The sequence below is a fragment of the Camelus dromedarius genome, chromosome X (genome assembly GCF_036321535.1).
Source record: "Camelus dromedarius isolate mCamDro1 chromosome X, mCamDro1.pat, whole genome shotgun sequence".
NCBI lineage: Eukaryota > Metazoa > Chordata > Mammalia > Artiodactyla > Camelidae > Camelus > Camelus dromedarius.
Window position 1 is genome coordinate 112,869,607 of NC_087472.1, and position 141,706 is coordinate 113,011,312.

A 141,706-nucleotide genomic window follows, 5' to 3' on the forward strand; every position below is an offset into this window, starting at 1 on the left:
CCCAACACAAGTGGAAGTTTGTAAAGTCAACTTGTAAAACCACTGACATTGGACATGCTACGTCTCCCCATCTTCTCCTCGGTCTGTCTTTTTCATCGAACAAGGACACAATTATATAACAACCGTGGTAAAACAGAGCGCTCCACTCCAGGTGTACGGGTGTATGGATCCACTTTTGTTTCACTGAGCTCCTGGGCATGACTTGATAGAAGACCCAAAGTCTAAGGGTTTCCAAGAAAAGTGGTGGAGGGCAGGAAGTTCCATCCCCAATGAATGAGTGAGTCAGCCGAGACCTCTGTGGTCACCGTGTGTGATCGGCCGCCACCCAGCGGTCCCTCTCTGCTCAGCACGCCGTGGACAGGATGGCATCTTCCTCGTCACACCCACAGATAAGTCAGTGCTTACCCTGGGGGGGAATAATGATGCGAGTTATAAATGCACACACCTACCTATCATCTTAGAGCCCCCAAATGACTCCAGACCAAAACACGCAGAGATCCATGTTCAGTGCAGCCGAAAAATTTGTCACCGGGGAGGCGCTAAATCCGGACATTTCACCATGAAAGAAAGAAGAGATTTTTTTTTTTCCCTGTGATTTCTCAACTACAAAGAATATCCAGCGGCCCTTCGGTGTTCCTGCATGTCAACCCCACCCTGTTCTGTTTTGTCTGTAATCCCCACATGATCCCCCAGTGGCCACACATGTCCCATCCTGCCAGTGAGGAAGCCGGGAACCAGAGAGGTTATGCAACCGCCTTAAAGTCACAAAGCTGGAAAGCACCATGGCTCGGCACTGTTTCCAAGTCCTGCTGTTCGTGGCCCACCTCCAGGACCGCCGTGCTTGCAAGAGTGAAGCAAAACAAAATGATTACCACCAGGAGCACCCTAGCAGTGACCCCGCTGCCAGATTGACATCATTCACAGATTCAAAATAGACGGCTTCTGTGGAAAGATCCGTCTGTTTTTATCATTTGATGGCATCTTCCCTTGCAGCTCAGTGAAGCTCTGATCGCCAATTTGCAGGCTGTGTCCAGATGGACAGCTGGGTCTGCGGTCTGGGGAGGGATCACGGTGCCCAGGGGCGAAGGAGACCCACGGCATTCCAAGACCCTCGGGGGGAAAGGTGCCCTGACGGGCTCATGCAGGGAAAGGGTCACATCCAACCCCCGTCCCCTCTGGGTGGCTGAGAGCGGTCAAGTGGACGAGCTCGCGTCAACCACCGCGACGGATCAGAGAATTTACCCGAAGTGGAATTGAAGGCAGGTGACAGACTGATTTTTTCTGTTCTAAAACACACATTTTTTTTTTAATCCCCAGTTTCTGTTTTGCATTTCTTTCATTGTAGTACAATCCACACAACACAAAATTTATTATTGTAACCGTTGTGAAGCAGACAATTCAAGGGTTTGATACACTCATTTTTTTCTATGATCGGTTATTACGAGTTGTTGAATGTAGTTCCCTGTGCTCTACAGTAAGACCTTGTTGTTTATTTTATATACATATATATTATATGTATTACTTTATATATATATATACATATATATTAGTGTGTATCTGTAAATCTTGAATTCCCAGCTTATCTTTTCCCACTGTCTTTGCCCCTGGTAACCAAAAGTTTATTCTCTATGTCTGAGTCTGCTTCTGTTTTGTAAAAAAGTTCATTTGCATCTTTTTTTAAAAAATACATCCCACATACAAGTGATGTTGGATGAACATTTTTATATTATTCGACACCTAGATGCGTCTCGAAAGAATCATTCTTAACAGCAAGTTTCTACTGTACAGCACGGGGAACTGTATTCAATATCTTGCCGTAACTTATGGTAAAAAAAAAAAAACACGTAAACGATTATGTGCGTGTTCCTGTATGACTGAAGCACCGTGCTGTGTGCCAGAAGTTGACACAACATTGTCAACGGACTATAACTCAATAGAAAAAAATGCATTTAAAAGAAAAAGAGAATAATCGTTCTTACATAGGATGTCAGTTGAAATATAGATTGCTGCTACCATCTGGGAAAATGGGTTCCCCAGCAAATACAAAAGGAAAAAAAAAATTGGCATAAAACCGAAAAGGAGTTTGCACAACATAGAACAGTCATCGGGTAGTTAAGTGTTAGTTGCACAGAGAAGAAATTGCAGGCTATCGGAGCTATTTTGTCTTTTTATTTCGGAGACGGATGCCAGAGTTGGGGGCAGCAGGCAGTAGGAGGAAGCACGACATTTAAGGACAGTGCAAGAGGGATTTTCAAGGCAGCGGCTTCCCTGCTTTGGGAGAGAACAAGCAAATGCTCCCAGCGAGGGATCAAAGACAAGGCGGGTGTCAGCCCACTTGAGAATGAAGGAGTCACTGTTTGTAGTAAGAGCTGTCGGGTCCCCCTCCTCCCCCGCCCCCAGCAAGTGATACGTTTTGTAAGTGAGAACAGAAGGTCCTCTGTAGAAACCCGAAAAGGGCGGACAGCAGACGCCGGGCACTTCCCTCCCCTGCTCCGAGCAGCCTAACTTGGGTTCTGCACAACTCCGGTCGCTCTGAGGAGTGAATCAGCCTGCACATGCGTGGACCGGACTGAGGGCTGCTGCTCAGAGCAAGGGCCGTGGCTCCCGGGCCGAGGACCGAGAGGGCCGGCCCCTGTGCGAGCAGCCACTCGCCGACCCGCCGCCGGCCTGGCCCGAGCGCACCACTCAGGTAACCCGCTTCTCTTGAGCTGCTGGGGCGTCAGCTGCAGGCTGGCCGGTGACCCTGGGCGGCCGTCCTGGGCACGCACGCTGCCTGGCATGCTGTGGCATCTGGACACGGTTTAGAGGCAATTTTCTTTAAAAAAAAAAAAAAAAAAGGAAAGCAAAGATATCCTTGACAGATTTTGCCTCAGGTGATTTCTAAAAGAAATGCAGAATTTAAACGAACTAGAGAAAGAGGGGGAAATAGAGTTACTCTAGATGCTAAGAGATTTTGCAGTGTGCGGACAGGAAGTTCAAGAGATGCAGAGATCAAACACTGAACTGGGTCTGGGAACAGAGCCCGAGAGTCGTGGACGAATCGGGCCTACTGCCCGCGCTCTGGAGGGCAGCCAGGAGCCGGAGACGGGGTCCGCGGGGGGGGGAGCAGATCTCTCTCCCCTGGAAGAGAATCAAAGGCTCACTTAGGTGCCATTCTCCCTCGAAACTCTTTCTTCCTCTTTTTCTGTATCTTTTTAAAACTTGGGATAATAATTAGCAGGTAACCTTGTGAAAGTTTGAGGTGTACAGAGTGTCGGTTTGATGCATTTCTATGTTGCAGCGTGATTGCTACACTAGGGTGACCTAACACCAGTCGCACGTCACATAATTGCCATTGTGTTTTGTGTGTGTGTGTGTGTGTGTGTGTGTGTGTGTTGCGAACAGCTAAGATCTCGTCTCTTAGCAGCTTTGACACTCATGTCACAGCAGTAATCGCCCGTGTTGTGCGTTAGCTCTGCAGAACGTCTTCATCTCCGGGTGGCAAGTTTGCACCCTTACACATCTTCCCGTTGCCCCACCCTTCCACCCCCCTGGGAACCACCCCCCAACCCGCTACGCTTCCTTGGTATCTTTCTTACCACAAGTTTTCTCTGGCAGCAAGGAGCCAATAGGAAGAAAATCAGGCAGTGTTTGAAGGGATAAGATGCTGCCTTTCATTGCAACAGAAAAAGACGCGCCTTGGGTGTAGCTAAATTTACAGAGCACATCACTTAAGAGGGAAGGCAGAGACGGGATAAAACTAAACCTCATCTGATCATGCGACCTTGACTGCATGGCTTATATAAAGAATCTGCTCACTCAGGTGGGACAAATACAAGGAGTCACATTCCCCAGAAGAGTCAGAAGAAGCCCGTAATCTGCTTTTTCTGGAAGAAAAAAAAAAAAAGATTAAAATAGATACAAAGCAAAAAATTGTATCTATTTTACACCAAATTATACATTTTTATATAATACATGTATACTGTGGGTTATATATTTTATGTATACATATTATAAATGTACATTATTAATATTATCAATGTATATTTATAAGTATACTATAAATATATTATAAATGTAATTATATTAATGTATATTATTATATTATAAATGAATATTATATTACAAATGTATATTATTATATTATAAATGTATATTATAGTATTATAAATGTGTATCATTTCATATCTAAATATATCTTTCAAAAAAATGCTCCTATAGACCTCCCAGGAGGTGGTAACTTGTAGCCAAAAATCGCACCATGGACCAAACTGCATGAAAAGCAAGCATTTGCAGCCTGCCTCCGTGGCTCGCTGTTACAGCAGGTCAGGTGTGCAAAGCCTGCCCCCCTCTCCCCCTGCCCAGTGTTCCGTCCCGCCATCAGTGAGTGGTTTCACCGACAGTATGCGTCCTGTGGGATTCCAACCGTGACAATCTGGAAAAAAAAGCTATGGAGACAGTGAAAGGACCAGTGGCTGTCGGGGGCTCGGGCTGGGGAGGAATGAACAGGTGATGCATGGAAGATTTGGGGGGCCCTGGATGACACTCTCACGAGAGGTACATGTCATGTCATTACACCTTGTCCATTTGTGGGATGTTCAACATCCAGAATGCGCCTTTATGCAAACTCGGGGCTTCGGGTGATACAAAGAGTGAACGGCCACAATCACCGTCACCCCCCATCCACAGCCCACCAGAAGCAAAGAGCAGGCACCGACCTGGGCAGCTCACACCTTGCTAAGATGCCTCCTCAAAGTGTATAAAGTAACGGAACAGCCTGGACCTTGGTTCCAGACCTTGCTCTGTCACGGCAGGTCTCACCACGAGTGAGGGAGACCCTCGGCCTTGGTCCCAAGTGAAAATGTCCCTCCTACGGAGGCATTGACCGCATATAGGGGATCGAATGAACCTGTCCCATGGGGTTTTTTTGCTGCCCAAGCCCCATCCCAACAGCACACATGGCTACCTGGCCACCACAGGTGCATCGCCCTGCCCTTGCGCTGAGGAGCATACAGCTGGCGGTGGCATGGCACATACCCTGAGCTGGCCAGGGAGCCTGGAAAGAACCTGTCCTCTGCCTTGTGGCCAAGGGCTGATGTGCAGAGAAGGACCCGCAAACACCAGGCTGGCTCAGGGGGACGAGGACAGGGCCTCCACACAGCGGTCCGTGCCCTTGGGCGTGCAGCCAGGCAGCGGGGAGCCAGCCTGTGCTTTCCCAGGGAGCAGCTCTGACGGGACACGGTGAGACTCAGGAGGGCTAATTGTCCAGGTGCCCAGGGACACACTACCTTTGCTGAGTCTCCAGGGGACACAGAGCTAGAACGTGAACCAGAGGTCTGAGCCTCTTACCACAGGGGAAAAGGCTGTCCCTGTTGTGCAGGAAGCAGCTGTTGTCACCAGGTCATTCTGTAGACAAGCAAACAGACGTGTCCTTTCTCCACCTCCTCTTACTGTTTTGCACACATAGGAGCGCAGCACACACTGTCTCCTGCCTCTTTTTTTTTTTCCATTTAAAATATATGGGATAAACTTATAGTTACCATGGTGGGAAGGGGTAAATTGGGAGCTTGAGATTTGCAGATACTAACTACTAGCCATAAAATAAACAAACAAGAAGTTTATACTGTAGAGCACAGGGAGCCATATTCAATATCTTGTAGTAACTGATGGTGAAAAAGCATATTAAAACAAATATATGTATGTTCCTGTGTGACTGAAGCATTGTGCTGTATGCCAGAAATTGTCACAACATTGTGTTAACTGACTAGACATGAATTAAAAAATATATTTTAAAAAATAATAAATAAATAAAATACATGAGGATAAAAAATATATGTATTGGATATACACAGAATTAGGTCCATCCATATCGTGGAATATTATTTAGCCATGAAAAAGGAAGGGAGTTCTGACACAGGCTACAACATGGATGAGACTTGAGGACACTTCACTAAGTGAAATAAGACAGACACAGAAGGACAAAGACTGCATGATTCTACTTGTATGAGGTCCCTGGTGTCATCAGAAATTCATAGAGACAGAAAGCAGAAGTGTGGGTTTGCGGGAGGGTGTAGCTCAATTGCTAGAGCACATGCTTAGCATGCACGAGGTCCTGGGTTCAATCCCCAGTCCCTCCATCAAGTAAATAAATAAACCAACCTAATTACCTCCCTCAAAACAAAATTAAAAAAAAAAAAAGAAATGGGGATGGACGGTGGGGATGGGCGCGTGACAGTGTGAGTGGACGTGATAACAATGATCTGTACATCGAAAAAAGGTTAAGATGGTCAATTTCATTAGGTGTATTGACCATCATTAAAAAAATTTTTTTAAAATATGTTTTGGAGATATTTCATATCAATATTTTATTACTTAATTTTACATCTTCTTTTAGACATTTACCTTCTGTATCAGGGATCTGGAATCTCTGGTCCGTTCAATAAACTCTCGCCTGTTTTTGGAAATCAGGTTTTACTGGAGGACAGCCAGGGTCGACGTCACCGGTGTGCGCTCCAGGGTCACGTCCACACCACAGGCCAGAGTGAGGTCATAGCGGTAAGAGCCACAGTCATAGCAGAAAACCCCAAATGCTTATCATCTGGCTCTGGATAAAGACATGTTCTATGTTCTTTTTTTTTTTTTTTTTTCATTAGGACTGAGCAGTTAAAGCAGAGACCTAAGACCAGCCGGTTTTTCCTCATCGAGCTGGAGCAGACGTCCAACCAGGAGAGACTCACTCCAGCTCTGGCCACAGGCTACCTTCTACATCCTGGTCCCAGGTACGTTGTTTGCAGACTGGCTTCCTTCCATCCAAGGGCCGTCTTGAGGGCGTTCACAGCTTCCTCCAGGTGGAACACATCTCGAATTCATCCAGAGCTTGTGCAAGTAAGAGCTGCACGCACCGTGACCTCCGGGAGGTCCACGAATTCCAGAACCTTCAGCTGGAATGTGGCTCTGCTTACTGGCTGGCTGTTACGAGATTCAGGATCCGTCAGGGTCACACATGGCTTCCAGCAGCCACGCCTGGATCTGGAATGCGTCAGGGCCTTTGAAGCCTTGAGGAACATTCCCTTCAGGAGGGAGGTATCTTCCCCCCGTTGGCAGAAAACCGATCATCCTCCAACCCACGTTCCAGCTAACAAAGTCCGTGTTCTACATTCTTAAGGCAGGGTTGAGCGTTTTTAAAGCCTTTCCAGTCGGGACGCACGCTCCTTTATGAGCCTTGCCTACCGGTTTTGTGACGATTTGGGGGCCCTTTTTCATTGCAGACTTACACACTGACTTACCGAATTACTTGAATTTCTGCTACCTACGTTGGCATCAGCCTCTTTCTTTCTTACAGGGAACTGAAGGAGAGAGGACATGCTGCAACCAGAACAGTCCTGGTAAGATCGGATTATGTGCGATGCCGAATCCTCTATGCTTGCCTGTTTCTTCCCGTCCCTTTCTCAGATGCATTGATAACAAACGGCTGTTTCTCAGTGAGTGGTTGATCATGTCTCTTGCTGATCAGGCGTGGGGCTCACGCTTAATGTATGTGTTCCGTGCGCCCCGACCTGGGAGGCACCCCAGGCAGCTTCAGGAGGAATTCCATTCCACGCTTCCCAGTCCAGCCGTGCATCAAGCCCTCCCATGGGCCGGGCGTCTGGTTTTCCTGGAAGCCCACAATGCAGAATTGCTTTGCGGACTCAGATTCCATCTTTATTTCATGACCCCGGGGATCGGAACACCACTGTGCTGTTGTCCGTGTGCGTGCTCGCGATGGCGTCCATAAAAGTATGAGTTGTTTTAATTAAAGACAAAAAAATGTCGAAGAGATGTATTCAGACTCTTCTGAAATGGGCTGATAATATCCGAGTCCCCCTCAGATAGTGACCCCCGGCTTACAGAAGTAGCGTCAACGAAACGGACGGCAGCGTGAAGCCCTCTGTGGCACCTTGTGTTTCAGGAGCTGGCTGGCCGTGGCCATCGGAGTGCTTCTCGCTGCGAAGCCCTCGGCTGGCAGAGATTTGTTTGGCTCCCGTCCGAGCATCCTTCTTCTGATGGCGGACGATCTCGGCATTGGAGACGTCGGCTGCTACGGGAACACCACCATAAGGCAAGGGACAGAGGGCCCCCGGTGCAGAGGCCACTGATAATGCGTCCAGCCCTTGGTTTATGCAATGCAGACTTTGTAGAATCCTGCACACACGTCACGTCTTTGAGCACCTTTCTCCCCCACACCTGCACCAACCCCAGCCCAAATGAATCCTACATACAACTCATCACCGCACTTTTAAATATGACCTCCATCAGCACAGTCTACAGTAGACGATGTTTTTTTTTTTAAAATCATCACTATTGCCTGTAAGCCAAAGACGAATAACATCAAGTTTACCTCGCTCTCCAACCTCCATCCATCAAGACGTGTCCGCCCACTCACGCACGATTTCAGGGCTCCCTGTGCTACAGACCGGTCCGTGGCCTGCCCAGCCCAAGCCAGGACGTGCCCGTCTGCCGTTCCTAGTTCATCTATCGTAGGATAAACTCACCCCATCACAGGTGATTGTGGTCCTTAAGACCCAGACACGAGGCTGGGTCTGACCCCCACCCTCAGGCACCGCCTACAGCGTGCTGTCATCTTGCTTGTGGGGTAAACCCGCGCGTGCATTTGCCGAGGAATGAAATGGTTACTGTTCACCCCTTCCCTTCGCAGGACTCCAAACATTGACCGCCTGGCCGAGGACGGAGTGGTGCTCAGGCAGCACCTCGCTGCCGCTTCCGTGTGCACCCCGAGCAGGGCTGCGTTCCTGACGGGGAGGTACCCTCTGCGCTCAGGTCGGTCCTCTCTTCTGTCCAGCCACACGCCGGGCACGAGCACGCTCTTTTGAACGTTAGCTAAGTTAGTGTGCGAAGTTCTCTTTAACTAAGAAAGTGTGCTTAGGTCCAAGGAGGAGACAGGTCCAAGTCCCCCGTACGTTTACCGTCAGCTTGAAGTCATGATGGGCACTAATAATGTAAATGGCATATAATTCCATATGCTATGAAATATACGACTTTTAATTTTTTTTGCCACTGTTAAAAAAAAAAGTACAAAACCATTCTTCACTCAGAGAGGGTGTGAAAACAGGTGGCCAGCAGGATGTGCCCCACGGGGGCAAGCTTGTCAACGCCTAGGGATGTATAAGGGATGTTAAGACATAATGAGCAGTATTTGGAGCCTGGTTGTGCAAAAGTTTAAGTAACCAAATATGTCTAATCTGATGGAGAGGAAACGGGGGGATCTCCAAAGGTTGTATGCAAATCTCTGCCCACCCCGTGGAAAAGGAATTTCCTTTGCTCTCTGTGGCCCCAAGTGACAGAACTGAGCCCTCTGAATGAGTTCAAAGAGTGACCTAGTTTGGCAGAGGTCCCAGGTTCAATCTTCAGTACTTCCACTGACAACAACCACCACAAACCTTCTGAACCCTCTGAATGAGTTTATTTATTGGTGATCTACCGTCTCTCTCTTTCCCTGCAAAGAGATTTATTTTAAGGAATCGGCTCCTGTGATGGTGGGGTCTTGGCTGGTCCAGAATCCTTAGGGCAGGAAGCAGGCTGGAGGCTCAGGCAGGATGTGATGTTGCAGAATTTCTTCGGTGTCTGGAAACATCAGTGTTTGTGCCTAAGGTCGCCACCTGATTAGACGAGGCCCACCCACCTTAAGAGGGGTCACCTTCTTTAGTTCCAGCCGGTTGATTGTAGGTGCTAACTACACCTACAAAAGGCTTAAGGTCGCCACCTGATTAGACAAGGCCCACCCACCTTAACAGGGGTCACCTTCTTTAGTTCCAGCCGGTTGATTGTAGGTGCTAACTACACCTACAGAAGGCTTTCACAGCACCACCTAGACTGGTGGACTCGTGTTGGAGTAACTGGAGACTGTAGCCTGGTCAAGCTGGACAACCTACTGACCTTCACTGACCCTTGTATACATGGTTCTCTGACACCCTCTCAGGGAAGACCTATTTAGCGTTCACCTGGCTTTCTGGCACCAGATGCATTCTCGAAGTTTTGGGACGTCTCTGAGCTCTCCAAGTTCCCACACCGTGTAGTCACTCTCTGAGCCAGATGGGGCCTCTTGAATCAGACTGAGTTGCATTCATCAGAAAGGTCTAGGAGGCAAAGAGCGTCTTCTAAGTTCTTGGTTCTCAATGGTACACGGCAGAGCTCTATAAAAATACTGAATCCACATTTTGAAATGCTTGGGGACGAGGTCCTGGATAGATCAAGCTCAGGGTAAAGTTTTTCAGCACACTACAGTCATCTGGGGGGAGTCTTTCAACTGTCCCAAATCCCAAATTCCACCCCAGACGAACCAAAATCACAATCTCTGGGGTGATAACCAGATGTCAATATATTTTGAAGCTTCCCTCATGATTCCAATGTGCAGACAAGTTTGAATGTCAAGCATCGGATTAATTGATACATGAGAAAAATTCACTTATTGAAATGATGGTTTTGAAGATTAACATTATGAAAAATGCTTAATACAAAATGTCACAGGAAAAAAACCATATGGGATATTGGCTGTTTATGTGATGTCTAGCTATGTGGAGACTGGAATAAAAGTCAGCGTAAAAAAAGCAAAACATCAAAAACAAAAAGATAAAGATGATGATACCAATTGATGCTTGATTGTAACATTTCTTTGAAATTAATTGATCAAAGGTATGGTTTCCAGCAACGGTTACCGTGTTCTTCAGTGGACGGGAGTCTCTGGGGGCCTTCCTGCAAATGAGACGACTTTTGCAAAAATATTGAAAGATAAAGGCTATGCCACTGGACTCATAGGTACGTACATTTGTTATATATATATTTTTTATTGAAGTAGAGTCAGTTTACAATGCTGTGTCAATTTCTGGTGCACAGCACAGTGCTCCAGTCACACATGAACATACATATATTTGTTTTCATATTCTTTTTCACCGTAAGTTCCTACAAGACATTGAATAGACTTCCCTGTGCTATACAGTATAAACTTGCTGTTTAGTAAGTATTAAGCACGTTACTTTTATATTCAACTAAAGGTTATGTCCAACCAAAAAGCTTGGAAATGAATAGTTGGGACACAGTGGGATTTCCCACCAGACAGAAAGCCCTATGCATGCCGGAATGACATTGCTACCCAGGTTGCAAAATAGATGCTCAGGAAGTATCAGTTCAAGGAGGGGAGGGTCCAGCTCAATGGTGGAGTGCATGCTTAGCATGCACGAGGTCCCGGGTTCCATCCCTACTCCCTCCATCAAATAAATAATAAATAAATAATCTGAATTACCTCCCCCCCACCAAAAAAAAAAAAAAACCAGGAAATTTCAGTTTAATGAAATATTTGACATTTCATATAATTTGGTGAGGCATCATGATTTTTTTTAAAAAAGAAAATGTTGTCTAATTTTACCAAATTACCAAAAAAAAGTTCCATAATGCTGTTTTTTCCCCATATTCCCTGTGTAGAAATGTGACTGCATAGATCAGAGCCTCCCTCTCTGCTTCTACAAATAGCACGCTTATGCTTCTGAACCTCAACAAACCATGTTGCATAGAGAATGGAATCAATTTCAGGGTGACGCTTTCTTGACAGGGGACCAAGTTGTCACTATCATCATCGTGGTGTGGCGATAATTCTGTTAACCATATCGTGAATTGATGACAGAGACCATGGCTAGCTCTGCAGCTCTTCGAATAGAGAAACCAGTAGATTCCCAGATATTCCTCGGGAAACCACAGGAGGTTTTCTGGTTGACGGTCACCATCGGGCAGCTGAGAAGACACATGGAGAGTTTCTTTATCCACAGCAGGCAGTCTAAGCATGTCCCCCTGACTGACCTTGAAAACCGGGCTCTGTAAACCCCATCACCCACCCCGACCCTGACTAGGACGAGACTGAATTAGCAAAGGGAGGCACAATTCTAAAGTCAGGAAGCCCCCTGGTCATGCTGGTTACGTCAGATGGACTTCTCTAGGGTGATCTGGCCACTCCCTCTCCGCCTTGATTCTGGCTCTCCCATAGCCCTTTGCAAAAACAGCTGTCGTGGACTGAATCGTTCTAAACACTGGAAAACTGCAAACATGAGCTTCTATGGGGGAAAAAAAGGGGGGGATTTTGGCAGATGTGGTTAAGTGGAAGATCTTGAGAGGGAGGGATGGGTTACCCAGGTTTCCTGATGTGCCAGGACAAGGGTCCTTTCAAGAGGGAGACAGTGAGCGATTTGACTGCAAAGAAGAGGTAGGTGATCATGCAGGCAGAGGATGCACTGATGTGGCTGAAAACCCAGGGACGCCTGGAGCCCCCAGAAGCTGGAAGAGGCAGGGAGGACCCTCCCCTGGAGCCTCGGGAGGGAGCACTGGGTTGCTCACACCTTGATCGGAGACATCGGGTCTCCAGGACGGGGAGAGGATGCATTTCTGTAGCTCGGAGCAACCCAGTTATGGAAATCGGCTACAACAGCACAGGAAATAGAGCTACCACACAGGGCCTCATTCCCCTGAAACAATGAGGCCAGGGTGCGGTGCAAATAACAGCCAACACGGCCCCCACCCCAGCCCAGCACCCAGCAGGGTGCCTGGAACATTCCGGGGCATCGCCAGCACGCCACACCCGCTCACCCAGTGCCGTCCGGCCGCCGGCGGTCACGCCTGCCTCCTTTCTGCCTTTCAGGAAAGTGGCATCTGGGGCTCAACTGCGAGTCCCCCAGCGACCACTGCCACCACCCGCTCAAGCACGGCTTTGACCATTTCTACGGAACGCCGTTGTCCCTGATGGGCGACTGCGCGCGCTGGGAGCTGTCGGAGAAGCGCGCGGCCCTGGAGCGCCCGCTGCGCCTGGGCGCCCGCGCCTTCGCCGCCGCCGCCGCCGCGCTCGCGCTCGCGGCCGGGAGGCTGGGCGGCCTGACCGCGCGCTCCTGGGCCCCGGCCGCCTGGGCCGCCGCCGCCGCGGCCGCCGGGCTCGGCGCCGCGTCGCGCTGCCTGGGCGCCCTGATTGTGCACGCGGACTGCCTCCTCATGCGCAACCGCAGCGTCGCGCAGCAGCCGATGCGCTTCCAGCGGACGGCGGCGCTGATGCTGCGGGAGGTCTCGGCCTTCGTCCGCAGGTGAGTGTCCGAGGCCGGCTGCGTCCCAGCGCTTCGCTGCGTGGGGACGATGTGCTGGAAGACTCCGCTGTGATGGGTATTGGAGGCGTGAAACGCTCCTGGCTCGGAGAGACGTGTTTTGGTAAAAGGGGGCAGGGTTGACGTTCACCCAGCTCGATCCACTGAGACCAGTGATGGGCCGTTTGAAATGTATTGCTGTCCCCTCCTATTTCAGAGCCAGTCTGGTTCTATGAGCACCCCCTGATCACCACAAGCTTTACGTAGACAGCTGAGTCACCGGAAGACGCGTTGCAGTAAATTCTAAATGTTTTTTGTCTCTTTTAAAAAAGTTCTTTTGATCAGGGGAGGTAATTCGTTTTATTTATTGGTTTAAATTTTTTAGTGGAGGTAGTGGGGGTTGAACCCAGGACCCTGTGCCCACTAGGCATGAACTCTACCACTGAGCTACACCCTCCCCGCAGTTCTGAGCATTTCTGAAGCTCTGCCATCAGGACTAAGCTGTCGTCTTGCTCATGCCAGCCTAGGTGTAAATCTGAGTGGCAGTGATGAGGGGACTTAGCAGGTCAGGCCAAGAGAGACACGATGAAAAGCTAACAGCGAACAGAGCCAGTCCCACGCTCCCCAGGGGTGTCCCACTGGAGGGGGTGACACCGTCAAACCCCAACTTACCTGGTGGGGATGAGGCTGTGATCATGTCCTGGAACGTTCTGAGAGCGTTCTGGACGGAATTGCCTAATATGGCTCAACTATGAAGCGGATAATCACCTTTCAGACTAAGACAGGTGAGTCTGATGCCTCTTAACTCAGCGTAAGAAAATTCAGCTGTGCTTCTGTACGTTGAGGATAAGGTTTAGACCTTGAAGATCTGGCAGAGAGCGAGGGAGATGGGGCATCGCCAAGACGAGGGAGGGTCCAAATGAAATTCATAATCATTTATGAAAAAAAAAATGTGGTTTTTTCATAACTATTTCATGCCCTAAACTCCACTGTTTAAGAGCAGTGGTAAAGAAAACTGAATGTTCAAATCTGTGTTATTGACGCTAAGATGGCGGTGGAGAAGTATACTGAAACAACAGAATGAAAAAAAAAGCCAGACCAGACAGCATCCCAGTATGCTGTCTTACTTTCAGTTGTCCGAAGTACGTAGTTTCAAAATGATAATCCAGGGAGGGAAAAAAAAATGTATCAAATCAGTCTGGAATCTTTAATAGACTTTAGAAGACAGAAGTCATGAGTCTGAAGCTTCTCAAACACAGGAACATTCTCCTGCTGAACAGGGGTTTTACGCATCTGTTTCTGGTGGGAACAGCAGCAAAGACACGTATGTAACGAAGGGTGTGGAGATGGAGCTTTGTATTAACCGTGTCCAGGACCGCAGTCTCTGGCTTCCCCTCCAAGACAACTCCAATACGTTGCATCTGTTTTCAGAAACAAGCAAGGACCTTTCCTCCTCTTCGTGTCCTTCCTGCACGTTCACACGCCTCTGATCACCACCGAGAACTTCCGAGGGAGGAGCCGCCACGGGCTGTACGGAGACAACGTGGAAGAGATGGACTGGATGGTGGGTATGTACCTGTTCCAGGTGCGACCACGATGGTTCCTGCTCCAGAAACAGCAGGAGGAAGGGAGATAAAGACTGAGCAGAGGGGACTAATAAGATGACCGATAGGCGAGGCATCTCCTTGAACGTCAAAGGTCCTCTTTGCTCCGTGTTGTTCTATTTCTCTTTTTCAGGTGGGTTGATTTTCTGTTTCCCCCCAGGAAAGGGTAAAACCCCTGTGGGTTGGGACCGCCTCGCTGTCTTCTCCAGCTGCGTTCCCTGGGTTTAGAACGGTGCCGGGTGTAACAAAAAGTGAACGTTTCTTGAGTGAGTCAGTGGTCACACAAGATGGCACTTCCCTGCTTCTCGGATGAGGGCTTGGCACCCGTGGTTTGTGTGGTGATGGGCTGCAGAGATTGTCATCACAGAGGGGGAAACATACCTTAAAAATATTTTCACGGCGTCCTCATGGACTAAAACGCGGGATGTGAGAACTTGGAACATGCTTGTGCAATGATTCAAGTCACCTCACATCCCCAGAGGGCATGGCCACTCTCCCTCTAAGACAAATCCACTCACCTTTGCTTCTAAGGGTCCTTGGGTGGAGAAGATGAAGAATCCGTGGGAAATGTAGGCTGTTTTATGTGATGTCACAGTCTGAGGGCTTAAAGTGAGATTCACAGTGCCATAATTTGAGAAAAAAAAATCTTAAAGGAATAAATGTGCAAATGTATGTGATCAAATACTTGCTGAATGATAAAGAATGAAATTTTACGGTACAAAAAGAACCTGGAAGTTCATCCGGATAAGGAGCTTTTTATGAGAGACATTTAATGACTCTTTCCAATGTCTTCCTTTTTTCTACGTCCCAACTTAAAACTCAAGCAACTGTATAATACTTTTTTTTTAGTTTTTGTGTGATACATTATTATTATTATTATTATTAGGCAAGTAATTAGGTTTATTTATTTTATTTATTTCAGTGGCAGTACTGGGGATTGAAGCCAGGACCTCGGGCACGCTAAGCACACACTCTACCACTAAGCTATACCCTCCCCTCATATGATACTTTTTAAATTAAAATCACTTAATAATGTAGGTGGGTGGAGTTCAGGAATTCATTAAGGCAGTGAAACTCTTCCATGTGACAACAATGGCAGATACGAGACCTTTTGTGTGTCTTTATGAAAAGCCACAGAATGTACAACCCAAAGACTGAATCCTAATGCAAACTGAAGACTTTAGTTGATAACAGTGCATCCGTATTGGCTCTCCAATGGTTATCTGTAAACCCAACACTGTTCAAAAAAATAAAATCTACTCATGAAGGGATAGAAAAATCAATAGCGGTACAAATTTAAAAATCCTTGTCTGAAAGAAAGCAACTTAAGAGGAAGAAATGGCCAAAGAACAGATGGAACACATTGAAACACACACACACACACACACACACAAGCAAAAACCAAGGGCAATACAGTTGATTTAAAGCTAACCATATGGATAACTGTGTTGAACATAAGTGCTCTAACACACCAACTAAAATTCAGACATGGTCAGACTGTATTAAAAAAAAAAAAAAAAAAAAGCAAGGCCTAACCCCAAGGAAATAATTTGTTTCTTTTAAGTTTGTAACTTTTCAAAAATTGAAGTATAGTTGTTTTACAATTTTGTATTCGTTTCAGGTGTACAGCAAACTAACTCATATATATATATATATATGATTTAATATTCTTTTCCATTAGGGTTTATTACAGGATATTGAATACAGTTCCCTGTGCTGTACAGGAGGTCCTTGTTCTTTATCTAGTTTATATACAGTAGTGTGTGTCTGCTCATCCTAAACTCCTAATGTATCCCTTCCCACTCTCCCCTTTGGTAACTAAGTTTGCTTTCTGTGTGAGTCTGTTTCTGTTTTGTAAATAAGTTCACTTGTGTCAATTTATTTTTTTTTAGATTCCACCTGTAAGTGAGATCACGCAGTGTTTATTTTTCTCCATCTGACTTGTTGCACTAAGCATAATGCCCTCAAGGGCTATCCATGTCGCTGCCAATGACAGGATGTCCTTCTTCCTCTAGGCTGAGTCATATTTTGTTGAATATATTTATCCAGTCATCCATCAATAGACACTTGGGTTGATATTCCATGAAAATAGTTATCAAAAAGAAGCTGGGGGAGTGGTTGACGATATTTGTCTCTCTCTGACTTACTTCGTTTAGTATGACAACCTCCAGGTCCATCCATGTTGCTGCAAATGGCAATATTTCATTCTTTTTTATGGGTGAGTAGTATTCCATTGTGTAAATACACCACATCTTCTTTATCCAGTCATCTGTTGATGGACATTTAGGTTGCTTCCATGTCTTGACAATTATAAACAGTGCTGCTGTGAACACGGGGGTGCATGTGTTTTTAACTCTAAGAAACGGAATCACCATTGAAGACCATGCTTCACTGCTGTACATACATTTCCAATGCCATTATCAGCCTCCTTCCTAGACCCGCCTATCCTTTTTTCTCTGTAAGCTTCTTTTGCCAAACTTTTACATTGTTATTATTTTGTCCTATGGAGCACATAGCTTTCCAGCTTTTCTAAAGCTTTTTGGAAACAGGGCAGGACATGTATAAAGATGTATTTCAATCTTAAATCGAGGATGCTTAGAATTCCACAATTATATAAGTGCTCGCTGCCATGATGCTGTAATACTAAAGAGTCGTTCTCTTGAAGCACCCCAGAATGCTAAAGCACATGCTGAATGATGTAGTTTAAGAGCGTTTTCTATTTTGTCTGGCTCAAATGCATCTATTCTTTGCAGGGCAGATACTTGATACTTTGGACGCAGAAGGACTGGCCAACAGCACCCTTGTTTACTTTACATCGGATCATGGGGGGTCCTTAGAGGCTCAGTTTGAAAACCACCAATATGGCGGCTGGAATGGGATATATAAAGGTAAGGATGAGCCATGCCCAGATCCTTATCTGTGGTCTTTATCTCATCCCGATAATTCCCAACCCTTCCTCTGGAATGGGGCCGTCCACCTGAAGATAAACAGAAAATACTGCTACCCAGGAACTTTGCTTTTCTATTCAGGACAGAAATTATAATTTGTCATGATCAGATTTGATTTTTTTTTTCTTTTGCATAGTTCAGTGATTTTTGGCCTTCTCAGAATTGTGCAACCAGCACCACAATCTAACCACACATTTTCATCACCTCTAAAAGAAATCCAGAACCTATCTGCAATCATTTCTTATTTCCTCCTGTGCCCAGCTGCTAACTTACTTTTATCTCTCTCTACTTCCTTATTCTAAACATTTCCTGTAAATATAACACATAACCCTGTGTGTCCTTCTGTGTCTGCTTCTGTCATGGAGCATCCTGTGTTCAAGGTCCATCCATGTGTAGCATGTGTCAGAGCTTTACTCCTTTTCCTGACTGAGTAATATTCCCCCATGTGGCTGGACCGTTTTCTGTTTACCCATTCATCAAGTGATGGACTCAGGTTTGAATTTTTACATTCAGGCAATGCATTCAAGGAGGATGGACACCCAGGGTGGCCACATTATCTCCAAACTACGATTCTACTGATTATAAGAACATCATTATTTGATATACCACAAATATTCTAAAACATGCTGCCAAAAAAAAAAAAGCCAAACCTGGCATACTTCTTCTTTTCACCTACAGAACTTAATTTTTTTTTTTATTGAAGTATAGTCTATTACAGTGTATCAATTTCTGGTGTACAGCACAGTGTCCCACTCATGCATATATATACATATATTCATTTCATATTTTTTTCATTAAGGTTATTACAAGATACTGAACATAGTTCCCTGTGCTATACAAAACAAATTTTGTATTTTTTTCTGTTTTTATATATAGTGATTAACATTTGCAAATCTCAAACTCCCAATAATTTTTTATTCAGTGTGAAAAATTTATTTACACTGATGCTCATATACATATTTAACATCCAGCAGCCTGTTACATACATAAAAGCGAATATATAACTATGCAAATTAAATATTTGCTTCGTCACGTTATTCTTCCATAGTCTAAGTAGCTGCATGAATAGAAAAGCAAATTTCTTTATTTAAAATATCAATTTGTTTTCTTTTACTATGCTTTTTGGAATGTGGGTCCATTTAAACAATTCTCAAGCAAAAATTTCAGGAAAAAATTCACCCTGAAAAATCTAAAAATAAATGCATTAAATGACTTTAAAAAAGAAGAAGAAGAATGTCCCCAAAGACATCCACATCCTGATGCCCATGTGGTAGACCACCAACACCCAGATTAATAAGGAAAATAAAGTCTAACCAGTGCCAAGAAGGAACTAAATGTCAGCATGCAATTAAAAGGAAGAGACAGGGAGAGAAAGACAGATTGAAAACAAGCAGAAAGTTTAAATGACCCAGGAAAGCAACACTTGTGATCTTCAGTCACCTTGTTTTCTGTTCGTGTCCCAACCCAGGTGGCAAAGGCATGGGCGGCTGGGAAGGCGGGATCCGCGTCCCGGGGATCTTCCGGTGGCCCGGGGTGCTGCCGGCCGGCCGAGTGGTCCACGAGCCCACCAGCCTGATGGACGTCTTCCCCACCGTGGTCCAGCTGGGGGGCGGCCAGGTGCCCCAGGACAGGTACAGAAGAAGGCAGCTCAGTTTTGCATAGAGGCAACAGCACGTATGTGGAGTGTCTCTGTCCCTCTCGCTTGGCATAAGGCATCCGTGAGATCGGTCTCTGGAAAAAGCGCCCCATCGATACCACCTGGAATGAATCGTCGGCTTCATTTTATGCACAAAATGTCCTTCCCTTAACCTGATTGTTAAGTGGAGCCATTGGGGCATAGGGACAATTGTCACTGAAATTCCAGCCATGAATTTACTCCCCGTTCATCCACCACAAGAAATTCCTTTGGATGGAGCATGGCAGGGACTTTTTTATGATTCCAATTTCTCTTGCTCTAAAAATTATAGAAAATGCAGGGAAATTGAAAGAAACCAAAGTTATTTCATAATCTTGATATCATACACAAGGGTACAGTTAAGTTATATGAGAGCTATCTATTATATGTATTTAGAAATATTTTATGTTTATTTATATAAATATATCTAAGTATACAGCTATCGATGTACATACCGACTTCTGTTTAGAAATCTTTGCACGTGGACAAAAATTTTTAATGGTTTCACAGTACCCTTTCAACCATCTTCGTAAGGTAGACTTAAGCCTTGTTCTTTTTTATTTAAAATTCCTGCTTTGTCCGTTGACTGCTTGTCATAATTATCTTCTTAGTAAAAATCCAGAGAAATTAAATTCCTGCGTCAAAATGTGTGGCCATTTGACAGGTAACTCTCTTGGTACATTTTGTCAAGTGGTTCCCTAGGAGTTGCTCCTGGCCATCTGTGAGATTACCATAAAAATAATGGAAGTAAAATCAATTTAAGTTACACATGTGATTTATTTATTATGTAGATACATGACACAGATGTGCGTCTACACATACACATACATGTGCGTGTTGTAGTTTCCATCGCTATATCCCCAGAGAAGCTGACTATTCCACACCTTTCTTTAGCTCACATTTTCCTGTGTCCTCTTCGCTTAGGTTGAATACCATGCCTCTGGTTGATTTCTTTGTCCTAATTGCCTGCTACTTCTTAAAATTAATTTATAACAGCTCATTTGTTTTAAAAGTAAAAATCTCTCTGTCATGTACACTGCAAATGTGTTTTACTGGAAGGTAAGATAAATTCAGCCTTATACTGTAGCTTGGTTTTATTTATATATATGTGTGTATATAGAAATATACATGCTCATAAACACGGACATATGTAATCATATACATATGTCTGTATATGCATAAGAATACACATATTTGCAAGTGAAATTATATATATATTCTGTCTACACATGGTGTATATATATGCTATATATCATGTATCTATATGGTGTGCATATAGACCATCTGATGCATATAGACATACGATATATGGTATATGGTATGTATATCTGGTATGCATTTATATGGTATATCTAAGGTATATGTATATAGTGTGTTTATATGTGTATATATAATATACGTATTGAATATACAAAGAGCATATGTTGTATATATATTGTATATACAGTGTATACATTGTGCATATATGGTATATAGAATATGCAGAGCGTGTACATATATTGAATATAAAGTGTATACATTGTGTATATATAGTGCATATATTGAATATGCAGAGCACATATATTGTGTATATATTGTATATATATATTTGTAAGTAACGACATACATTGTGTGTACATATATTGAATGTACATACTATATATGCAGATAAATTTTCTTTTATCATATATGTTTATGAAATGATTCCAAGTCTTGTTGAAGACTACAACACATTCTATAATGACTCAAAGCTCAAGTCGATATAAAGCCAACACGTTTCCCTGGATGTTAGCCCATTTCTGCATTCCTAGCTCTTTTTTTCTTTTTTTCCTTAACGGAGGCACTGGGGACTGCGTCCCCGGGCTCGTGCACACCAAGCATGTGCTCCAGCACCGAGCTCTGCCCCCCACCCTCTTGTCTGTGCAATCCTAAGTAGGCTGGGTGGGCCATCCCTTCAGCCGAGCAAGCTGGACCCTCAGTGACCTTTTAGCCAAGGGTGAAGTTTGCAGGCGCGTGGTAGGGTGGCTGCTCCTTGCTAAGGCGTGCATCTGCCCCTCCCTGAGCCCCTGCGCTCCCGCCCGCAGGGTGATCGACGGCCGGGACCTGCTGCCCTTGCTCCTGGGGACGGTCCAGCACTCGGAGCAGGAGTTCCTGATGCATTACTGCGAACAGTCTCTGCACGCAGCCCGGTGGCACCAACGGGACAGTGAGTAGGCTGCGGGAGGGAGTCACAGTGTGGCTTCCCTTCTCCGTCTCCTGCTTCTTGACGCCTTTCCTTTCCGCACGAGCTCCTTTACTTCCTTCTTGGTGAGACTTTTCTTCTCACGCCAGCAACATCCTTCTGGCTGTCACTCATCCTATCCTTACGGGAAGGGAATTCTTACCTATGGTTTTTGCATTATTTATGGGATTGTCTATGACTTTCCTGCCTCCCCCCTGTGATGGGAAGGACCACTTTTATCACGTGCAACTTTTATCATCCCACGTGCATGCGCACACACACACATACACACACAGACTCTCTTGCACAAACACGGGGCTTCCCACCTGGCTCTAAGCTTTGCAGTCTGTTCTCTTCACCTAGATTTGGTTTGCACGTGTCTTCACCACCTTAACTGAATGCCACCAGCTCATATTTGTTGTAATCACAACTTTGTAATATAAGCAACAATCTGCTTGCTGCATAATTTTCACATCTCAAACTTTTCCAGGCATATTTTGCCCCAAGAGTCTTTTTCCAAAGAACTGTAAAGTCATTCTTAATTCCAGAGGAACACCAATTGTCATCACCTTCAGTGTATAAATGAGCGTGGTAGGGGTGGGGAAGTGATATCTTTACAATCTTGAGTTTTCCCCAACTGCAATGTGTTATGTCTCTCCACTTCTTAGTTAAAAAGTATTCATTTCATGAAGTGTTTTATTCTCTTATGGGTAATTTCTCTGTATTTTAATTGCCTCCACATTTATGCCTGGATTCCCCATCACCGCCCAAGTGGAGGTACCAGAGGTTTTCTGTTTCTATGAATCATTTTCTAAAATGCAGCTCTTGGATTTACATAATAACTGTATTTTTAACTTTGAGGGGGAGTAATTACATTCTTTTTTCAGTGGAGGTACTGGGGATTGAACCCAGGACCTCATGCATGGTAAACATGCTTCCTGCCACTGAGCTATACCCTCTCCTTGTAATTTTAAATTTTATAAATACTTGATTTCTACTTCTCCTTGGTCTTCGGATTAAAGTTTCCCCTTTTTGAGTCTTTTCTCTTCATTTCTGTTTCCCTCCCTGTTACTCTGCCTTGGCGTGACAGTTTATCCCTTTTCTGAATTTGCCTCACATACCTTTCTTCCAGGGTTTGGGAAGGTTTCCATCCCTTTGTTTCCTCATTTTTTTTATCGTTACTCTTTTTTCTTCCTTCCTCAAAAGCAGTCTCTGGATGTCTCCAGTTTTCTGGATCAAGACTGAAAGACTTAGTCTTGGAATCCCCTTTATTTCAGAAAGTTACCATAGATTTTTTTTTTTTAATCTCCATCTCTTTCCTGTCCATCCTTTTCCATAGTGTTATAATCTGGGATGATTTTTTTCTTGCTACATTTTTTAAATTAAATATTATAGGTTTCTCCTTTTATGACTTTTCAAAAAATTTGTGGGAGAGTAATTAAGTATTTATTTATTTTAATGGAGGTACTGGGGATTGAACCTTAACCACTGCCCTATATCCTCCCCCTCCCCCTTTAAAGACTTTTTCTTAAGACTTTCAATTGCACAGCTCAATCTAGAAGCATTGACGCTTAGGGATGATTTTTTATTGCTACATCTTTGCTTTTTTAAAGTTACATATTATAGATTTCTCCCTTTAAGTTTTTTTCACTCTGGTGATCTCATTAATTCTAATTATCTACCAAAGTCTCTACTTCCTAAACCCATCACATTGGAGGTCAGGGCTTCCACATATAAAACTGGGGGAGGGGGACACACACATTCCATCTGTACTATTCCCATATCCTAAAATGCACACTTTTCAAGTGTAAAATTGAGCAACGTTTAGCACATTCACAGTGTTTTGCAACCATCACCCTTTCTAGTTTCAAAACATTTTCATCACCCAAAAAGGAAGCCTCGATCCCATTAAAAAAAAAATCATTCTACATTCTGCTTCCTGCAGCCCCTGACTAGCCCTGAATTTCTTTCTGTGCCTGTGGATTTGCCTGTTCTGGGCGTTTCCTATAAATGGAATCACGCCCTGTGTGTCCTTCTGAGTCTGCATCCTCTCACAGAGCATCCTGTGTTCAAGGTCCATCCATGCTGTAGCCTGTGTCGGAGCTTCACCCTTTTTCCTGGCTGAGTAGTATTCCCCCGTGCGCACGGACCCCGTTCTGTTTCTCCGTCCATCCTTGGATGGACACTTGAGCTGCTTCCAGCTTCTGCTTGTTGTGAATCACCGTGCTCTCCAGTAATGTGTCCTGTCTCTCCCCCTTCAATGCTTGTCCTTCCTCCAGGAGGAGCAGTGTGGAAAGTCCACTACGTGACCCCCGTATTCCACCCGGACGGAGCCGGCGCCTGCTACGGGAGAGGGGTCTGCCCGTGTTCCGGGGAGAAAGTAGCCCATCATGACCCACCTTTGCTCTTTGACCTCTCGAGAGACCCTTCCGAGGCCCACGCCCTCACGCCGGACACGGAGCCTTTGTTCCATCAGGTGATGGAGCGAGTCGCCCGGGCTGTGGAGGACCATCGCCGGACACTCAGCCCAGTTCTGCTGCAGCTGGACACGCCGGACAACACCTGGAAGCCGTGGCTCCAGCCCTGCTGTGGCCCGTTCCCCTTCTGCTGGTGCGATCGGGAGGCAGACCCAGGGTAACGCCCGCCCGGGGAAAGCTGGGTCCCCGGCCCCTGGAGCTCTTCACTGGCGTTACAATAAAACATCACCGTCAGGTCAAGTCACCCGCTTGTGGGGGGGCTGAGTAGTTCCCCCAGTTGTAAAGGGGAAGGGACGGGGAAGAAGTGGTAACACACAATCACCACGAAATAAAATGCACCCTTGAGGGGCTGCTGCCTGGACCACCAAACAGGAGAATAAACCCTGCAGAAACACTGCAGTTCTCCCTGCCACCTGGGGGAGGCTGCTCTGTCCCCAGAAAGAGCTCAGATCCCAAGCGAAGGTGTTTTTACATCATAAAGATGTGCAGAGAAACAGCAGGTGGGCGCCGAGGGTCAGAACTGACTCTGATGAGGTGCGGGTGAGACCAGTTTCGAGAAGGTGGATATATCATTTTCAACATTGACAAGGACAGACTGTGTTTCAAACCAGAACTATTTTCAAGCCATGACGCTTGGTGAAACAGTGCCCCGGTGATCCGGGGAAAGTCAGAATCTGGGAGCCGTGCTGGGTCTTCAGTGTCCTCCCCTCTCTATGGTGCGAGGTCACTGTCTGATGGGACTCCCTGGCCCCCTGGCTTTGCAATGGACCAGCCCAGGATGGGACAGCAGCAGGAGGGAGAATGAGGTGGGAAATTTATTCATTTATTCCAGACACCGCCTACCCAATCACCTCTCTCAACATTCACACACACATACACATACTCCCAGCTCTGGTCAACATAACAGAGTTCTGCAAACAAGGGGTGGGGTTTAAACATCACACATTTATTTCTCCCGGTCCTGGAGGCTGGAATCTGAGGTCAGGGTGTGAGCAGGGCTGGTGTCTCCTGAGCCTTCTCCCCTTGGTGTGTGGACGGCCGTCTCCTCCCTGTGTCCTCCCGTGGGCGTCCCTCTGTGTGTGTCTGGGTCCTCATCTCCTCTTCTTAGAAGGACCCCAGTCCTCTGGGATCAGGACCCACCTAGTGACCTCATTTTACCTTCATCCCCTCTTTGAAGACCCCCAAATACAAGCACATGGTGGGGGTGGGGACAGTTAGAGCTTCAACATATGAATTTGCATGGAGACCCAATTTGGCCCGTAATTCATGCCCTGCTGGGAGGTGGGGGCTGGCTTCCCAACAGTTCTTTCAGTCTCCAGATGCAAGAAACACCTGTCCAAGCCTTGGTGCCCCACGAGCAGCCCTTACCTTGGCCATTCGGCATAAATCTGGCACCCTCTTGAATTCAGATTCACATCCTGGGTGCCTGATTACAGGAGCCAAGTCTGCGGGGCCACCTGACGTCCTTCAAAGCCTAATTTTCATTCCTGGGTTGTCAGACGTCTGCCTGAGAGCCCTCAAACGCTCAAGTACATTCTTTCCTGGGCGTGTTTGCCCTAACAAACTAACAGCCCCAGGTAATGCCTAATCTCACAGCAGCTCAGCTGGTTTGTTCCAGTCCACAGCTCCACAGACCCTGAACTCCTTACCTCACCCACAACCAATCAGAACACTTGTGTGCAAGCTGATCACACAGCCCCCAGCCCATTTTGTTCACCAACTCCTCCCCACCCCCATAAAAGCCCTCAGAAGCGACCCCTGGGGCGCACACAGGCACCCCTCTCGTGTGTGTCCCGCAGAGACTGTCTGCGGCAGGCCTAGTAGACGCCTTTACGGGTTTTCCTTACAGCCGGGGACACTGGCACGCCTTGTCCCATACGAACTCCTAAAACGATTGCTCCCTGTGATGGGTAACAGAGTCCCTTCCCCTCCCATCCCCTTTCCTCCCCCCCCCCTTTTTTTTTCTTTTAAAAGGTAGGTACTGGGAGTTGAACCCAGGACCTCCTGCCTGCTAAGCACGGGACCCACCACCACTTAGCAACACCCTGCCCTCCTACCGCGGCCCAGCCGGCGTCAATCAGCTGCTCCCTGGCCCCAGTCTCTGGGAGCGCCGCCCCCAGGAAGCCTCCCAGGAAAACCTGTTTGCAAGCTCAATTCCCTGGAGGCCACGGGAGTTTTAAGAGGATTAGGGAGGGAGGGGGCGCAACGGACCGCGCAACTCCGTGGGCGGGTCCGGGACACGGCTCTGGGGGCAAGGTCCTGCGCTCCGTCCGGGCCGCGCTCGGCCATGGGACCCACGTCGCAGAGCGGACGCGCCAAGCTCCCGGCCAGGTGCGCGGGGTCCTGGGACGAGGTCCCCACTCCATCCCGGGGCGGGGTGGGGGGCGCGGGCTGGGGGGCGCGGGAGGAGAGGGGAGGGGCGTCCAGGCGAGCGTGGGCCCCCGTGCGTGCGCCTCGGAGTCCGCGGCATGCAGCTGGCGGCCAGCTCTGTGCCCCGGACACACGGGGGACGAAAGGGCTGGGGAGGGGGCAGCGGTTCTCCCACGAGACGGAGGGTGGGGGAGACCCACAGACCAGACGAAAGGAACCGGACGCGGGAGGAGGCGGAGGGAAGGCTGCGCAGAGGGAGGGGACCGGGCACGCGGCGTCCCCCCAGGGCGCGTGCTGTCCGGCCCCCAGGGCCCCGCCCGCCCTCTCTGAGGCACGCCCCGTCCGGGCCCCCGGGGCGGCCGCCGCCGCCGCCGCCGCCGCCCTCCGCCCCGCCCCGCCCCGCCGCGGCCTCCCAGCCCGGAAGCGGGGGCCCGCCCGGGCCTGCGCTGTGACACCCCGTCCCGTGACCGCGTCCCCGAAGCCCGACCCAATAGGACATGCCCGGTCCGCGCCCTGGCCCTCCCCTCGCTGCCATCCCCACCGCAGCGCGGCCGTGCGGCCCCCAACTCTCCGGCCAAGAGCCGTCGGCGCCCCAGGCCAGGTCCCCATCCCCGGGGCGCGCCGGGGCGCCCTCGGGGGACGCGGACGGCACCGGGGGCCGTGCTGCGCACCCCGGGACCCTCTGGAACGTGCAGCCCGGAGCCCGGAAACCGGGCGCGCGGGGATCCACCCCCGGGACGCTCCGGCCCGCGGTTACTCAGGGCGCCGGTGCGCTCCTGACCTCTCCGGAGACGTGCCTTTCCAGTCCGTGAGCTGACTGGTGGAGACGGCTGTGCTTTCTCCCTGTCATGTCTGGGCTGCTTGTAGTCCCATATGCATCCTTTAAAAATGGGAGTTCCCCTCTGCCCCGACCGGGCCCGCCTCCCTCGTGGGCGTGCCGGGGACCCTTGGTGGGCCGCGCGGCCGGGCCGCCCTGCGCATCCGGCAAGGCGGGCGCCCCATCTCAGAGGCCGGCCTCTAGTGACTTTAACGCCACTGGCGTAGTTACAAAGTGGTGGGGACGAGGAGCCTGGGTGAATTCAGTGCAAGAAACTGAACTTTGGCCGACCACGACTTTCCAAAACAAACCAGCATACAAAAACCTAGCGCGGTCAAGGTTTCTGCGGCTCAGGACGGTTTATTATGCAAGCAGTTGGGACAAAAGGAGTCGAAAGTTGGAGGCTGTCCTTTGTTAGATCCTAACGTGGCTGGAATGCGGATACCGTCCCAGCAACCTGGTTTGAAATGCCAACATTTCGTTCCAGCCGACAGACGTTTATTTCTGCCCTTTTTGGTGTGTTTTTTTCTGCAGGGAGTTTCTGGCGGTTTTAGTCACTGTGAGCTGCCTTCTGAGGACGTGCGAATTAAAAGCAGCAAATGAGTTTAAACCAAATATCCTACTGATAATGGCAGATGATCTTGGCATTGGGGACCTTGGTTGCTATGGGAACGACACACTGAGGTACCACGGGCTGGGGGTGCAGGTGGGGTGTGTGTGTGTGTGAGAGAGAGATGCATTTAAAATCTGCCTGTAGAAGTTAGGAGATTCTTTAATGCCTTGAATCTCAGCACCAAAACAATTATTTTTCGACAGGCAGACAGTCCTAAACGTTTCAAACAACATGAACAGTGGTGGAGGGGTGCATTAATTTTCTGGGGTAGCCGTACCAAATGACCACAAACTGGGGCCCTTAAAAGAAGAGGAATTTCTCCTCCTCCAGTTCTGGAGACCAGACATCCGAGGTCAAGGTGTCCCAGGGCCGCGCTCCCTCCCGAGGCTCCAAGGGAGGGTCCTCCTGCCTCTTCCAGCTTCTGGGGGCTCCAGGAGTCCATTCCTGGGCTGGTGCCCCCCCCCCCCCATGTCTCTGCCTCTGTCTCCACATGGCTTCTCCTCTGTGTCTCTGTCTCTCGTCTTCTGTCTCTTGGAAACACACTCATTGGATTTAAGATGCAACCCAGATCACCTAGGGTGACACGCTGGAAGAATTTTTTATTCCAGATTAGGGGTTAATATAAGCCATCCTCTTCTGTAAGGGGCCACATGGGACTGTGAGAGCCTGCATGGGTCACATAAGGTCCTACCCTTCTTTTTTCTTCTGTTTATTTTTCCCAACTCTTGAAAAACTTCAGAACCGCCCTGAGCTCCAGAGGGACTTCCCGAAATAGACCCACGGTGACGTTCGGCCAGAGATTGACTATCTTTGTCCTAAATCATTAAATGTTCAGGAGGGTCTCACGGAGGGAGCAGAGCTGAAAGATTCCATGGAGAGACGGATCCAGAGTTATCCCCTTGGGTTAAACCTTTCCTGCTTTCGTCTGCAGGCGGGGACAGGCTTGAAGAGCCTCGGAACTGGAACTCGGCTGGGGTTTGTGTTGGTAACACCGGCTCTCCCTCCTTAGGGAGTTAATTTGATCATGTAGCCTGAGGCTGGTCAGGGGACCGGGGGTCAGGACAGAAGAGGGAGTCCCAGGAGCAGCCCGGTGGTGCTGACCCTGCTCCTGCATGGCTCTGCCAGGGGTCCCAGACCCTGAGCTCCTCTGAGCCTGCGTGTTTCCTCCGGGGTTAGGAGGTCATTGGATGGACCCTTCCAGTTCCGTGATGCAAAATATTAAAGTGACCCCCTGATGCTCTGAAAGCAACGCTACCCCAGAGACGGGTTACAGACTGAGCGGGTAGTTCTGTGAATAACCATGATACCTGTTCATTGCATTGCTGTAACAGGGAGGGAAGCTGTCTCCTCTCCCAGCAAATCTCACTCATACGCTGCTACCCCATCTTTTTCCCTAGAGGCAGCAAGAGATCTCTCAGCATATTTATGTGATTTTCAGATGCTTTTTTTAAAAATAAAAGTAACTGATTCCACAGGCCAGAGTGCTATTGAAAAGGAAAAGAATGCATACAGGAATGAGAGGCACTCTAGAGTAATGTTTTAGGACCATGTTTGGGAAGCAACTTGATAAGGGAAAAAAGGAATGATCTTCAGTTGACTGAGAAGCACAAAAGTTTTACATCACATTTAAATGTATTAAAGAAGTAGCATGTTTTTTTTTTCCCCCTTTTTTAAGATAATCTTTTAACAAGTGGAGGGAAAGGATTCTGCAGGAGGAAGGTGCTCTACTGAGGTTCAGACCTATGGTGTTTTTCGTCCCATTCCCCAGTGTAGATGATCACGAAGACATTGTAAGAGACAAATGTTTGGTAGATGCATAGATAGACAGATGATTGATGGACAGATGTGTGGACAGATGGATGGATGAATGGATGGATGGTTGGACGGATGGTTGGACGGATGGTTGGATGGATGGATGGTTGGACAGATGGTTGGACAGACAGATGGTTGGGCGGACGTATGGATGGATGGATAGTTGGACAGATGGATGGATGGATGGATGGATATTTGGATGGATGGATGGTTGGATGGACGGTTGGTTGGACGGAAGGATGGATAGATGGATGAAAATTAGATATATAGATAGATAGGCCCTTATGCTAAAGCAGAGTTCCTCAAGGTCAGCCCTATTGATCTTTGAGGTTAGAGACTTCTGCGTGACAGGGGCACCATGTACACCATAGGATTTTGAGCAGTGTCCCTGGTCTGTACCCACCGATGCCACGAGCACCGTCTCGCTGAGTTGTGACAGCCCAAAATGCCCCCTAGATTTCGCTAAAGCAAAGTTGTCCCCCTGGAGAGCCACTGGTCTAAAGTTGTCAGCCCCAAAGATGTGAAGAAAAATCGCTAAGGTTTTAAGACCTTCCCATCCACCCTATAGAACAAAACAAGTTTCTAACACACTGTTCAAAAACGGAACGGGCTGCCCTGTTTCCCAGTGACCAGAGACCAGGTGGCCGTTGTCGGGGATGCCATGGGGGGATTTCTTGTGGGGTGGAGGGGCTGAGCGCAGGGACTCCGGGGTCCCCGTTGTAACGAGGAGTCCCCGTCTTCGCTGCTGCCTGCCTGCTGACGGCTTTCCGACCTTCCTGCGCCCTCTCGCGCCGGTGCCCGGCCTCTGGACTAGCCCACGAGGAAGCCCAGCGCCCCCTCCTCCGGGCTGGCGGGAAACGCGGACCACGCCAGCTCATCCTGGGCCAGCACCCGCGTCGCAGCGACAGCCGCAAGCCAGCAGGCCTTTCAGGCCCGCGTGGGAGCCCGCCGCGGTCGCCTCCAGAAAGCCTCCTCAGACCCTTTCGGGGTGTGTGCATGTGACAGTGTCGGCTTCCGTCTCTGCTCCAAACTTCTGGAAGTGGGGGTCCAGCTGCCTCTGCAGGACACTTAATACAACTCGTTCTGAAGCCCAGGGGCGCCCCTACCATCTGGGTGCTTTCCCCGCGGGCATGAGCTCCCCTGTCCCCTTGCGCGACCGCGTCCTGACGGCGGCCTCTGTGTGGTTTGCTCAGGACGCCCAATGTCGACCGACTCGCGCAGGAAGGCGTGCGGCTCACGCAGCACCTGGCGGCCGCCCCGCTCTGCACCCCAAGCAGAGCGTCTTTCCTCACGGGCAGACACGCGCTCAGATCAGGTGGGTGCCGGGGGGGGGGGGGGGCCGGCCAGGGACAGGGCGCGTCCCCACCCCACCCCCGTTCACTGTCCCCAGTCATCGGGTGGTGATGGTTGAGATTCGGCGGGGGGGGGACGGTGAAAACAGAAGCTGCCGTTCCGTTGTCCTGGGATGGCATACCCAGTACGGGGTACGTAGTCCTGCCAAAAGGAAAACAAATGTTTTTTTTCTAAAAACGGTATGATTATTTGGAATGCTGAAGGGCTGAAACTCTCCGGACAGAGCTGATTACATGTGATGTTATTTGCTTAAAATACTTGAGTCAATCTTGACGTGAAGTCATGATTTCAGGTGGGTTCTGGGAGGTTGTTGGGGTGCAGAAGAGCAGCCCACAACATCCTCACGCCCAGAATCCATGAATATTGCTCTTTTTTAATATGGCAAAGGGAGTTTTGAAGATGTGATTAAGGGACGCATCTTAACACGTGGAGATGACCCTGGATTATCCACGTGGGTCCAGTGTCATCCCAAAAATCCTGGTAGGAGAAGCAGCGTGTGTGGAAGATGCAGAAGGAGGCAAAGGAAGGCAGGCATCCTCTTAGAGGAATTCAGTCCCGCCGACAGCTTGATTTTAGACTTCCAGCCTCCAGAAACACAAGGAAATAAATCCTTGTTGCTTTCTGGCACCAAATTTATGTCCCTCACCCTAAGCCTGACCCTCCCCCAGGAATACAGCTCTGCAGGCAACCTCTAAGGTGAATACAGCTCTGCCAACACCTTGATTTTAGACCTCTGTCCTCCAGAAACCCAAGAAAACAAATCTGCCTCATTTTCTGGCACCAAAATTGTGGTGATTGCTTACAGCAGTCATCAGAAAATTAGTACAGAGAGCCATGTCAAAACGTTTGACGTGAGGACAACGGGTACATTCCAGAGGGTCCAAAGTACGTACAAAGGGAGTGACGGGGAACAGGAAGAAACCGTTCAAAATATAATTTAAAAAAATTTTATATGAACATAGATGCAGCAGAGTGGCTGCACAAAAACAATAGACAGTCTCAAGTGTTGGCAAGGACACAGAGCGAGAGGAGATCCTTGAACACCGTGGGTGCAGCTGTACCCGGGTAGGACCACTGTGGACACTGGTTTGTCAGCGTCTGCACCAGGTGAATGTGTGTGTACCCCCCGACCCAGCAATCTCTCAGTGTGCCCAGGTGTCAGCAGGGCTGGTGTCTCCTGAGCCCTCTCTCCTTGCTGTGCAGATGGCCGTCTCCTCTCTGTGTCCTCACGTGGTCATCCCTCTGCGTGTGTCTGGATCCTCATCTCTTCTTACAAGGACCCCAGTCCTATGGGATCAGGAACCACCCTATGACCTCACTTTACCTTAATTTCCTCCTTAAAGACCCCCATCCGTGAATGCAGTCACATTTTGAGGTCCTGGGGAGTAAGTTTCCGCCAACTATGCGCTACTAGCCACTGTTCTTATCTCTACTACAAGTTGTGGTAACCAAAAATGCCTCCAGGTATTATCAGGTGTCCCCTGGAGGGCAAAGTCGTCTTTGGTTAAGAGGCACCGTCATTCATTCATAGATGATAGATAGATAGATAAGACTAGATGGATGGATGGCTAGATGGAGGGATGGATTAAATGGATGGATAGATGGATAGATAGATTAGACGGTTGGATAGATTAGGTGGATGGATGGATAAATAGGTAGATAGATTAGATGTATGGATGGATAGATAGATAAGATTATATGGATGGATAGATAGGTAGATAGAAAGATTGGATGGATGATTGGATGGATGGATAGATGGATAGATAGATTGGATAGATTAGATGGATGGATGGATAGATAAATGGATAGATAGATACATAGATACATAGATAGATGATAGATAAATCAATCAATTGATAGATACACTAATCAATCAACTGATTAATTGATCCCTCTGCAGACTGTCTCTCATGTGAATGTCCAGGGTTTCTCTTCCTCGGCACTGCTGCCATTTGGGACTGATTGATTCTCTGGGGTGGGGAGTCCTGTGCACTGTAGGGTTTCTACCCACTGGATGCTGTTATCCCCCCTCCCCTCATTGTGACAACCAAACCACTCCAGGCCCTGCAGAGTGTCCACTGGTGGGGGTGCAGAATTATCCCCCCTTGAGAACCTCAATCTGCCATTGAGAACCTCAACCGTAGCCCATGGGAAATGAACACATCCGCTCTGCTCTGCTCCACCCCACAGGCATGGAAGCCAGCAACGGGTACCGGGCCCTTCAGTGGAACGCGGGCTCAGGCGGACTTCCCGAGAACGAGACCACGTTTGCCAGAGTCCTCCAGCAGCAAGGTTACGCCACGGGCCTCATCGGTGCGGTGATGAGCGCTGCTCGGGTTTTTCAGGGGGTGGGACCATCAGAAATCAGAGGAACCTGTGTTCCTGCGAGGGAAAAAAAATTATATCAGAACTCAAATCGAGTGCCTGATCCATCTGATCACTCTTGAATTGTTCACTGTGTTGGAATTTTTCTCATTGTGGAGTCATTAAAATTTTTTTTTAGTTGAGGTATAGTTGATTTACGATGTTTCAGGTGGACAGCAAAGTGTTTCAGTTATACATATATTCTTTTTCAGATTCTTTTCCATTATAGGTTATTACAAGATACTGAGTATAGTTCCCTGTGCTCTACAGTAGGGCCTTGTTGTTTATCTAGTTTATATACAGTAGTGTGCATCTGCTCATCCCAAACTCCCAATTTGTCCCTCCGTCCTCGCCTTTCTCCTTTGGTAACCGTAAATTTGTTTTCTATGCCTGTGAGTCTGTTTCTGTTTTGTAAAGAAGTTCACTTGTATCATATTTTAGATTCCACATATCAGTGATATCACATGATGTTTGTCTTTCTCTGTCTGACTTACTTCACTTAGTATGATCATCTCTAGGTCCATCCATGTTGCTGCAAATGGCACTACTTCATTCTTTTTCATGGCTGAGTAGTATTCCATAGTGTAAATAGACCACAGCTTCTTTATCCAGGCATCTGTCGGTGGACACTTACGTTGCTTCCATGTCTTGGCTATGGTAAATACTGCTGCTGTGAACACTGGGGGTGCATGTATTTTGAAGAGTCATTTTAATTCAAAATCTTGCTCAGTTAGCCTCCTTCCTTCCTTGGACAAATCCATCTTCTCCTCTTGGGATATGTCAGAAATCTCTACAGATTTTCTTTCCCTAAATGGCCACCTCCCACCTCAAAACCCTTAGGGTTACAAAACCAAATGGCGGAAAGCTTTGCTGTTGGGAGGTGCTTCTGTTTCACTTTCTGTCCACAATCCTCACCGCGCCCCAGTATTTTTCTTTCCTTAAGGATAAAAAAGGTAGATCCCTGGGTTAGGTCCTAGGACAGATTCCTACAGACTCTGAAGATAGTTTATAAGTGGTAGGAAGGAGAAGGGGCAGGGACCTGGTTTAACTTCTCCACTTGGAATTTTGGGCAAATTGCAGGTGGGAGCTTGTTCTAGCCGGTTTTGTAGCTAAATGTAAGCTGGTTAGGAGTCTGTGGTACATGAAATAAACACAAAGTGCCCATAGACAACACAATTCTTGGACATTCTCCTGGAATTTGAGATGCGGGCGTCCTACCTCAATTGTTGTAAAAATTACTGCCATTGGGAAAAAAATTACCTGTGATTACTAGCTAGTGGAAGGAGCCTGTTAACTTCTCTGTCCTAAGATTATTTGTGTCAATTCCCCTTTTCAAGTTTTTTTAAGTAAAAATACAAAAATCTGTAAACTGTATTTTCTAAGTTACTTAGTGTAGCAGAATGGTCGAGGGTTGCAAGCTCTTAATCTCAAATGCTGCAGGAAAGGGCTTAAACCTTCAGTCACTTGATATCCATATTCCGTGGATGCGTTCATTCGTATTTATGAAGTGTAATGTGTGCATTTAAAGACCAATACCGTAAATCCACAGTGTGCCTTTCTATTTCGAATTTCTATTCTGTTCCTTTCTTCTTTCAAATGTTACCATTTTTCTTCTTTCTGTCGGAACATCCAAATTATTCTCAGAAGGTGATTTGTATCAGAGTCCCTGAAGTGTATTTTTTTTTTTTTTTTAAGTTTTGGCTTTTATCTTCAGGCAAATGGCACCAGGGCGTAAACTGCGAATCGCGCACCGACCACTGCCACCACCCGCTAAACCACGGGTTTGACTACTTCTTCGGCATGCCCTTCACCCTCGTCAACGACTGTCTCCCGGGCAGATCCCCGGAACTGGACGCAGCCACGAGGGCAAGGCTGCGGCATTACACCCAGATGATGGCCTTGGGGGTCCTCACCCTCGCGGCTGGCAAGGCCTGTGGGCTCTTCTTCATTTCCTGGAAAGCAGTCTTGGGGGCGGCCAGCCTGCTCTTCCTGTTCTTTGTCTCCTGGTACGCCAGCTTTGGGTTTGCCCGCCGCTGGAATTGCATCCTGATGAGAAACCACGAGGTCACAGAGCAGCCCATGGTTTTGGAAAGAGCCGGAAGGCTTCTGCTAAATGAAGCCGTTTCCTACATCGAAAGGTAAGGACAGCATCCCATCCTGAGGGCGGTGAGTTCTCCGAGCATCTGAGTCTCTTGATCATCCCTGGGATCCCATCCAGCAGCCCTGTGAGCCAGTGGGTTTGAGGAATTCAACATTTGCATGGGGATTGGCTTCCAGAGCTTGAGTTTCGAGTCTGTACTCTGAAGTCGTGGGTCAGCGAGCGTGGAAAGAGATGGTCTTCTACCTGAAGTGTGTTTTTTTCTTCTTCTTCTTTCAGAAACAAGCACGGGCCATTCCTGCTCGTGGTGTCCCTGCTCCATGTGCATGTTCCCCTCGTGACGACAAAGGAGTTTCTTGGGAAGAGTCAGCATGGCTTGTACGGCGACAACGTAGAGGAGATGGACTGGCTCGTGGGTAAGTCCCCGCACGGCTCAACTTCCTTCAGTCTTGGCCTCCCCACGAGAGCGTGGTGACAGGTTGAGCCATCTCACGAAGAACTGGGGTGCAGCAAAGAACAGAAAAGGCAAACAGTGGGAGGAAGCCTCTCCCATATCACGCACGCGTTCCTCTGCCTTTCCGATTTCTCGCTCTGCTTTGGCGCCAGACCGCCCTTCGAGAAGGTCGGTGATGCCAAACCGTCACGCGACATTACAAAAAGTGGGGCAGTCTTGCTGCCTTTCGGGACACTGGTCCCAAATCACCCTCCTTTTGTGGCTTCAAGAAAGCCTGCAGAGGACCCACTGTACACTCTTAAAAGAAGGTGGGCGTGGAAACCCTTGGAGTTTATCACAGCGTGCGCTCACACAAGCATGGTGGTATGTACACAGGGCCACGTGAAGAGGCAGACAGCCCCCAAACAGGAGGGCAGATGACATCATGTTTCCAAAACCCTGCGTTTTCAGCACTGCACCTTCCCTTGGGGTTAAAAGTCCTTCTGTGTTTTTCACGCCCGTGGGATCCCCACGGATAACGCGATCGCTTGATTTACACATGGTCGTCTGCATGTGCTGAGTCTTGACCCCAGAGGCCAACACGCGTAGATACTCCCAGCTCTGGCTTCCTCCCGCATCACAGTTTCTCACCACGTTCCCACCCACACATGCTTGTCGTGGACGTGTGTACACACGCACACAGAGTGCCAGGACAGCCTTCTGTTGGTGACCTATGTGCTTCTGGATCAGTGATGTTTTTGCCAGCAGGATTCTAAATCCTATGGTATCGGAAGAAAAATGAGATACGCCTTCACACGGAGCACTTGCATGACCGTGATTCCTTTTTCTTGACTGGCAAGAAGTGACTTATTCAGAAAGGGAACGGGGGGTTATGTGGAATTCACCAATGTGGTTTTATTTACGTTGCTCTGGAATGTTCCATTTTTTGCAAAGGGGAAATTCTCAATGCCGTCGAAGAACACGGTTTGAAAAACAAGACGCTCACGTACTTTACCTCTGATCACGGAGGACATTTGGAGGCAAGAGATGAACACAGCCAGCTGGGCGGATGGAATGGCATATACAGAGGTAAGAGCGATGGGCGTTGGGGCTCAAGGACAGATTGTGTGATGGAGGAAATGACTTCCAGCAGGGAATGTTGGTGACCAAGTAGAAGTGAAAAAGAAGATGCTCTATCGAAGGGAATTTTTTTTAAGTATAGTCGATTTACAACATTATATTAGTCTCAGGTGTACACCATCGTGGTTCAATACTTTCAATAGCTCATACACCATTTAAAGTTACTATGAAATATTGGTGACGTTCGCTGTGTTGTACAATGTATCCTTGAGCCTTAGTCCAAGGGAACTCTTGAGCACCTGCTATGCATTCACATTCTCGGTGCCAAGAGGGGTAAAAAGGCATGCCCTTCTTTAAAAGGTTTGCATTTCAGTAGAAGAGGGAGATGTACAAATGAATAATGAAGATAAAAATGTTCCTCCCCGCCCCCTGGCCTCTGTGACTGTGACGAGATAGCACTCCCATGATGGCACTGTGTAACACAGCACAGCTGTCCTCTAGGCTGGTAGGAGGAATGTCCTGGTGGGTCTGGCCTAACGCTATGAACCCTTAAAGCCAGAGAGCTTTCTCTGGCTAATGGAAAAGGAAAAGTCAGACAGAGGTGAATCATGAGAAGAGCTCAACAAACTGTTGATGCTTTCAAGATGGAGGGACCACGTCCCTGAGAAGAAATGCAGGCAGCCCGGGGAAGCTGACGGTGCCCTCTTCAGCATGGAAACGGGGATCTGAGTCCTACAACCACAATGAGCTGGATTTTTCCAACAACTGAACAAACTTGGATGTGAATCCTTCCTCCCATCCGCCACATACAGCCCGAGGATGTAATGGGGACCTCAGTCCTACAGCCACAGGGAGCTGGATTTTTCCTACAACTGAACGAACTTGGATGTGAATCCTTCCTCCCATCCGCCAGTTACATCCCCAAGATGTAAGAGGCTCACGTGTAGCTGAATTGGATCGTTCCCGGCAGTTGTACCCTACAGCATTATAGTCTGCCAACGACACCTTGACTCCAGACTGCGTGACCCCAGAGGAGACCACACAGCCACGCCACGGCAGACTTCCCCCCTGCACAGCTGACACCGCACAACTGGGTGGTGGTGTAAGCCGTGGACCTTGCAGTGACTTCCTATGCAGCCGCAGAAGGTGAAAATGCAACAGGGTTACCATGTGCACCCCAGGAAAGCAGCGGCGCCCGAGTGAGACTGTGAACACGTCTCTCCTTGTTTAAAACTCTCCCGCTGGAATTCCTGATTGCTTCACCCAGAGGTCCTAGGCGGTATGAACACATTGCCTTATGCCTAATGACTTGGATTTCTTCAAGAGCGAGTCTGGGTCCCAACCCATTACCAGGGGTCCCTGGGAGGGTCACCTTAGAAATGAAGAAGGGGTCGGTTCAGAAACAGGCGGGAGGTGCGATGAGCTAGGAGAGACGGAAGGTTCCCAGACCCAGCTCCCAGTCCCTCCACCCCCAAAGAGGAAGTCTCGGGGTAAGGGCAGCCTCCTAGTCCATGGGTATGAAGTCCCAGCACCACTTCTGCCTCTGAAGTCACACCTGCCACCTCCCACTTATTGAAGTGGCTACAAAGACCCACCAAATTTCACAAGGAGAAACGGGCACCCCCTACTGGTGGGGAAGGGACAAGTCTGGTTGCAGCCATTCTGGGGACCTCCAGGCTGCCACCCTGTGCGTCTGTAGATGTGGGTGTCTGTGTATAGACGCGTGCACCCAGGTGCACCCAGGTGTGTTTGTAGACGGGGCCATCTCCTGGGGAACCCTCATGATGTCGTTGACTTCCAGGTGGCAAAGGCATGGGCGGCTGGGAAGGCGGGATCCGCGTCCCGGGGATCTTCCGGTGGCCCGGGGTGCTGCCGGCTGGCCGAGTGGTCCACGAGCCCACCAGCCTGATGGACGTCTTCCCCACCGTGGTCCAGCTGGGGGGTGGCCAGGTGCCCCAGGACAGGTACGTGGGGGATGAGACCACCTCCTCCCTAATTCCTGAGACGGCTCCCCTTCCTCTTCCACGTTGGAGGGGGGAAAAACCTACAACAGGAGAACATTTGAAAAATTCTCATGTCCTGAAATATAGGGGACGGCGTAACATAAAATAACCATACTCGGTAAAAATGTAAGATTAAGTGAACAGCTGGGACAAGCTACACGATTTGCAGTGTTGCCGAGGTTATGCCATGTCGGCGTCACAGTGGGGAGATTCAGGCATCTCGCTGCCACATCTTCCAATAATCTCCTGAAATACAGTCTCGGCTACCTGTTGATGAAGCTATGACACAATGATTTTAAAATGATTTACCAGGGCCCCAAAGTCCCTCTAATACAAGAGGAAAAAACAGAAGTAAATATTTTTATAAAGATTTGATTTTACTTTAAGATAACCAGTAAATATTCCTGTGTGAAGCATAATTATGATGTATCCTATCCTCATTTTTTATGGTCAAAAGAAGCATCTCATTTATTTATTAGTTTAGTAGTGTATCATCAGGGTTCTCCAGAGAAAGGACCGATTGTGTGTGTGTGTGTGTGTGCGCATCTGTGTGAAATAAGACATTTAGTTTAAGGAATTGGTTCATGCAGTGGTAGGGGCTGGCAAAGGGAAATCCCGATGTTAGGAGGCCAATGGGCTGCAAACTCAGGCAAGATTTTTATGTTACGGTCTGGAGGCAGAATTCTGTCTTCTCCCGGAAGCCTCGGTCTGGGCTCTTGACAGCCTTCAACTGATCGGTTGAGGCTCACCCTTGTTATCCTGGGTGATCGTCCGTACTCAGAGTCAACTGATTGTAAATGTTAACTAGACCTACAAAACACCTTCACAGCGACACTCAGACTTCAAGTCAAACCATCCCATTTAGGTACAGTTTAAAATAAAGCAGAAGGTGAAAAGTGGGTTTCGGTTGCAGGGAAAGCTACCACATTTCTACATTAAATCCAGATTATGGACTTTGAAAAAGGATGAGTTGTGAGGAAGGACCATCAGGTCATGGGGGCATCACTGGGTCCCCTGTCCAGACACTTCACACAGGTGACCACGTATCTTGGCACCTGTAATGTTTTAAAAAGATTTCTGCAGCCCTAGAGTTCAGTCTAAGGGCATGGGCAGTCCAGCTGGAATTTAAGAAGATTCTATGCTAGTATCTGAGATCAGAATGTTGTGTGTCGGTGTGTCTGTGTGTGTTTGGGCGTGCGCGCCTGTGTGTTCTGCCCAGGGCTGCCAGCAAGCCTCTACTCAATGTCATCTGGAGTCCTGGCAGCCTTAGCCTTCTAAAGGTCCCAGGCTGAAAATGCAGCCTGAGTGGGCTCAGCCTGATTCCCTCCTGTGGTCTCTTCACTGAATCAGGGTGATGGATGGCCACAGCCTGATGCCCTTGCTACAAGGAGACGTTGAGCACTCGGCACACGAGTTCCTGTTTCATTACTGCGGGAAATATCTCCACGCTGCACGCTGGCATGAGAAGGAGAGTGAGTAGATACCTAACCTATGATTGGGGGAGGGGGGAGGTTTGTATTAGTCAGGGTTCTCCAGAGAAATGGAACTGAGAGGATGGGTGGGTGGATGGATGATGGATGAATGACGGATGGATGGATAGATGGTTGAATGGATGATGGATGGATGGATGGATGGATAGATGGGTGGATGGATAGATGGGTGGATGGATGGATGGATGGTTGGATGGATGGATAAATGGGTGGATGGATAGATGGGTGGAGAGATGGATGGGTGGATGGTGGATGGATGGATGGATAGATTGTTATATGGATAGATGGATGGATGATGGACGGATGATGGATGGATGGATGGATGGATGGGTAGATGGATGGATTGGTAGGTGGATGGATGAATAGATGGATGGATGAATGGATGGACTCGTAGGTGGATGGATGGATGGATGGATGGACGGATGAAAAAGATGACATGATAGGTGAATAGATACAGATGAAGATACATAATAGATGAATAGATAATAGTTTAGATAGAAAAGTGATAGATAGATAGATGACAGATAGGTAGATTTTAAGATATTGACTTACATGGCTGGGCTGGGGGTGTGTGTGTGGCAAGTCTGTAATCTTCATGGCAGCCTGGCAGGAGTTGATGTTGGCTTTTTGACTCCAAAGCCTGGAGACTCAGGCAGAATTTCTGTGCTGGAGTCTGGAGGCAGAATTCCTTCTTCCTTGGGAAACCTCTGTATTTTTTTTTTAAGTCCTTCAACTGATTGGCTGAGGCCCACCCCCACCTTGGTGGGCAATCTGCTTAACTCCCCATCTACAGATTTCCATGTTACTCTCATCTTAAAAAACACCTTCGAGGTGCTATGTAGACTAGTATCTGACCATGTATCTGGCCACCTGACACTGGCCCTGTTGACACGTGACATTCGTCCTCACAGAGCCAATCCCTTTCTTACAAGACGAAAAGAGTTGCTTGGTATGTCAAGAAGGATGCTGGCTGGTGCTGACCCCATCGTGAAGGAAGGGACTTGTGGGCTCCAGTCTGTGGCGCCCTCTCACTGGGTTTATTATCTGACATGAATCCCCATGAGCCCCTTCAGCACACAGCAAGACCTTGCCAGGCAGACTGCTGAGATGGCCTTCCTGCTTCTGTTTATAAAAGTAATACGGGGGCACCAAGCACTTAAAAATAGGGAGGCAGGGTAAGGACGTTCTAAGGGCATCTGTAGGTCTAACCCCCACACAGAGCCCCCTGAGCACCTTGGAATGAGTCCCTTTGCTTGTCCGTCCCTGGAGAACAGCATACACACACACACACACACACACACACACACATACATGCTCAGACACACATAGACACACACACATACATACACACTGATTTGACAGCAGTGAGGTCAGACTTACACAATCTGCCGTGTCCTCCTCTCTGTCCTCTTTTTGCTGGACATGGGACGTTGGACTCCCCAGTGCAGGCACCTGGTTGGGTGTTCAGTTAGCAGGTTTCTCCTGCCCTGACCGACCCCGTGTCTGCATTCAGGTGGAAGACTCTGGAAAGTCCATTACGTCACGCCACGGTTCCACCCCCAGGGAGCGGGGGCCTGCTACGGGCGAAGTGTGTGCCCCTGCTCTGGGGAGGGGGTGACCCACCATGACCCCCCTCTGCTCTTCGACCTCTCCAGAGACCCCTCGGAGGCACGGCCCCTGTCCCCCGGCTCTGAGCCCCTGTACCATGCGGTGGTGGCCAGGGTGGGCCAGGCGGTGGAGGCGCACAGGGAGACCCTGAGCCCCGTGCCCCCTCAGTTCTCTCTGGGGAACATCATGTGGAAGCCATGGCTGCAGCCATGCTGTGGAACCTTCCCCTTGTGCTCCTGCAGCCAGGAGTGAGACCCCAGGGCGATGTGATCTGCCCCGTCCGCAGGGCTCTCAGCAAAAGGACAGGAGATGAGAGCCGTGGAGCGGGACGTGGAGAAGATGGAACTTGAGCACTCTTGTTGGGAATGTAGACTGGTGCAGCCACTGTGGGAAACCATGGGAAGGGGATCAAAAATAAAAATGGAACTCTCGTGTGGTCCAACGATTCCACATCTGGGTATTTATCTGAAGGAGATGAAAACAGGATATTGAAGACTTATCTGCACCCCTGTGTTTGTTGTAGCGTTATTTACAATAGCCAAGACATGGAAACAACCTAAGAGTCATATCAGTGGATAAACGGATAAAGAAAATGGATAAATATGTATAGACAGACAGACAGACAGACAAATGGGTAGATAGATATGATACAATGGATAGATGGATGAATATAGATTGATTAGATGGATGGATGGATAGATGGATAAATAGAAATGATATGATGGATGGGTAGATGGATAGATAGGTAGGTAGATGTATATACACACAATGGAATATTATTCAGCCATGAAAAGGAAGTCTTACCATTTGTAACAGCATAGGTGGACCTTGAGGGTGTTATGCTAAGTGAAATAAGTCAGCCAGAGAAAGACAAATATTGTATGATCTCACTTATATGTGGAATCTTAAAAAACAAAAACAAAAAACGAAGTCATAGATGCAGAGTGTTGATTGGTGGTTGCCACAGACGGGGAGGTGAGGGAGCTGGGGACACCGTCCAAGTGGACACACTTCCAGCCATAAGATGAACACATTCTTGGCATTGAAGATACAGCACAGTGACCACAGTTAATAAAAATGTATTATGTAGTTGAAATTTGCTCAGACAGGAGATCTGAAGCGTTCTCACCAGACACACAAAAACGGCAACTGTATGAGGTGATGGCTGTGTGCGTGAACTTGATGTGATCATTTCACAGCGTATACATGTATCAAACCATCACCTTGTACCTTAAATATATACAATTTTATGTATCAAGTCTACCTCAACAAATCTGGGAAATCAATGTTTAAAAAAGACAGGGACAGCTCCCGTGACAGCCAGGATTGTGAGAGGACCCCGGAGACAGTAACTGGACTGAAAAAAAAAAGTCTACAACCTTGGTCCTCGCTTAAGTTGCCCTTTCTTGAGAGGCATGATGTGGCCAGGGAGTGGCTGTTAAGATTTCTCATCTATGGAACAAGAGGATCACAGTGGACACCCAAACAATGCTGTTTCTAGTCCTCCTCCAAAGCTCAGGGGGTACCCTAGTGCCAGTGTCCAATTTCTCTACCCATCAATCTTAAAGCCTGCTTGGAATTTCAGTGCCTCCGTGAACAGCCCTACAAAATGGCACATAGACGTATTTACACCTACTCTTTGAAGGTAACAGAGAAAAGATAAAAGAGTTCTGTGTCTGCTCCTGTACGTCTGATCTCAAACGGTGGTCTCAACCCCACACATTAGGACCACTGCCCGTAGTGGCTTCACTTCTTTGAGCCGCTAGTAACAGACACCAGGAATAAAAATGGTGTCAACCAGAGAGGGGTGTGTTATCTCCCAGCTAATCTGAGGGAATCAATCCAGGGCTGGCAGCCCCTTTCCAACTCCCTGGAAGGCTACCGTCCTTTGCCTCGTGGTCGCAACATGGTTGCCGCTGCACCAGGCAACACACAGGCAATCCAGGCAGCAGAGAGGAGGAAGGAATGGGAGCAGAAAGGGCATTGCTCTCAGTTGAGTCAGCCTCTGAAGGGGATGATCCAGATGCCTGAAGCCACAACTCCTACCCTCAAGAGTCATCCATAGAAACAACTGGAAATCGAGAAAGGCACCCTTTCAGGTGGGCTGCCCTGAACAAAACCAGGCTTAGGCCCTTCAACACAAAGGTGAGAGAACCTTTATGGACCTGAGCAAGCTTTCTGATGCCGCCTTTTATGGCTCAAGTAAAAGACTTACTTAGCAAACGATGGTCCAATGAGCAGGCAGTGTCTGGAGGGAACATTTTAACCGCGGGCGCAGGGCCAGGTGTAGCAGCCTTCCAGCACTTAGAGGGCTGGCAGCTTACATTCTCTGAATACCTGCAACCTGACCAGCACCTTCTGTAAATCAGTTCCAGCCCGTGTCGTGCACAGCCCCACCCCTGTGGCTTGTCCATCTGACACAGGCAATGAAGGAGGCGTGGTGACACCTTGATTTTAGCCCAGTGAGACCCAAGTCAGACGTCTGACATCTAGAACCGTTGAGATAATAATCCTGTGCTGTTCGGGGGCCACTAAGTCATGGGGATTTGTTACGTCAGTAGGAGGACCCTCCTTACACACATCCTGAAGGCATCTGCCCTGGGTCCCCGGTTCGCGCTGTGGGGACAGCGAGGCTGGGAGACTGACTCCGTACCTGCTCTTGGGGTGAAGATTCTCCGCTTGCTTTGACGCTCTGCTCTGCAGCCGTGAGTATGGGAAAGCCCGGTCCCTGAGGAACGCACCCTCCCTGCATGGATGGTTTACACGTCTTGGGACGGACAGAAGCCCATCAGAGAAGGTGACAGTAGGGAGGGTGACACGTGACAGGCTTCACGTTAAGGTCCGTCCCCAGCCGGAGTCCCTCAGCCCTGACCTGACACCCCGCAGCACCCCACACGTCTATTAGGGGACAGTCCCGTGTTTGCTAGCCTTTTAAATCTATCATACGTCCCCGGGAACCAGGGGCCACCGCAGACAAGAATGAAATATGTTTCTCTCTGTTTTCAGAGATCCCCACGTTCCCCACCCAGAGAACATGCACAAAAGAAAAAAAAAAAAAACCCTATAGTATAAATAAACAGACTTGAACACCCTTCTTCTGTTTTCTTGTTTAAAAACCCCAAGTTTCGTCCCACCTATAAAAAACCAACAATGCAAACAGCTTTGCTTCCAATTTAGAGTTCGAGCTGGCTCCCCTGATCTTTTTAAATCTCTGCAGGAAATCTTGGGCACTTTTTTTTTTTGCATCCTTTACAAAGCTCCTAGATGCCCCCTTGTGAGTTCTGCTCATCATAAGTCAAACCTCTTTCTTCTCACGGAACGGGCTCAGTGTTTAAATCATACAGCTTTTATTTTGGGGCAGTTCCCTGGTAACATGTTGCAAAACTGAATCTGAGGAAAATAGGCATTTTTCTCAGCAGGTGGCTGAGTTGGAGGGGAAGTAGGGAAAAAAAAAAAATAAAAAACCCAGGAGACAGGGTGCTCCCTGCAGACTGCCAGAGAGCCAGGACTGTGGCCAGCCGGTCAGCTGGGGGCCCCCAGGAGTCGGGGGACAGAGTTGCTGTACAACTTGTTGGAAGCAAACTCTGTGTCTCCGGGAAGCCTGCAAGTCTGGTCTTGGACTCTTGGCCAAGATAAGCGCAGGGAGGTTTACGATGTTCTGGTGAAGGTTCACGAGTCTCCCTCTCTACCGCAGGCTCTGTTTCTTAGAATTTGCCTGTTTACGACTGGCCTAACCAGTTAGGCCCGCTGCCCTAACTAGGTGGCCACAGAGGCATGACTGACCCCTGCCCTCTCATGTATGCCTGAGTCACCTGGAAACCCAGTTCCCCTCCCCGACAGCCCCGGGGACAGAGCGGTGGAGCAGTGGAGGACTTTGCTTGGGCTGTTTCTGTCCACCTCCCCCACGGTGCTGGCCTGCCTGCTCCTTTGTCTTCCTGCCTCGGCTCCTCTGCCTCTGAATAAAAGCTCTGTGAAAGGGTAAGTATGCTCTGTGGGTCCAGGGAATCCACTCAGCTACCCGAACAAGGCAAACTTCGCAGAGAGGAAAACACAGTCCTCTTGGCCTGGCCCCACATACCAGCCTATTAAACATCCAAGGGCAGGGCTTAACTTCCACAACATACAAACAGCCCGTCCCACGCAATAACAAGAAAGGAAACAAACCCAATGGGCAGAAGACCGAACCAGACATTTTTTGCAAAGGAGGCAAACAGGTGGACAACAGGCACATGGAAAGATGCTCAACATTGCTAAATATCAGAGAAAAGCAAATCAAAGCTGCCATGGCGTATCACCTCACAGCAGTCAGAATGGCCATCATTGAAAAGTCCTCAAATGACAAATGCTGCAGAGGCTGTGGAGAAAAGGGAGCCCTCCTACACTGCTGGTGGGAATGCAGTTTGGTGTGGCCACTGTGGAAAACAGTATGGAGGTTCCTCAAAAGACTGAAAATAGACTTATCCTATGATCCAGCAATCCCACTCCTGGGCATGTATCTGGAGGGAAACTTAACTCAAAAAGACACATGCATCCCATGTTCATAGCAGCACTATTTACAACAGCCAAGACATGGAAACAACCTAAATGTCCATCGACTGATGACTGGATGAAGAATCTGTGGTATATTTATACAGTGGAATACTACTCAGCCATGAAAAACAATAAAATCATGCCATTTGCAGCAACACAGATGGACCTAGAGATCGTTATTCTAAGTGAAGTAAGTCAGACAGAGAAGGACCAAATATCATATAATCTCACATGTGGAATCTAAAAAAAAAAATGATACAATGAACTTATTTACAAAACAGAAACAGACTCAAAGACACACAAAACAAACTGATGGTTACCAAAGTAGAAAGGGTGGGGGAGGGACAAATTCTGAGTTTGAGATTTGCAGATACACACTCCTATGTATAAAATAGATAAATAACAAGGTCCTACTGTGCAGCAGAGGGAACTCTATTCAACATCCTGTACTAACCTATAATGGGAAAGAATCTGAAAAAGAGTATTTTTATATGTATACCTGAGTCACTATGCTGTTACCCCAGAAAGTAACACAACACTGTAAATCAACTCTACTTCCATTAAAATAAAATAAAATAAAATGAAATAAAATAAAATTTATCATGCTGTTAAAAAAATCCAGTGGAGGGCTCAGTAGACGGTGCTGACACGATTGGATAGCCACGTGCAAAAAGACAAATTTAGACCCTCAGCTCACACCACAACACGAAAATGAACTCAAAATCCACCAGAGACCTGCACAAAACTTTCTGAAGGAAACTTAGGAGAAAATCTTTGCCCTCTGGAGCTAGGAAGAGATTTTCTAGATAAGACACGGAATGCCTATTTAAAAAAAAAAAAAATGATACATGAGCATTTATCACATTTCAAAGAGACCGTTAAGAAAATGAAAAGAGCAGTTGCCGACTGGGAGAGAATATTTGCAAATGCATGCAACTCCGTAATAAGGCAAATGATCTAATAAATGGGCTGAAGAGGTAAATGGCCACTTTACTAAAGGTGACAGGAATGGGTATTCCGTACATGCAAAGATGCTCAGCATCACTAGCAATCAGAGAAATGCAACCGGAAACCACAGTGGGAGGTTGCTGCACACCCACCCGATGGCGAGAACAAAAATCAAAATACACTAGGACAAGTGCTGGTGAGAATGTGGAGAAATCAGAACACTCGTCCTTTTTTTTTGTTCTGAGGGTGATTAAAAAGAGAAGTTTGTATATAAAAAAATAAACAACAAGGTCCTACTATATAGCACAGGAACTATATTCAATACCTTGTAATAACCTGTAATGAAAAAGAATAGGAAAACAAATATACACATGTACATGTATGACTGAACCATGATGCTGTGCACCAGAAATGGATACAACGCTGTAAACTGACTGTACTTCAATAAAAAATTAAACTAATTATTAAAAAAAATACTCAGATGAACTTATTTACAAAACAGAAACAGACTCACAGACAGAAAACAAATTTATGGTAACCAGGGTGAAACGGGGTGGGAAGGGATAAATTGGGAGTTCGAGATTTGCAGCCACTAACTACGACGTGGAAAACAGATAAAGAAAAAATTCATACTGTGCAGCACTGGCAACTCTATTCAGTATCTTGCAGTAACCTACAATGAAAAAGAATACGAAAAGGAATATATGCATGTATATGCATGACTGGGATATGATGTTGTGCACCAGAAATTGACACACTGTAACTGACTATACTTTAATAGAGAAAAAAAAAAGATATTCTGCCTTCTGGAGCCGAAGGGCACCAAAGGGGACCTGGTCCAGATTGGGTGGGGCAGAGAAAACCACCCTGTGGCTCCCACACGCGGCTCCAGGTCTTGCCTCTTCCCCACATCAGCTCCTCAGCTGCCCCTTTATCTCTGGATGGCCGCCGACGTGGGCTCACCACACATTCTTCATCCTGCTGATGCCATCTGGGCGAGTTCTGGTGGCCGGAACACAGACGCCCGACTGGGAAACAGGACCCCGTGCCATCGGCAAGGAAACCCCAAACGCTTCCTCACCGCACTGAGAATATCCAGTGTTCCAATCAGCCCGTGTCAGAGGTCAGCCTGCCCGACATAAACGGTCAGATGCTAGGTAGGGAAGCAGGGGCCGCCTCCCTGTAGGGGGCCAAGGAGAGACACCAAGCAGACATCAGCTTGGGGGTGAAGGTGCCAGCCATGGGAAAGGAAAGCAAGGATGGCGACGCAGGTGCGGTGCTGACAGGGGACCACAGGTAGCAGCCAGCCCTCCGAGACCGCTTGCAGGACTGCCCCCCTGCCAGACTCACAAAGCCACCAGAGACTCCCTAAGCAGGAGACCTGGTGTCTGTGATACCCTGTGAGGTCTAGTCAAGGACGCGATGCCCCAGCGGGCTTCTTTACCAGCCACCCATAACCAGCTCCCTGCCCCCCACGCGAAAAGAACACCCACAAACAAGCCTGGCTCTTTCCAGACGCTCTGCAGACTCTCTGCTCTAAATTCTGGGAAGCCTTTGTTCCTTCACTCCGACTGCAACCGCAGAAGAAACCCACTCGAATGCAAAAACAAATTCAACGTCTGTGTTCTCCTTGGATGGAGGCCAGGGAAACCCAGTCATGAGGGCTGCGTCAGGCCAGGAGCCAGTAAGGAAGAGAGGAATCCAAGAAAGAGATGATGGTGTACATCCCGCCGGGCAAAGAGTCTCTTGCTGATGAGATGGTACTGAACTTCTGTGGGGAAGTAAATTTTGTGTAACCCAGAAATGCCAGGGGAGCCTCAAATATTTCAGAGGGGTCTATAGTGTATTCCCAGATGATCTGATTATATTAAACATACTGATTCTTTCTGTTCATCATCTTGGTTAACAATCCGTGCTGTCTTCAAGATACCACTGGTATATTTTTTGGCTCCTGAACTTAAAAGAAGATGTGTTTCTGCTACAAACACCCCAATATTCACAGCAGCACTATTTACAATAGCCAAGACGGTGAAACAACCTAAATGTCCATCCACAGATGACTGGATAAAGACATTCTGTTATATTTATACAATGGAATACTACTCAGCCGTAAAAAAGAGTGAAATTATGCCACTGGCAGCAACATGGATGGACCCAGAGATCGTCATACTAAGTGAAGTCAGTCAGACACAGAAAGACAAATATCACATAATATCACTTATATGTGGAATCTTAAAAAATGGGGCATTATAAACTCATCTACAAAACAGAAACAGACGCGCAGACGTAGTGAACAACCATGTTTACTGGTGGAAAGGGGTGGGAAGGGATAAATTTGGGAGTAGAGATTTGCAGATGTTAGCCACTCTATATAAAAATAGATTAAAAACAAAGTTCTTCTGCACAGCACAGGGAACTATATTCAGTATGTTATAATAACTTTTAATGAAAAAGAAGATGAAAACAAATATATGTATGTATATGCATGACTGGGACACTGTGCACCAAAAATTGACACACTGTAACTGACTGTACTTCAATTTAAAGAAAGAAAAAGAGGATGTGTTTTATCTGCAAAATATATTTCACGTCCTAGGTCTAATTTGGCGCTGCAGCAAAGTCTTTCAACAGATGTGGTCTGTGCCAAGAAAATATTCCAGTTTTGTTTCTCAGAATGATGGGAAGACTTGGTGTATGAAACATCCAGTTTCCAAGCATAAGGCACTAAGAACAAATTGCACTGTGTGCTAGAGAGTAGAGAGCTAGGAACTCAGAAAGGAGAACTCATCTACCTTTCCCAAGTCAGGTGTCATAGCTACAGGAAACTCCATTTTCCTCCAACGAGTTGGCAATTCCAAACCAAAACTCGTTAGCACTGGGACAACCCATGCGCGTTCCAGCCCCAGACGGCGGCGGTGTCAGCGGGTTCAGACCAAGCCACTTGGAGGAACAAAAATGTCGTATTGCGCTCATCTAAATCTACACATCTTAATCCACCTGACCGCGTCAGCACATACGGAAACGTGTTTTCTCCCCATGCCATCTCATCCTGGCCAAGAATAACTGGTACTATTTCTAGAACAATTAAATTAAAAAAAATGCTTTCTGTGTACCAAAACATTAGTGATAGTATAGGTCGAATCATCTCTCTCAGGGATTCGACTTAGATAATTCTGTACTCATTACACAGCATGGGCTCTGGGACTGGGATTCTGCAGGAAATAACACAGGATTGTACCTTTTTGAGGGGTGCTATTTAGAAGTCCTTAAAATGTTCTTGAAGGTTCTCCTATGTTTCCATGTATTGACTGAGGACATGTCACACTGACTGCCATTTAGAGAGAACTCAACAACCATGTGGATGGGGAGATGGATGGAAGGATGGGTGGATGGGTGGATGGACGGGTGAATGGATGGATGGGTGAATGGATGGAGGGATGATGGATGAGTGGGTGGATAGGTGGGTGGGTGGAGGGGTGGACAGATGGATGGGTGGATGAATGAGTGGATGGGTGAGTGGATGGATGGGTGGATGGATAGATGGATGGATGGAAGTATGGGTGGATGAATAGGTGGATGGATGGATGGATGGACGGATGAATGGTTGGATGGATGGATGAGTGGATGGATGGGTGAATGGATGGTTGGATGGATGGATGAGTGGATGGATGGGTGAATGGATGGTTGGATGGATGGATGAGTGGATGGATGGGTGAATGGATGGATGGATGGATGGATGAGTGGATGGATGGGTGAATGGATGGTTGGATGGATGGATGAGTGGATGGATGGGTGAATGGATGGAGGGATGATGGATGAGTGGGTGGATAGGTGGGTGGGTGGATGGGTGGACAGATGGATGGGTGGATGAATGAGTGGATGGGTGAGTGGATGGATGGGTGGATGAATAGGTGGATGGATGGACGGATGAATGGTTGGATGGATGGATGAGTGGATGGACGGGTGAATGGATGGATGGGTGAATGGATGGAGGGATGATGGATGAGTGGGTGGATAGGTGGGTGGGTGGATGGGTGGACAGATGGATGGGTGGATGAATGAGTGGATGGATGGGTGGATGAATAGGTGGATGGATGGATGGATGGACGGATGAGTGGATGGATAGGTGGGTGGATGGATGGATGGATGGGGGCTGAGAAGCCAATGCTAGGAAAATGGGCAGCTTCCCTAGAAAGTCCTTATGAGATTTCCAAGGGTAAGAAGTAAATAGTTCTCCTCACTTTACTGCTACTATCAATTCTGAAAAACCCAGTGGGCCATTTAAATATACTGCAGGACAAAGGCAGCCACATTTACATAAATATTATTCTGATGGCTCAGAACACCACACGCAAACACACACCAGAAGGAGACCCCACTGCTGTTCTAAAATTTACTTGCAACGTGCGAGCCCTCGTCCCAATCTGGGGATGAACCGTAGATGCAAGACAGAAGTCCGTGTTGAGTGTACACCTTCGGCCAATGAGCCACCACCCATGCGTATGAACCCTCTTCTCCAGAGGAGCCGGAGCAGGCTCAGCTGCTCACCAGCAGTTGTGGATGTCAGTCTCAGCTTGTTGCTCACAGTCAACCCCACGGCACACAGCACCAATGTTGTTTCCCCAGAACAAGTGTACGGGATTACCCTGATGGCTGGTGACCATCTCAGCAACCTGCCAATGGCTATGTCCCTATGGCTATTTCCAGTTAGACCCTGAAGCATCCTGTGTGCGAAACCAAGCATGACTGTAGATCGTTAACCACCCACACACCCAGAGACAAAGCCTCCCCGGTCGCTCACACTTCGCACAAGCTAAGGCCACAAGTGACGTCGTAAGCTCACCCAGATCCCCTGACCCAGAGGGCTAAACCGCTCGGGGGTGAACAGTGGGAGCAGACACGTCGAATGAAGCTTAAACACAGCCCTCTCCCCTTCTTCCAAACCTGTGTCCACTCATGAGTTTCAACAGGACATGTACGATCAATAAACCGTCCAAACGTTTCCAAGCCGCATTTCTTGTCTTCAGTACAGCAACGGACATCTGGCTTTAATCATCCTTGTGGCGGCCATGCACGGGGAGACCCCGTGAGAGGTTCCACCATACCGCGTTAACTCACAGACCTGGGATACGTCTGAAGCTGACGCTTTCTCCTGGAATAAAGCATCCAGAGTCACAAATTGAGAACTGTCCCAAAATAACTGAGTTGAAATGGCTTGGGGGAACGCAGTCACTCCATCTGTTATCTTGAAGTGAGGTAGCGAGACCCAGTAAAGGGCAGTCCCGAGTCCTGGACCTCGAATGCAGCTGCCTCTAGACAAGGAGCCTCTCCAGATCCTGTGACCGCAAGCACGTGGTCACCAGACATCACTCACTGTCAACCCTTGGTTCTTCTAAACCAGTAGGTAAACCAGTTCTGAAGAGGTTACCTCTCCCAGGTCAGTTAGAATCTTCCTTCCAAACACCTCTGGCAGGTCCAAAAGGGGGAGTCCATCACTGCTGGGTTATGTGGAAGAGAAACCACAGCCATGGTGTTTCTCCGCCATGAGTTGCAAAGTCTAAACCAGAGTCACGCTCAAGATGTCTGAACATCTACTTAGTCTTAAAGGAAAGAACATTTCATTCTGGACGGTTCCCAGGGGGCTAAATGCACAGACGAGTGTTATGAGCTTTGGGACATACGTTCTGCAGAGACATCTAACCCTCCATAGGATACATATTGTAGACTCTGTCGCAGGAAGCATCCCTGAGCTCCTTCGAGCAAGACCAGAGACTCTTACCTGGAGTCGACCAGAAGTTTATTTCTGCTCCCTTCTGCGGACAAGATGTAAAGAGAAGAGACTTCCCAGGGAAGCCAGGAGACACAGGTGGCTGGGATCCCATGGGACTTCAAGCTGGGTTTCTGATGGACCATGTTATATAGGTGAGGCACTCAACTTGGTCAATCGTCAATAGAGGCACACTGTTGGAGAGCCTTTCCCTTTGGAAGGGCTCGAGGTGTTTATGGAACAGGACCACACAACAGAACATGGTGTGACCACATACCACCTCACTGCAAAAAGCGATCCAGCTTCTCCTGAATGCGGGCAAAGGCGTCCTTCCCCATGTAATCGATGCGTCCCTCCTCCCACTTCCTCCGCTGCTCCTCGGGACTAAGCACCTTGACTTTTTCTTCGATGGAAATCTCAGACACAGAGATGGCCAGGTCCACCTAGGGGAGACAAGTCCACAGGAGATGGTTTTAGAAACTGTCGTCACAGAGGACTGGATAAAGAAGTTGTGGTATATTTATACAATGGAATACTACTCAGTCATAAAAAAGAATGGACTATTGCCAACTGCAGCAACATGGACAGACCTGGAGGTTATCATACTAAGTGAAGTAAATCATAACAGAGAAAGACAAATATCATATAATTTCTCTTATGTGGAATCTTAAAAAAAACACAAATGAATGTATTTACAAAACAGAAACAGACTCACAGACACCGAATACAGACTTATGGTTACTAGAGGGGAAAAGAGGTGGGAAGGGATAAATTGGGAATTCAAGATTTGCAGATACTAACTACCATATATAAAATAGATAAACAACAAGGTCCTTCTGTATAGTACAGGGAACTATAATCAATATCTTGTAGGAACTTACAATGAAAAAGAATATGAAAAGGAATTTATGTATGTATGTGTGTGACTGGAACATGATGCTGTGCACCGGAAATTGACATTACACTGTAAACTGACTCTACCTCAATTAAAAAAAAAAAAAAAGAAGAAGAAGACATTATCATCAAAGGTTGAAAGCCAGCCCGGGCACCCACCCGGCTCAGCAATCTGTTCTACAGATGAACCTCACTGCTCAGGGGGACAATGCCAACTGTTAGAACTTTGCTTTTGAACCAAACACATGCTGAATCGAGTAGAACCTTCCGACGAGAAGATGCTTCTCTGGCCTGAGATTTTTGAAATTTTATAAATTATAGTTGTATCTGTGGCCACTAGTCCCTGAGATGTGTTTTAACGTCTGGCCACATACTTTTTTAACGTCACACACATACTTACACGATTGACTTAACAGTCCCACCCCCCCAGAAAAGCTGTCTCGCCGTAGGTGAGCCAACCATGTGGAACAAAGGAAACGTTCTCCTCACATAAATAAAGCCTAGGATGTTTTGGACTGCCTGCCAAGACCACTTGAAATCACAATTTCAATATATTTTTTTTCCCCTTGCCATGGCAGGATTTCCATCCTCTTAGGGAATACGTGTAAGAGAATATATAAATATAGAAACGTGTAAACACACACACACACCCCCCTGACTTTTGGTTGGCACTGAAACAGATCAACAAAAATAAGAGAGACATTTGCTTTAAACATTCTTTAACAAAAATTAGAAAAAGACTTTAAAAAATATGCACGTGGTGATAATAATTATATATATTTATAATTAATAATATATATTTGTAATTAACATAATATATAGTATATTTGTAATTAGTAATATATATTATTTATAATATAAGATGTATTATTTATAACTAATAGTATATATTATATTTATAATAATATACACTATATAGTAGTTATAATTATCAATACATAATACATTTATAACTAATACAATATATTATTTATAATTAATATGTGTTATTTATAATATATATATTTATAATGTAATATATAATATAATTATAATTTATAATATATATTTATAATAATATATAATAGTTATAATTTATAATATATATTTAGAATTAATATATAATATAGTTATAATTTATAATATATGTATTATTATCAATCAATTATAATTAGTAATATATTATATTTATAATTATATATAGAGAGAGAGAGACAGAGGAGGGCACTGAAGCTGAAACAGGTGCCACCCAGATGCTGGATGGGTGAGAAAGGGATCTCGGACATCCAGTCTCCAGAACTATGAGAAGTAACGTGTCTCCTGTTCATCCAGACTATGGTATTTTTGTTACAGCAACCCACGCTGACTAAGACACAAGTCAGCATTCAATTTCTTGTCATGAGCCGTAATGGGAAAGAAATCGAAAAAATATCTATGTCTGTCTGGATATAGATAACTGAATCTCTCTGCTGTACACCAGAAACTAACATTGTAAACTGACAACACGTCAATGAAAAAAAAAATTAGACTTAAAAACAGACACAATACAAAAAATCAACAGTAATTTTCATCATAAGCCCCACACTCAGCTCTAGAGGTATTTTTGCTAGGAAAGATCAAAAGGTGTCATTAGATCATTGTGAGAGAAAAAACATTAGCCATCGCCTTCATTAACTGCATCATCGGAGAGTCTAAAGTTTAAGAGCAGAGTATCTGTTACGAGGAAGTGTCAGAAGAATGCATCTCTCCTTTCCTTCAAGAAGAAATCACTGCATGCTCGATTTGGATCAAAGCGTTCCCCGGCCCACCAAATTTCCCAGCTATTAGGGCCTTCTTTTTAGACCCGCCGTGCACTAGCGTCCAAGCTCACGCTGCGAGAAAACATCGCACAGCCTCTCAGCTTCAATTACTGTTTGCAGATCAGCTTTGCAAGAGAGAAGGGGCCATGATTATCAGAGCTGAGGACAGCAGGGGAAAAAAGTGGACCAACCACCCAAGGCAAACAGCAGAGAGAAGACGGGTGGATCTAAGGCAGCAGGAGAGGCAGACGGCCTCTCGTCTCATCAAGTGAGGCTGCAATTGGAGGTAACGGCCGGTGCGCGGTACAGCCAGCCCCAGGGATATCAGAGAGCATGCAAGAGAGCTGGATGAGGCAAACGGTTCGGACACCACCTCCAAAGCGTCCGGAGGACTGGGGTCCCTGGTGGCATCCACAGGGCGTTCTGGGCTTGCTTCCAAGGGTTCCTCACGTGGGCCACCTTCTGCTTTATCCGCGGGCGGCTAGAAAGATAACCATTCCATCGTTAGTCTGCAGTGGGCTTCAGAGAACGGCAGTCTTACCCAAAATGACAGAGAACTCTTTTCCCTGCAGAAAACAAGGTGGAAGGAATGGCTGGTGCTAACTCAGCAGCCCACTGAGTATGTTCCAGCACTCCTCCCTTCTCCCCGGCCGCCCAGCCTTTCCTGCCTGAGATGAGAGGCCAACAGTTCTTATGCAAGGTACCAAAGTCACCTTGTCAGAGAGGGGTTCGATTAGTTTATCCCCGATGTCTACGGAAGCATTGAACTCAGACGGTCTCTCATTGAGTTAAAGAGTCCACCTGGGTTCACTCTTTTGTGGACATATGTTAACAAAAGCCTGGATTCATGAGGGTCAATTTAGAGGAAAAAAAGGGAAAATCATAATCCTTGAATACTGATTGGAAACATGGGTCCAAAGTTGTGCCATGAATTAAAAGAAAGTCAAGGGACAGATACATACTAGATGATGCTTCATTTTTTTCTTTTCTGATTCTTCCTAAAGCAAGATATAAGAGAATGACCCAGTGACCAACACAAGACTCCAGTGACGGAGGAGGGAAGGAATCTGAAGTGACAACCAGGTCTCTTCTCTAATAACTGACTCATCACAACCCAACTGGAAAAAGCATTCAGGGAAGCAATGGGATGGAGAAGGAACGCAGGGGCCATCTCCTTCGGTCGCGAGAGTGGACACAGACACGCGGAGAAACCCGCAACACGGAGAGAGAGGGGCATGCTTTAGAAACAGGACGGGGTGTACCGAGCTGGTCTGGGTCTCTGTGAGGTCTGCGAACTGAGGGGAGGCTGGTGACAAGGGGTCACACATCACTCCAGCGGAAGTCTCAGTTTCAGGCCAACCTATCATCTGTTATAAAGAAAAAAAAAAAAGCGAAAGCCAGTTAGGACAAGCAAATAACTGAAAACAACCTATCTGGGTTGTTTTGTGGTGTTTTGCCTCCATGATGCAAATACGGCTTGCCGAGGACTAGTGGCCCGGCACTGTGCCCACTGTCACTAGTTTCCACTTCCCGGACGTGGGCTCACATTCAACTCGTGTCCAGGCTCCTTGTATCTAAGCGGGACCACGGGATGAATTCTCACCCCGGATGCTGAGGACATGTGACGAGAGTCACCCTCCGACTGGGTGGTGAGGTGATGCACCCTCTTCCTACCCTCTGTCCCCACAGGTCAGGTAGAGAGCAAGCTCTTGCCCACAACCTCTTCCAGTTTCAGCGGGAATTCCACAAGACGATGAAACGCCGCAGAAAACTATCTGAGCGACTGTCTTCTTGGCTCTCCCAAGGACGGTACGTAGCTCAGACCATCTCAGGGCTTCCTTGGGAGCCTAACTCTCTCTCAAGGAGCCACCCAGGACAAGGACTTCCCTAGGAGCTGACGGAGCAGAGCGATGGAAGGCTCCTGGATCCCGGGATGACCGTGTGGAGCAGAGCACACCTTTGCCACCTTGGCTGAGCGGGACACAAACAAGATACAGACTCTTGCATATTTAGGGGCTATTTGTTACAGCAGCTGGCCCACTCTGATGAATTCAGGGTCAGGGGCCAAGCCTGTGCCCCCAGCCTGGAGTCCAGTAAAACCTAAAGGTTCCAGCAACATAACGTACAAGTGTCAGCCACAGAGAATAGAGAATGTGGACACACTTGTGTGTCCTCGCTGCAAACACACAGCAGAAATTGCGTGGTGGGCTGGGGTGACCCCTAATGTGGGCTTCTCTGCCTGACCAGCATCCTAAGTGAGTCTCCACCCTGGGAATGTAGATTCTCCAACCACAGTCCCAGAGGTTTTGAGCGAGCTGACCTGAGATGGAGGCTGGCAAAGCACAGACCCAGCTCCCGAGTCTCTGATCCCAGCTTTCCCATTCTGCAGGAAGTCCAGGTCATCCCTGTGTTAATGGAGGCACCTATTTACGCGTTCAAAGGATATTCACAGAGAGCTGGGTACGAAGAAGAAGAGTGGGCTGCCAGCATGAGCCCTGCCGTGTGCAGCTTACTGTCAGAGGACAGAGATGGACTTTCTGCAAATAACAACTAAAATGACAATCTGCAAGAAATCCTGTAAAGGAAAATGACAGAGAATCAAAAGCAGGTTTATCAAGGTCACACTGACCTTGTTGGAAGGGAAAGGACTCCTGAAGGAGTAACATCTCAAACGAAGTCTTAGAGCCGAGCAGGAGACGGGCTGAGAAAGAGAACATGCTGAGAAAAACAGAACAGCATGTGCTAATGTCCTGAGGCAGAGGTAAAGGAGAGGTAAGAAAGTGAAATAAGTTTGCTGTAAAAACTGGACAAAAGTAACCTCTCCCCAAAAGTCATTTTTGGTGAAATTCAGTAAAAAAAAAAAAAAAAAAAAAAAAAAAAAATTTAATGTAGAAGATAACCCTGTATTCATGAAGTTGCTTTCTGTTAATTCTGATTTTTCTATCTCTTAAACTTGAAAGTGGAAATTAAAATATGGGCTCTTTATTCTCAATCGTGATGGTATGTCAAATCCAAATATTAAAGTTAAGTGCTAACAATTACTCTTGGAAGCAAAAGGGTAACGTTATCCACGACATTAAAGACCAGGATAATAGCAAGCCTTTTTCACGAGGTGTTCAAGACTGATTCTTAAATTGTACTCATTAGCTTCTTAGGTATTTATTCCTTTTAATTTTCACAACAGCCCTATGAGGCGAATGGTTTGAGTCCTTCTCTTACTGGTGAAAAGTTTAATTTGCAGACAGAGATACTCATTAAACACACCAGAGGCAGTGAGTAAGAGAGACAGGGGTTTGAACACACACCTATCGGACCACCAAGCCAGCTCCAAGCCTGATACAGCCCACGTCATTACTACATCCTACACTATGGTCCACAGAACATATCATTTCCCCCTTTAGGGAAATGTTCCTAAAGGAATGATGTTCCTTTAGGGGGGAAATGATGGATGAGATAATTGCACTATTATACAAATACAAATACCATACAAATAATTTCCTTATTAAGTCAGTGTTGGAGAGTGGCAATCAGTGTTCTAGATTTGAAACCTGACAGCCTTTTTTTTTTTTTTTTTGAAAGCGCTGGATACATTACTCACTGTCTCGGAGCCCTAAACTCTTTAATAATACATAGCATAGCCATCTGCTGTAATTGACAAGTGGAGCGATTAGCCTGGCGAACAGACAGTGCCAGAAGGTTTGAGTCATCTCGGAAAGATTCGTTTCAAATCGGATTAGGGAACACACCAATTCTGTCACCTTAATTTCTCTCCGCAAAGAACAGATAAATAAATTCTGTGTGGGCTGTCGTGACATGTTATCCTTCCCTGGAAGTGATTTAACTCCGGGTTATCGATTTGATAAGAAATGATAAAATAAGACGACGTTTCCGTTGGTCTTATGCAGATAAGTTAGACACTTACAAATTTAACTTAAGCAGGAAAAGAAGTTACGTCGACTCATGCTAATCTATCTGAACAAGACCACAGGTTTATTTAAAAATAATGACCATAAATGACTGAAATACAAACTGAAAAGGATATAATAAATATTCCCCATACTCTTCGTAGCAACAAATAGGGACTTCCTTCTTTACGTGTGCAGAAAGCCAGGAGGGAATTCTGAGACAAGGATTTAATAATACCACGGTGCAAAGCCAGCCTTTCAGAAAGTTGTTGGCAGGCTTGCCAACACACCTGTGTACAACGCGACTTTCACAAACAGCATTTATTTTTGTCCTTAGATGATCAGTGTTTCACCGATTCATACCCTTAACGAGCTGCCGGAAGCTTGGGTCACCTTGAAGAGAGAGACTCTGGGACTGGAAACAATTCATAGGGTTCTTGGCTCAAAGGACGGGGGGGGGGGGGCGCTGAAGGGTGCAGAGTAGCTTAGGAATCAAAGTACTTTCAGTCTAGACTGATGAAAACAGAGGACATCGTAAAGGCAGATGACGCAGGGAATGGGTACCCCCCAGACAGATACAGGATGCTCACAGACACAACCTGAGCAGAGACAGTTAGAACAAAAAGAAGACGCACTCCTTAGCATCATGCGCTACAACCTCGTGAAAGTTAACTGCTCCTGGAGGTGTTGAAAGCTAAAAACATAAATACAGAAATCTGCTCGAGAACCAAAGAGGGATTTTTTCCACTTTCAGCAATGGGTAAAACTACTTACTTGCCAGTAAATTTCATGCCGAAAAGAACTCAAAAGACTGGACGCCCCCAAAATGCATATATGTATAATATGTGTATAATGCATACATCTAGCATCGTATTTCACCTCCAGGCAACTAAGAGGTTATAGCTGAGGGGAGAGCAGACGTTTTGGCAGTCCTATGAGGCTGAGGAGTCCGTAATTGATGAGGTATCCAGGAGGGACCCGCTAAACACCGCAAGAGACTCCTTTCACCGGGGATTCTACTGAAATGAGAATCAGAAAAAGACCAGCTCTCACGAATACTGAAGCTCAATTTCACTCCAAATTGACCTCTAATAGGGTGTGGGCAAGCCACCTGCCCCCCCCCCCAAAAAAAACCCCACAAGAAATGCTCTCTGGATATGATAATAGGATTCAGAGCCTCAAATTATCCCCACAGTGCTTCCATATACAATGTCTTGCAGTCCATCAAAAATTAACCAGCATGTGGCAAGACAAGACCATATGACTGAAAACCAAGAGGAAACAAAGTCAAAGCACAAAAACAGATCCACGTGAAATGCAGACGTATGATTTCTGTAGACTACAGCTGAATATGAGAAATACTTTAAATAAAGGGACAAGTTGAACATATTCAAGGGAGTACTGAAAACCCCCTCTTAAACATTTGATGTTTATTTGAACTAAAAATACAGTAACTGAAATAAAGCAGGCAGGATGTAGGTCTAATCTAACAACTGATTAGACGCAGCCGAAGAGAAGATTGGTTAAGTGGAAAACAGGCCCGTAGACTGAAGCACGGGAAGACAGATGGGAGAAGTATGTCCCAGATAAAGGCACAAGATGAAATTCCTACTGTTGATGTAACTGGAATCACAAACGTTTAGGGGAGGAGGAGGAGGGGGGAGACAGAGAAAGGGCAGAAGGGACAATTTCAAGAAGAGCTACAAACCCCAAGTAGGTTACATACAAACAATAAAAACCCAGAGTCATTATGAGAAAACCGATAAAAACCATAGCCCAAGAGAAAAAAAAATCTTAAAAGCAGCCAGACCAGAAGACACATTACTTTCTGACGTATACACGTGAGGCTGGAAGATGAATTCCTGGAGAAATAAAGGAAGTCAGAAGATTTTGAAATATCTTCCTGCTTATCATTGTAAGATAATTGCCTAGTGAGCATTCTATACCCTTGGTGGGAATGTAAATTGGTGCAGCCACTATGGAAAATAATATGGAGGCTCCTTAAAAAAGTAAAAATTGAGTTACTATATGATTAAATGATCCCACTCGTGGGTATGTATCTGCCTAAAACTCTAGTTTGAAAGATACATGCACCCCAATGTTCATAGCAGCACTATTTACAATAGCCAAGACATGGAAGCAACCCAAGTGCCCATCAGTAGATGACTGGTTTAGGAAAATGTGGTATATATACACAATGGAATAGTACTCAGCCATAAAAAAGAATGAAATAATGCCATCTGCAACAACATGGATGTACCTGGAGATCGTCATTCTAAGTAAAGTATGCCAGACAGAGAAAGACAAATGTCATATGACATCATTTATATGTGGAATCTAAAAGAAAATGATACAAATGAGCTTATTTATAAAACAGAAATAGACTCACAGACATAGAAAACAAACTTGTGGTTACCAAAGGGGAAAGTGGGGGAGGGATAAATTGGGAGTTTGGCATTAACATGTATGCAGAACTATATATAAAATAGATAACCAACAAGGTCCTACTGTGCAGCACAGGGAACTATATTCAATATCCTGTAATAACCTATAATGGATAAGAATCTGAAAATGAATATATACATATATATATAATATATATATATGTATCTATCTCTTCATCATTGTGTCATACACCCAAAAGTAACACAGTATTGTAAATCAACTACACTTCAATAAAAAACAGGATTCCATACCCAGTGAAATATGGTCCAAAATGAAGGCAAAATGAAGGCATTTTCAGATACCTGCACTGAGGGAATTTAATAACCCTGAACTGAAATATATAATAAAGAGAGTTCTATGAGAAGAAAAAAATTATTACTGATAGAAAAATGAAACAAGGGGTGAACATAAGATGAAATGATACCTCTGCCTGGGAAGAATGGCTACAGTATTAAAATGCATGGTAACAACACAAAACATGGGAAGGAGATGAAGGGAGGGAAAGTTCTCTGGGGTTCTTCTGTTGCCAGAAAGTATCAAAAAATCCTCCATTTATCACATTATAACAAGTGAGGAGTGAAAACTGGAATCTCCAGGTAACCATTGAAAAAATAATCCAAGCAATGCAAAATGGATGTGTAAGACAGAGAGTAACTAAAAGTTAATCCAACGGAAGACAAAAAAGGAGAGAGAAAATGATGCTTTTTTTTTAAGGTTTTTAAATTTTTTAATTTCTTTTTTGAGGGGAAAGTTATTAGGTTTGCTTGTTTATTTTTTAATGGAGGGACTGGGGATTGAGCCCAGGACCTTGTGCACGCAAGCAAGGCATGCACTCTACCACTGAGCTGTCCCCAACCCCACCTCGAAAAAGATTCTTAAAACAGATGATAAGATTTAAACATAAATACACCAGTAATTCTACTAACCAAAACAAAGTTTTAAGGCAATAAACTTTAGGTAACATGGTACATCTTTTATTGGGTTTGCTGTGATGTGTAATGTACCAATTCTCTATTATTGTCTTTCTTTTTGGCAGGGGGGTAGGTAATTAGGGTTTATTATTTATTTTTGGAGGAGGTCCTGGGGACTGAACCCAGGACCATGTGCATGCTGAGCACGTGCTCTACCATTTGAGCTACATCCTCCCTGCTAACTTAGCAATTCTCTAAATAAAGGCAGGAGGTCCTAATGCCACAGCGAACTGAGGACAGGTACCGCCCCTCCATCCTCCTCCCCAGAGGCCCAGGGAGCATCCTCTCTGCTCCATCTCACTAAGCAACCAGTGTCTGACTCTGCGTCTCAAAGTGCAGGTACTTACATCTTCTGAATGGCGTGCTCCAGGTGAAGCACAGCTCTCCTCCACCACCATGGTCCTCTCCAAAGGGTCTTCAGCAGGCCAAGGCTGCCTGGACCCCTCCGGCGAATTTGCACATGGCTCCCGGGCGCCAGGAGTGGAATCTGCACACATCCCGTCAGCAGTGGGTGCCGAATTTGCACACGGGACCCCACCGCCCGTGAGGCAAGTCTGCACAAAAGGGAGATGAACTTAGCAAGTCCTCCTTGCATCTCTTCAAGACTCCGGCCACTCTCGGGGCCGCAGGACCCACCCCACCCTCTGCGGGGCCGGTGGTCTTCAGCCCCGACATCCACATGCATTACACAGAAGCTTAACTAATGGATGCTACATAATCTATAAATATTCAGGGCCAGAGACAAGGGATCCCACACCTGGGGGCCGACAGAGAGAGCCCCAGGGGCCCTGGGACTCCTGGCGATGAGACAAAGATAGCTTTGATAAAACACAAGTGGATAAAGGTGGTGCTGCTCCTGGCGAGAAGGACCACACGGCGCAGGCCCTCCAGACTGCTCTCGAAGTCCGGTTTCTCGGAACCATCTGACTCAAAGCCTTACTTCCTTCCTCTACAACCAATACCTAGCAAGCGGCTTGGCAGAAGAGAGGGGCAACTTGACATCCACGACATGAATCCTTATAAACTCCTGTTCACTCGTGGGCAACGATCAGAAAAAGTTTTAGTCCTGCTCATTGAAAAGTAGCACCCAGCTCCACCAAAGAAAACCCATAGCCAACACTCAAATAGGAATTCTTTTCAAGGGCCCAAGGCATGCATTTGCTGACACTGGACTCCACTGTAGCAATAAATTATACCTAGAAAAAAACCGACCATGAAATAGTTTCCTGGTATCTAATTTTAGAAGGTCCTTTGCTGTGGAAGCAAACTAAATATCCATCGACACATGACTAGATAAAGAAGATGTGGTGTATTTATACAAAGGAATACTACTCAGCCATGAAAAAGAATGAAATAATGACATTTGCAACAAAAGGGATGGACCTGGAGATAGTCATACTAAGTGAGGTTAGTCAGACAGAGAAAGAGAAATATCACTTATATGTGGAGTCTTAAAAAAAATGAGACAAATGAACTTATTTACAAAACAGAAACAGACTCACAGACACAGAAAATAACTTATGGTTACCAAAGGGGAAAGAAGGGGAGGGATAAATTAGGAGTTTGGGATTTGTATACAGAATAGATACACAAGATCCTACTGTACTGCACAGGGAACTATATTGAACACATTGTAATAACATAATAGGAAAGAATCTGAAAAAGAAAGTATATTTATTTATTTATAACTGAATCACTATGCTGTACACCAGAAACTAACACAACACTGTAAATCAACTACCCTTCCATTAAAAAAAAATAATAAAAGGTCATTTGCCAGGCTGTTTCATCCTTATTAAATCAACTCGAGAAACTCCACCACGAAGAGCATTTAGGGTTATAGTTTAAAAATATCCGATGGGAAAAAAAATTAAAAATTTAAAAAATTAAAAAATAAAAAAAACAGAAAAATCCAATGGGTGCCAATCAATAATTTTTTGTCTTTCAATCAAAGTTTAAAGACCCTTTTCAGAAACTGCCTCCAATTGCTACTTCACTCGGGGACTCAACGTGGGAAACGACCCCTTGAAAGACAATTTGTAATCAGTCAGCTTCAGCCACTTAAGCTGTGAGTGCCTCTTGCCCTGAGGAAGTCGGCGAATTTAAGTAATTATTTACACATCAGTCCTGTAAATCGAAGCAGCCGTTCTGCTCACGACACATTCACGATTTTGTCGCACACAGACACACACAAAAACTGTGACCTGCCTCTTTGAGCATCCTTCTAGGTGAGACACAGAATATATATCAGAAGGGGCGGAGTCGAGGGAAATACACAATTGTGGAGCCTGGAGAGTTTCCCCTCATCTCAGTTCTTGGGGTTTCAAGGGAACAGTCTCCTTACTGTGTGTCCCGGAGACGCGTGGACTTCCTCGTGCCCGATTCTCTCGTAAAGCGGCAGGATGCTGCGGTGGTAGACCCTCCACCAGAGGTTCAGGAAGGATGTCTGGTGCTGGCTGACCGACCCGGAGCCCTGGTCTAGAACCGAGCCGGTCTGCGGGTTGTACTTGTAGTTCCAAGGCTTCGCGGACCCCAAGAAGTGGACCACCTTCGCGCTAGAGCCAAACCTGAGAAGGAAACATAGAACATTCTGCTTTTTCTCTCGGAAGCGACCTCACCCAGAAATCCTTGGACAACCATCGGCCTCAGCACAGACAGCGGGACGGAAAGGTTCATCTCGATGGTTGATGGACAATCTTGTCACTTCGACTTGCCGTAGAACTAATCCATCATTCAATCCATGTTTGTGGTGTTTTATTTTCTCTACACCAAGAAACGTAATAGAAACCCATGGGGCGGTTCCCCGAAACAGGCAGAATAAATCGGGAGTCTTATGAAGACGGGGAGAACCACAGCCCAAATTGTCACATCCTGAAAATGACAGGAACCAAAAAAAAAAAAAAAATTTTTTTTTATTGTGGACAATGCAAGCTGCAAACCAGAAAATAGGTTTCTTGCAAAGGACTGTAAATTATCCCCTCTCAACCTTTTTTTTTGTTCATTATCACCACTCCTACCAACCTTGAAACGTTCCAAGCATTTTTTCCCCTTAACCGCCTTAATTGCTTTCTTGTGCAACTTTAACAGCACTTTCTCACTGTCTGTCTACATTTTATATGTAAACCTGTGCTTTTTAATATTAAAAAGGATTTTCAGTCCCCAAGAACCAGCCTCTTGTCTCCTTGGGGGAGGGCAATATGGCCCCTGTTAAAAGCAGAAACAGACTGCCAGATGCAGTAAACAATCTCATGGTTACCAGGGGAAACGGGGTGGGAAGGGATCAATTTGGGAGTTTGAGATTTGCAAAGGTTAACCACTTTATATAAAAATAGATTTAAAAAAACCCCAAATTTCTTCCATATGGCACAGGGAACTATATTCGGTATCTTGCAATAATCTTTAATTAAAAAAGAATATGAAAACGAATATATGTATGCTTATGCATGACTGAGACATGGTGCTGTGCACCAGAGATGGACACATTGAAAATGATTGCAGTTCAATAAAAAAAGTAAAAAAAAAAAAAAAAAAATGCATGCTCCACACTTAACGGTGTTTCTATAAAGTCCCACTGTCCACTTATGAGACAACAAGAGTGAAATAAGGAAAATGTCTTAGAATTAATTTTTTTAAGTCATTTTGACTCCACAGACTTGAAAGGGTGGCAAGGAACCCCCCAAAGGTGTTCCCTGGGCAACACTTTGGGAACCACTCTCCTTAAGCCCAGCTGCCTTGACTACCTATCATGTAAAATGATTTAAAAAAAAAAAAAAAGCAAGCAGAGAGATGACCTGATTATTTTTTTCCTTCAAAAAGCCAAAAGGTGATACAGATTCTGAAAGAGAACTGCTGTCCGGAGGAGGCAGGCGTAGAAGGCATAAAACTTACTGTTTGAACGCAGGGCTGTAGGTGTACGCCGTGTTGCTACTCAAGTTATAGATGAACGGCAGGTGCTTGTGGATATCAGCCGTGGACCAGCTACTGAAGAAGCTGTTCAACAAGCCTTGGTCTGCCCCTAAAGAATTAACACACAGCCAAAGAAGTTAATAAAGAATGGTGCAGAGCACCAAGAGAACACAAGGGTGTAACGGACACACTGGTATCCCAGCTTTTCCCACCATTTTTGCCAACTTTGTTACCTCCCCATCCTTACCTAAAAGCCATTTTTCTTTTTTTCCTATCAATTGATTATTTTTATTGTTTAATTGAAGTCTAGTTGCTGTACAATATTTCATAAGTCACAGGTGGATCACATAGTGATTCAGAGTCTGTCAAGGTTACACTCCATTTATAGTTATTATAAAACGTTGGTTATATTCCCCACGTTGTACAATGTATCCTTGCAGCTTACTTTATACCTAAAAGTCTGTGCCTCTGACTCCCCTCCCCCATCCTGCCTCTCCCCCTTCTTTCTCCCCCCTGGTCACCACTAGTTTGTTCTCTGTGTCTGTGAGTCTGCTTCTGCTTTGTTATATTCACTCGTTTGTTGTATTTTTTTAGGTTTCACATATAAGTGACATCGTATAGTATTTGTCTTTCTCTGACTTACGTCACTTAGCTTACTGCCCTCCGGGTGCATCCCTGTTGTTACCAATGGGAAAATTTCATTCTTTTCTATGGCTGAGTAATATTCCATTGTGTACATACACCACATCTTCTCCATCCAGTCATCTCTCGATAGACACTTAGGTCGCCTCCATGTCTTGGCTATTGTAAATACTGCTGCTATGAACACTGCGGTGCATGTATCTTTATGAATTAATGGTTTGGGTTTTTTCAGAGCTATCCCCAGGAGTGGGACTGCTGGGTCACACGGTAGTCCCATTTTTAGTTTTTGGAGAAACCTCCATACTGTTTTCCACGGTGGCTGCACCAATTTACATTCCACTTTTTCGACAGTCTAGCATCTCCTTCCACATTACAAAAATGCTAACGTGTTTCCCATCTACTAACGCCCAGTAAAGCAACTATCTGGTTTCCCACTGGCTCCCAGTTAATTCTCCCCTTCACTCTATATCGGGTTGGCCAACGCTGGCTTGCACCATTTTTTGTACATAAAGTTTTATGCAAACACCGCCACATTCACTGAAGTCCTGTCAAGTCCCATCCTGACTCTCCTCTACAAACACAGGGATGAACGATGGCCACCGAGATCGTATGGCCCACGATGCTGAAAACATTAAGTCTCTGGCTCTTTCGAGAAAGGCTGTCTACCCCATTCCATGTGACCCGGCCTGCGGCGTCCCTACCTTGTACTCACTAACTTCTTTGTTTCTTCCTATCTCCCTGCCCGAACTTACTCTTTGATCCTCATCTTCCACTGACTCCCAGCTGCCATTCGCCGATAATGGGGTGGTGGCGCCGAGTGTCGGCGGGGCAGGGGGACGGGCCCCATCCCCCTCCGCCCTCACCTACCGTCGAAGCTGCCGTGGTCGGCGGCGTGCTGCAGCAACAGGCCGTGCGTCTCCAGAGAAGGTCGGAAGACAAACACCCCGCTGTTGAAGCAGTCCGGCCAGCCGGGGTCGGGGGCCGCAGAGAGCTCCGTCCTGGCGAACAGCTCGTCCACGTTGGACAGCACCTGGGGAAGCGGGGCGTGGGGGCCCTTCCCTTAGCCGCCGGGACACGGGTGAGAAATGCGACAGCGACTTCAGGCCGGGACGGCGTGTTCAGTGATGGGAAACTTGCGCCTTTTTTTTTTTTAAGTGGCTCTCTTATTTTTAGGGTTATGCCCAAAAGAGAAGAGCTTGCCATGTAAGAACGCTCTCTGGCTGATTTCAAGGGACAGAAGGAACACCGTCTGTTTGTTAACTGAAGTGCCATCAGTTAGAATGTGTCAGCTCCCGGTGCTTGGCACAATGTCCCAGCCCTGCATATATATACTTACATTCGTTTTCATAGTCTTTTTCATATCTCAAGGTTCTTAAGACCCTCCGTGGACCTCTCTTAATCATATATTCTCTTTCGTCTAGCACACGTGACCCACAAGGCTTGGGAAAGCCACCAATGTGGAGGTTTGCAAGGAAATATAATGTAATCAATTGCCTTGCAGAGCCTGCCTGCAACACCTATTGGCTTGCTAAATTGTGCTCTGTCTGGGGGAAAAAAAAACTGACTCTGATGGTTCTCTCATTCTTATTTCTTACAGAGCTGCTTCTGTGCAACCAAGACAACCCACACTCCAACCTCACTGCACTTTTCGACTTTCCAACAGCTGTTTCTGGAAGTATCCATCCTGGGCTCGCACACCAGTAGGCACCGCTACCCCAAATGACAAGAGCTTAAGAAGCCAGGTGCACCAGCCCCATCAGGAGTATAGAATTCACAATCAAGGCAGAATATTATTTTCCCAGTTATTTGATTTTGTGAGGATGAAATGATGTAGTTATAAAACCCATCGTAGGGAAGGAACGTACCTTCAAGTGTCTCAAATGTCCTCGGCAGGGTCGAGTGCAGGGCTAAGGAGGTGGGTTCTACCTGGTGTTGACGGACTGAACATGGATGTTGGTGCGAGGGAGGGACGTGACCTTATGGGCTCCACCAGCAGCCCACTTAAGGACGGAGAGGGTCCTTACCCTCCCCTAGACTCACCAGGGTGTCTGCGTCCAGGAAGACACACTTGCTGTAATGGGTGAGCGTCCAGCAGTGAAGCTTGGTGAGGGTGACTCCGAGCTCAGGTCTCTTCAGGAAGGCCAGGTGGATGTAGTCTGCACTGTCTGTGAGGTCCACCTCAATGACCTCATCAAACAGCCTGGAGAGGATGACCCTGGAAAAGAGACGCCAAATCCTAGGAGAACAGGAGACCACTGAACACAAGACACGCTGTCCTGTGCTGGGCACTCGCATGAAACGTGGTTCCAAACCACTCATATTCAGGGGTTTTTCCCCATGGGTGTCTCAGAGCTGTGCCCACATTCCAATCGTGCTTAAAACTTAGGCAAACGTGAAAACAAGACATATGAAACAGTCCTGAGATAGACTGATTCGGGTCATCTCCTAGGAAAGTACTTCCTCTTTCCAAACTGCATGGGCAGGGAGGAGTGAATGCTGAGCAGGCAGAAACCAACAGACGTCCACTACAATCTCCATTGATTTTTGCTTTACAGATTCAAAACCTACATTGTTCGTTGCATATGAGTTTGAGACTCAAATTTTCAGACACCGTACCTTTCATCAAAATGAACTTTGCCTCTGTTCCACTTAATTTTTTTTTTTGCTCAAATTGTACTTCATTATAGCCTGGAATATCTTGTGATGATAGAAAATTAAGAAAGTGCTAGAAAAAAGGATAGGGCCATGTCAAAAAGATACAGGAAGCCAATCAGGAGGAGCTCCCAGCAGCCAACACTGAAGCACTTTGGGCAAGAAAACAAATAAGAAACTCAAAGTATAAAATGAATATTTGTGAATCCATACTGATATCACAATTGAGTAAATCAGTAAATGGGGGAAAGGGGCAGCTCTTCCTCACAGAACAATTCCAAGTGATAAATATAGAAGGAATGCGCAAAACAGAAAAATCACCATTAGACAAACATCACTAGACTCGCTAATGGGCCCTAAAATCAATGGGTAAAGGTTTTGAGGAGAAAGACCATGTTTTCATGGTCTAAAAGTACCTCCCCCAAGATACTTATCAATCACAAAGAGAAAAATAACAATTTTACAGGGGAGATACGACTAAGGTTTTATGACCAATAGCTAGACACAGCGACATCACACACTCTGAAATATGATGCACTGAAAAAAGTACTTTACTTCTGAGGATTTTTTTTTTTTTAGCCAAAAATGTATAACCTTAATCTGACCATGAGAAAACACTGGAAAAACGCAAGCCAAAAGGCACTCTATGAAACCGTTGACAACTACTCTTCAGAAATGTCAAAGTCATATTACTCAGCCATTAAAAAAGAACTAAAAGGAGACTTAGAGTATGACCCAGCAATCCCACTCCTGGGATTATATCTGGAGAAAACTCTAATTTGAAAAGATACATGCACCCCACTGTTCATACCAGCATTATTTAGAATAGCCAAGACATGGAAACAACCTAAATATTCATCAACAAATGACTGGAGAAAGAAGATGTGGTGTATATATACAATGGAATACTACTCAGCCATGAAAAAAGAATGAAATAATGCCATTTGCAGCATGGTTGGACCTAGAGATGATCATACCAAGTGAAGTAAGTCAGACAGAGAAAGACAAATATCACATGATATCACCTAAATGTGGAATGTAAAAAGTAACACAAATGAACTTATTTACAAAACACAAACAGACTCAGACACAGAAAACATATTTATGGTTACCAGAGGGGAAAAGGGGGAGGGATAAATTAGGAGTTTAGGATTTGCAGATACACACTACTGTACATAAAACAGATAAACAACAAGGACCTACAGTACAGCACAGGGAACTCTATTCAAAATTCTGTCATAACCTAATGGAAATAACCTTTTCCTATAATGCAAAAGAATCTTAAAAAAAAGCTATATATAACCAAATCATTTGCTGTACACCTGAAACCAACACAATATTGTAAATCAACTCTACTTCAATTAAAAAATAAATCAATAAAAATATATTTTAAAAAATTTAAGTTGCATCCAAATGAGTACTTTTTAAGTTTAATTTTGTATATTTGTGTTCTCTCTGATTGAAGGTTTATTTTTAAGTAATCCAACAACTGGATTTTTTTCTTGTTCCTAATTATTATTTTTTGTTTTTTCCTTTATGAATTTCTTCCTCCTGCTTGTCTTGCATATACTGTTTTTTGTTCTAAATGTTTGAACTGGATAATTTCTTCACTGATTTTCATTATTCTCTCTCGGATCACTCCAGCTGTCCCCTTTGGTTTGTACAGGTAGTATTCACAGCAAAATTGTTTTTAAAATAGCATATAATTCCAGCTTTCACTGGCTCACTTATCAAGTTATTTAGGAGAGAATTTCTGGTTTAAAGTGTCCCATGGAACACTCTTTCTTTTTTGTTTTTTTTTGGTTAAATTTCACTATTAACATCTAGGTTTACTTATACTACATTCAAAGAATTTAACACTCAATACTTGCTCGAGGTAACATATTAAAACCCTCCTTGTACCATTAATGCAAAATCAATTTTTTAAGCGGTCTGTGGTGGATGAGAGAAAAGCATATTGTTTGCGTAATGCGTAGCATTTAAGAGTTACTTTATGCATTATTCATCAGATGAATTCACTTGCATATTTGCTTTATCTGTGAATTACAGAGTAGGAGGACTGTATAAAAAGAATTTCCCAACAGCATTCTTTCCATCTTCAGGTGTATCCAACAGGTCTAGTTTATATGCTTTATCTAATGATCATTTGGTCCACAGTCATGACCAGTATATCCGAAATGTGAACTATACAGTGACCTAGCACCCTTTGCCTGAATTCTGATACTCGGAAAACACGGCCTCTGCTTTTTGCTTTCCTTTGGGAGTTACCCAATACCTCGCTGTCCATCCTTTATGAAATAAATACTACTGGGTAATACAGATTCTTTTAAATGTGCATAGTTTCATAGACACATTTGCAACCATTATTTGCCACTAATATGAGGCTTTTGCTTGCTGCAGTGTGGAGCGACCCAGTGCCAGTGGGGTGTCCCACTCAGCCTGCGCTTCAGTCCCTCCACGCCAGGGTCTCCCCTCTCGCTCCTCAGACCCTCACACCCACGGACCTAAGGAGGACTCACAGTCTCTCACCACGGGTAGTAGGTGCAATGCTGAGGGACAGGGACTCTAGCAAGCCGGGGTCCTGGCCAGGCCACTCCTGCCCCAGGGATCTCGGGAAAGGGAGGAAGGAGTCAGCAGGACCCCCCCAATCCATGAGGGGTCGCAAGCTTTCACTGAGTATGTGTGAGAAGCTCAGGGTCCCACCACAGTACCTGCCATCAGCCTGTCCCAGAGACTGAGGTCTCAGGACCCAGACAATGTGGTCAGCAGGATACCTCTGTTCTTTTTTGTTTTAATTGAAGTAGATTTGATTTACAATGTTGTGTTCATTTCTGGTGTAGAGCACAGTGATTCCGCCATACACATAAATATGCATTCTTTTTCATTATAGACTGTTACAGAGACAGACTCAAGAGACAAAGAAAACAAACTTATGGTGACCAAAAGGGAAAGGGGGGGGAGGGATAAACTGAGAGTTTATATATATAGAGTTTATATATGTAATTTTCCATTATAGGTTATTACAAGATATTGACTGGCTCCCTGTGCTCGACAGTAGGACCTTGTTGTGTATCTATCTTATATACAGTAGTTTGTATCTGCCAATCCCAAACTCCTAATTTACCCCTCTCCTCCACTTTCCCCTTTGGTCATGGTAAGATTCTTTTCTATGTCAATGAGTCTGTCTCTCTTTTGTAAGTAAATTCATTTGTATTAGTTTTCTTAGATTCCACATATAAGTGACATCGTATATTTGTCTTTCTCTTCCTGGCTTACTTCACTTAGAATGATCATCTCCAGGTCCACCTATGTTGCTGCAAATGGCATTATTTTATTCTTTTTCATGCCTGAGTAGTATTCCATTGTATAAATACACCACATCTTCTTTATCCAGTCATCTGCTGATGGACACTTAGGGTGCTTCCCTGTCTTGGCTATTGTGTGTAGTGCTGCTATGAACACTGGGGTGCACATGTCTTTTCAAATTAGTTTCCTCCAGGTATACACCCAGGAGAGGGATTGCTGGATCATACAGTAAGTCTCTTTTTAGTTTTTTAAGAAATCTCCATACTGTCCTCTATAGTGGCTGCACCATACTACAGTCCCACCAACAAGGACACCTCTGTTCTTGATGCTCATCTGTCTCCTGTCACCTGGTCAGCCCCTCGTCTCACCTGGGTGATGGAACTCCTCTCCCTGGCTGATTCCCTACATCCAGCCTATCTTTTTTGGGAGGGAGGGGTAATGAGGTTTATTTATTAATTATTCTTATTTTTTGTTTTTGTTGTTTTTAATGGAGGGACTGGGGATTGAACCCAGGACCTCATGCATGCTAAGCACGCTCTCTACCACTGAGCTATACCCTCCCCTCCCAGCCTTTGTTTTTTATGCCATCAAGAGAAACAAAGCCGTCTGTGTGCACCCAGATGTGCATTCCACAGAGCAGCAGGACAGCCATGCACCGCCGCCCACAATAACCTCCTCACACCTTTATGGGAACACATGGGACAGACGACACACACTGCAGAGGAAACAGAAACCCAGTCTACCCATGGGAAGAGGTCACAGAGACCCATGTGAAGTTCTATGACCTGCAGGCTTCCATCTTTCACTTCCAGGACAGCTGCTTCTCAAAGTTCCCCACCCCCCAAAAAACAACTGACGTTTGAATTTTCGTAGCTGAGGGAAGGAACAGTCACCACATCCCGTACTGACTGTCTGCAAGGATTCTGGAAGTCGACCACGCACCGTGGCAGACCCACCCCGCTCCTGTAAGCACAATGATCAGGGGGTACTTTGCATGCTGGCCGGCCCGGGGTCCACCCCAAGGACAATTCCTGGAAGCTCCTGCAGTGCAAGGGACCTGCTTCTCCAGGAGAAGGATCAGGGGGCCGTGCCCGCGTCTCACCTGAGCAGCCTGGATACCTGAGGCGTGATCAGCACCACCAGCTTCCGGGTCGTCCTGTGGTTCCGCAGGGACTGCCCCAGCACCAGGGCCCCCTGGCAGTACATGTCATTGGTGGCCAGCGTGACAAACGCTTGGTCAGACACTGCGGGCGTGGATTAAACACACAAAAACAAACAAACAAATAAATGAATATGGCGCTATGTTCCCGATGGGGCTTCTGGGATGGCGGGGCAGACCATCTCCTCTGTCAAGCTGCGTAACTCACACCGAGGACCTGTCCGGTGTTCTACAGACATGCATCATGGACACCCTTTCATTTCAAAACAAAACAGGAAGCCACACCACACACAGGGCAAGTGAGAGGAAACCGGAGCCAAGAAAAGCAGAGCACGTTAAAATTTCCCGGTGCGGATTAGCAGGTGCGCAGTACCACGTATAAAACAGATAAACGCCGGGAGCTACGTTCAGTATCTCGGAATAACGCATAACAGAAAAGAATTTTAAAAATATAGATACAGACATGTGTATGTGTAACGGAACCACTTCGCTGTACACCTGAAACTAACACGACACTGTAAATCAACTCAACGTCAATTAAAAAAAAAAAAATTCCTGCTTAGCATGCATGAGGTCCTGGGTTCCATCCCCGGCACCGCCATTAACAACAAACAAATAAACATAATTAACTCCCTCGAAGAAATAAAAATAAATGGGATGATAAAACATAAATAAATAAAAAGAGGGGGGGGGAAAGCCTTGAAATGTGTCCAATCTTTTCATTCTTTAAGATGTCTGTAGTGTACAGAAACGTCTGGTTCCAAAGAGCGGGAGTTTTTTCTTTACTACTTTGATTTTTTTTAAACGATCACACCGGATTTATCTGTCATGACAGTTTGTCTTGTAACCTAACTGCTTCTATGTTATCCGTGGTGAGTGGATGCTCTTTATTTATTTTTTTTATTTTATTTGAAGTATAGTTGAGTGACAATTCCCAGCATCCACTGACTTTCACAGGGACTTTTAAACAGTTTGATTCTGGCGCCTCCAAGAGCTGGTCGCCACGGTAAAAGTCAACACGATCAAGAAATCCCGCCTGGTCCTGGCTCCCGTGCTGTCTCAAGAAATTAAAATTCGCAGGGTGTCACCCAGGGCCAGGACACACAGACCTCAGTTCTCAAAGGCCAGAGTGTCCTCCCCTCTGGGCCACTGTGCCCTGCCCGGGAGACGTGCTCAGACTGAGGCCAAGAGACACGGTCGCCAAACGGAACAGGAGGAGCAGAAGCTTCCCGGGACCTGCTTTCCTGGCGCTGACGTCTTACCCTTCACAGCCCACTGGGCTGAGCTGCCGAGTGCGCCTGCCACAACGGGCTCCTGTCCACACGTTGCTGGGTTTCTTCTCGGGTGAAGAAGGGACGAAGAGTTGTTGGCATTTCAACCTTGAGTTCAGTATTACAAAGCCACCTTCAGAACTCAAGTCTGCAGCCCAAAAGATGCCTATCTGTCTGTCTATATACCTACCTATCTATGCATCTATCTATCCATCTGTTTATCTATCTATTCATCCATCTTATCTATCTATCCATCCATCTAATCTATCCCATTTATCTATTCATCCATCCATCTAACCAGTCTATCAATCTATCAATTTATCTACCCATCTAATCTATCTATCCATCCATCCATCTAATCTATCCATCCATCCATCTAATCAATCTATCTATCAATCTATCTACTTACCCACCTATCATCTGCCTATCTCTCTATCAATCAACTATCATCTCTCATCTACCCAGTTTTTATGTTTTTTAAATAACAGGCTTATAATGACATAATGTTCAGTCTCCAGGGACATGGAAATTATTGCTGCAAATTGGGAGAACACAATAATCTGACAGAAAATGCAAGGACTTAATTAGTTCTGTCACAAGGAGTTTGAGGTGCGGGGGGACATCCAGGTGGAGATATCCAAGAAAGAGGTCTGGATGGGAGCTAAGACCGGGGTCCTCTGGAGAGCTCCCAGTGACAAGAGACACCCGGGACCAAGACGGACTACCCACTGACCGCTCGCCATCCCGAGAAGAGGAGGGTGCACTGAGTCGGCCCGAAGCAAGGGACGGGGTACTATCTAGTCGAAATGGTAAAGTCATCAAAACCCAGTAACTGCATACACTGGCTTTGTAGCTCTCCATAAGGAAATAAACGTAACTGCTCTAATCAGATGCCAAAATGCATCTGTTGAAGCCTAACCCCCAGGACCTCAATGTGACTGCGTCTGGAGATGGGGTCTTTAAAGAGGTAAGTTAAAATGAGGTCACTAGGTAGACCCTAACTGAACAGGATGCGTGTCCTTACAGGAGAGGATCAGGACCCAGACACACGCAGAGGGACGCCCACGGGAGGACCCAGGGAGGAGACGGCCGTCCACACACCAAGGGGAGAGGGCGCAGGAGACCCCCGCCCTGCTCACACCCTGACCTCAGATCCCAGCCTCCAGGACCGGAGACATGAATGTGTGCTGCGCAAGCCGCCCAGCTGCGAGGTTTGTCCGGGCAGCCTGGTAGCTAACGCAGTGACTGGGAGCGCAGACGCCGGAGACAGAAGCAGTCCCGCCGTGCTCACTCAGGGCAAGGAGGCGTGGCGATCACCCAGAGATCCCTGGAGGCTTGGCTCCGTGTGGAGCAGCCCTGGTCACGCCGAGAAACCACCTTTCCCCATGCCTGGCAGTCACACCACTGAACTGTCTATACAGGTCAAACCGAAGCCACTTGGACTGGATCTCCTCGAAGAGAACTCCCAACAGAGCTAGGGGAAGAGTTCACTCACTGGGGAGTTACACAACCAGACACCAGAACAATGACATGTCCAACCATCTCGTGCTTCTGGCCCATTTCCCGTGGCCACATCGGCTGTTTCGGCACGAGAAACGGCAACGTCTAAGGCAGAGGGAAGCGCAGAGGTCCTGAGGGCGGGCAGAGGGAAGCACCACGGCCTGTGGACTGAGGCCCAGCCTCCGGGAGGTCCTTGGGGACTCCGATGGCTGAGGCGTGGGGAGGGAGGGAGGGAGGGTGGACCACAATGGGACAGGCAATTGTCCAGAGCTTCTGATTGCTGCGGAGGAGAGACTGGGCTGAGTCTACGCAGTGGGTTTTGTGCAACCACTGGACTTCCCTTTTGCTTCAGATGGATTACAAGTCATATTAACCTCACAAGGTCTCCTCCGTCTCCAGTAACCCCAAGACTCAACCTCATGCCGCCGAAGGCTGGTCCCCAGGGGCCCATGCGGGACGTTGCAACATCACAATGCATAACCTCTCCCTCGCCAGTGCAAAGACCGGCCAGTGGATTTTTAATGCCAAAACTTCACGGATAGGTCTTCAAATCCCACATAACCTTACCGCTGAGAAACACTCAACAATCCAGTTGGCATCAAAGAACAGCCACCATGATCCAAGTCTCCCACCTTTAAAAGCTGAGTTTGCACTCAACACCGGCGCCGGGGAGGGGACATTTGGCACTGGTGTGGAGCGGCGAAACTCCAACCCCCAGTTGAAAAAAAATTTTTTTTTTCGCAAAACCAAGTTCATCCTGAAGTCTGAGGTGGCAGACATTTTTATGACGGATCTGGAAGAAATGTTCCTTTCTGTTCCTCTCCTGTCCTCTCTGTGCCACCCGTCTTCCAACCTCCACACCCCAAAAATAAATAAAAGAAAATGAAATAACATTGGTGGCTTCCTCCGCTCCCCCTCCTCTTTTACTCAAAGGTGCTGTTTGTTTCCTGCAGAGTGTTGAAAGCCCAGATGGGCTGTTCCAGTGCACCACAGGGCTGATGGCAACATGTCCTGATGTCCCTCGCTGAATGCCACCGTTATACCAGCCCTGGTGGGTTTGCGGGGAACGTGGTTTTCCACTCTGGAGAGCTCCGAACCCCTCCCTGGGACAGAGGGACCTTTCAGCTCCCCCTCGGAACAGAATCTTAAGCATACGACAGGTAATCGACCCCCTCTGCCCAACAATGTTCCTCTCTATGGCAGAGAGCAGGGAAAAACAGCATGGAAGCTGCTCGGTGATGTACCAATGGTTCCTCTTAATAAAAAGTAACCCTTTTTTCTTTTAATGGTAAAAACAGGACCAGCACCTTTCCCATGGGTGGTGGCTCCATTTCACCATCACATCCCTTAGCCTCAGAAGTCAACTGTCCAAATCTGACATCCTCAAAACCCAAGGGCAAGGGAGACAGGACTGAATTTCAGCCCTTGGGGGCCAAGGACTTGCGGAAGTCCCAGCCACCTGGCCAACTGCCCTGCTGGGGGATTAACCCTGGGGCTTCACTGGAATAACAAATTACACCTGGGGTCTGACCTCTGGAGGACGAAAGGATCTGACTTCCCAGAGTTTTAGGGGCAGGAACTTCCTGTGGGTCCCTGTGTCAGTGAGACGCACACAGCTCAACGACTGCCAAGGGCTACTTTTCACAGAAGGAAAATCACCAAACCTCAGCGCCCTTGGCCTCACTAAATACCGCTCCCTCCCCAGCTGTCCACATTTCCCACATTTCCAACCACACGTGTGGACACCAGCCTCTGCTGCCCCAGGCGGGGATACTGGGGAGACACACACTGGGAGAGGAAGGGTCTGGGGCCATCTTGTGCGGACAAGGGTTCCGCCAGCGCACACCAGCCTCCCTGGTGCCAGCAGGAACAGGGAGGCAGAACACAGGAGTATTCACGGACTCACCCGGCATGGTCTGAGGCCCAAGGCTCAGTAGGCACCGAGGGGCCGAGCGCGCCGGGGCGCGGCGGGAGGACTCTCCGGCCTGGAGCCAGGCCCAGCAGAGGCGCTGTGTCCGGGGGACCCGCGTAGTTCCAGGCCTGCGGGAGACAGCGCGGCATTCCAGAGCCCCGCGGCTGCAGCCCGCGCCCCGCACCGCCCTACACCCCCACCGTGCTCAACCCCGGCCCTCCTCCTTCCCCCCGCGCGCGGGCAGCCTCTGTCCTCCGACCCGGCTCCCCGCGCGACCTGCTCCCCTACCTGGAATCACCTGAGACCCCGCTGCGCCCCAGTTGCCCCTCACCACACATTCCCGCGCCCCGGGGCAGCCCTGGCCGCCCGAGTGTCCCCCGAGGCCGCAGCGCCCCCCGCCCCAACTCCCGACTCGCTCCGGAGTCTTTTGTGGCCTCGCTGCGTCCGGCCCCTCCTCTGCGCCCTGGGCAGCCTCCGCCCCCTCTGGCCCAGGGGCCCCCCCACCCCCGGTGACTCCTTTCACGCCTTGGCCACCACTGCGCCCCGCATGTCGCCCTTCTTCCGCGCTCCAGCAGCCTGTGCGCCTGGCGCCCGCCGCCGGGCTCCAGACTCTCCCCAAGCGGCCTCCACGCCCCCCCGCAGCCCTGCGCCCCCCGCACCTTCTCTGCGCCCCGGCAGCTTCCCGGCCCCCCGCCTTCCGCACCCCCGCGCCCCGCCCTCCGTCTGGGCTCGGGCGGCCAGGCCCCCGGCCTCCGGCCCCGCCTGGGCCTCCCCCACGCCCCCCGCGCCCTGCGCCCCCGCAGCTCCCGCGCTTCGGCAGCCGCGGCCCCTTCCCGACCCCCTCTCCGGGGCCCGGTGGAAAGTGCCCCCTCCGCGGCCCCCCGCACCTCGGCGCCCCCGGCACCTCCGGCGGAAGCCGGCGCCCCCTCCGCGGCCCCCGCACCTCCGCGCGCCGGCAGCCTCTGGCCCGGGCCTGCGCCGGGAGGCCGGCGGCCCGCGGCGCGCGATTGGCCGCCGTCCAGAAGCCCGGCCCCGCCCCCGCCCCGGCCCCGCCCCGCCCCCGCCCCGCCCCGCCGCCCCGCCGCCCCGCCTCCCCGGGCGCGGGTCCCCGCGGCCGTCTGAGCGCCACCCCCACCCCCCCGCAACGCCCCGGGCGCCGCGGCCCCCGCCCCGCCGCATCCAGGCGTCCGAGCCTCTCCGCGTGGCCAGTTCACCTTTAACCGCCGGCCCCAGAGTGAATGTTTGCGGCGGCCTCTCGGGCCGGGCCCCGGGGCAGCGCGCCGCCCGGACAGAGGCCGCGCTGGAGACGCCGGGGCGGGACGGCGCCGAGCGTGGTCTCCCCGGAGGCAGGCGAGCCGAGGCGGGGGCGAGGCCGGCGCGGGGGCCGGAGGGGGGAACTGGAGCTAAACCTCGGGTGCGGCCCCTCGGCTGTGACGAGAGGCGCCAGCCAACAAGGGAGCGCGCGGAGGGGTGCGCGCGTGAGTGTGTGGGTGCCTGGGTGAGCGGGTCCACAGAAGAGCCAAGGGAGGGGTCCGCGCGTGCAAGGAGGAGGGCATGAAACGCGCATGGGTGCCTGCGAATTGACGCGTGCATGCGTGACCGCGCGAATGAATGAATGAAGGCATGCGTGAGTGAGTGAATGAGGCATAAATGCACGGATGGACGAGTGACCAGGGAGATGACTATGCGAATACGGGCTTGAGGGAGGGGAGAAGGGAACCTAGGAAGCAATGAATGGGAACGAGTGAGATGCATGAATGAATACCTGAGCAAGAGAAGGCATGCCTGCATGAGTGAGCTCAGGTGCGCACGCCTGCATGACTGGTTCATTCAATTGATGACCGTGCGGATGCATGTATGCATGAGTAGGCGAGTTGCCGTGGAAGCCACGTGAGCCATGGAGAGTTGTAGAGGGAGAGAGAAGTCGGCCAGATGAAGTCCTCAGGGAGGAGGCAACCACTGGCTGGGACCAAAGGGAAATGTAAGAATAAGAGGGCGGGGAAAAGAGGCAGTTATACCAGGGACTCTCCCATCTGGTGGACCTTCTCCTGGGTGATCAAGGGTCCGGGGGACATAGACTGACAGGAGGTGAGGACATTGCTCTTCTGCAGGAACTGGGCTTCCTGCTCTGGAAATGCTACCTGGGGAGTCGGCGGGGAGGAGTCCCAGAGAGCTCAGGTGTGCACCTGTGCCAACCTCAACACAGTTTAAAAAAAACACCAACGAGTTCTTCACATCATTATGAAAACCATTTTGGCCCCACTCAGACCTCTCGATCTTGGGGAACCCCTGCCCAGGATTCCACATCTCACCCTTTGAGAACTGACCCGATTCAGGCTTGAGAAGTGACAGAAGAAATTTTTAAATGGCTAAGAGGACATCGCCAACACTAAACCCCATTAGCACCCTAAGTGTCCATTGACAGATGACTGGATGAAAATGTGGTGTATATATATACAATGGAATACTACTCAGCCATAAAAAGGGTGAAATAATGCCATTTGTAGCAACATGGATGGACCTGGAGACTGTCATTTTAAGTGAAGTAAGCCAGAAAGAGAAAGAAAAATACCATGAGATATCACTTATATGTGGAATCTGAAAAAAAAAAAAAAAGACAAATGAACTTATTTACAAAACAGAGATTCACACACATAGAAAACAAACTTGTGGTTACCAAAGGGGAAAGTAATGGGTAGGGGAAAGGATAAATGGGGAGTTGGGGATGAACAGATACGCACGACTATATACTAAACAGATAAATAATAAGGTCCTACTGTAGAGCACAGGAAAGTATATTCAATACCTTGTGATAACCTTTAATGAGAACAAATACGAAAAGGAATATACGTATGTACATGTATGACTGAAATGTTATGATACACACCAGAAACTGATACATTATAAACTGACTATATTTCAGTTTAAAAAATTTTTTTAAATAAAACAAAACAAAGAGATAGCCTTGTCCGAAGCCATCAGCCTCAGCAGGGAACAGATACCAGAGACCTTTTTAGCGTCCTGACACAGACGGGCCCAGAGCCATTTAAGACACCAGCTGAGGATGGAGGGGCTTTCTTCGGCCCCGAGGGGATGGGACCGTTCAGCAGCTCCGTTCCAGGTTTGGTTGGGGGTTTGGTGTTAACGGAACATCCTTGCTGGATTGGGCAGAAAATGAGCACCTTTGACATCACGTTGAAACCCAGAAATTGAGAAGGCAGATTCCTTCAATCTTCTCTCAGGAGACTGGTAAATAAGACCAGGTGTTTGATAGGGTTGGAAGAAGCACGTATCTCCTCCCTCCCACCAACCCAAGCCCATCCCCCTGAGCTGTGTTAGGCTCCGAGCCCCCATCACCACCCCACTCCCCGCATTTTGCTTCCCTAGCGAGCCCTGGGTCAGCTCTGGACCCGTGGCATCAGCATCTCCAGGGAAGTTCTGAGAAATGCACATCCTCAGGTCTCTTTAGACCCCCGGAATCAGAAAACCGAATCTGGGGGCCATACCCCAGCTCCCCACCAACCCCCACGATACACCCTCAAGCTTCACAGGCATGCCTCTGATTGCTGACACTTGGGCGTGGACGGGAAGTGCCAGCTGGACTCAGGCTACAGAGGGCGGGGAGCAGGTGGCAGCCAGAGAGAGGAGCTGGGGGAAACTGCAGAGATGTTGAAAGAGGAGGTTGAGGACGCCCAGGCAGGGCGCCTCTGTCTCCGGGCACCAACTTCCGTAGGTGCTACCCCATCCCCTGCCCCTCCCGCCCACCCCTTCCTGCTCTGCATTTGAGCTCGGAAAGCAGGTCACAAGGCAGTTAAGTCCCAGGCAATCCTCCCCGATCCCTGGGCAAAGCGTAGGTCCGTCTTGAAACCCAGAGCCGGCATCCTGCCATGGGCATTGCTGGGTTCCTGTGTGTGTCAGTCTCCAGGAAGCCCGTGGGGGCATCCCGCAGAAGGCCAGCTCTCCTCCTGGGGCCTGAGAAAAGGCGTTTTTTGCCAATTGCAAAAGTGAGCCTGCATTCTCCCAGGGAGCCACTCGGAGAAAAGCAGTCTTTCATTTATACACCAGACAAGATACTGCTGGAAACGTACAGAAACCCTTAGGGGGAAATATCTCAAGCCCAGAAGCTACAAAAAAGATGCCAACCAGTTGGAGTTGCTTGACAAGTTTTTGTGACAAAGGCCCTATGAATTACCTGGAAAGATAAATAAAAGAATAGGAAAAAAAAACATCGGCAGTATAAATACATACATACATATATGTGTTCATCACAATTGCAATTATCTATCCATATTTTATATTTACAGATTTAACCTAGTAAGATATAAAGAACTACAAGTGCAAACAACTGGATGCAGAAATAAGCAAAGCATTGACAGCCCATATGACTGGTTATCACTCAACCACTGTTTTTCTCTCACTTATTGTTAACAGAGCTGAGCTATTCCTCCAGGATTTATGCATCCCAATTTTAGTGAGGGGTTGAGTGTAAGTGAGGAATGAGGGGTCAGCTGGTGGCTTCTGGAAGGAGGTATTCAGTCTTAAAAGAGGAAAGCAGGGAGGAATTGGTCTTAATTGGGCCTCCAGATATTAGAAGGTGAGGCTGCAATGGCTGGAGCTACAGCAGCCATCTTCTGCCACGAGTGACATTGATTAATGTCCTGTCAAGGGCAGGGTCACAAGACACAGGGAAACTGGCCACGAGATAACACCATTAAACCCTCAAATGACCCCCAATCCAGATGCCGCCAGCCTCAGTAAGTCCTCTTATGAGACACTATCTTTATAGTTTTAGCCATGTTCATGTGGGCTTTGTTACGTCAGCATAAAAGCATCCAAATTTATCTCGTCCATCAGAAATTCTCAGTTTGGTCCTAAGAATCCTTGGCACTCAGAAAAATTAATGAAGAATGAGCTTTGGTTTATGTAGGTTATAAATACCCATATTTTCTGTATCAGCAGTTAAAACTGAAAGTTTTAGGTATTTGTTTATAAATAATCCATACGTTCTCTGTTAGCAACTAAAACTGAAAACTTTAGATATTTACTTATAAATATCCGTATTTTCTGTGCTAGAAATCAACACTGTAAATTTCAGCTATATTTATTCATTTAAAAAGTTTTAAAATAACGGTAATCATATAAACCCATTCCATTTGATGTACATGACATATTTTTACAGAAAAACATGTATATTTTCCCAAACAAAAATTTGGAGAGAGGAGAAAAGCAGTATTACTTCCGCCCCAGTGGAAGCTTTGGGAGGTGCTCCGGGTGAGATGAGGTCAGGAGGGGGGGCCCCCCGGGGGTGGCATTAGTGGCCTTAGAAGAAGAGGAGGAGACACCAGAGCTGACTCTCTCTCTCTGCACCAGGTGAGGACACAGCGAATATGCAGCTGCCTACAAACCAGGAAGGGAGCCCCACCGGGAACTAACCTGCCCACGCCGGGTTCTCGGACTCCCAGCCTCCAGCACCGTGAGAAACGACTGTTTCTGTTGCTACATTCTCCCCTAGTTGGCGGTGTTCCAGGATGGCAGCTTGAGCTGCCTCACAGGGAGTCACTTTTTCAGTCCTGCACGTGTTGATGGCACACACAGTTATTAAGCAACTGCTGCATGCTGGCCACTGTTCCAGGAGCTCCGGACACAGCCACGCAGCAGAGGAGGTGGGCGAAGGAGGGAGTGCCCGCGGTGGGAGACGGGGCTGGGACTGGACTGGTCCCACTTCCCCAGCTCCTCTTCGGTCTACAGCCAAAGGTGACAGTGTTGGGTTTTACTCCCAGCCCTCCTTCCGCCAGCCCCGGTTTAGCTGGGCCCCCAACCCCAGGGGCAAAATGTCCCATGTTTGTCAGGTCCAAGGGCTGGTTTTATTTTCAGTTGAGGGGCACGTGGGACACGGCCTGTCCTTCCCCGGATGGTACACCAGATCCCCAGCTATTCATAGACGAGCAGCTGTTTGGGGCACGCACGTGTCTGAGAAGGCGTGGGGGGGCCCGGATGCAGAGGGAGACAGCTGCGAAGCACAGATGTGATGGGAGCTGGCTGCCTCCCGGGGAGTGCGTTGCATTTATATTTGGAACCTCAGGGCACGTGCCTCGGTTAGGAAGATGGGAGTCGGGGCGGGGGCCAACCCACATCACCCAAGGGCTTCAACAGCACGAGCTAGAACCGTGCTGGGGGTGAAATCAGACAGGCCGATTCCATTCCTTAGGAGTCTGACCTGCAAGTAGGTGTTGGCCAGACGGGACTGGACCCTGGGTGCCTTGATCCTCTTCCTCACTTTTCCCCTCCCAGCATCTTCTCTGTGTTTCCCAGGAAATCTCGCCGGCCTTTCGCCAACAAACCTGGGCTCCTCCGTGGCTCAGACAGAAGTTGTGTCAGAGGACCCTCTGTTGCTAAAAAAAAAAAAAAAAAAGCAGAAAAGGCACGGATAACCCCACCAAGACTAACCTTTATGTGACAAACCACTTAAAAGATGGTGACCTTTTCTGGACGCATAATCCCATCGGAACGGGATGTGCACGGGGCTGTAGCAATTTGCAAGATGCTGATGGTTACAGATTTTTTGCTATGATTAAAAAAAAAATACAAAGCTAATTTTAAAGCCATTTCACAAATTGGCAACAGCTCAAAAAATAATTGCACACTCTGAGGGAGATTTCTTTTGTAAATCTAGTGAATTCTGTAGTTACTGTTGTGAGGGACATTCCTTTTGTAAATCTCCTGGATTTTGTAGTTATTGTTTTGACTTTGGAGAGTTCCCAGGAGCTACAGTACATTACACTTTTCAAGTCATCCTTGGACCTAAGTTCTACCTTTACCAACAATTTCTTATCAGGGACACCCATTTGTGTGAGTACATGTGTACAATATTGAATTTATCTTTAAAGTTTGACTTGGAGGAGGCTAGAGCTCAGGGGTAGAGCGTGTGCTTAGCACGCATGAGGTCCCGGGTTCCATCCCCAGTCCCTCCATGAAAATAAATAAATAAACCTAATTACCTCCCCCTCCAAAATAAATAAATAAAAATAAATTTTTTAAGATTTTTTTCCATGTCTTCCTATCAAAATAGAATGTGTATGTGTACTTCTGTGTCTGTCATTACTGTTGCTCCCACGCACACTCGGTGTTTCTAATCAGAACATCATTTATTTTGTGAACTTTCGACATCACGGCTCCTTGATGGAGTTATCAATGGCCGATGATGTAATCAGTCATTCTCCGTGTGTCAAGCTGAAAGTGTTTATTTCTAAAAATGAAATGGAACGTGATTTAACTAACTTAATTAATACAATGTGATTACGGGCCTAGGTGGTGTCAGAAAATCTAATTCCAAAAGATCCTGGGGGAACGCGTGAATCGGAGCTCTGTGTCGGCTTTGCACAATTTTCAGAACTTCCGTGTCAACTTGGAGAAAACTAATTTCCAACATGCCCTCTATTGTTCACTGAAGTAGTGAAATTGTTGTGCAGTTTGTTTTGAATGATTTCTAAGGCTACAGACCTAAGAATAATGTACCCCCAAAAAATGAAAGTTCTGAAGCTTAACTCCCCTTAAGGAAAAGACATTTCTGTTTCTACAGAGTCTGGGGGAGCGGATAGGTCAGTGGCAGAGCGCGTGCTTAGCATGCATGAGGTCCTCATTTCCCAGTACCTCCATTAGAAAAATTAATAAGTAAGCCTAATTAGTTACCTCCCCCGGAAAAAAAAAAGGAAAAAAAATAGAAAAAGAATTTAGAATCTAGATACATATGTTTTTTCCCATGTTCACAAAAGTCGTTAGAAACACAACACATGGAATTCTGTATCCAGTAATGTTTTCCTCCATGCTCCCAAGGTCTTCTTTGCACTAAAAAGTTATTGCATGAGACACAAATCCATGCACCACACGACATCCCTTCTGCACAGAACAAAGATCTGAAGGCTTTCGGGAGGGCAAAACGTCAAACACAACGCTCTTAGTTGAGCCAAGACGACAGCATTTGATGGACACCAAAAGCAAGTACCGCCTTGACCCCAATCCTCCCAGAGCTGCAGAGTCTCTCCCTGTATCATCTGCAGGGTCACTGTCCACGCCGTGTTTGGAACCAACGAGGCCGCGAGCTCTCGGAGCAGATGTGTCATCGGCATGTCGCGGGCTGAGACACAAGACACCGAGGACATGGATCTTTCATGGCCGTGCCCAGGGAACAGCGAGACCGGGACTCAGGACCGTCCCTGCACAGAATTCCTCACCACAGGTGTCTGGAGGACCCAAAGTAGCCGCAAATGCCACCCGCTGGGAATAAAACCTGCAAAGTGCTCAGAGAGCCATTCGAAGAGGAGGGCGGGTACAGCTCCGCGGCAGAGCCTGCGTTTAGCATGCACGAGGTCCTGGGCTCCATCCCCAGCATCTCCGTTAAAAAAATAGACGAATCGATAAATATTTTTTTAAAAAAGCCATTTGACGAGATTCACGAAATTTTCAAAGCACCACGTGCGTTTGGGGCGAGGTGCACGCTGCCAGGGTTGGAGGCGTGATTGCCATCAGGGCTGTGTTTCCAAAACATGGAGATTCAAGAAATACATCGTTTACTATAGAAAGGGGTTCTCATAAAAAAAAAATATTAATAATAAAACAATGCCATTTGCAGCAACATGGATGGACCTGGAGATCATTATCCTAAGTGAAGAAAGCCAGAAAGAGAAAGAAAAATACCATATAATATCACTCATATGTGGAATCTAAAAAATAAAAAAAGGACACTATGGACTCATCTACAAAACAGAAACAGACTGGCAGACTTAGTGAACAATTCTATGGTTACCGGAGAAAGGGGGTGAGAAGGGACGAATCTGGGTGGGAAAGGATACATTTGGGAGTTTGACGTTTACAAATGTTAGTCACTATATATAAAAATGTATTTTTAAGAAAGGTTTCTTCTGTCTAGCACAGGGAACTGTGTTCAGTATCTTGCAATAGCCTTTAATGAAAAAGGATATGAAAATGAATATATGTATGTATGTGCATGACTGGGACAGTGTGCTGTGCACCATTGCAACTGACTGCACTTCAATTTAAAAAAAAATAGTAATAATTGTCCCACATAACGCAGGAATAAAAAACACAGAGGGTTTGGATGAAAACTCCCATCTTTGGAGGGGGAGTAGTGCATTTAAAAAAAAAACCTTTTATAAGAAGCCAAAGGGGGCAAAGAAAGAGTGAGTGAATTCAACAAGCAGAGAAGATGTTAGAAAATCTTTGCTGAAGGCAGAGATTATGCCACGATGCACGCTGGATCCTTAACTATGAAATGCTGGTGGTGTCGGAGACCGTCTTAATCATGAATCACAAGGGGTTCTGAAGAAACCCATTTATGTGCCGAGTCTTCAAGATCTCTGCCAGAAAAAGCCACATCGACACTATATTACATGAAAGAAGATTCAAAAAAAAAAAAAAAAAACCCAAAACACGAGATGCCCACGCAGATCCTATGAAGGCTCTGAAATGAACAAGCTTCAGCGCAGCCAGAGGCAAACACAATGTGAAAATCAGATTCTATGACATCAGCACAAACATATGGTCATTAAGGGAACATTTCTCCCCCGAATATATATATATATATTATACACACACGGATACAAAATGAATTCTCACAGAGTATGAAATTTATAGTGAGTTTGCCACAGAACGGGAGAAGGATATCTTGCCAGGAGCCACTGAAAAGATCATCTATGCATGTACAGAATCCAAGGGAAAAAAATGTTTGCGGCAAAAAAAAAAAAAACCCAGAAAGAGCTATTTTTCGCAGCTTTATTGAGATATTATGGACATGCAACATTGTGTAAGTTTAAGGCGTACACTGTGGTGATCTGATACGTATATACACTGCAACATGTTACCATCAGATTGTTAGCCAACACCTCCATCCCGTCCCATAATCTACCCTTTGTTTCCGCGGGGAGCATACGGAAAACCTCCTGTCTTAGCAAGTTCCACACTTGCAGTCCAGCGTGGCTAACGGCCATCACCATGCTGTAATTAGATCTCTCAGAACTTGTCCATCCTACAGCCGGAAGTTTGCACCCTTTGACCAATATCTCCCCGTTTCCCGCTCCGCACCAGCCCCTGGTAACCACCACCGAGCTCCTCTGTGTTTTTATGAGTTTGTCTGTTTTAGGTGCCACATGTAAGGGAGGTCACACAGTACTTGTCAGAAGGAACTACTGGTTTTAAACCATTACCCTGAAAGAATACACATAGGTATTCCTTTTCAGACTTTTTTCTGTTACAAGTTATTACAAGGCATTGAATATAGTTCCCTGTGCTCCACAGTAGGTCCCTTTTTAAAATCTATTTTGTATATAGTAGATTATATCTGAAAATCCCAACCTCCCAATTTATTCCTCCCCACTACCTTTCCCCTCTGGTAACCAGACATTTCTTTTCTGTGTCTGTGAATCTGTTTGTGTTTTGTATACAGATTCATTTGTGTCAGTTTTTAGATTCCACGTATAAGTGATATCATATGGCATTTTTCTTTCTCTTTCTGGATTACTTCACTTAGACTGATGATCTCTAGGTCCATCCATGTGGCTGCAAATGGCATTATTCTATTCTTTTTCATGGCTGCGTAGCATTCCATTGTATAAATGTACCACAGCTTCTTTATCCAGTCATCTGTGGATGAACGTTTAGGCTGTTTCCATGTCTTGGCTACTGTAAATAGTGCTGCTATGAGCATTGGGGTGCATGTATCTTTTTGAATTACTGCTTTCTCCAGATACATGCCCAGGGGTGGGATTGCTGGATCATTCAGTAGCTCTATTTTCAGTTTTTTAAGGCAACGCCACACCATTCTCCATAGTGGCTGCACCAATTTGCATCCCCACCAGCAGTGTTGGAGAGTTAAGGGTGTTCTTTTTAAGTGTCTGTAGGAACATGAGGATATCCACACACTGACCCCCAGACACATCCAGACTCCCAGGAGGAGGCGGCAAGTGCCAAGCACCGTCCACAGTGCTCTCTTTCAACAGCAAGGGAGACTGCAGCTAATGATGAGGTTTCTCTTTTTGCAGCTTGGGAAGAATGCCCCCCAGGAGGTCCTGGCGACGCCTTAAAGAGAGGCTTCCGAAGGGGTCATTATTCACGTACTCGTATTTCAACTGGGTTGAACGCTAACCGCTCTTACCTCTGGTCATCGGGCTCACGTCCACCCTGCCCCCCTAACTAGATTTTCTTTGTACGTTCATACCCCATCCTGTTCTGCACGGCACAGAGGAGAACATTTCTTCCTTTGGCTGGTGACAGATGCCCTGCTGCCTCTCAAACACCCTCTGTGTCCGTTGGAACCGGGCCTGGACCACCTTAGCAACATCACCCAAGGGACGCACAACGGCGCTAAGAAAGAGATTTCTCGGGTGCACACCAAGCGACGTAGCACCGTGGTTTTTAAAAGACCCTGTCAGTCCCGTCCCACAGTTTCACGTGCCGGAGATAGAAAACAGAACACAGCCACCAAAGCCGATTTTTTTTTCCCCTACGTGTATTTTAAATGACGAAAAGTTGTCTGTGACCATTACAGGCAATGCACGGAGTTACCTTTAAAGATGCTGGAATCCCGTGTAGGCGTACGTGTGTGTGACTCCATGTGTGCGGTGTGCATACACACACGGACACACACACTTTTTAGCAAGAGTGAACTTACACACCCGCTGAAACTTGCGCACGGGAAACGGGGAGTTTGGAAGCCTCACGCACGAGAAGGCTTGACAAGGGTTGGGAACCGCGGTAGCAGGTCCGCTTCGAAGCAGGGAACCACCGGCCTTCCTCAAGTGCCTCCAATCTGCGTGAATCCAGGACGGGAGGCACGCCGTTCCGAGACGTCTCATTGAGACGATTACTCTTAGGTTCTTTCTGATTTGGGGGGAGTTCTTTCAAGTACTTACTGCTTCCAGCTCTTTTCTCCAGAGACCTAGCTCGCAGCCCACAAGGCGTGCAATCCCTGGGGTTTCCGTGCATCCTCTTTAAGGCTTCCAGACCCCAAGGAACGTCTTCCTTTTTGGTTCTGATACTGAAAGTCTAAGAGTTTTATTAGCATGAACCTGAGTTGAATCAAATGACACTCATCTGCCCAAACCATGCATTTATCCTCTCCCCGAAAGTGTGACTTAAACAGAAGCAAAAAGCTGGTATACTTTTTAGATGTTTGAGGAAATGAGTAAAAAGGAAAGTGTGTGCCAAGGAACGAACCACCCTCTCCTTGACAACCGGTATCCACAGAGGAGCAAAGACCAAAACTTATAGGAAAGGGTCAACGCCTGCACATCGCTCTCTCCCCACGGCCTCCAAAAAAATAAATACATTGAAACTATATGATTTCGCAGGAAAAAGTACCCCAAGCCCGCCTTCCCAAGACAGTTTCCACATCAGCGATTTTGCACTTAAAATTCCAGAAAAACCCAGCCTCATCTTGTGCAGGAAATAACAGTTTTTCTGTGCGAGCACGTGGGAACACCAAGAGACATTCAGATTCTGCCGTTAGTGTCGGAAACCGTTGGCTCCCGCCTCACCGGCCGTGCTGAACGCACCCGGAGTTCTGACGTAACTTGAAGAACTTACCACTGGCCAAGCTTCTCACCCGAACTCATTGGAAATCCCAGCAGAATGCTCAATCTTTTAGGAGCAGACCCCCAGCCATTCTGTTGACATCAAGCTTTGTGAAAATGACAAGGGGGTCCCACCCTTGCCTGTGGTTGCACCATGAGATTGTCTGGGTGCTCAGACCAGCGTCAGCACCTCTCTGTCCGGATTCATGATGGAACCAACAGAGCAAGGAACCTTTTCATGACCCAAGGTCCAGTGGACTAACGTCTCTTCATCAATATGTCCAAGGAATCAGGGATTTTTTTTTTCGTTAGGCAGCACAACTGTTTCAAACAGGACAGAAAACTCTGAGGGCAGCGAGTAACACCGAGAATGAAAGGAACTTGCCACGGGAGCGACGATCGGGGTTCTTGTCTGCACAGGGATGTCCCCAAAGCGACCCATGGGTCTCGAAGACCTCAGACGGTCTCTGGTTCTGCAAGGGAAGATCGGTAGCGAGATGTCACAGCGGGACCTTGATTGTGGCGGTGCTTCTGTGGGTGTCTAGATCTATCAAAATTCATCAAATCGTACATCTGAAATGCGTGTAGTTTACTGTACAGGGACCGCACCCCCATAAAGGTGTTAAAAAAAAACCAGATATCATAGCTGGGGGAGAAACTCTGTGGATAGATCTTAATGCACTATTATCTTTCTTTTTTTTTTTTTAAACTGTTTTCCATTTGTTAAGGGAACATTGTTTTGAACATTTTAAATGAATTGAGTCACTTTATCTTTTTTGGTCACAACTGATATTTAAAGGAACCCCTCTGCGGGGACGTGATCTCATTCGCCCTTGTAACCACCCAAGTGAGCGCTATTATTTGAGAAGATAAAGGCAAAATGTTCACCCAGTCCCCTTGAAGGAGTCCATGTCTGTTGCCATCTTGGGGGCCCCGTCCCAATCACTCTGTCTCTACAAGGTGCACGTGTTCCGGGGCAGGGCTGTGTACAGCTGCACAGGATGTGCACTGCACCGCGTTCCCGCACAGCTGGTCAGTGCACATGCCCATCATCCTTCAAGAAAGAGGTGATGCCCCGGACCCGTCTTAGAGGACACTTCAGGCCACATGCTCAGAGTCCTTACATGCTGTTTACAGATACTGCAACCCACCAGACCATGCAGACCCTGGATCCGTCCTGCTCCCCCCTTGGGACGGGTGCCCCAGGGGTGTCCCAGCACGTCTGCACCCCTAACTTCCCGAGTGTGTACACTTTAAAGGAAGGGCAGCCAAATTCGGTCCTGGGAAGACCTGGTGGAGTTACGGCTAAAGCAGAACTGAGAAAGTAGGCGGGGTATTTAGTCCCGCAAAGGACAGGGGAGAGCGTCAAGTCAGGGCACGGGTTTAACAATAAAAGGACGTCCAGCTCAGATAAACGGGAAGCGCACGATCCACATTAAAAACAAACAAAAAACAAAAAACTCCACCTCCTTTGTAAATTTGAATAGGCTGAAGTGAGTGGGCACAAAATTCCAGCAGGCTCCATAAAACTTAGAAGTCAAAATGCATAATAACGTGTTAAGACAGCATTTTTAAAAACCCATCAAAATAAATGATGGAAAAAGTCCACTAGGACCACAATACCAAGATGTGACAGGAAGGCAGGATCCAGGCTTGCGTTTGGATACGATGCCTCACGCACCGCACCCTGAACCCGGCCCCTGGTTCCAATAAAACTTTATTGACATGAACAATCAGCAGGTCTGCAGGCTGTAGTTGGCCAACTTATCATTATTTTTTTAATATTGCACTAAAATAGCACTTATCTTGATGACTCTGCTCACTGGGCCCCCCCACCCCCACCCCCTTACATTTGTGCCTGGAATGCCTCACTGTCCTGACCTCTCTGCCCCGAGCTCCCGGGTCCACACGCGCTTACAGGCTCGGGCCGAAGGCGCAAGCGAGGTTAGTGCAGCGTCTCCGCAACGATGAGGCGTGTCGCCCGGAGACTGAGGCTGCTTTTCGTCCACCTGGTTTCCCTGCGAACGCGCCGGGTGGGGTGTGACGGGTGGAGACTGAGGCGGCCCCCGGCCAAGGGGCCCGTCAGTACCACCAGTCCTCCAGCAGGGGGAGGCCACGGGCAGGTCTGGGGATTTCTGAAGTTGTCCAAATCCTCCAAAAATGCTATTGAAATAGACTTCTGTTTCCTAGCTTCCTTCACGGGAATGGAACCCCCACCCCCCCCACCCGTCCGTGGCAAGCCCCAGACAGATTGAGACGTGGGTAGTCTCAGGACCAAATTTTCAGAGACCCCCGAGTTAACATTTGGGCTCTTGTTTCTGCAGTTAAGTCTCCCTCTCTGTCCTCACCCGCCCTTCAGACATGTCCTCAGGGGGGTCATGAACCAGCACCCAGGATCTCTGCTACCTGGGTGCCTAGTTCTTCAAACCCAGGAGCTTGGACCCAAAGTTGAAGCAGAAAGCGCCAGCACCCCCAGCCACCCTCCCATTTCCCTGGGGTCTGTGCACAGCCTGAAATTCAACAGAAAGATTTCCGATTTAGCCCTGCTGTCATTCCCTTTTGGGAGAGGGGAGCAAAAATTGCAGGTTCAACCCAAATATCTTTCCCAACTCGCTCGTGATTAAAATTCCACTGAACACAAAGCAGAAGCAGGCAAAGCCGTGCCCCGCCAGCTGAATCCTTCAAACACTAACTAACATCCACGTTAGTCCTGAGTTAGTTATCGTAGGGTCTCTAGCAGTAAAACCAAATCTTACAGATAAGAAAACCGCTTTTAAAAGTGATGAAAGGCTAAATCTCTGTTAAAACGCATTCACTGGTTTCCCTCAAGTCCCCCATGGGTCAGTGGTAACATCCAGCTTAAAATCCCCTTACAATGGGAGGGTCATTTTGTCTATCTTGGACTTAACTCGATAAAACATTGCCGGCGAAAGACGCCAGATAGTGTTTCCCTTCCATTCAAAATATCTTATTTACTGAGTGTGCTACCTGAACACGGCTCAGACAGACGCATCATGCGTAACAGACACACTTCTCTGAACTATTCATAATATTTTAAAAGCCCATTGCCTTATCAAACTAAAACAAACAAAAAAGACCCTTTACTCAAGAAATCAAAGGATGCATTTTGCATAAACGTTTTGACAGGTTGTATTCAAGAATATTTAGCCTTTAATCATCAGTGAAAGAAATTAACCTGCATATTGTCCAAAAAATTTTGCAACATAATACAGCCCACATTTTACAATAACTATAAATGCAATATAATCTGTAAAAATGGCGAATCACTATATAGTACCCCTGTGACTTATATGATATCGCACAGCAACTCCACTGCAATAGAAACAAACTTATCACAAGAAGAGATCTTAAAAACCATCATTTAGGTAAGACTGAAATCGTCACTAATGGTTTATAATGTTTAAAAAGCCTCTACTTTGAGGACTTTCTGAAAAGAAATAAATTCTCAATAAAATGAAGCAATTTTCATTTTAAGAACAAAGTTCGTAGATAGGACTCATGTGAAGATGTGTCCTTGTGTTTATTGGAGGTAAGATGTTTTTGTTGCTGCTTTTACTTTTTTTTTTAAATTTTTATTGGCATATAGTTGATTTATAATGTCATATTAGTTTCAGGTGCAGAACATAGTGGTTCAACATTTTTGTAGATTAAACTCTACTCAAGGTTGTTATAAAATATTGGTTCTACTCCCTGTGCTGGACAATACGTCCTTGTAGCTTATTTCTTTTATACATAGTAGTTTGTCTCTCTGACGTCCCTCCCCCTCCCCTGCCCCTCCCCCCTTCCCTCTCCCCACTGGTCACCAACTAGTCTGTCCTCTAGATCTGTGTGTTTCTGTTTTGTTATATGTATTCGTATTTTGATCAGGCTTTATGCCTGGGGAGAAAAAAATCGGGAGTGAAACTTGCCATTTGTCCTGAAACAATTCCTCCCCCGGTTCTGCCGGAAGTAGCTGGCCGCTGCCCCCACCAGCGTGACCACCACCACGGACACGATAGGAGACACGATTTTCGCTACCATGTTACCTGCAGGGGTCAAGAAAAGCAAGACGGTCTGAGACTAATAAGGCCAGCAGGAGCACCGTTTATTTTAAATAACTCTGCCATCACATCCCTTGCCCTATATTCACAGGAAAATGATTGAATTCTCACAAAGAGCCTGAGGAAGTGATTCTGCTGTCACCCCAGTGGCGCTCATGACCACATCTTATCCACCTAGAATATCCAATGCCTTTGCACAGAAAAAGGCACTTTCTATAGTTTTTTATTTATTTGTTGAGTCAAATGACTGTGTGTCTTTTTGGATGTAGATTGTTCACTCATGCAAAAAAATAAAGTTTAACCAGAAAGTGCCCCCGTAGCTCTGCCCTCAAAGGACACTGGGGCTCTGGACTTAAGCACAGACTGGACATCAATGCCTTGAGGGAAGACCAGCACAAAGCTTTGCAAAGATCGAAGGTGGGGAACCGTGACAAAAACCAACGCTCTCCCAAAGAACAAATCATTGCTTCCGTTTAAAATAAGCATCCATGAAACCAACCATATCCTGCCATTAAAAAAGAAAAAGATGATGAGCCTTAAAAAATTAAATTCAATTAAACAAAATAAAATAAAATAAGCATCCATGTGGCACATCAAATCGGACCAAGTAGCTGGCGGATTGTAGATGATGGATAAAAGGCCATGCCGTGAACACGGCTCCCACATTGGTTGGAAGAGCGCTACCATGGACCCCAGGGATCTGTCCCTCCTCTGGCCACGCAGTCTCACCCTGTCCCCTGCAGGACCCTGCTCTCCAGGGCTCCCCGCCCTGCGTCCACCTCCTCTACCATGTGAGTTGGTGGCATTTCCCCACTGGGAGCTGGGGCCCAGGTCTTCACCCTCAGAGTGGGAGCTCTGGCCAACAGAACACAGAAGATGTGAGCTGTGCTGGTTCCTACCCCAGGCATCATTCTCCTCCTTCTTTGGGTACCCTTCCTGGCTGCCTGGTGAACAAAAATTCACCTGGCCTCTTGGACTGAGGTGGGCTGGTTTTCGCCCAGTTCCTGAATCATGTAATCATACTCATAACCATCACCATCATCATCATCAATGGTGGTGGTTTTCAGTCACTACACTTTGGGCTCTTTTGTTACACAGCACCGGGGACTGATACACCTGTATCCTTTCAACCATCCCATACAGATACAGCACCTCTCATCAATGCAAACCTTCAAATTGTCCTCCAAGCTGACCTCTTCTTCCTACCTCCAGTGCCAACACCCTGATTTAGCTCAGCATCCTCTCCAGTCTGGGAACTAAATGTGTCTTAAAGCTGATCTCCCAGACCCTTAGCTAGCCCTCAGATCCATGCTTCACACAGTAGAAATAGGAGCAAATCCTTTCCCACGAGCACGTATAAAGTACAGATATGTTCACGGGGCTCACTGGCCCGACTCCAGGGTTGTCCCCTCTCCCCATCAAGCTCCACACCCTGGCCCCACAAATTCCTGGTGTTCCCGGGAGCGTACTCAACCTGACCTAGCATAGACCCTCCCTCTCCTCTCCTGGCCACCTCCCACCCATCCTTTAGACCATGACTTGGAGATTATCTCCTCCAGAAACAGCCTTACCCACCTCCACCCGACCCCAGTCTAGGAAGAGTCCTCCCACCCTGCCGCAGGACCCCGGAAACCGTGCATCAGATCTGGATTCTTGCCTTGGATGCACCCCTCCTGCCCCACCTTCCGCCCAAGAGCAGAGAAGCATCCTGGACTTTCCAACAACACCTGTTCACCAGAAAATACCAATACTGAGGCTCTGGATGGGTACCGGCTGTCAGGGCTGGAAAGCCTCCACAATCCCTTTCTCCTCCTGACAGCACTGACGGCTCCTGAAAGCCTTGTGGTCAGCTGGGCAGAGTTACTGTCATCCTCCGCGTAAATGCCAAATTGCCGAGAGGCTGGACCCCATCCTCCCAGTGACACACGGAGAAAGTCTACCTTCCAGACGCCACCGTCCATTGTTTGACCTGTGACGGGGCCAGCAGTGCCCTGGGGGCTTCTTAACCTCCTCTTCCCTCTCTGTCTTGGCTTCTGTCAGCAGTGGTCCATGAAAGGGGCACCAGGGGTGCCACAGAGGCAGGTTCAAGAACCCCAGCCCTGCTCCCCAAGCCCTGAGGCATCTTCCAGGCTGAGCACGGTCCTCGCCTCCCCGTCTCTGAGCCCACACGGAACCAGCGCCACCCTGAAGGGCAGACTTGTGCGTCCAGGAGCCTCCTGACAAACAGACAAACAGGAGGTGCCCTGGGAGAGGTCGGGCGGGCCGCGCCTGTCCCTTACCTTGAGGGTTCCCGTATGTGGAAGAGCCGTCTCCACCTGGAAGGGGAGGAACACACAGTCAGTCATTTATTCGGAAGAGCTTATTGGGTGACTGTCTGCTGCAGGGCACCGTGGAGATGCCGGGGGCTTGGCCACAGGAGGACCCAAGCGTCTGCTCTCCTGGAGCTGACCTCCCGGTGGGGAAGTGGGGCAGACAGGACTGGGAGGGGGGCATGCAGGCTGCATCGAAGGGTCAGGAGTGGGACGGGGCGATGAAGGCCAGGGGGTGTGTGGCTGTCATTTCAGGGGGTCAGGGAATATGCACGTAAGCACACACATGTGCCACACACAAGCACATGCCCTCATACACACACGCACACAGCGCAGACACGCGGACGTGCCTGCAGGCACCTCGTGCACCATGCCCATGCGACCACAGGCACACACACCTCTACACACACGTGCACATGCACCTTCACACGCATACACGTGAACACACAAGAGCCGTGTGCATACATACACACATATCTGCTGACACATGCATGCACACGCGTGCACACACAAGGCACGTGTATGTGCGAACCCACACGCTGCCATGCATGCACACACAGCCACATGCGTGCACACGTGAACGCATGGTCACACACACAAACATGCACACACATGTTTGCACACAGCCATGTCTACACGCAGGCACACACACGTGCTTGGATGCACGCATGTGCACACATGTAATAGCACATGTAAGCAGGTCTTCGTTTCTTGAAAGGATTTCAATTTGCATCGCATGCAAAACACCTTCCCCAGCTTCAGTGACCAAGGAGGACACATTAGAGAGCCAGGCGGTCAGGGAGGTTCTGTGCAGGACCCCGAGAGGACAGGTTTCGCAGCAGCGCCCACGCGGGCTGTTAGATCTTTAGGAGGAGAATTTCCCCGCATGCAGCTTTTAAGACATAACTCCTTTACCATAATTACTCCCACGGGAGCGGGGTCTGTATCTCCCTCCTCCTGCAGGACAGAAAGGACACAGGATACGGAAGGTAACAGTCGGGAAATCTCAGGGACGTCTCCAAAGGAAGCCCCAACAGGAAAGCCAGCATCCCGGAAGCCAGAGGCTGTGAAAACCTGCCAACGCCCCACCTGCTTCTCCCCAAGCCAGGGGGCGGCACACGCTCACTCAGGGCGTCCGTCCTCTGACCACACAGAGGCGGGGACGGAGCCCGAAGTGCAAAACCAGTGGGTTCTGCTAACGCATGCATCGGAGGCTGGCCGGGTGCAGGTCCCCGAAGCCTGGGAGATACATTCAAGTCCCTTTCCGCTGCCGTCCAGGACAACCCGGCCCCCGAGGCCAGGGACGCGGCCCCCGTCAGAAACACGGGCGTCAGTCATCTCAGCTCATAAAAAACTAAAGGAGGCTTCTCTACTCTCCCTTGTCTCCAGAGAGCAACTTTTTTTTTTTAAATTGAAGTATAGTTGATTGACAATGCTGTATTAATTTCAGATGTGCAACAGAGCAATTCAGTTATACATATATGTGTACATATATATTGTTTTCACTATAGGTTATTGCGACATATTGAGTATAGTTCCCTGTGCTGTACAGTAGGACCTTGCTGTTTATCTATTCTACATACAGTCAGAGAGGAATTTTTAAAGACAGAATTAAGATGCAGACAAAATCCTTGGTGTTAATGTGGTTCGTTCTGTGGTGGAAGAGTGGATGTGGGTGCTGTTTCACTATTAAGGGGTCCTTTAATAAGCGGCCTCTTCCGAGTGGACTAGGGCTGGTGTTAGGGGCTGGATTGTGTCCACCCCCCAAAATTCATAGGTTGGAGTCCTGACCCCCAGGACCTCAGAATGGGGCTGATTTGGAGATGGGGGTCTTTAAAGAGGGGATGAAGGTAAAATGAGGTCACTAGGGTGGGTACTGATCTCATAGGACTGGGGTCCTTATAAGGAGAGGAGAGGAGGACCCAGACACACACAGAGGGACGGCCACGGGAGGACACAGGGAGGAGACGGCCGTCCACACCCCAAGGGGACCCCAGCCCTGCTAACACCTTGACCTCAGATTTCAGCCTCCAGGACCGGGAGGAATAAAAGTGTGATGTGTAAGCCGCCCCGTCGTGCTGTTTGCTATCGCACCCGAGGTGACGCACACGGTGGGTATTAGAGAAACCTGCTGATCAAAAGCCAGTTCTGAAAAGGATGAGCAAAGCCGTTCCCCCACAATGCGAGGAGGGAAGACAGACGTGGGGCACGCCCTCCCCGGCCGGCCCTTCTGCGTTTTTCTTAAGAAAGGAAACACGCTCCACCACCTGCAGGGAGAGGCTGGGTGCGGGTCCCAGAACCTCGGGGCTCGGCTCAGAGCGGACTCACAGCCTCGCCCGGCTTGGGGCCGGCGGACGGCGGCGTGGACGCGGGCGGGAGCTGACGGTCTCTTCCAGAGCCTGCCGTGAACGTACGCGTGCCCCCCGCCCCCACCCTCTGCTGTGCACGCCGAGTGGCAGGTGGTGGCCGTCACCTGCTGTGCATACTCGGATGTTCTGCAGAAGCGTTATTACCTCTCAGGATACAAGATCATTCGGACGGGGGACAGGTCCCCAAGAAATGGCACCGCGTGATTCCAGCCCTGACCCGTTTCCCGGGAAACCGTGCAGAAACACTCAGGGCTCCCCGGGGCACGGCTGGGACAATTCGTTCTTTCTGCCTTAGGAATCCGGCAGAGAAGGAAAGAAACAGCCCAGACCGAGACTTACAGCAGGTGGAGGTACAGATTACAGCACTGAGGTTGCATATTTGAAAGTTGCTAAGCGGACAGATCTTAAAAATCCTCCTCACAAAAGGGGAAAAAAAATAACAGTTGTAACTGTGTGGTGATGGATGCTCGCTGCACCTCCTGCGGGGGTCACCCCACGACATAGACAAACATCGCAAGACGGAACGTCAGTCAGCCGTATCCGACTTAGGGACATCCATCCAAGGCGTTTCGTTCTCCCAGCTGTAACGTCTTGCCGCCAAATCGCGCCTTACAGAACCAGAGGCCGTCCGAACACTTCAAGAGCCACATCGATCAAACCAATGCAACACCGTAAACCAACTATACTTCAATAAAAAAATCAATTTAAAAAATTGGTTAAAAAAAAAAAAACCAACCGATCGCTCGGGGGGAACCTGACTCTAGACAAGGCGCCTGCCCACTGCTCCGTTCTTTCTTGGCATCGTCCGCGAGCGTAACAAAGAATGCCCCGTTCGCTGGATGTTGCCCCCCTTGTGAGCCTCGTAGGCTGTTGCTCTGTTTCTTTTTACCTGGACACAGGGGTGTGGTGGCCGCACCTGGGCTCCCGGGGAGCAGGACGACGCCAAGCGGAGGTCTGTCTGCACAGACGGTGCAGAAGAGCCCGCAGAGAGACTGCCAACACCCAAGACCCCGCGAAGAAGATGCGATGCGGAACAGAAGTGGGAACCCTGAAAATGCCACCCCAGCCCCACCCCAGCGCTGGGTTTACCGTGTGTGTCTCCGTAGCCGTCGTGAGGTGGGTAGTAGCCGCCACCGCCTCCTCCTCCTGCAGGACAGAACGTGGGTTCAGCCACCGAGTCTGGGCTCCAGCAGGCGTCCGCCTGGAGCGCTGGCAATGGCACCAAAGCCTGGTCCAAGACTCACCCCAAAGAGAGCCCCGAAGGGTGGCAAAGATTGGGGACCACAGGGGAAACGCTCAAAGGACAGAGTGTACATTTATATAACAAAGATTCTCTGCATTTTTTTTAAACAGGAAACATTCTGTGCATTTATATAGGAGAGATTTAGTGCATTTATATAGGAAAGATTCTAGGCACTTTTTTATATAGGAAATATTCTATGCATTTATATAGGGAACATTCTGTGCATTTATACAGGGAATATTCTGTGCATTTATATAGGAAATATTCTGTGCATTCATGTGGGATTCCGTGCATTTATATGAGAAAGATTGTATGCATTTATATAAGGCAGATGCTGTGCAGCTGGTCACAGCCCAGTTACAGGGGAAATTTTACATAGAAATTGTATATGTACCTATATGTATGTGTAGAGATACAAACATACACATATAGAGACATGTAAGTATATAAAGACATACACACGTACATACATATACATGAATATAAAGGTATATAGACGAAAATAGATCTTTAATCGTCTCTGCCACAAAAAAAAAAAAAGAGAGAGAGAGCAAGCAAGAAATGGAAACGCTGTGACAAAGGCCGGGGTTGGCTCAGGCCACAGCGGTGACCGCACTGCAACAGACAAGCGTATCAGATCAGCACACGGAGCCCGTCACACTCACACGGTGTTACATGTCAGCTGTGCCATAGAGAGCATTCATTTTAACAGAGACACGTGGAGATGCGGCACGTCCTCGGCCACGCCGCCACCCCCCCAGTCAGTTCACAGAGGCCCCCACGCACCTGCGGGCTGCCTGGGCCGGGGCGGGTACCGGCCGTCATCGAGGTCCTTGTCACTCAGGAAACCTGGGGGCGGAGCACAGGACCATCACACGGCGCCCTGGAGAGCCTTCTTTACAACCGAGCCTGTGATGGGGGCTCCGGGGCAGCTTCCAGAGAGCTGGAGAGCTGGCAGGACCCTCTCCGGGACCCCGGTGGGGTCGGGGTTGGGGGCCTGGGGACCCAAAGCCAGGGGTCCTGGTGGCCAGGACTCTCGCTTGTAGACAGAGCGTACAGGAAACCCATCAGCCGGGGAGGGACCACCGGTGAGACAGACGCCTTCTGATCGGAAAGTTTACGAGGAGCTGCTGACTGCAGAGACTCCTTCATCCCTCGGAACCCCAGGCCCCAGGGGCAGCACTGAGTCCTGGGATAGCTTGGAGTGGGGGGTGGGGCACAGCTCGGGAATCCCTCCTGTCTCTGCATCCTGGGAAGAGGTGGGGTGCTTCCTGCAGGTCTCCTATGGACCCTCTTCTCTGGGTCCCCCCACCCGCGACTTCCACACCCTTTGCCTCATGCACGTTTACAAAGAGGCACCCTCAAATGGCGACTGGAGAGCTGCAACTTGCAGCCTCAGCCCGGTGCTCTGGGGCGGGGAGACAGGCTGGAGGTTGAGGGCAATCCCCAGCGGCCCGCGAGTTCATCACTCAGGCCCTTGCAAGGAAGCAGTGTCCGTGGAAACGCAGAAGGGTGGGGTTTGCAGGGCTTCCGGATTGGAGAATTTCTCTAACTCCAGGCGGACAGGGTTCCTGCGCTTGGGGCCCTCCCAGATCCCACCTGGGTGTCTCTCCATCTGTCTGTTCATCTCCACCCTTTATCACGTCCTAAACTGGTAAACGTCAGGCTTTGTCTGAGTCCCGTGAGCCGTTCTAACAAGGTAACCAAACCGGAGGACGGTCACGGGGAAGTCCCGTCTATAGCCGGTCGGCCGGTCGGGAGCACAGGTGACACTCTGGGACTTGGGACTGAAGTGGGGAGAGTCTCGCAGGACGGGGAGCCCTCAACCGCTGGGGTCTGACACTGTCTCTGGGTAGACGACGCCAGAACTGAATTCATCGCTGGGTGCTTTTGGCAAAACACACACGTGGGACAGACCACGAGGTCGCCCCCGAGCTCCCGTTTGGGGAAAACCTGGATATGGTTCCTGGTTCCCTCCGTGCAGAATTTTCTGCATGAGCAGAGTCTTAAGATTTTTTTTTTTTTTCCAAACTGGAATCAAATTTAATGTGCAACGTGTCGGCAAAGTTGACTTGTGAGTTTTGGCACTACCGTTTCTAAAACTCTTCTGAGCGCCCGATGTTCAGAGCCTATTCGGGGGTCGTGTCCACGTGGAGTCTGGCGATGGGGCATGGCACGTGCAGCCTGGGCTGCTTGCTCGCTGGGGTCCAGGGCGTCGGGGGTGGGGGGAGGTCTGTATTTTAGAATCAGAATAAACCTCAGGGCCTTTAGGGGCTGGGGTGGGCCCATCTGCTGGGTACAAGCCGAGGTGCGGGGTGTCTGGGTGCCGTACACCTGGCTGTGCAAGCGAATTCAAAGGGGAGGCTGTTGCTCCCAGAGGAAGGAGCCTGGGGCCGCCAGCTTCGAGAAGTCTATGTGTGTCCTCCCCAGAGCCAAAGAGATGGCCCCAAACATGCACCTGGGAGGGAAGACGGTCCGACTTCACCCGGCCAAAGCTGCCTCCGTCACCCGCCAGCCCCGATTTGCAAAGCCTGAGCCCCAATTCTTACTGCTCAGAGCCCAAACATCCCGCTGCCCTTTGAAAGCCGGTGTTGAGGGCCAGAGACTCGGGGCCCCTGCGGGATCCGAGGGGGGACCTTGTCACAATGAGGCGAAATGTCTCTGGAGCACGTTGCATTTTTGCAACCAGGGGAAGAAGCCAAAAGGAAACAAAAGGTGTCCTCCGTCAGAGTACCCCCGCCAGCTGCCAGCGGGGAGCAGGTGGACACTTTCCTTAAAGAACCTCCGTGTGGTTCAAACGCAAACAGCACTTCACCGTCGAGGACAGAATTCCAAGACGGGTCCGCTGCTCCCCTCCCGAGGCTTCCGGACTGTGTCCCACTGTCAGAGCAGGTGGATGGCTACACATGAGCAGAGAAAGGGGAACGCGGGCCACATGGCAGGAACTGGGCAGACAGGAAGGGCACCGGCCAAACGCAGGAAACCACACACCATGTGAGCAGCAGGGGTCCCTGGGCAGAGAGAGAAAAGCAGGAACCTCTGGGCTCATAAGGGGTCACACATTTTAGGGTGACGAGTGGCCTGGAGACCAACAAAGAAAGGTGAGAAAAGGCAGGAACTTCCAGTGTCCGAATGTAACCTTTTGCTCATTATGCCCTCATTTCAACAAAATTAGCCTTGCAGATTACAAGCTCCCATTCATGCACAGTCCTATCCAGACTAAATAAGGACAAAAATCCTTCCTCCCTTCGGGAAGGTGCGGCTGGGATGAAAATCAGGGAATAGGACCCCACACCCTTCCCTCCCCAATGAACCTACCGCCCATTCATTTTTACACCCTGTGTAACCAACTTGCCAAAGTAACTCAGGGCAGCCGCTCACCTGAGCCTGCCCGCTCTCCCCTCGAGGGTGAACCATCCGTCCTTTAATAAATCCTCACTTTACTTTTTCTCTTTTTTTTAAACCACTACGTCTTGTCTCTGAATTCTTTCTGGGGCGGGACGAGAACCTGGAACACGGGTGGCATCCACCGGCGACCCCCACACTCACGACTCTCACCTCCGCTGTTGTCGTAAGTGCCAGGCTGCGGGCGAGGCGGCGGCTTCAGCGGTGGGTAGATACCTGTTGTTGAAAACAGCAAGGTGGTTTTAGGAAAGCCATGGCACCTTCCAGGGACGAACCGGCCACCCACGCAGAAAGACCGGAATACAAGGTGACAATCCGGCTGGTTCACATTTGCCGGGCAGAGCCCTCAAAAGGTCTTTAACCTCTCCAAGCACCAAGCTTTAAAAACCCGCTTTGATCTCGGCACCCGGGACCTCCTCCCCTGGTTCTGGGAGCAAAAAGCTCACGGGTTCCTGGAACGAAGGCGGCAGATACTGAGCTGGGAACGTCCCCCTGTGTGGGGTTATCGCAAAGGTCAGACGGTTGGCGAAAGTCCGTCCCCGATATGAGGACAAAAGCATCTCACGTTGCTGATGGTGCGTCCCGCTTTCCGCTCTGCGTGTGTATATTTCCACTCTACTGACCATCCCCTTTAAAGCACAAAAGGGGTTCATTTGGGTGAATTTTTTTTTCCCTCTTGTGCCTTATGCTGATACCAAGAGCTGCATAAAGCGTATCAAATATAAATCCATAATCAGGACCGCCATCTCACGGCTGGGTTTTAGCAAAGCTTGAAAACAAACGCCGGAAAGCAACGTTCCTCTGGTTCAGGATGCATCATGGAAGGGGTGTGGGGGGAGGCACAACTCAGGGGTGGAGTGTGTGCTTAGCTTGCACGAGGTCCCGGGTTCAATCCCTAGTCCTTCGATTAAAAAGAAAAAAAAAAAAAAAAAAAAAGAAGAGAAAAGAATGTGTTGGCCCCGGGAGTTGTGAGTCACAGGAGGACACCTCCCAAGCCTGAGATTTGCCCCCCACAGGCCCCGGGATGGATGAGTCAACCTGGTTCTGGTGACTCATTTTACAGGAGCCCGTGGAAGCACATTTAACCCGGTGTTTCCCAAATAGACGGTAGCAAGAAGTCCGTCCCATGAGCGAAGTCCGCCGGCACCTTGCAGAACAGCAACACTCTGTCGAACAAGGCTTTGTGGAAAGGGCTGGGAGGAATTTTTATAAGAAGGAAATTGATGGAGCTGGGATGTTAAACTTGGAAGAAAAAAAGAGCTTTTCTTTTTCTTAAGAAGCAAAGGGCAGAATTAGGTCATTTGCATGTTAGGAATCATTCTACAAACACATGCACCCCAATGTTCATGGCATCACTATTTACAACAGCCAAGACGTGGAAGCAGCCTAAATGTCCATCCACAGTTGACTGGATAAAGAAGGTGTGTATTTACACAATGGAATACTACACAGCCATAAAAAAGAACAAAATCATGCCATTTGCAGCAACATGGATGGACCTCAAGATTTTCAGACTAAGTGAAGTAAGTCAGACAGAGAACGAGAAATATCATATGAGATCACTCCTATGTGGAATCTTTTTTTAAAATGACACAAATGAACTTATTTACAAAACAGAAACAGACTCACAGACATAGAAAACAAACTTATGGTTACCGGGGCGGGGGGCAGGGGATAAATTGGGAGTTGCAGATTTAAAAGATGGTCTTAAAGGATGGTAGTCACTTAGCCAGCCTTTAACTAACTCAGTTAGTATCATGCGTTGCTTTGCAATTAGGCAACGCTTCATTGAACCTGACTTCTTACTTTGACTGACCACCTCACTCCCCACGAGGAGATGAGTTTCCACCCTTCCCAATGCCTAGAACCTTCCATGGAGCTTCCCCACGCCCTCAACTTTTCCGGCTTTCCAGGTCCCCATCTGCATGGTCACATTTTAGCTTTTTTTTTTTTTCAGTTCCTGAATTGCTGAGGACTTTCCGGGCTATTGGCCCATATTTCCTCCTCCTCCGAAGGACAAATCGCAGTAAGTCATGTTGATGCAAACCCCACCCTCCCTAGAGGGTGACCTGGTGCTTCTAGCCAAAGTAGCTGGATGAAAACTAGTTAAAAAAAAAAAAAATGAAAGAAAGAAAAAAAGAGAGACACGTTTCATCAAACCCGTTCTGAAAGCAGTGAACGTTCTTACCTCCCCCGTGGTGGTCGGGACTCGCAGGCCGTGGTGGGTACGGGGGCTTCGGCTTTGGGTAGATACCTGTCGGGGTACAAATGAGACTGCGTATTTGGAAGACAAAAACGTCCCTCCCTCAGAAGCAGCCTGTAAAACAAGAACAGCAGGTGATTATAGAGCTTATATCTTACTCACCCCTGTTGCTCAGGGCGTTGGGGATTACCATCGACCAGGTTTAAAAAAAAATTACTTCGGCGGTTAGAAACAAAATCTCAGCATTTAGAACAGAAAGAAAAAACCACACAGAGACACACACACAACTGTTTTTTTCTTTTTCTTTTTCTTTTTTTTTCCTTCAAGGCTACTTTTTGTAACGTTACTAGGTGATACCACCTTCCTCTGGTTAAGATTCGCTTCACGCGTCTTTTCCCATTTCCTCTCACCTTGTTTAACGGCATAAAGCTGATTTTAAATGGCTTGATCTAACTCTGTCTTCTTAGAGTCGTGCAATAATTTTACTTCCACAGGAATGAACGGTACACGGTTCCTACTATTTAAACGTCTCCCTTCTTTTTTTTTTTTTTTTTTAAATTTTCTTTCCTGGTCTCTATTTCGTTAATCAGGTTGGCTTTTTCATTTAATCGAGTTTATTTTATCTTTTGTTTTTGTCTCTCCTGGACTTGCGAGGGATTATACACCGTCAGCCTCCATCTGTGTGTTCCCATTGGAATCCTTGGTTTCCATTCTTTGGGATCGCCACCCGGGGGCGGAACGACTCAGTCCTACAGAAATTCCATACGGAGTTTCTGAGGCACTGTCAGATGGGTTTCTGCAGAGGCCGCACCATTTTCCACGCCCGCCGGCAACCCCCCCACCCCAGGGTTCCGGTGTCCCCACGCACCTTTGCCGACAAAGGTTACCTTACGTATTTGTGGCCCTTTGTATTTTGATGCTAGCCATCCGAGGAGGAGGAATGCTGTCTCACTGCGATTTTGATTTGCATTCCCCCAGTGACTCCTGTTTGCTTGAAACTTCACCCCCTCCTCCCACAGTCCATGAGCCTATAAAACACCCTCAGGCGTGCCTTCAAATACGCCAGCTCCCTGGGGGGAGGGCCTAGCTCAGTGAGTGTGTGCTTAGCACGCAGCAGGTCCTGGGTTCCATCCCCAGTCCCTCCATTTAAAAATAAATAAACTTAATTAGTCCCCCCCCAAATAAAACCCAAAAATACACCAGCTCCAAGGTGCAGCCTGACTTCTGTGCAGGCAGGTAGGTAGTCACTCACCTGAGCTTGGCTTCTTGGTGGGCTCTGTGGGCAAAGAGAGATCAGACAGTCAAGAAACGTCGAGGATTTATGTGCAGCTCAAAGAAAGAATTATAAACACCCTCATAAAAAAAAAAAAAACGGAAACCACGAACGGTGATACGAACACAAACTCCACTCTGTATTCATGGTGGGGGGAATAAAGCTCACTTCACACGCATGCCTAGCGGTCTTCCCTGCATCCGTGCAGAGGCTGGGGGTCAGAGGGGCGGGTGGGGAGCAAAGCTTCCATGACGGGGGTCCTCCCAGCTCATTAGGAAGTGAGTTTCCGCAAAGTCTCGCAGGAGACGAAGGAGAGAGATTTCAGACCCCTGCGGGAAGGCGGTCTTCGCCCAGAGCGTCCAGGGCAGGTGGGCGCACACCTGGTACCACACGCACCTGCAGGGCGGCTGCGAGCCCGCACGGCAGACGTAGGACACGTGGAGGAAAACGGGAAGGGAGGCCTCCCGCCTCCAGAGCCACGCTTCTCCCGGTGTCTTTCACGCACGTGCTTATGCATTCGACACACGTTTGCGGAGAGCCTGTTGGTGCCGGGCAGTGTGTATATGGGGACATTCGCAGCCTCCCGGGTGACTCCCATACCACGAGGTCAGCACTCGTGGACGGGGAGTCAGGTGCACAATCTGGGTGTCAGGTGTGGGTGGGCAGAGACGGGGCAGCAAGACAGAGAGATTTTTGGAAGATGCTCAGAGCGGCAGAGCTTGGCGAAGGTGATGGAGGTTAGAACTGCCCGCGGGCACAGTGGACGGGATCCCACCTCTCTGCAGAAAGCCCTGTCCTCTAGAGCATCACATTTTCGAGGTCCATCCACACTGTCGCCTGTGTCAGAGCATCACTCCCTTTTCCTGGCTAAGTAATATTCCCCTGTATGGATGGACCGCATTCTTTTTATCATTTGGGTGGCTTCTACCTTCTGGCAACTGTGAATAACACCCCTATAAACACATATATGTTTGAATTCATCCTTTTAATTCCCCCAAGCATCTTCCTAGGAGGGGCGAGGCTGATGGAGGGGTTGATCTGCGCCAATGACCAGGGCTTGGACTGGACACCAGAAGCCACTGATCTGTCTCTGAAGACACAGGCAGCAATCTTTCTTTCCAAAAGAAGCCCCAGTCCCCCTGTGCCCACCTGACACGCCCATTGCCTCCTGCCTCCCCCTGACTCTGCTCCCCTGCCCTTGGAACCCCCAGGCCCCAACACCTCTGCCTCCCAGCTCCCCTGTGCGCCTGAATCTGGACCGTCCTCCTGGGTCCAGCAGACGTATATTCGGCTTTCTGGCTGCGAGGAGGTCAAGCCGACCCCGAGGGTGGTGGCCACACACAGGTGGAAAGAGGGGTCACGTTGTCCATTCAAGGCACCAGTGCCCCATGAGTGAAGGTGACCGGAGGGTGCGGCCCGCCCTGCAGGAGGGCTTGCTCGGGTGATCACCGCCGGGCGTGGCGGAGGATGGAGCCAGCTAAGAGCCCCATGGAGGGAACTCAGCGTGCACCCAAGTGCACCCTGCCCACGGGCTCGGGGAGCTCAGACCTGCCAGGACGTTAGACGGGCCCCACGCTCAAGGCGTCCTAAAGAGCCTTTCGGGTGGAAAAAACATTCGCCTCTCTGTGCCTGTGATGTGTGAAAACAAAATTTTTAATGCCTAGAATTCTGAATCCTGGCCCCACCCCAACCCCTACCTTGTAAACCGCACAGCTGACTCAGGCTGCAAAAAACATAGCGTTTTCCCTCGAAATACTGGCACTCACCAGGGTCATCGAGGGCGTCAGCCAAATCAAAGTCGCCTTGACCTGTGGGGAAGACACAAGGCATGGGTCACACCGAGATGGGACGGGCAGGGCGCCGGGTGCCCGCCTCCTCTTTGGCTGGTCTGTGCAGACATCCCCCCTCAGGGCAAAGGTCAATCCCACCGCCCTGAGCTCCACGGAAGGTCAAAGTCCACCCCCCTCCACCTCCCCGTGGCTTTGTCAAACCCACGCCGTGGCTTTCCCGGTAGGCTGGTGCCGCCTCACCAAAGACGCATCTGAAGGAACACCGTGGCACCCTTGTCTTTCTTTCTTTTTTTTTTTTTTTTTTTTGATTGAAGTAGAGTTAATTTACAACGTTGTGGTAGCGTCAGGTGTACAGCAAAGTGATTCAGTTTTGACTGAATACATACATGTGCATTTTCTTTTCCAGATTCTTTTCCATTATAGGTTCTTACAGGATATTGAATAGAGTTCCCTGTGCTGCACAGGAGGACCTTGCTGTTTATGTATTTTATATACCGTAGTGTGTCTCTGCTAATCCCAAACTCCTAATTTATTTTCAGATTCCACCTAGAAGTGATATCACATGGTACTTGCTGTGCAAACGTTATGAATTACGACTCCGTAACAGGCACACTGTTGGGTGCTGGGGGTGTGACCGTGACCGTCGTGAGCCCTGCCCCCTGGACCTTTAGGGGAGAAAGACGTGTGGCTATCCCTGCAGGTGGGCACAGGGTGCAGCCGAGACTACAAGGCAGTGGGCCGTTCCACTTCCTGTGGGAGCAGACCTGGAGGTCTGCCTGGAGGCGGCAGCATGTGAGCGTTTTTGAAGATACAGATTTACTCGGTTTACTTGCCGGGACACAACCTGACCCTCATTTTCAGCTTAGTGAATGACCTCAGGGAATGTGGTAAGCTCACAGTCGCACGGCTCGAATTGGGGATATTTTCCTTACTCGATAAAAGTTGAACTGAGGCCCAGCTGCACGCTGCCCCTCACTGGCTGAGACATGCCCCCTCAAGCAAGCCTTTCACAAACATTGCAGAACAGCCCCACCTCCCTCCCCCCAGTGCTGAAGGGCTTTTGGGGGTGATGACACTGTTCTGGAATTCAAGAGTGGTGATGATTGCACAACAGGGTGAATGTGCTAAAAAAAAAAAAAAATCTCTGAACTGTTCACTTTCTTTCATAGGATTAACATAGTGACTTTCTTGCACGAGAATTTTATCTCCAAAAAAAAAAGTCTTTTTAAGGAGCCAAGGGTGGGAGGGCTGCAGTCACTTCCTCTCCTGCATATTTAAGTGCGTTTTCCCCACATGCACCCCCGTCCCCCTGCCCTGGCCCCCACCCCACCTTCCCTGCCCCTCAAACCAGATCTGAAAACCCCTGAGGTCCGTCAAGAAAGAAGGATATTTAGCCATTTGTGGCCCTTCATTCAGTTTTTTTTTTTTTTAACCACTTCAAACACCAGAATTTTATAACTGGCATAAACATTTCCATTGCATCAAAAACAACAAAATACCTAGAAATAAACTTAACCAAGGAGGTCACCTATGCTCTGAAAACTAAAACATTGAGGAAGGAAATTAAAGATGACACAAAGAAATGGAAAGATACCTTGAGGTCTCGGTTTGGAAGAATCAACATTACCAAAAGTGGCCACACATGGCAGTCCCTAGACCCTGCGTCTCCTCCAGGTGTTCACCTGGGTTGCACCTGCCCTGGACATAGTTTTGACCCACCCAGCGTGGGGTCAGGGAAGCCCCAGGCACGTCCCCTGCTGAGAAATCATGTAGGCAGCATCTGGGGCTGGTTGCCAAGGTAAGTTGGGCTGGGAGCCTGTCCATCCCCAGAAGCCAGTACCCGCCCCCCAACCCCACACACTGGAGAGGGGGGATCTGAGGCCAGCGTGCCCCCATGGGCAGCCGCACGGTCTGGACTGGAGGCCAGGGCTCAGTGCATCCCCAGACTAAATCCCAGAGAGCTTTTTCTAACACGGGGAGCTTCCACCTCCCTCAGAGCCCTCGGTCACTGCCAGCGTCTGCGTCCCTCCAGCCCCTGCCGGTTCCTCTTTCGGGAACAATCTGGCCCCTTTCTGCTCCGGGTCATGGTCCAGGGGCGAGGGGGAGACAAGAAGCCTTACGGGATTCATAAAACACATTCCTTCCAGGGCAGCCTGCGAGGGTGTGTCTGACCCTCCCTCCGGCACACACCCAGCTTCCCCCGGACCCTCGGCTACACAGGCAGCTCCGGAATCTGCATTCCATCCGCCCTTGACAGCGTACAAGTAACTCTCGATAGCAGGGCGCTTCTCCATCCATAAACCAGCACGTAGGCGTCTCCCCCGACCTGTGAGCCGGGCTGCCCGGCGCTGAGCAAGGCCCCTGGGCTCTGTCCCCGCCCGACCTGTTGCACAACAGCTGGGCGGCACCCGGGTCTTCTCCCAAAGGGCTGGGGGCCGCTTCTGGGGATGCAGGAGCCCTGACACCAGCCTGCCAGGCAGCGGGGACCCCGGGCGCCCCCACCCCTGGCCTTGGAAATAGCCAAGCCCCCCAAAACCAACCACCAGCCTGTTTCCAGCCGCCTCGTTCCCTCTAGAGAGGACGCGGCTGGTGCACGAGGAGGCCGGTGGAGGCAGCCGCCCCTGCTGGCTGTGGGTGTGGCACCAGGGAGCCTCGTGCCTGTGACTCACTCAGCACCCAGCCAGCAGTCGGGCAGGCGGGCGGGCGGCCCAGGGCACAGAAAGGACTCAGTCCCGCAGGCCCGGCAGGACTGCATCAGGCACCCTCTGCTCTCCGGGACGGGCTGCAGCCAAGGTCCCGCCCGGTGTGGCTTACGCCGCAGCCCCACCGGTAACACCCCTCAAGTTGTAGCCGCGCCGCGGGGGACATCCCTCGGAGGGAGATGCAGACTCAGCGGGCTCCATCTGGGGGAGACACGGGAAGGGTGCGCCCGGGGCAATCACGTCCACCAGCTTCATTTTCCACCCAGGGCCCGAGACGGGGCTGGGAACACAAGGTCTGTTTCTGATCTGCTTTGTTTCGCTGGCTCAGCAGCTCTTAACCAAACCCGCATGTTCTGGGGTTTACTTACGGATAAACACCGCGGAGAAAGCAGCCTCGTGTGTGTGTGTGTGTGTGTGTGTGTGTGTGTGTGTTCCAGATCGCAATGATGGTCCCCCATGGCTGAGATCCCAGAGGCGGGGGCTGGAAATGACTCGTGCTGGTGGGAGCGAGGTCTTGGCACGGTACCCAAGACCCCCTACCCTCCAAAAACAAGCGACATTTGGTGGGGGCGGGGATTTTAAGAGGAAACCACCTGAGTGGCACTTGGCGGAATGCTTCTATTATGTCTAGTAACCAGACCCCTCCCTAGTCCAGCGCTACCCCTGCAAGACGCTAAGATGTTTCGGATTTTGGTTTGCGTCCCTGAACTTCCGAAACCCCCCAAGTCAGTGGGACAAACGGCGTTTCTGCAAAGCAAACAGCGGGGCTGTGGTGCCAGGTCAACAGCCTCCCCGAATCAGGATGTACCCCAAGCCCCCACTGAATTATCTACCTCCATCTAAGGAGGAAATCCGCCCCAGGCAAGCCCTGAGAGGAGGTGGGGAGGGAGGAAGAAAACCCTGCTGGCTGTCGGAAGCCCTGGGTCCAATTACAGCTGCTGCCAGAATTTACAGCCGCTGCAGCTAATTACCGGGGAGCGGGTCCACTGGGGGATACGCAAGGCAGACAGGGTCTTAAGAGTTTATTATTCCAACTGTTGTCCTTGTACCTCCTGAAGGGACCCTTGGAGACGAGCGTTCCTCACTTCTTTCCGTCGGATTTTGCGGGCGTCCCCTGACGTGTGGGCTAATTTAAACCAGCCCTTCCGGGGTCCCCTGTCATAGATGAAGCCACTTTGCGAGCCACCAACAGGTGGGAGTGAGACCGGAGGGAAGGCGGCCAGGGCACAGCCATTCAACGAATGACAGCAGTTTAACACCAAAATGGTCAAAGGTTCAACTCCCGTTGGCCTTGAGGATGGAGATGGCAGGAGGGTTGACGTCTACGAGATCTGGAGCTTCGTGGCACGCTCATTGTAGCAGTGTGGTCAATCGCGTGCCCGCAGGCGCCATGACAGCCCCAGGGCTAAGCACAGAAGGTCGGAGTGGGGTGGACGGTGGCCCAGTTCCTGGGAACCCCAGGGCAGTGGGAATGGTCCCATCTGTAGGCGTGTGAAGCTACCGGGCTCATAAAAACTGACAGCACCACGCCTGGCTGCCTGTCTCGCTCCCCCGTCTTCGGAGACGGCCGCACTCTGTCTATGGAGGGTGCACCTACTTTTGTTTAACCTGAGCCCCCAACTCTGACTTCTTGTGGCCTTTCTCTTGCCTAACACTCCATGCAGTGTGCATCTCTCTAGATAAATCTACCTTTTACTCAACAGTGGCTCGCTCTTGAATTCTTTCCTGCAGGAAGCCAAGGACCCACACTTGGAGGGGAACGTCCCAGAGGCACGACCGAGACCCGGGCCACGGCCGTCCTCACGCCCCACATCCGTTTCTCCCGCATCAATAGAACCGTCTGGCCCTTGAGGGGTTCCACGGGCGGATTTCACACGGCTGGAGCAGGGACGCCCAGGGAGCAACCCCGAGCTTCCTTCAGGCAAATCGTAAGGTTCCCCCCCCACCTTGGACACTGTGCCTTCGCTGTTTAAAAAAAAATAAATCTGCTTGGAAAGCATATTATAATGGCTCTCGCCCAGGACGGTGAGAGTCTGGGCCAGCAGTCCGGGTTGATGAAGCAGAAAAGGAGGGGTCTGCCCGAGTCGGGGATGTGTTCCCGGTGGGTCCTGGTGTCTTGCCGGCGGGGTCCGACCTCCTCCTCCTGGAACCTCTGTGATGAAACCCATCCCAGCCTCCAGTCCTCCTGCTGCTTTGCTCCAGGACGACAAATGTTCTCACGGAGAGCTGGGTTCTCGGGCTGCACAGCTTGACGGAAATATCCAGGCACTTGACTGACCACGGACACTCTCCACGACTCCTCCTTGACCTCAGCCCCTGGCAGCCTAGGAGCTGTGCCCCGGAAGGTCAACCAGTTGTCCTGGGTCCTGGCCTCTCAAGGGCCCTTTGAGTGCGTCGCACGTGGAAGCCCTCCGCACCAGCAAAGTCCCCAAGAGGAGACGTATTTGGCCACAAAGGAGTAAGGACTGATCATCTTCCAGAAAATGCAAGACTTGAGAAAAATGCTGCAGACCTTCTGATGAGGCGTTGCTGCATGGTGTGTCCTAAACAGCCTTCCCAGAGCGACATGTGTCCAGCAGTCCCTTAGGAGATGCTCAGCCATCTTGGAGGCACCGCCAGACAGCCGGGTGGAGCGGAGAGGAGCAGAGACAGTCACCTGGGAGGCGCGGGTGGGAAGGACCACCTTAGGGCAGGGTTGCTTAAAGACAGGCCACTCCCAGCGTTTTGGGTCCACAGCACGCCTTCCCCTCCAGCCTCAGAACCTCTGCCTTAGTGCCTTTCAGACCCTCAAGGGCATTCAGAGCAGCCCGGAATCTGGCCACCTGCACAGCTCAGGTCTGCAGGTCTGCGTGGGGCTAGACGGCATTTCTCTCCGGCCCCAGGGGTATGTCCATGCTGCTGGTCTGGGGGCCCCACTTTAGATGTTCATGGTGGGAACAGAAAAACATCCTTACTCCTGGGGGGTGGGGAGCCTTCCTTCTTGCACCCTCCGGTTGACCCAGCCCTCCCACCCCCAAGGGTCCAGGAGGTCCTCACCCCCCCTAGAGAACCATAGCTTTGGTTACGAAGACCCCCAGGCTGCTTCCCACAGGCAGGAGAGAGGCTGGATGTGACAATTGACGTCTGTGGATGAAGTCCCCAGATATTCCAACTCAATTCCAATTGGGCTGGCTTCCGATCCACCCCGCAAGCCTCAAGAGAAGGTAATTCCTCTCTGTCTATGGAATGTCCCAGCCCCGCCAGCTCCTTCAACAGCCCCCTGTGCGCTGGCCTTAGGATGGGGACAGCTCTGCTCTCTTTTGGAAGGAAACCCCCCTTTCAGGTGGGACGCGGATGGCCGCAGGAGGGAGCTGCTTCCCGAGAGACCCCTGAAGATGGCGACTTTGCTGTTAGTCTTCACCTGGAGCCCTAGAAGACACAGGGGCCTGGGACTCTGCATTTGTGCCCCCTCCGCCCGGTAATCCTGACGCCCATCCAACGTTCCCAGCCACCTCCCTGATGTTGCCACATTTCCTCTACGTTGTGTGTTATTGCCGTGCCAAGGATGACAAACAAAGAACAGTTGGAGGAAACCATTTATAGAAAACTCATAAGGCGTTCATCTAATTCTAGGAGAGTGTGCTTTGGGTGATATCTTTTTTTTTTTTTTATCTTGAGAATGATTTGCTCCAAGGAAGACCGCAAAGGCAACCCCTTCCAGGGGGCAACTTGCGGTACTAGGGGACCTGGGGCAGCAGAAACATTTAATAGTGCTGGCTCTGCCACCCGGTCCCACGACCGCAGCAAGCGTGGACATACTTCTGAGGACACACAGGCGTGCGCCTGGACCCCTCCTTAGAATTGTCTCTCAGGCAATCGAAGTGGAAACATGAAATCGTACCGGATGGTGAATTTTATGTGCCCCCTCTATGGGGCCACAAGGTCCAGTTCAGTCAAACACAAGTCTAGAGGTCACTGTGATGGTAGTTCGTTGATGGGATTAACATCCACAATCTGTGGACTGCCGATAAAGCAGATTGTCCCGGATAACATGGGTGGGCCTGGTCTGATCTGTTGAAGGCCTTTAAAGCAAAGACGGAGGTTTCCCGGAGAAGGACAGATTCTGGCTCAAGACCACAGGTTAAATCCTGCCTGCGTTTATAAGCCCATGGGATGGATGGATGGATAGATGGATAGATAGATGGATAGATAGATAGATAGATAGATAGATAGATAGATAGATAGAATGAATAGATAGATAGGTAGATATATAGATACATAAGTAGAGGACAGATAATAATTACACACATACCTACAAAGACACACAGACAGATATACAGATACAGATAGTCTCTCATGCTAAGGCAGGATTTCCGACCTCAGCAGAATTAGCATTTGGGGTTGGGTGACTCTTTGCTGCATAGGGCCTCCCGTGCATCACAGAACTTTGAGCGCTTCCCCTGGTCTCCAACCATTTGACAAAAGCAACCCCCGACCGCCCCCCACCTCCCAGTGACTCCAGACACGGCCAAGTGTCCCCTGGGGGACAAACTGGTCCCCACGTGGAGCCAGGCTGGCTGCAGCATCTCTACCCAGGGGGTGTCACTTCTTCTGGACCTGCTGGGTGAGGAGCATCACTTGGGTGGGGACCCACAGAACAGACCACCGCCACCGCCACACTGTGGGAAGTTGAAACCGCCCGATTGTCAAAGCCCGTGCATCAGGAATCTAAGCTCACTGTTGTTATTTTATGTTCTACGCACAATTTGATCGTTAGGCAGACAAGTTACGTGACGGGAGTCTGTTTTTCTGAAGCCTTGGTAACAAGCATCTCGACAGCCTCATGGAGTGTGTCTGGGACCTCGTGGGTCTGCTCAGTCCTACAGATAAGGGGGGGCGGGGCCTTGTGGGGAGGGAGCTGTCTGTGCGTTTAACCAATTACCCGGGACTCAAGGCCCACCCGGCTGTTCCCTGCACAACTGATCTACGCCGAATCACCCTGACCCAGACCTCGCATACTTTCTTGTTCCTCTTCAGACCTACCCCGCCCTCTTGTTTCACCGTCATTATGACCTCAAGGAAATGACTGACCCTCAGCTACGGCACCCCCATGCCTGGGCTGTGTGAGAATCAACCCAGATCGTACCCGCCGAGCAGAAGTGACGCTGCCGTTAAGGCACGTCCATCAAAACCCCAAACATCCTGCAAAGGACTTGGCCAGGTTCAGCCAATGCCGGTTCCTCCATCTTCTTCTCTCGTGAGAAAAATGTCACTTAAATCCACAACACTGTCCTGTACACCAGAAATGGACACATTGTCATTGACTGTACTTCAATTTAAAAAAAAAAATCCACTGTGACGTTTCCCACAGACGTGCGAGGAACCACATATCTTGCTGAAGGACATCCGATCATTCCCAAAGGATCAACTGGACCGTGCATCATAGGGGGCTGGGCTGCCGGAGGCAGGAGGTGAGCCCACGGTCATTACTCAGACGTGTTTTGCTGGTTTGGCAGCTGGGCACGTGGGTATAAGACCAGAGCTCTGCCCTCTTCCTTCAGCCCTGGGGTGAGTTCAGGGACTCACAGGGAGCTCCTGGGTGCGTTTCTGCGTGACCCGCATCCGGTAAGACGCACAGAGGATGAGGCTGAACAGAAGGGTGTCAGGGAAGACCCCCAGAGCCCAGGACCTGTCACAAAACCACATCCGCCCCTGTGCTGTGCACCAGGAATGGACACATTGTAAATGGACTGTACTCCAATTTTTTTAGTGGTAGGGCATGTGCTTAGCATACACGAGGTCCTGGGTTCAATGCCTAGTCCTGCCATTAAAAATGAATACATAAACCTAATTACCTCACCCCACCCCAAAAGAAAATTAATGAAAGATATCCTTTAAAACAAAAAAACAAACCCACATCTGCCCCTGAAGAACCAGCTCCTTATCCATAATCTGGACAAACAGGAAATACTACAAGACTGACATCCAAACAAAATCTTCTCATACCCTAATCTCCAGCACGTCTCGCTCTTAAACCCCACCCGGTCTCCCATCCCTTGGAATTTGAATATTAAAATCACCCAAGTCAATTGAAAAAAAAACAAAAAAAACTAAAAGCATCAAGGTTGCTTCTCCGATTGCAGTTAAATCTTACACTTCACGGGTTAATCACAGTTTCTCGACAAGGTCCCTCCCCAGCCTCCTCCTCCTTCCCCTGCTTCCCCAGCAAACCAGAGTCCTGACATCCGGGGAAAGAGGCTGCATGGAAGTTTGGGCGTAAACAGTTCAGATGTTTTTTTAATTAGCCACCCCCGAGGGTGACATTCATGAGAAACGTTTAACCGTCTGCACGGGGGCTGCCTTGCCAGCAAACCCAATCTTGGGTGAACCGTCCCACCCAACCAAGTCCACGGCCACCTGCGTTGTCATCAGAACCGATCTTTTAAATAGGAAACATGGCTTTTTATTAAACACCCCAGCGCGCCAGGAACACGGGTCACTTTTTCCGTGCGTGGCGCATCCCGGGAGCCAAACCAGAGAGCCGCTGGCTTCCAAGCGCTCTGAGCCCACATCCTCCGCATCTGGGTTCAATTCCCAGGCCCAGAACAGACCCCTGTGCCTTCTCAGCCCCTCCCAGCCAGCCTCCTCCGTCTCCTTTCGCTACAGGTGCCACCAGCTACGGCCGTTTTCCCAAGTGACCCGGTGCAAACTCGCACCGTCCCGGAGCAAAGCGTCCCTTACCTCGCGCGGCCGTCAGCAAACACAGGCACGCGAGACAGAAGAGGCCCCGCCAGCTCTCCATCCTTGGTTCCCGGACACACGAACCTGGGGCTGAGGGGGTGGGGGGGATCCCGCCGTCCAGTGGGCAGCGAGGCCCGGCCACCGCGCCCTGGACAGACGGAAAGACAGAAGGAAGGACGCACTGAGGGATGTGCTGAGTCCTGCCGTCCCGGGCGGGAAGTGTGACTCAACGTGCAGTCCCTCGCTTGGCCGGCATCCAGTGGGCCGGGCGCTCGGGGCCCAAGCCCGCAGCCGGCGCCCCGTGGGGCGAGTGCCTGCTCGCTGCGCAGCAAGCCGGGGGGCCGGCCGGCCAGTGAGCACCCAGGTGACGGGGCCCGCGCGCCCCCCATCCCCCCCCCCACCGCGCGCCCTGCGGCGTCCCGGCTGCGGGAAGCCGGCCCGCTCGCCCGGCAGCTCCGGTCCCCGCGGGCGTGGGCGGCGCGCCGAGGCCAGAGGAGGCGCGGCCCGGGTTCGGGCTTCCCGGGCCCCCTCCCGCGGGGCGGCGCCGGGCCCAGCGCTGCGCCAACGCAGGCATCGGCGCGGAGACCCGCGTTTCAGCTCCACCTTTGACCCTGTATCTTTCACCCAGTCATCCCTGGACCCCACTTACCTTTGTAGGTGGTGGAACCGTGAGTCCACGGCGGGGAAGGGCGTGTCACGTGGCCCTCCCACCTGAGCCGCGTCAGAAGCAGGCCCTTGGACGCACCCGACTCGTGAATGCCAGGGTCTCCGCCTCCCACCGAGTGTGGGATGTCGGAGGAGTTTGTGCATTCACTCAACAAACACCCGATGCATCGTGTTCTGAGCCAGGTGCAGGCCAGACGCCAGCTGTGCGGCCACACGGAAGGAAAAGTTGTTTACAAAGAGGAGGGGACACTGGGCATTGGAATCAGGTCATTGTCATGTGTAGACAACGCATACAGAGGCGGGGGAAGGGGACACCCAGCCCTTACTGTAAAGGTGTCTGGAGACGGTGGAGCCCCAAAGCTAGTTTTAAAGGCTGTGTGGGAAAGAAACAGGAGAAGACGATGAGCAGTGGCGACTGAGGGAGGACAGGAGGGCAAAGACACCGGGAAGGGAGGAGGAACCCAGGGCCATGGCGGGGTCAACTGTCGGGAGTGCTGCGCACACTGACAATTGGTGTGGACTGCGTGTTACTGCCCCGCCATCCACAATTCATACGTGGAAGCCCTGACCTGCAATGGGATGGTGTCTGGAGGGAACGACTTTGGCAGGTGAGTAGGGTCAGGGGAGGCCATGAGGGTGGGGACACCATGATGGGATTGGCGTCCTTATAACAAGAGACCCTAGAGACCTCCTACACCACATGAAGACACAGGGAGGAGACGGCCGCCTATACACCAAGGGGAGAGGGCTCAGGAGACACCAGCCCTGCTCACACCCTGACCTCAGATCCCAGCCTCCAGGAAAAGGAGAGGCAATGCCTGCTGTTGAAGCCGCCCCGTCTGCATTATGTATTCTAGGAGCCATCAGACTAATGCCGCCCGCAACTGAGGCACAGAGAGGGCCGTATACAAACCACCTCCTATCTGTGGGGTCACTGTCTCTGATGCCTGGCGGCCGTGAGCCAGGGTGTCCAGAAGGGACACCAGCTGTGGCCACAAGACTCAAGGTTCCCATCAAAACGAAGACAGAACTGTGACAAGCAGAAAACACCTGAAAGTGTCATAAAAGGGCGATAACTCAAGTCAGTGTCCGTGCTTCGGGGGCCCCACATCGCGTGTGAGTCAGGCCTTGAAGGGGGAGGTGCAGATTTGCTGGAGGGAAGGGGAGGGGAGGAGGGCCCTCTGGGCGGGCATGTCTCAGCTCCTGAGTCACGCTTTGGGCTGCGTCCTGTGAGGATTAAATGACAGTAGGGGCTTGATTTTGGCCCTTCTCTGTGCTCCACAGACAGCTCTGTTCTGCAGGTGGTGCGGAGGGGGGCAACGTTGTACTTTTAATCAGGGGAGGACCGAGACAGCGTCCTTTAACGAGGATAATGCCAGCGGGGGCCAGTGTCAGACAGGGGCAAGATTCTTTCCTTTTTTCTTTCAATTGAAGTAGAGTTGATTGACAATGTTGTGTTAGTTTCAGGTGTACAGCCAGCTGACTCAGTTATCCACATATACGTACATATTCCTTTTCGTATTCCTTTTTATTATCGGTTATTACAAGGTATTGAATATAGTTCCCTGTGCCGGACAGTAGAAACTCGTTGTTTTGCCAACAATTTAACAGTTCGGCTAGCTGAGTCACTTCAACTCAGTTTTTCAAAAGATCCACCTTTGATCAAGTCCTGTGGATTTTAAGGTCGATGTGAAATTAAATTGAGTTTACGCAAGGTACCTCCACCCAACGTTTAAAAAAAAAAAAGAAACCTAGTTGATATATTTCTTACATGGATAGATTTATTTATGAACAAATCATAATTTCATATTCTTAAAAAAATACTCATCTTTCACTGTTCTCTCCTTTCATGAGACATTTATGCTTCTAGTATGACCACGATGCTTATAAAAACATCAGTGTTACTCACAGAGCTACAAAAAGGCTTAATGCGTTTATTTTTCTTATTGGAGAGCAAGTCTGTGTGCAGAATCTGACCCTGAAGGCAACGCTTGAGGAGTCATTTGGGGCGAATGCGGACACCGTCTGCTACCCTTGTGACCAGGTGTTCGGCGCGAGTTAGCCGTGGGACCCAGGCACGTGGGCTCATCCAGCCCTCAGCCCTTGACAGCTGGATGCCCCCATCCATTGATGGACGCAGTGTATTTGTGTTACATCCTGTAGGGTCCAGGACGCCGTGTCCACCACTGTACACACACCCGGGGCCGTGGTGACGGGAGCATCTAATCAAGGTATTTGTTGAATGAAGCAATGAATAGATGTGATAAATAGCCAGTCTCTCTCTCTTTTTTTTTTTTTTTTTTTGGAACTGTTTCATATACTCAAAAAGTTATCAGAATGCCAAAGATAGAATAGCTTTAGGCACCATATGCCGGTCCCCTGAGATGGCAGCTCCACGTACTTTTAGACAAGTGAGGGGAGGAGGGGCCGGTGAAAAGATGTGGGTGTGGACAGGCTGAGCTCTCAGGAGCGGAGGGGGCAGCTCAGCTACCCACCCCCTCCAACTACTGAGCTTCCAAGTGGGAAAGACTCAGGACTCATGAGCGATGCCCCGATATCAGCCCTGCCCCAAAGGCAGCTGACTGGGGAAGGCGGCAGCCCACACAGGTGTGATAGCACCGCACCTCCTGAACAGGGAGCGACTGACGTGAGACCCGCTACAGCTCGTCAGCCCCTTCTCCGGGACGAGACGAAGCATTCCCAGGACACCGCCGCCTCTCTGGACAACCGTCCCAAGAGCCTCACGTGAGCACGTCTGTGCCGCTGGAAACGCAGGATGACCTCGTGTTTCCACGGACGTGGTCCCCCCCCCATCCACCACATCAGGGCTTCTACGCTGGACACGATGGACCTCCAAACCCAAGCAGACCCCTTTCCGAACTTTCACACAGCAGCATGCACTTTGGAAGCTTTGCGACAGGTGCACCATCCTAAATGGGGGCCGTGCCCCCGAAGGTGGTGAAGGCATCGGGGGTTGCCTGGAGAAAACTGTGATTTCAGTTCTTGAGCATCTGTCAGGAAGTATAGAAGGAGGTTCTCTGTCTCAGAACGGTCAACCGAGCTCTCACATTGACGCTGATAAAGATTTTTTAAAGACAGTACAAATTCGTAGCATTCATCTGCATGGAAGATGCAGGGGAGTCTCTGGTGCAGGGGAGTATCTGGTGCAAGGAGTATCTGGTGCAGGGGAGTATCTGGATGCAGAGGAGTGTGATGCAGGGGAGTATCTGATGCAGGGGAGTATCTGGATGCAGAGGAGTATCTGCTGCAGGGGAGTATCTGGATGCAGAGGAGTGTGATGCAGGGGAGTATCTGATGCAGGGGAGTATCTGGATGCAGAGGAGTATCTGGTGCAGGGGAGTATCTGGATGCAGAGGAGTATCTTGTGCAGGGAGTATCTGATGCAGGGGAGTATCTGGATGCAGAGGAGTATCTTGTGCAGGGAGTATCTGGTGCAGGGGAGTATCTGGATGCAGAGGAGTATCTCGTGCAGGGGGTATCTGGTGCAGGGGAGTATCTGGATGCTAAGAAAGACTTGTTCCCAAAGTGACAAAACAAATGAAAGGGAACGGGCAGATTAAGAAAACCCCAGAAATAAAGAGCCTGCACTTAGGGTGAACATCGGTCTTACAGCCCCAGAGGAGGGACCATGGGCTCCATTCCGTTAGTGTCACGGCCTTCTTCACAAGTCACCCAGGTGGTAACACACATAAGTGAAAAGTACTTGGTTTCCAATTTCTTTTTATTAGTCTGATGTGAAAAAAAAAATCCTAGCAAATGAAAGGATTTTTGAGGAAACTAACCAAAGGCTTATCTCCCTCTATAAAAGGGTCAAGTCGACGTTAGGGAAGGCTCACACACACTCAACATATAGGCAATTTGTTAAACGGCCCAGAGCTTCTGTTCCGGGAAGTTCAGCGGGATCGATATTCAAATGACGGGGACTGGGGGACAGTCAGCCTTCCACGTCACACAGGAAACCCCTCAGGGCCATGGACAAGGTGGGGGTCAGTCCCGTCTGGATGCGAAACTAGTCCTAAGTCAATATCATCGAGCCAGCTCGGCGGCGACAGGCAGGACGCATCTCAAGGTGACAACAAGGAATCCGACTTGAGCGAAGGCACCGGTGAGACGCGGCCTGCTCCCGGCGGGGCAGCCGTCTTCAGAGCGGCCCCGCAGGCGGGCCTGTGGCCCTGCTGGGACTGCGGGGCCACGTGGCTGCCAGTCTTCTATTTCTCCAGAAGAGTCTGTTGAACTGCAGAGGACAGAGACGCAAGGACAGAGTTGACAGGCACCCCGGCTCCCCCCACACGTGCACGAACGCAGCTTCCAACCCTACTTCCGCCCGAGGGCCTGAGCTCAAAACTGCTTGCCGGCAGGAAGCAAAAAACTAGATCTAATCGGCCAGGGAAAAAATTCAAGAAATTTCATACTACGATGCCATCCATCGTGGCTAGAAGCAAACAGATAACTTCAGGGAACGTAGAGAGGAAATGGAGAGTGCATTCTCTGCCGGTGACTTTTCTGAAAAGGTAAGAAATGCCTATAAAATAGCAAATTTCAGAACAAATAATGTTCTAAATGAGGGCCCGCGGCGTTGGTTAATTTGCAACGATTAGGGGCTAAGGTTTTCTGATCAGTTCATTTATGTTTTAGAGGGCTGTTTTGCATTTGGGGTGCTTAAAAATGACAGCTCATTTTTAGGGGGGAGGGTGTAGCTCAGGGGTAGAGCGCGTGTTTAGCACACACGAGGTCCTGGTTCCACCCCAGTGTCTCTTCTAAAAACAAATAAATAAATCAATCTAGTTACCTCCCCTACCAAAAGAAAAAGGAAAAAAAAAAAGAAAAACACTATGAATATAAAAAAAAAAGATCGCTCATTTTACACATCTTTTCTTTATTAGAAGCAGCCGTGAGCGAGACCCCAACTTTCTGAACGCCTCTCTCTTTAGCGTTCAAAATATTTTAACATTAAAAACTCATCTCCATTCCACAGGTGTCTTATTCGATAAATGCTGCCTCCTTTGGGCACAGGAGTGAGTCTCCACAGACGCACAAAAGTAAAAGACAGAAACACACAGGCATATACAGCCGTCGTTGTGTTTTCCTGACATTTTCAAGAGTGGCCCCGAAAAGTTTCCGTCATTTAAGCTACCTCCTCTCGGCCCGAGTTCCCACCTGGTTGGGGGGGGGTCTTGTCAAAGTGACCAGAACTTGCCTCTCAGAGGCTGCACATTCTGACCACGCAGCCACAGGGCACCACCTGGATGATCATTGTCCCCAGGATTTAAAGAGAACTTTAAGATGACTTGGGTCCCCTCCAAAGCCTGAGGCCCAGGGATGTTTATATCTCGCCTCCCAAACGCACCCCCTTGAAAGCTACGAGGCATGAAGGACCACAAAACCGGATTTGAGAAAGGCGGGCAGGACCGCGGTGGGAGGACGTTGAACAAAAACGCTGGGGGGGGGGGGAGGTGACACTCAGTGTCCCTTCTCACCAGGTGGCTCAGCGTTGGTGCTCTGGTGGTTTTCCATGTTGACCTCGCCCTGGTCGGCTGCAAGGAAGAACAAACGCCACAAGGGGGTGAGCACAAAGGCACCACACCCTGATCATGGTTCTCAGGCAGACTCAGCCCCCACCGGCCTACCCTGCCGTCCGCCCCAAAAGCAAGGGCCCACCCTGCTCATGCTGCCGGAGGGCACGCCTCATGGCGCCCTGCCATCTTCCTGCAGTGTTCTTTCCATCTGTTTTTTTTATTTCCAAAGTTTTATCCCACAATCTCTCCAGCAGGCATCAGGCTGAACAAAACCCCGCCCCCGAAGGTTCTCCGAGCACCCGCGCGGGGCAGCAGAATTCAAAACGCACGACAGGTTCCAGGTCCAAACATGTTTATTTCTTTGCTGCGCGGTCGTGAAGGCGTAGGAAGCACACGTGGCATGAAAGGAGCCAGACGAGCTCCCGGGACCCGTGACAACCGCGTCCCCGGCTCCCAGAGCACAGTGGCCTCGTCCCGGGGTCGGGTAACTCGTCAACAGCTGGCCCCACTTTCCATCCGGGTCCCAGAGACATGTGTCACCCTCTCTGGGAACTGGATTTTGGTAAGGTGCCGCCCTCCCCCCCGACCACGAGAGGAGACCCCAGTTAGAGACCAAAATCCTACAGTTCAAAAAAGAAAAGGACAAAGAAAGACAAAAAGAGAGAGAAAGAAAGGGAGAGAGAGGAAGAAAGAAAAAGGAAGGAAGGAAGGAATGAAGGATAGGAAGGAAGGAAGGAAGGAAGGAAGGAAGGAAGGAAGGAAGGAAGGAAGGAAGGAAAGGAAGGAAGGAAAGGAAGGAAGGAAAGGAAGGAAACGAAGGAAGGAAACGAAGGAAGGAAGGAAACGAAGGAAGGAAGGAAAGGAAGGAAGGAAGGAAGGAAGGAAGGAAGGAAGGAAGGAAGGAAGGAAAGGAAGGAAGGAAGGAAGGGAAGGAAGGAAGGAAGGAAGGAAGGAAGGAAGGAAGGAAGGAAGGAAGGAAGGAAGGAAGGAAAGAGGAGAGAATTCAAAGGGACCTATGAAAATCCTGCAGGACGGTAGCCACACATATCCTGTCTTCTGCTGCCCGGGCAGGTAATCAACACAGATACATATTAGAGCGAACGGTTATGGCAAGAAATCCTAAATATGCTTTCATTTCACAAGATAAGCCACCCCTCCCCAGCACAATTTAAAAGGAAAAACAAAAGAAGAAGAAAAGAAAAGACAGAAAGAAACGCAGCAAAAACACTCTAATGGCATTGTGGAAAGCCTACATCACATCTGGCAGTGTTTAAGGAAACGGGGAAAAAAAAATGCCTGTGTAAACAGCAAAGTGTGCCAAGAACAAAATCCGTTTGGGGCCAAACGTGATTTCCAGCAAGCAAAAAGTATGTCCAGTTCCCCACTATCGGAATAAACATTTCGGGCTGGAGAGGAGGGATGGGGTGGGCACACTGTATTTCGACGTTGCTGTCACAACCGCCGGGCATCTGGGGAGAGCCTGAGGGTGGGTGCCTCGTGGGTCAGGAGAGGACCCAGCGAAGTCGGCACACACAGGAACGGGGCAAGGGCACCGCCGGCCGTGATGACAGTGCGGCTCTGTCCTCCGGGGCGGGGGGTCTCCAAGAAGCCGGGATTCTGCCTTGTTGAGACCATGTTTAGCTGGAGCCGAATGTGACCCGGAGCGAGAACAGCCCAGTGGAGGGTGCCCAGACCCGGGAGGAGCATTTAGAGTCCCCATTGCAGGGTTGTCAACCCAGCTCCAGATGCGAACCCCCAAACCTGCAACTCAGCCCCCATAAGACCGCCACCCATTCACCTTGACCCTCAGCCAAGGTCTGAATAAGAGAGTAATGTTTACACCCAAAAAGGAGCTGGTCTGATGTGACAAAGGGGGGAAAAAAGTCATGATTTCCACACATACAGGGATATACATAAGGATGCAAAAATTCTCAGTGTCCACAAGACCCCATCACTCACCCTGCTCTGCTGACCTTAGAATTTTAAGAACCTGAAGTTTTTTTAGGTTATTCCTAAATGTGCAGATTTTTTTTTCCTGCTGAGAACCAGGAAGTTTACATATTTGGAAAAAAATAGTCAGACAGAGAGAGAGAGTTAATTCTTGGAAATGGACCACATAAATCCAGGGGCGATGGAAGCAGACTGTTAAAAACTGCACCATCGGGGGGAAAGATGAAACCCTACGACCCAAGACAGGGCAGGGAGGAAGGCGGCCGCCCCTGCCGTCCATCCTCCTGGAGGACCCACTGGCAAGGAGGGACCGGAGGGTGAGAAACCTGGTTAGTCCGTGGGAACACGCCCCTAAACCTCATCATTGCTTCCTTTCAGATTTCCCTTTGCAACAGAATCTCTGCATCTCTCTTCCTTTTTCTGAAGCTCCCTGTGCCTCAAAATATAAGATCATAAGCTTCTGCACATCCGAAAGGGAGCAAACATGAAGAATTGGGGGGATGGAATCCAGGCTGGGGGAAAATACATCACTGCGGCAACTGCCCGAGACAGGACGCGGACACAGGGGCAAGGTGTGCTCTGCACTCCGCGTCCTTGTAGACAAACACGGATCAGAGAGGACGACCCGGAGGCCCGCCTGGGGTCTTCTGCTCCCTACATCTTCGACTCATCTGAAACGGAAGGTGGAAAAAGGGAGAAAAAAATAAAAAGAAAGAAAGAAAACAGAAGTAAAGTTCTGAGAGGTCTGTTTGCAGGTGCGTGCCCATGCCCCAGGCAGCAGCGAGCTGTCAGAAAGACGTCCTCCGCGGGGAGAGTGTAGCTCAAGTGGTAGAGCACGTGCTTTGCATGCATGAGGTCCTGGGTTCGATCCCCAGTCCCTCCTCTAAGAATAAATAAATAAATCGAATTATCTTCCCATTGCAAAAAAAGAAAAGAAAGACAGAAAGACCTCTTCTGAGCATAGGGGTTAAGGAGAGAGGCTGACAGAGCAGCGAGCAGCAGCGGGTGGACTCAGAGTGGACAGCAAAAATGAGGAGGGGGAGGGGAGGAAAGGGAGGGAGAGATGAGAGACAGATGATAGAGAAATGGGTAGACACATAGATAAATGATAGATCAGACAGGTGGATGGACAGATATAACGGATGGATAGATACACTGATAGCTGATTACATAGACAGATACATGAATACATGGACGGATGGATGGATAGACATCTAGATGGTAGATATGATGGGTGGATGGGTGGATGGGTGGATGGATGGATAGATTAGATGGGTGGGTGGGTGGGTGGATGGATAGATTAGATGGATAGATACATGAATGGATGGATAGGTAGGAAGGTAGGTAGATAGATAGATACATAGATACACAGATACATAGATGGATGGATGGATAGATAGATATATATAGATAGGATGGATAGATACACGAATGGGTGGATAGATGGATAGATAGAGAAGGAAGGGAAGGGGGAGGGGAGAGAGAAATGAGTGATAGATGATAGAGAAGTGGGAAGATACATAGATAAGTGATAGGATAGATGGATGAATTTTATGCCTGTATAGATAGATACATTGATAGATAAAAACATAGGTAGATGAGTAAATGGATGGATGGATAGAAAGATAAAGATTGGCAGATAGATGGATAAACGGATAGATAATGGATAGATATGATGGTATGATGGATGGATGGATGGGTGGGTGGATGGATGGATGGATGAGTGGAAAACTAGATAGACAGATATAAAAGAGGGAAGAGGGAAGGAGGGAGCAAGGAAGGAAAGAGGGAGGGAGGGACAAAACGACATGACATTTCACCGAAGCCTCAAGAATCCGATTCCACCAAGGACAATGGAAGCAGCTGTCGAATGTGCTGTGCGCCACAAAAATCAGCCATCGTCCACGCCAAGGGACAACTACTATACACGGAGCTGCCCTAGCAGGTCAGACTCAGCACCATCGGTTGCTTAGACCAACCACTTGAAGCCAGCACACGAAAACCCAAAGACACACACCACCAGGCACCCCAGACTCAGCTTTCAGAGGCCAGCACGCATCACTTGGACGAAAACCAGATTAAGCGCTCCGACGACAATGTCAGACCTTCAGGAGCAAAAGACAGATCCACGGAATTTCGTGGGCCCTGGATGTTTCTTTTCTACGTTCGCTCAAAATGTGACGCGGAGGCGCTCTTAAACAAGTTTCTATCAAGACTGACGTATTTGCTCCATGTATCTGTGCGTTGGGACAACACACCCACTTCCCCCACCTGCTCGAGACGGACCTGGACGCAAATTCAACAGATGCCACGGAGAACTCAGCACAGCCAGGCCCCGGAGAGTCACGCGAACCGCCACTCTCAGGGAATAACGCCAAACCGCGATTTCTCTGAGGATGTAACCACACCCTTCTTGCGAAACCGCCAAGCTCACAGTTCCGTGGGTGTTTACACGTCTTAAAATGAACAGACATAGCACTGAAATTTTGAATGAAGGTATCAGGTGCATAAAACTTATAAAAAAGAGTCCTTCGTGGGGTCCCCAAAAGATCGGGGATCTTCGGCGCATCTGATACCTGGATTCAACATGTCAGTGCCGCCTCTGTTCACAAAAACACGCAATGGACAATAAACGATTCATTTTCTAAGGCAGGTCTGAAAACTGCAATGTCTAGTCACATAGAAAGATGCTCACTGGTCTGTGTTAGCGATCCCCTGCCCCACCCGTTTTGTTTTGTTTTTTATGAGAATAGCGCCTAATTTTCTTTGTGTTGACGCTGGATACCTTACGGCTGGAGACAGAAGTGCCTAATTACTGAAATAAGAAATCCAGTCTGCTTCCCTCATGATAATTTGCAACCCTCCCCCACCTTTTCCTTTGCACGTTGACATCAGCTCAGGATGGCGAGCCACAGGAAAGCCACAAAGCCAATCAAAACGTAGAGTCGCACCCGATTTTTGCAGGACATATTCCAGGGAAATAAATTTAGCCAACCTCTCTGCTGTGTGACTTGAATTCTAGTCTGCCCTGAGCCAGTGCTTCTGGAAGGATGCTTTGCTTTTGTTTTTGAAAATTATTAAACTCGACGATTTCTGCTTGGGGAGGGGAGCTCTCCGTCTTCACGGCCACCCCTACCCCGTGCAATGGACAGGATACCTGAACCCAAGACCGAGAGCCAGAGGGGGAAGGTGGGGGGGACACAGAATGTTTGAGTTCCCCAATTTCTGAATCCCGTTTGCAAACACTGTGTCACATCAGGTCTATGAAGACTCTGGGGTGCCTCCCCAAGTTGCTGTGTCTTGACATACCCCTACCCCAGAGATCCCTCCACCCCATTCACAAGGGAACAGAAATGATTTGCAACTCCAGAACTCAACTGGGGTTCACCTACAGATCTTCAGAAAACCTTTCGGCAAGGGTTTCCCATGCTCCCGTCCCTAGCGAGCATGCCTTACGCCCCTCCCCTCCTGGTTCTAGGAGAATCAAGAGGGAAAAAGTGTTGTGTGTTCCCCTTCTGGTTCCAACTGTAGATCTTTTATAAGCTGGAACTCGGCCACCTGTCCATTTGGACCTCGCTGGGCACTCAGCATTCAGCCAGCCATGCTTTCCCGATGGAGGGCACCCACTCACAGGTGGGAAATAAGACGCAAGCAGGCCCCCTTCCCGTCCACTGCAAGAAGACACATCTGTAAAAACAGCGGCTTGTTTTAGGTCTGAATCCTAATGCTGTGCAGGACTTTCCATTTCGGGCTCTGAATAGTGTTTGTGGACCTAAAAATAGGGACTGATGGAAGATGAAGGGCAAACTCCATCCCTAGGGTGTAACCCGGCCTCCATCAGCATCGACTGAGGTCTTCTGGGAATTTCCCAAGAACCCTCGGGAAGAGGTCCTAAAGACCGAGGACGTCAACGGCTCAACAGCCAAGGATGAATAAGGACTTAAGATCCTAGGTAGGATGGAAGTTCAGACACCACAAGGCTCCTCCAAGGAGGCGGAGCTGTCCACGGGGCCCCCACAAACCACGTCACAGCCCACCCTTCAGTGGTTCTGCGAGAGTGAAGGCGAGACCTAGACAGAGCTTTGTGCAGACGCACGAACGTTAGCTATGAGAACCCACTGACGTCATCAGGACAAACACGTAGCACAGGATTTCAGTCCAAGGTCCCCCGAACTCCCAACGATGGCCTTCCCATCACTGTGCTGGTAACTGGCACTGCCTATACACGTTGCCCTATACACTATCCATCCCGTCCAAGCTTCGCGGGGACCTGTCGGCACCGGGTTCTAGCAGAAAGGGCATCGGTTGCCCAGTGCTTCAATTTTCATTCTCTTGGGTGGAGAAAACAATATGGCGGCACCAAGGCCCTCACTCTTGCCCCAGTGATGACCAATGTAGACAATGATGACTAAACCAAAAGAGCTAACGTTTCTCCAACACTCGCTCTCTGCCAGGCAACGTGTCAAGACTTTCCCACACGACCTGATTGATCGCCACGAAAACCCCATAGCGTACAGACCGTCACCTGCCCCGCTTTATAGAAACCCCCCCAAAGTGGAGTCGTTAGTAACTTGCACAAGCTCACATGGCCAAACACAGGAAGCACTGGCATCGAAGCTGCAAAGTCAGATCCCAGTATTCTAGTGATTTTAGGAACCGTCAGCCACGTGACACGGGTTTCCCGCCAACCAGAGTTCTGCTTTTGGCATTTTTAAGAGAAAACACCGTTTTCAAGTGAGCAACACACCGCAGAAAAGAAACGAGTGGTGACAGGCTTACCGTTCTCTTTGAAGCACAACTTCTTTTTCTGGTAGGCAATGAAGCTGGAAATGGCTCCAGCCACGGCGACCACGACAGCCCCGATGATCCCAGGGACCACCCCCTGGGACTCGCCTGTAGGAAGAAGCACAGGGCAGCAGGACGGGGGAACACTTAGCACTCACAGAGAGACCACGGGGCAGGTGGGCGGCAACCTGCCCGCAGGAAGAGATGGGGTTGACTGCTAAGATGCAGGGCCACCGGATAACCACGGAGGGAACCCCACTCCTGAGCCTTTCCCCCGACAGCCACATCTGGTATCGGAATTAACTGGTTTCCAGTGGGACAACGAACCCTACGTCTTCCCCATCCCTGTGACCAGCACCGGTGTCCGACCGTCCCCATGAGGCAACTCACACATCCCACCGTGGAAGGTGCCCAGCTGGGACCATTCGACACCCTGTGACCCCGCACAGCTGGATTCCCCCGTCTCCACACCCGCCCTAAAGAACCAAAGCCACCGACTTCCTCATTATGTTCATGTGATTTATTAAGATGGGGTTTCCATCCACCTGCCCCTGCCCCACGTCTACACCTCTTTCCTGGTGTGGCAGGTGCATGAGACATCCTGCTCTATGAATAAAAAGGAAGGATGGTGTGATGGTTAATTGCACGCATGAGCTTGGCTGGCCAAGAGATGCCCAGGTAGCTGGGACAGCACTGTTTCTGGCTGTGTCCTGGTAAGTCTCTCCTGAAAAGATGAACATTCCAACACTCTGAGTGAAGCGGGCTGCCGTCTCCAATGTGGACAGGCAGCCTCCAGTCCACCGGGGATCTGAGCAGATCAAAAAGGGACAGTGTGCTCTCTGCTGGAGCTGGGACATCCATCTTCCCCTGCCCTTCGACACGGACGCTCCTGGTTCTTGGGATCTGGGACTCGCACCATTGGTTGTCCTGCTTCTTGGTGCTTTGCGTGGAAACTGAACTGCACCCGAGGCTTTCCTGAGTCCCCAGCATGCGGGCAGCTGACCGTGGCACTCCTAGCCTCCACAACTACGTGAGCCAACTCCACATGATAAATGTCTTTCTCTGCATCTCTAGAGAAGCCAGCGGTTGTTTCCTTGGGTCATATTGATGGCATTCTTGCTCAGGGTCCGTGGGGAGGGAGACTGAACTTCAAAAGCAGGTCCCGTTGGCACCCAGCTCTGGGAGTGTCAGAGGTGGGCGGGCAACCAGCACGGGCGAACCTCACTTTACCGCGCTTTGCAGATTCGCACTTTTTACAAATTGAAGCTTTGTAGCCACCCCACCTCCAGCATGTCTGTGGGCGCTATCTTCCCAACACCAGTGGCTCCCTTCATGCATCTGGGCCACATTTTGGTACGTCTTCCCATATTTCAAGGTTTTTCATTACAATTATACTTGGGATGGTATCTATGATCAGCGATCTTGGACTCGCTGAAGGCTCATTTTTTAGCCATAAAGTGCGGACACTGTTTTTACAGGCATCATTGTCACCACACACTTCACAGACCACACTGTCTAGTGCGAACATCCCTTTTCTAAGCACTGGGGAACCAAAATGTGCGTGGGACTCGTTCTATCGGAATAGTCGCTTTGTTTGCGGTGGGTTGGAACCGAACCCGCCGTATCTACCTGCCTGCGTTTTGGGACACGCGTCTCAGAGAACTAGGCTTCATGTCAGAGTCCCTAGGGTGACACTGCAAATGCTCAACGTTAGGTCGTGACCGCTGCTCCCCCAGTCCCCCGAGAGTAACAACAAGACCTCCAAGACGTCAGAAACGAGGTGTACATACCCTGCTCCTCCCCGTCGTGCCTCTGGTTTCCACCGTCACCGCCACCGCCACCGGCCCCACCACCGCCGCCTCCTGCAAGAGAGGAAGCAGGCTTGAGGACAGATTGCATCGGGAAGATGTTTGGGCACGGAAGAGTCAAAGCCAGGAACAGCCCCTGGGACCTTGGTTCATGAAGGCACCTTAACAGAAAGGACCATGGGACTGATAAAGCCATTTCATCTCAAGGTGTCCTTTTCCACCGCTGAGTGGGGACATCCTCGCTCTGTGGAAGGTATCTCCCATCTCGCTCCCATGGACCTGGAAACCAGGCTTGGCATCTGACTCAACCTCCACCCCCATGCTGGGCTCCAGGAGACCCAGTGAGTCGTGAAAGTGTGCCAGGGGAATCCCAGCAGGGGTCCCAGAGCCCACCTGAGACCCTCCCATGGTGACGGGCTGATCTCAAAGACATTCCTGTTGACTCCCAGTCTCATGAGTGGTGGTCACTGGTGAGGTGTTAACCGTGGACCCATCACCTGGGGTTATTTTCTTCATCCGTGTTTCCCCCAAGGCTAAGAGTTGCCAGCTCACCACCCCCATTTTTCCTGCATTTAATGCCAATATAGAGTTGGTTTTAAGCTGATGTGGGTACAATGATTACTACACAGTGAGTCATTCACCCAGTGGACTATAAACCTGTGAGTGATTTTATTTCTGTTTAAAATCAGAGACTCCCTCTCTGTGTGTCTTGATGTTACACTCACACAGGCACTGCATGTTACACAGCTCAGGAGCAAGAGGGCTGCCTGCTACACTCAAAGTGGGGGACTGCATGTTACACAGCTGTAGACCCAGAGCACAGCCTGTTACAGTCAATGGATAAGTGCACCTTACACAGGCATCAAACTAGAACACTGCCTGTTACACTGTTCAAAGCGGGGAGGTTTTGACCAGCACACATTCATGATTTTAAATGGAAAACCAATTTAGAAGGTAGACGGACAGCCATTGAAAGACACGACTTCAAGGAACAGAGTGAAAGGAGTTTACACTCTGCAAGGTCTGTGAACTCAAGAGGGAATGCAGGGACATTTCCAGTAGATGACCAGCGAGATGTCCCCAGATCACCTCACAGTAAGTCCTCAAATGCTGTAAAGAGTATTCGAATCTTTTGGGGACTGGACTATCCATTAAGGTCAATCAGTCTCAATTCATCAATCAAGGAGTCAAAGGGAAAATATTTCTGGTAACATTTAATGCACACCAACAAGGAATGATCCTAACCATATCTTCCTTGGTCCTCCTACGACCAGTAGGGCTGTCAATGATCACAGCTGTTCTGGAAAATAACTTAGCCATCGTGAAGGGATGTAAAAGTTGGAATTCCCTTCAGAAGTCCCACTTCTCGGAAACCACCCTAAGGGAACCAGAATGGAGGGCATCCAATATCCAAGTGTAAAGACATGTACAAGAAACTGGGATGAGACCTAAAAAATACAGAAACTAGTGAATGACAAAACAGAAGCAGACTCCAAGATACAGAGAACAGACTAGTTGTGACCAGTGGAGGGAGGGATGGGGGGAAGGACGAGGTGGGGGAGGGGAGTAAGAGGTAAAAACTGCTCTGTGTGAAATAAATAACCTTCCACGCTACCTTGCACAGCAAACGGAATACAACCAACACTCTGCAATAATTACAAATAGAGTATAACCTTTGAAAACTGTGAATCACTATGATGCACACCTGAAACTTATACTACATTGTACAGCAACTAAAATTTTAAAAAAAGTGTTGAGAGATATCAGGTAGTTAGCTAATAAAAATGTGATTTTTCTATTTACAGGAAGAAAAGAAAGAAAGAAAGAAAGAGAGAGAGAAAGAAAGAGAGAAAGAAAGAAAAGAAAAAAGAAAAAAAGAAAAGGAACGAAAAGAAAAAGAAGAAGGAAGGAAGGAAGGAAAGAAGGAAAGAAGGAAGGAAAGAAGGAAGGAAGGAAAGAAGGAAGGGAAGAAAGAAACGAGCATAACCTAAATGTGTTACAAGAGGTGGGGAGGGTATAGCTCAGTGGTAGAGCGTGTGCCTAGTATGCACGAGGTCCTGGGTTCAATTCACAGTACCTCTATTTAAAAAGATAGATAGATAGATATTAATAAATAAATAAATAAATAAATAAATAAATAAATAAATAAACCTGACTACCTCCCCACCCCCGGGTCTATCGTCTGCAACCTTGACGTGTCTGCAAAGGGCAGACCTCCACGAAGATGTCCAAGCAGCTGGCTGTGAGATCCCTGAGAGCTAAGACTCTACCTGCTGCCACGATTCTGTAGAGAAGGTGGGTAATCGGGGATGGAGGAACATAAGAGACAGAAGAAGAGGTCATGTCACCCTACCTCCACCTGAATTCCCCTCGATGAGGTCAGAATCCGAGAAGCCACCTAGAAAGAAAAACACAGTGTCATCTGTCACATTAGAACTTTCAGGAAGCTCTTGATGTCTTAGAGTGAAGGAAAACACAGTAGAATCAAAAGCAGACTGGGGGACAGGGGACCCAACAAAGGTACTACTTTACGGAGAACATATCTCAAAGAGGCAATTGCCATGAATGCCCATCCTATGCCAAAAGTCCTAAAATTAAGTCTTACTCGAAACCTCTGCTAACTAAACCTGAAAAAGATGACACAAAAAGAAAAGGAAAGGACATATCAATCTTCTGGATGTATCTAGATAAAACCACACTCAATTACCATCTCTCTAGTGTAGATTCATTGCACTGCTGGCCCTAAGCTGTCACTCTTCCCATTGTGGGGAGAAGGGTTCATACTCAGCCAGAAGACTGATTTTGGCAGTCTGAGGGTAGTAAAAGGGAGACAAATCAGTATTTTTAATACTTATTTAAAACATAACATCTGTAGGGTTGATGTTTCTCCCCTGGAGAATGGGCTTACACAGGGCTGGTGTAAGGGGGTGACAGACACATTAAAAAGAATCCTGTCATCCCAGCTGACACAACCCCAGACAAGTCAACCCCAGATGACCTAGAGCCAAGCCAAGGTCAGCCACACTTGGCCAAGATTTATCAGAAGTAATGATTTTTAAAATTTTAAGCCACTGGGTTTGGAGATGCTTGTTAGGCAGCAATAGCTAGCTGATACACAGATTCAGTCCATCAGTTTAATAAAACTTATCTTGACCAAGTAGAATTTTTCCCATGAACGTAAGGATGCATTCTATATAAAGACATCCTTCTATATATCTTGTCATATTCATAGGTTCAAAGAAAAAAAAATGACCCATCTCCTTGGATGACCCCAAGCACCTGATGAAATTGAATATTTATTTCCTGTTTAGGAAATAAAAGTCAACTAGAACAGATGTGTAATATGAATATTTATATTTTTAGGGCAATTTCTTTTGTGTAAAAATGAATCTCTTTGAGTTTTTATCTTAAAGTCAGGATTGACTGCTCTGTCTTCTCCTATTGAATGTGGTCCTGAGTTCTCCAGCCAAGGCAAAATGATACAAATACAAGTCAACTGTAAAGAGAAAATATAGACATAAGAAAGGGGAAAACTGGTTTTAAATCATTTGCCGATACTATGACAGTCCTCTTGGAAAAGCTAAGAAGTGAGGAGAAAATGATTAAAAGTTAATGAGTTCGGTGGGGAGGGCATAGCTCAGCGGTAGAGCATGTGATGAGCATGCACGAGGTCCTGGCTTCAATCCCCGGCACTTCCATGAAAAAATAATTACATAAAAATTTAAAACTGAATAAATACATAAATAAATAAATCTAATTACCTCCCACTCAAAAAGATAATGAGTTCATCATTAAGTGGCTAGTTAAGGAAAATGTCCAACACTCTCTTCTGTATTACAGAAATATTGCTGCAAATGGTGTTACGTTGTCAGTTTTTATGGCTGAGTAGTATTCCATTGTATAAATACACCACCTCTTCTTTATCCAGTCACCTGTTGATGGACATTTAGGCTGTTTCCATGTGTTGGCTATTGTAAATACTGCTGCTATGAACAGTGGGGTGCAGGTGTCATCCTGAAGTAGGGTTCCTTCTGGATATATGTCCAGGAGTGGGATTCCTGGGTCATACAGTGAGTCTATTCCTAGTCTTTTGAGGCATCTCCATACTGTTTTCTGCAGTGGCTGCACCAAACTGCATTGCCACCAGCAGTAGATAAATGACAAAGAATGGACACAAAGCACATCTGACTGTCCTTTATGATTACATTACTGCGTTCTGTTGATTCTTATTTTGGGGTTGGCTTTGTTCTTTTGATAACTATATAAGTTTAAAAAGCTAAAGCTCTAAACTGTTCTTAGAAACTATAATCAGAATACAGATGTTAACTAAAAAAAGTCAGTATATTCTATACATGTATTTACGTGCAATATATTGTATATGCGCAGTCAAATTGTAACAACTCTACCTAGTAAAACTGAAAAATGGAAAAAAAAAAAAGAATGCCAAAAAAAAAAAAGACACAAAATGTATTCCTATAATGGACACAAACAGGGAAGAAAACCACTTAGAAATGCATTTAAAGAAACAATAAGGAGAAAGAGGCCCACAGAAAATTGAATCCCAAGGGGAAAAAACAAAAAACTCAGCAGCACTCCACGCGTCAACTTCTACGGGTAAACAATTCAAAGGAAAATAAAAGGAAGGTGTTATTTTTCCCAGGGGCAGGAGAGAAATAAAATGGATCTGAACTCAAAGGAAAGAAAGAAAGAAATAAACAGACCCGAAAAAGCAGAGAAGTCACAGAAGCATTAAAAACACTGGGAAGAGAAAAAAAAAAAAAAAGTAAACTCTTGCTTGTCAAAAAATACTGTTGGAAACACTCAAAGAGGGAAAATGTTTTCATCGTAAATGAGGGAAAACAGTGAACATCCAGCCACAAATGGAGAAGGCTTACACTGCAGAAAGCAAATGACGGATATCATAAATTACAAGAAAGAACGAATGACAAGCAATACACAAAAAAAGAACAAGATGTGGGCAAGCGACATTCGAAAGTTTCTTGCAAATTTCAGACATAAAGACATGAAACTGGGACAAGACGGGTAGAACAGTTTACACAACCTACGTGATCAAGCTCTTCCAAAGAAACAGAACACTGTCAAAATCAGGGATGAGTTACGATAGACTAGGACTGCTAAGAAAAGTTGTATCGTAATAACTATTAAATAATACAAGAAAATGTTTACAGAAGACTAATAAGCAAAAGGTAATGTTATGACACACTATGAATAAAAGATGCGCAGTTTTACTTAACATCTGTTTCATTTAAATTAATATACAGGGGGCAGGGTATAGCTCACTAGAAAAGTGCATGCTTAGCAGGCACAGGGTCCTGGGTTCAATCCCTAGTACCTCCATCAAAAAAAAAAGATAAACTTAATTTAATTACCTCCCCCCACCAAAAAAAAAAAGCTTAAAAAAATACATAAATTAATTAACATATAAAACACTAGCGAGAATAACCATCAAAAAGTTCACTGCAGTAGAAGATGGACAGTATTTCTATTTTTCTGGGTTAAAAGTTAAACAAACATATAAATGAACAAACAAGCCCCCTCAAAGTCTGAAGTTTCAAGAGACATTCAATTCAGAAAGCATGTTAGTGCAATTCCTCTGAGGATATTGTCATGTGTCACAAAAAAGCCAAAAGCTTAAGAAATTAAGAAATTAAGAAAGGAAGGAAGGAAGGGAGGGAGGAAGGAAGGAGGAAAGGAGGAAAGAAAAGAAAAAAAAAACTTATTTAAAGTAAAACCACAAGCAGATATTTCTCTCCACATCGAGTCTACATATTTAAAATCTTACATTCAATTTTTTAAAGGTTCCCTTAAAACCATGGAAGTAAAACCAGCAAACGAAAAAAAAAAAAATCACATCCAAACCAAAAATGTCTTCTTCAAAACTGTTTTCCACTCCTGGAAAATTGGAATTACCTGGCACCAGGAGTTCACAGTAAGATCAGGCTAAATCTGACATGACCTCCTCTCAGCTGACCTGGAAATCACTGGTCTGGAAAACACGCAAGGACCCGCAGGGCTTGAGGTCTTACCGGAGGAGCCAGGGTGGCTGGGGTTTGGATTAGGTTTTGGCTTGGGTGGACTGCGTGGCGTTGGGTCATCTGTAAAGGATGAGAGTTGCAATTATGAGCATTTTGCAGTCAAGTAAACATAACACCCATTTGTATAGAGGTGATTTACTGAACAGTTAGAAATCGAAGCGTGTCCTTTGTCACGGCGGGGCAAGTGCTTTGTCACGGCGGGGACACCCGTACACACCGCCATCTATGGATTTCTCTCCATCATCCTCCAGGCACCGTACTTAACTTGGTGTATTTCCAACAGAAAATAAAGCAGATGTCTGGGCCAGCTACAGAACTGGGGGGTGGGGGCAGTGCAAAATGACAATGCAGAGTCCCTTGCTCAAAATGCATTAAAAAATTCACTATGGTGGCCACAGAGTGGCCAACCAACCATGGCAGCCCTTCTGAGTGTGGGGCCCTGGGTGACCGCACAGGTCACAGGCCCAGGAGGCCAGCCTTGGGCCAGGGAGTTCAGTTCGCCTCACGCCACCTCAGAGCTCTAAGAGCTTTCAAATAAAAGTAGGCGTATTGATTAAAACCAAGAAAACTCAACAGCAATCAACAATGCACCTATTCCTTAAGTTTTCCTCGTTAAAAAAAAGAGT

The 141,706-nt window shown here is 48.5% G+C and overlaps 5 protein-coding genes and 2 non-coding genes across 19 annotated transcripts in view; 4 read left to right on the forward strand and 3 right to left on the reverse strand.

Annotated features, from left to right (window-relative positions):
- Nucleotides 1–2,463: 2,463 nt before the first annotated feature.
- On the forward strand, nucleotides 2,464–24,226 carry ARSL (arylsulfatase L). The gene is made up of 13 exons (XM_031446021.2): nucleotides 2,464–2,689; nucleotides 6,448–6,534; nucleotides 6,633–6,758; nucleotides 7,322–7,364; nucleotides 7,928–8,077; nucleotides 8,675–8,796; nucleotides 10,669–10,791; nucleotides 12,659–13,091; nucleotides 14,520–14,656; nucleotides 17,446–17,580; nucleotides 19,109–19,271; nucleotides 21,379–21,500; nucleotides 23,795–24,226. Exons 4-13 carry the CDS (start codon nucleotides 7,342–7,344, stop codon nucleotides 24,151–24,153), a joined length of 1,767 nt encoding a protein of 588 aa, XP_031301881.2. The 5' UTR covers nucleotides 2,464–2,689; nucleotides 6,448–6,534; nucleotides 6,633–6,758; nucleotides 7,322–7,341; the 3' UTR covers nucleotides 24,154–24,226.
- A 1,800-nt stretch (nucleotides 24,227–26,026) lies between these two features.
- Nucleotides 26,027–45,095, forward strand: LOC105097370 (arylsulfatase D). Of its 2 annotated transcripts, none has more exons than XM_064482632.1 (10): nucleotides 26,027–26,323; nucleotides 27,714–27,863; nucleotides 30,798–30,919; nucleotides 33,148–33,270; nucleotides 35,036–35,459; nucleotides 35,699–35,835; nucleotides 36,807–36,941; nucleotides 38,734–38,896; nucleotides 40,286–40,407; nucleotides 44,592–45,095. In XM_064482632.1, the coding sequence occupies exons 1-10, from the start codon at nucleotides 26,280–26,282 to the stop codon at nucleotides 44,618–44,620; spliced, it is 1,449 nt and encodes a 482-aa protein (XP_064338702.1). In that variant the 5' UTR covers nucleotides 26,027–26,279; the 3' UTR covers nucleotides 44,621–45,095. The 2 variants fall into 2 exon arrangements, with proteins under 2 accessions (XP_064338702.1, XP_031301882.1); XM_031446022.2 differs by lacking the exon at nucleotides 44,592–45,095 and adding an exon at nucleotides 41,939–42,475 and having other exon boundaries at nucleotides 26,225–26,323.
- On the reverse strand, nucleotides 32,743–80,580 carry LOC105097369 (glycogenin-2). Of its 9 annotated transcripts, none has more exons than XM_064482634.1 (12): nucleotides 79,908–79,974; nucleotides 79,614–79,747; nucleotides 74,880–75,021; nucleotides 69,860–70,034; nucleotides 68,687–68,849; nucleotides 67,160–67,286; nucleotides 65,616–65,838; nucleotides 63,619–63,825; nucleotides 57,213–57,317; nucleotides 56,324–56,431; nucleotides 53,556–53,721; nucleotides 32,743–33,339 (listed from the first exon to the last, which is right to left on the reverse strand). In XM_064482634.1, the coding sequence occupies exons 1-11, from the start codon at nucleotides 79,955–79,957 to the stop codon at nucleotides 53,560–53,562; spliced, it is 1,596 nt and encodes a 531-aa protein (XP_064338704.1). In that variant the 5' UTR covers nucleotides 79,958–79,974; the 3' UTR covers nucleotides 32,743–33,339; nucleotides 53,556–53,559. The 9 variants fall into 9 exon arrangements, 8 of the variants coding, with proteins under 8 accessions (XP_064338704.1, XP_064338703.1, XP_064338706.1 ...); XR_010379288.1 differs by lacking the exon at nucleotides 32,743–33,339 and adding an exon at nucleotides 49,797–52,663 and having other exon boundaries at nucleotides 53,291–53,721; nucleotides 79,908–79,973; XM_064482633.1 differs by lacking the exon at nucleotides 32,743–33,339 and adding an exon at nucleotides 49,797–52,663.
- An 8,814-nt stretch (nucleotides 80,581–89,394) lies between these two features.
- On the reverse strand, nucleotides 89,395–120,588 carry LOC105097371 (Xg glycoprotein (Xg blood group)). 3 transcript variants are annotated; one of them, XM_064482640.1, is made up of 11 exons: nucleotides 120,279–120,588; nucleotides 110,833–110,874; nucleotides 109,046–109,069; nucleotides 107,779–107,844; nucleotides 105,744–105,806; nucleotides 102,972–103,034; nucleotides 102,032–102,088; nucleotides 99,489–99,530; nucleotides 98,544–98,579; nucleotides 96,133–96,249; nucleotides 89,395–92,676 (listed from the first exon to the last, which is right to left on the reverse strand). In XM_064482640.1, exons 1-11 carry the CDS (start codon nucleotides 120,337–120,339, stop codon nucleotides 92,660–92,662), a joined length of 588 nt encoding a protein of 195 aa, XP_064338710.1. In that variant the 5' UTR covers nucleotides 120,340–120,588; the 3' UTR covers nucleotides 89,395–92,659. The 3 variants fall into 3 exon arrangements, with proteins under 3 accessions (XP_064338710.1, XP_064338711.1, XP_064338709.1); XM_064482641.1 differs by lacking the exon at nucleotides 99,489–99,530; XM_064482639.1 differs by lacking the exons at nucleotides 89,395–92,676; nucleotides 96,133–96,249; nucleotides 98,544–98,579; nucleotides 99,489–99,530 and adding an exon at nucleotides 100,954–101,900.
- Nucleotides 120,589–124,668: 4,080 nt separating this feature from the next.
- Nucleotides 124,669–141,706, reverse strand: part of LOC105097373 (CD99 molecule (Xg blood group)) — a 32,887-nt gene continuing 15,849 nt past the window's right edge. Inside the window, exons 5-10 of one of the 2 annotated variants that reach the window (XM_031446027.2) lie at nucleotides 141,072–141,140; nucleotides 137,378–137,422; nucleotides 135,007–135,078; nucleotides 133,211–133,324; nucleotides 126,443–126,499; nucleotides 124,669–125,199 (exon numbers count right to left, since the gene is read on the reverse strand). In XM_031446027.2, coding sequence (XP_031301887.2) covers nucleotides 125,174–125,199; nucleotides 126,443–126,499; nucleotides 133,211–133,324; nucleotides 135,007–135,078; nucleotides 137,378–137,422; nucleotides 141,072–141,140 — 383 coding nt within the window. In that variant the 3' untranslated portion in view covers nucleotides 124,669–125,173. Of the gene's footprint in view, nucleotides 125,200–126,442; nucleotides 126,500–126,816; nucleotides 129,103–133,210; nucleotides 133,325–135,006; nucleotides 135,079–137,377; nucleotides 137,423–141,071; nucleotides 141,141–141,706 lie in introns of those variants that run through there. The other variant, XM_064482642.1, reaches the window with a different exon arrangement.
- Nucleotides 129,239–129,314, forward strand: TRNAA-UGC (transfer RNA alanine (anticodon UGC)). The gene has a single exon. It is a non-coding gene; the product is annotated as a tRNA-Ala (tRNA).
- Nucleotides 137,034–137,106, forward strand: TRNAT-AGU (transfer RNA threonine (anticodon AGU)). Its single transcript has one exon. It is a non-coding gene; the product is annotated as a tRNA-Thr (tRNA).

What these genes read in the sequence shown, in the direction of transcription:
- LOC105097371 (XM_064482639.1), bottom strand. Translation starts at nt 120,339, where the DNA reads ATGGAGAGCTGGCGGGGCCTCTTCTGTCTCGCGTGCCTGTGTTTGCTG. An exon ending in TTTGCTGACGGCCGCGCGAG is followed by an intron (nt 110,875 to 120,278) that starts GTAAGGGACGCT and finishes TCTTCCCCACAG; the next exon opens with GTCAAGGCGACTTTGATTTG. An exon ending in CACCAAGAAGCCAAGCTCAG is followed by an intron (nt 107,845 to 109,045) that starts GTGAGTGACTAC and finishes GTACCCCGACAG; the next exon opens with GTATCTACCCAAAGCCGAAG.
- ARSL (XM_031446021.2), top strand. Translation starts at nt 7,342, where the DNA reads ATGCTGCAACCAGAACAGTCCTG. An exon ending in GAGGTACCCTCTGCGCTCAG is followed by an intron (nt 8,797 to 10,668) that starts GTCGGTCCTCTC and finishes AATTGATCAAAG; the next exon opens with GTATGGTTTCCAGCAACGGT. An exon ending in GGCCAGGTGCCCCAGGACAG is followed by an intron (nt 19,272 to 21,378) that starts GTACAGAAGAAG and finishes TCCCGCCCGCAG; the next exon opens with GGTGATCGACGGCCGGGACC.
- LOC105097369 (XM_064482634.1), bottom strand. Translation starts at nt 79,957, where the DNA reads ATGTGTGGTGAGGGGCAACTGGGGCGCAGCGGGGTCTCAGGTGATTCC. An exon ending in TCCTGGACGCAGACACCCTG is followed by an intron (nt 68,850 to 69,859) that starts GTGAGTCTAGGG and finishes CCGCTTCCCCAG; the next exon opens with GTGCTGTCCAACGTGGACGA. An exon ending in CGACCACGGCAGCTTCGACG is followed by an intron (nt 67,287 to 68,686) that starts GTAGGTGAGGGC and finishes TTAATTCTTTAG; the next exon opens with GGGCAGACCAAGGCTTGTTG.
- LOC105097370 (XM_031446022.2), top strand. Translation starts at nt 26,280, where the DNA reads ATGGGACCCACGTCGCAGAGCGGACGCGCCAAGCTCCCGGCCAG. An exon ending in CAGACACGCGCTCAGATCAG is followed by an intron (nt 30,920 to 33,147) that starts GTGGGTGCCGGG and finishes TCCACCCCACAG; the next exon opens with GCATGGAAGCCAGCAACGGG. An exon ending in GGCCAGGTGCCCCAGGACAG is followed by an intron (nt 38,897 to 40,285) that starts GTACGTGGGGGA and finishes TCACTGAATCAG; the next exon opens with GGTGATGGATGGCCACAGCC.